Source organism: Natator depressus, chromosome 4 (assembly GCF_965152275.1).
Source record: "Natator depressus isolate rNatDep1 chromosome 4, rNatDep2.hap1, whole genome shotgun sequence".
Classification (NCBI taxonomy): domain Eukaryota; kingdom Metazoa; phylum Chordata; order Testudines; family Cheloniidae; genus Natator; species Natator depressus.
Window position 1 is genome coordinate 46,993,092 of NC_134237.1, and position 144,179 is coordinate 47,137,270.

The window sequence follows — 144,179 nt, forward strand, 5'->3', positions numbered from 1 at the left end:
TGGACGCTGCCTGTGAAGGAAAATCAACAGAGCAAAGCGAATACATTAAACCTTAAAGTTGGTGATAAATGCAAAGGAATGCAAAATAAGATCCCAGTTCAGGGCGGGTGGAAAGGGAATTTCATGCGAGATGGAGTACGCTTGGGTCAACATCTGGATGGTGGCTAGATAAAAAATTCATTAAAATTCCCTAACTGCAGCTGCACGCAGTGCTTTGAATATTTTGGATTACAGCTCCTGCAAGCGAATACAAAAAAGAAGCATATGAATAACCAACAATTGAGTAAATGATGCAATGAATATAAACAGCTATTGAGATATATCAATTAAAGCATCTTACTTCACAGTTTCATCCTTTGGCGACATTGGGGAAATCCGGGAGGAGAGGAGGAATGAAGCCAGCGTCCTGCACAGAAATGCCTGCAAAGAAATCACATCTTGCCTGCAATGAGAGACTTTAACCGCTAGGAGGAGCCTGCTACCTACAATTGCAAAGCAAATCCACTCATCCCTTCAGCTACTACATCTGTATAAAACTTAAGTGTTATAGTTGATGCAGTGATTATTTACAACCAGATCGGTCCATCTATTGTATATCCCTCTCTCTTTAAGATTTCCAGGTTTCAATGAGCTGCCGGTGTTTGCGTGACTCTTAATTTCCATTCTCAGATTGTCTGAAACAGATTTAACAATCTACATTGTCATTCAAGTGGCTTTATTTGAGATAAATGCATACAAAATACAGAGTGAATTTTTTTTAAAAAATGCACCAAAATTTCGAGGGGTCAGCTAAAGCCCCTTCAAGTTACATGTCCTTCCTTTCGGATCTTAGGAGTAAAAACGGAAGGAAGGAAAGGGGGGCACGACGACGACAAGGATGATATATTGATCCAATGGCTGTATTCATATTCAGATACGCCATAATCTCCTTTTCATTGATCCACAGGTCCTCTTATAAACTGTCTCTCCATTCTCAACCCCAGACATCACGCTGAAATCATGTTAGCTGCAGCGGCTTTAGCTTGGCTTTGCCGGGTTGTAAATTTACTGCAGCTGGAAAAGGATTAGCCATTTTTTTTCTGGTAACCCAGCTTTAACTGCTCAAAGATAAGACCCATTTACATGAAAGGAGAGAAGGAAGGAGGAGGACAAGACCAAACTGCAATGAATGAATAGATAGAAAGATAAATACAAACATTTTAAAATACATAGAGGATTTTTATGTAACATGTATCGAAATGAACATGTATCGAAATGTAATTTCCTCTATTTCCACAATAGGAAAATGCATCTGAACAGACAGCTTGTTGAAATGTATCAAAGGAAGCCATCCTTCTACTGTTTTACTAGTTATGATCAAAGATGTAATCACGAATCATTGATCTTACAAGAAGTCTCTGTTTCTGCCTAATATTTGGTGTTCCTTACAAACAATAACCAAATAGCATTTAGCAAAAAGTGAAATCTATGAACATTTCATGGTATTTGTACAAGGTTTAGAAAGTTATACAAATGGAACTTCAGTTTAATAAATCACCGGGTATATTATATGGAACACCAACGTATCCACAGTTTAGATTTATGAACACGTGTATCAAAATTAATCTATAAATCTTAACAGATGGTTTACATTGTAATGTAGACACATACATACATATCTCCAAAATGTGTGTTACCTATGGACTTTACATACAAAACCTATTGATATAAATGCAGAAATTGTCATTGACCTTACTTATTACAGTCTTCTACGCCTACTGTCCTTCCACTATGGGGGGAGGGGGGAGGGAAATCTAGCGCTCTGGTGTTGAACAAGGCTTAGGACTATCCAATGTCTGTTGCTGAGTTTAAGTTGCAAAATAGTATTTCAGCAAAGGATACAAAAATGGATATTGTGTACACTTGCAATAGTGACACAGCTACTAAATAACATTTATCAAAGTGCTTTCCATGTCAGGTAAGTTGAAACAATAGTAAACACCGATAAAAAAAATGGTCCTTTGTACCCAGAGCATTGTATTAAATAATATTTTTCATCGGCAAACTTCTATTGACTCTTCCCATCTAACCCCCTTCTCGTCACACACAAGCTAATTTCAGATCCAGCATTGTTGACATTTATTCCACTCCATCACGCAAATTATCATATTCTGCTTTGATTCACATCTTGTACCATCTCTTTCACTTCAGACAGTGAAGCTGCAGAGGGTATAAATCAGGCCAGGATTTGGCCCAAATGCATAACGGTGATAATTAGATGAACTGGGAAGAAGTGTAGGAGTGTGATGGAAACTTGCACTCTCTCAGTTGTCAACCAATTATTTAAGGCAGCCCAGTATAAAATAAGGCACAAGTTTCCCTTGTTTACTTTTTAAAAAATGTTTGTTTTACCACTGAACCAGATATAGAGCTGGCCAAACAGGAAAAAAAAAAAAAAGAAGAAGTTAGTAGCTGATGGAAATTCCTCCGCCACGGGGAAAACTGGTTATTATTGTCGTCTTGGTTTGCACTGATGACGATAGGTGATCTCCCTATTCAGTAACTGCAGCAGGGGAATAGTGACTTTCCGAGGCAGAGATTCCCCAGTAAGCGCTTCGGGACCTGCAGGGTTATTCTCTCTGTATGTCTCTCTGTGGCATGCACACAAACCAACTAGAGCTCTGGGCTCTCCCCCCTCTCTCCCCTGTGATGCAGCCTGCTTGACGTGCGCTGGATCCAATAGGCTGTCGCCCCTGTGGGTGTTGCTACACACTCATTGGTTGGCAGGAGCAGGGCGCTGCGCAAAAACAGAAAAGCCGAGCGCTCGGAGCTCAGAAACTGCCAGTAGAGATCACAGGAGCTGGGACAGGAGGAGAGCTGCAGCGAGAGAGCGCGTGAGAGGGAAGAAAAAGCACCAAGAGAAGAAAGACTAATCAGCACATCAATAAAGAGCAAAACGATGGCCATCATCATAACAATGGCAATAAAAGAAGAAAATATAAATAAAGGAAAGAAAATATAAAATAACAATAATTATTATAATAAAGGAGAAAATCCCAGAGAAATTCAGAGAATGAAAGTTTTGGGCGGCAAACCTTCTCTCTGCCTTTTTGATATTAGATCCTTTTGCTGGTTATATTTTTTTTTCATTTTTTCTGCCTTTTTCTGCATCTAAAGAGGGCATGTCCAGCGGTTCCTCCAGCAGCCTCTACCCCTCCTGCTCCCATCAGGAAGGCAAACCGAGGACAATCTTGAAATATAAAAATTTCCTCCTTGGGATTTGCTGCTGCCGCTGCCTCCACTGCCGCTGCAGCGGTGCAGTGCCAAGACTCTCGGAATAAATAAGAGCGGGCTACTGTGTATACTGTGTGTATATCTATCTATCAATCTATCTCCATACAGCTCTAGGTATTATTAGTTGGCCATTTATATTGAAGATCACAGATGAGGTGGGAACGCCTATCTTCTTCGTTTGCTCAGAGTGTGAAATAATCATAAGAAAGAGGGAAATGGGGAAGAAAAACTCCTAATATGAAGCAGAAGGAATAATAATAATAAAACCCCTCGATCGAAATCCCACTCAGATCCCCCTCCCTGCACGCACGCACACTGCCCGCAGTATTTTGAGAGGAGGAGGTGGTGGTTTCTGAAGGAGGAAGTGGTGTTGGAGGGGATCTCTTTCCCCTTTTGGAGATGATTGTGCTATTCCTCCTTGCTTTGCTCTGGATGGTGGAGGGAGCCCTTTCTCAGCTTCACTACACGGTGCAAGAGGAGCAGGAGCATGGCACGTTCGTGGGGAATATCGCCGAGGACCTGGGCTTGGACATTACAAAACTTTCGGCTCGCCGCTTCCAGACGGTGCCCAACTCCCGGAGCCCTTACCTGGAGCTCAACCTGGAGACCGGGGTGCTGTACGTGAACGAGAAGATCGACCGGGAGCAGATCTGCAAGCAGAACCCCCCCTCCTGCCAGCTACACCTGGAGGTCTTTTTGGAGAACCCCTTGGAGCTGTTCCGCGTGGAGATCGAGGTGCTGGACATCAACGACAATCCGCCTTCCTTCCCGGAGCCCGACCTGACCGTGGAGATCTCCGAGAGCGCCACGCCGGGCACCCGCTTCCCACTGGAGAGCGCCTTCGACCCGGACGTGGGCACCAACTCGCTGCGCACCTACGAGATCACCCCCAACAGCTACTTCTCGCTGGACGTGCAGACCCAGGGCGACGGCAACCGCTTCGCCGAGCTGGTGCTGGACAAGCCCCTGGACCGCGAGCAGCAGGCGGTGCACCGCTACGTGCTGACCGCGGTGGACGGGGGCCAACCCCAGCAGCGCACCGGCACCGCCCTGCTCACCATCAGGGTGCTGGACTCCAATGACAACGTGCCCGCCTTCGAGCAGCCCGTCTACACCGTGTCCCTGCCGGAGAACTCGCCGCCGGGCACCCTGGTGCTGCAGCTCAACGCCAGCGACCCGGACGAGGGCCAGAACGGCGAGGTCATCTACTCCTTCAGCAGCCACATCTCGGCGCGGGCCCGGGAGCTCTTCGGCATCTCGCCGCGCACGGGCCGGCTGGAGGTGAGCGGCGAGCTGGACTACGAGGAGAGCAGCGTGTACCAGGTGTACGTGCAAGCCAAGGACCTGGGCCCCAACGCCGTGCCCGCCCACTGCAAGGTGCTGGTGCGGGTGCTGGACGCCAACGACAACCCGCCCGAGATCAGCTTCTCCACCGTCAAGGAGGCGGTGAGCGAGGCGGCCGCGCCGGGCACGGTGGTGGCCCTGTTCAGCGTCTCGGACCGGGACTCGGAGGAGAACGGGCAGGTGCAGTGCGAGCTGCTGCAGGGCGACGCGCCCTTCCGCCTCAAGAGCTCCTTCAAGAACTACTACACCATCGTCACCGAGGGGCCGCTGGACCGCGAGCAGCCGGGCGGCGACGCCTACACCCTGACGGTGGTGGCGCGGGACATGGGCGAGCCGGCGCTGAGCACCAGCAAGTCCATCCAGGTGCGGGTGAGCGACGTGAACGACAACGCGCCGCGCTTCAGCCAGCCCCTCTACCAGGTCTATGTGAGCGAGAACAACGTGCCGGGCGCCTACATCTACGCCGTGAGCGCCACCGACCGGGACCAGGGCGCCAACGCCCAGCTCGCCTACTCCATCCTGGAGAGCCAGATCCAGGGCATGTCCGTCTTCACCTACGTCTCCATCAACGCCGAGAACGGCTTCCTCTACGCCCTGCGCTCCTTCGACTACGAGCAGCTCAAGGAGTTCAGCTTCCAGGTGGAGGCCCGCGACGCCGGCGAGGAGCCCCAGCCCCTGGCCGGCAACGCCACCGTCAGCATCATCGTGGTGGACCAGAACGACAACGCGCCCGCCATCGTCAGCCCCCTGCCCGGCCGCAACGGCACCCCGGCCCGGGAGGTGCTGCCGCGCAGCGCCGAGCCCGGCTACCTGGTGAGCCGGGTGGCGGCGGTGGACGCGGACGACGGGGAGAACGCCCGCCTCACCTACAGCATCGCGCGGGGCAACGAGGCCAGCCTCTTCCGCATGGACTGGCGCACCGGGGAGCTGCGCACCGCGCGCAAGGTGCCGGCCAAGCGCGACCCCCAGCGGCCCTTCGAGCTGGTGATCGAGGTGCGCGACCACGGGCAGCCGCCGCTCTCCTCCACCGCCGCCATCCAGGTGGTGCTGGTGGACAGCGCGGTGGAGCGCCAGGGCGGCGGGGGAGGCGGCGGCCTGGGCGCGGGGGGCGGCGGCGCGGGAGGGGCGGGAGGGGAGCATCGCCCCAGCCGCTCCGGGGGCGAGACCTCGCTGGACCTGACCCTCATCCTGATCATCGCCCTGGGCTCCGTGTCGTTCATTTTCCTGCTGGCCATGATCGTGCTGGCCGTGCGCTGCCAGAAGGAGAAGAAGCTCAACATCTACACCTGCCTGGCCAGCGACTGCTGCCTGGGCTGCTGCTGCTGCTGCCCCTGCTGCAGCCGCCAAGCCCGGGCCCGCAAGAAGAAGCTGAGCAAGTCGGACATCATGCTGGTGCAGAGCTCCAACGTACCCAGTAACCCGGCCCAGGTCCCCGTGGAGGAATCGGGCAGCTTCGGATCCCACCATCACAACCAGAACTACTGCTACCAGGTCTGCCTCACTCCGGAGTCAGCCAAGACTGACCTGATGTTCCTCAAGCCCTGCAGCCCATCCCGGAGCACTGACACTGAGCACAACCCCTGCGGGGCCATAGTGACAGGTTACACGGACCAGCAGCCAGACATCATCTCCAATGGCAGCATATTGTCCAACGAGGTAAGGTTCAAAGGGATTTGTAACACTCTCCAACCCCTTCGTATCTAGCAAGCTTCGCTCAGCTGTGCACGTTCATTACAGGTGCATGTGTCCCTGTGCTGCTTTGCTTGTTTGCTATTATTTTTATGGTTTTGACAATGAAAAATGAGCTTGCTTTTGTTTTCTTATGTACTCTGATGCCCCTGATTCTCACTCTCCCTAGGGCTTGCAGGTCTCAACCACTCTGGATTCTCTCTTGTCTTGTCAGTGTCACTGTCAAGCTGCGCTGCAGTCTTTTCCCAACCCCATCTTTGCTTTCAATTAGTCTCTTGAAGCTGCTTCCCTTCGTTTCCCTTTGAAGAATGTCACTTTTCTTTGCCCCTCCTTCATAATAGCCTCTTATCCTCATGCTTCTTTGATCATAAATACTTGCACGGTTTTCATCACCTGTCAACAAGAGAGCCTGACACTGCATAATAGTTTCAGCTGTGATCTACCTTAAAGTGAGTCGGTTGCTTCTTTTCATTTGAAGCATCAGTTCTGCACTGGACAGCATTTCAGAAACTGTTGCATCCAAACTCCCACACCATGTGAATATGAGTGAAGCTTGCTAGCGTCTCTGTATTAAAATAACATGATGATATACTAGTTTCTAATTTTATTTTAACTGTATGCTGTAAATGAACCACTTTCCATCTTCTAGGCATTGCTCCTCGCAAAATCACTGCAATTGGCATTAATGAAGTTACCTGCACAATGAATTCAGAGTTTTCCTAATGCAAAAAAGTAAAGCATTTATATGTGTTTCTACAAATCTTTGCATGTACAATTAAGGCTGTGGGGGAAACCCCTCTGGAGTTTGTGAACATCTCTATACTTGGCAGGAGCTTTAATTAATGTGAAAATTAGTGTTCATTAATTGACTTTTTTTTTACTCTGCCTTAACAGTTCTTTCCTATACTGAAGGAGAACTTGAAAATAAAACATCACAAAAGAATTTCCATGAAAGCATACATCAAGGCTTAACATTCTCACCCATTAAACATGTTGTCTATATTGTACTATCTAGTGCGTAAAGAATTTCTGTGGAAGCATATATCAAGACTTAACATTCTCCTATTAATCATTTTGTCTGTTGTATTTTAACTAATGTGTGCACCAGTACATTATGATGATGCACCACGGAAAGAAAGCAGTGTTCCTTAATACTGATTTGCTGAGTACTTCAAGGCTAGTTAAGATATTGTTATATTTTGTTTAAAATTGTTTTAAAATCTTTCTGAAATATTTTAAATATTAGCCTTTAGTGTAGACCCTACATCAGATGTTTATAAAGACATGTGGCTTCTGGTACTTTTTGAGGGCAACAGGATATCCCATATTTTCTTTTCAGGACTCAATCTGTCTGATTATTACTCTCCCTTTTTCTCATATAGGATATTTAAAAAACACAGTGGGGCAGATTAAGACCTCCCCCCTCCCCCCCGGCTCACAGTGAGTGGTGCTTTACATCACAGGTAGCCCCATTGATTTCAGTGTAATTAACTTACACTTGTGGTATAAGATACTATTCAGCATGATTAAGGGGATCAGGAGTTGGCCTTAAATAACGGAGGAAACCCCTTATTTATTGATCTGTAGTCCCACTTGCATGAGTAAGGCCACCAGGGTTTGGCCCATTAAATGTAAGGAAAGAATTATTTGTGGCCTACCTATAGCTGTGCCTTTGTGATGAGTGTTCCTGGCTGTATGTGTGTGCCTTCTGATGTCATTGGTTGTAAAAATATTGAGTTCAAATAAGTTCCAATTATTTTTTCTAGACAAAACATCAGCGTGCAGAGCTCAGTTATCTAGTTGATAGACCCCGACGGGTAAACAGGTATGAGCTCCTTATTCTTGTTTTCTTATTGTAGGAATATATCCAAGACGTATTTTAGCATGTGTGAGTGGGGATGTAGAAATGTGTTTACTTCAGATGTAAAATAATAGCTAAGCAACCAAAATTTATTTAAAATTATGAATTTATTTAGCGATACCATTAAATAAAATAAGCAGTGCCACATAAACATCTCTGAATTATGGCTGTTGTGAATCTGTTTTAAGCCATCTGAAAAGAGAGCAAATTCTAATTCTGTACTCGTCAAAAATGTGCTTTAAATACTTATGAGTCCCTCCGTAGATTCTGACAGACAATATTGATTTATCTGAGTGTTAATTTAGACTTCCAGCTTAAGCAAATGGTACGAAATTATTTACAACAACTACATGTAACACAGGCAGTGTAATAATGGCTACTGTCTATTTCGGTTGGATTAATAATGCCTGAATATACAAGTTTTGTGTATGATGGACAGACTGGTTCTGCAGAAATAGTGTTGCAGAGAGGAGGCCTGGATGAATGCAGCACCATGTGTGGCCATGTGATGGCAGAAGAATGTTTTATGAGTCCCTCTTCATGTTTATTCTCATAAGATTTTTGATGTTTCTAGTTCTGCATTCCAGGAAGCAGACATAGTAAGCTCTAAGGACAGTGGTCATGGAGACAGCGAGCAAGGAGACAGTGATCATGATGCCACTAATCGAGGTCAATCCTCTGGTAAGTCTGATAAGGGAATCTAAATATTTGATCTTTTAATAAGAGAGCCAGAAAGGGCAATTATGTGGTTATAAATAATATAACATGAGTGTTTATAGGTACAGCATATGTATATAATGTATGGATGGATGAATTTACTGTCAACTTGATGGTATACTGAGATAGTCAAGAGATTGTTTCTCATCCCTGACTAGCTTTTGAGAAGTATAGCTGTTTTCTGCAAGTTGTTCTGTATCCTTGGCTCTTCCTGCACATTAAAGGAAAGTTGTTGGTATATCTTTATAGCAGACCACAGATTTTTCAACAGCCGATTTGAGGAATTTCAGAGTATTGGGCAACTTTGGTTAGTGACTGTAGCTGACATGGTAGTGTGAAGCATAGTGGGAGTTCCCAAGGGAAAGACTGAACTCTCTGATTGAATGACTGCCAGATTGTGAGGATTTTTGCTGGGATCGGTGGAGACACATAGAGTGCTTTGAATATGTAATGTGTTATACTTTCAGACTTTCTGAAGCTTGTTTTGTAATTCAAATAAAGCGACTATATAATATAATGATGTCCTTGTTAATGAGTAAAAGGTATACAGTGGTCATCCCTTCAGTCCTAATGAAAGAAAAAAATGTTTAAAAATACTGTTATATCATGATTTAGAGCAGATAGATGTGTTTAAACAGTGGAATTATTTTTGCATGTATGTTGCCCTCTCTATGCTCTCATATTAGTGTAAATTCTTTTTGAAAGATAGGCTCTGTGTATTTGGCTGTAAAACACACACACACACAAAGTACACTTCAGCTAATAATTCTGTTGAGCACATTGACCAGTGGTGTGGGAACCTCAGATTAGTTATAACTTATTTCTCCTTCGTCTGCAACCTGTAAAAGGCACAGGCATTTGCTGCAAGTGTTTTATGCAAGGTGATTTCACACTCCCTCACTTCCCTCCTCTTATCCCCTTCTCACTGATCTCAGACCAGCATTCCCAGAAGCATCAAAGAGAAATGATGGTTGTTTCCCTATCTTGCCCAGGAGCTGTGGCTGCTACAGTCCCTTGCTCTGCTAACATGCTGTGTCTTCTCATGCTCTTGCCACTGTCTCCTTTGCCATGGGAAACCCAGGCACCAGGGGAAAACAGGACACTCAAGGGCCCCTTTATATTGCTGCAAGTCATTAATATGCAGACCTAATGAGACTTGAGAAGAGCCAAGAGTCTCCGGAGCTCCCCGCTCCTTGCCGGGCTTCCCGCTAGTTGAACAGAGTGTCTATTTTGTGTCTGGGAACCTGACAACAAACCAGGTCTTGCCAGAAGTTTACATCTGAACACAGAGCCCCCTTTCATTTTTGTCCTATATATGGTGTATGATTTATTGTTGTCTTAAAAAGCAGTGCATTTAGCCCTCCCCCACCCATTCTTTTACACAGTTTCTGATGTGCAGCAATCAGTGCTAGAGAGTTATAAAAAGCTCCCACTCCTCCTGCCCCTCCCTCTGTTTTTTTAACTTAGCTGCATTTCATTATTTTTTTTTACAGTGTTTTACTGCAGCACTCGTCTCAATGAACATTTCAATCAGTTTAGTCCCTCAGCATAATGAACCATAATAACCAAACAGGAGAGAAAAGAATAAACAGCTGCATAAGGGGCTGGATTTGAAAGACTGATGGTGGCAATATAATCACATAGTTGCACATCAGCCAAAAGCTATTTTATTTTGAAATCATCCAGTTCTGCTACTATAGTTATGTTTCTGCTTCCCCCACCCCCTCCTCCTTTTTAAAGTAGTATAATTCAGACATGAACATTGAAGCCATTCTCAAACTTGGCACCAGTTTTCAGACTGAGCCAATTCTTTTTGATGTTTTTTGTTTTACAATGAGGAAAAAAAAATCTACTTTGCTCTTTTAAAGACATTTAATTTGTTTTAAAATAATGGTTTAATATGATTTGTGGGCTCATGCAATTAAAACAGAGATTTGATATGAACAAATGAAATTTGACAATAAGCTTTCTGTCTAATCAGAATTAATATCACAAACTGAAAACACAAACATACAAAATTCAACATCCAATTTTGATAAACTACTACAGTGCATTTAGCGTAATTATTTTGCGTAAGGATTTTTACAAAGCGGGTAATAAATATGTATTTACAAGGTATACTGGAAATTTCTACAGGGTGTTTTGGGTCTATTTGATGCATATAGTAAAGTCTTATATAAATCCTGGGCTGAATCTTGCTGTCATTACAAAGACATTGGCACCAGTGATGATGATACAGAGAAGGAGTTCAGTATAAAACTTTTATTCATACACTTTCAGTACTTCTTAATGAATTATATGAAAGGATGAGGGTAAATCTTGTTTGAATTTCAATGTCTGAGGACATTGCTTCTCAATTAATTTTAAATGTAGCTCTTCGATTTTCAATTCTTTCCAAATTAGCAGAGAAAACACATTGCTCCACAGCCAGGCTAGGAAAAACAAAAACATAATGGTGAGCGACATCATCTCAGTGAAAAATTATATATGTGCGGCCCAACTGTGCTCTCTTATCCCCTTATGCTGCTTCTCTTCCGCCTTTCTGCTTATATGCTATTATCTACTATCCTTCCTTTGCATTTGTCTTTTATTTCTTCCTCTAGCTCTATATTTGTTTCCTTTTGCTTTCTTCTCTTTCACCTTTCTTTATATTTTGTTTTTTTTTCCTCATCATCATTTTATCATCTGTCTCTCTTCTTCTCAAGATAGTACCTGCCACAGAATAGCATCATATTCATGTCCAGAAATACTTGATAAATGGTTCCTACGGCAAAATTAAATACACTCCTAGTCATTTTCACACTGCAGGTGGCTTTGCTTGGAAAGGCATTTTGCACTTCACTTTACATACTGTGTGACTGCTCCTGCTGTTACCATTTGTCCTGTGGTAGTCCAGTGCCTGGTCAAAGTGACTGTGGAAGAGGTAGTGGTTTAATAATTGGGAACCATGGCACAGATTCTTATGCATAATGGGAGTCTTTCCCTGTGTGATAGAGCCACCATGCTCAACTGCTTAGGAGGTATATTGAACTAAGTTATTACACATCCTTTGAAATATTATAGGCCAGATCCTCTGTTGGTGTAAACTGCAGCATCAGTGACTGAACCAAGAATTTGGCTCATTTTTTTAAATTCATATTTTCTTAATATTGATTGAATTTAATGCATGTGAAAGGTGCTTGATTCTGTCTGTCTGTCTTAGAACTTATATGGCCCCCAGTACTGTAGCATCTGAATACCTCACAATCTTCTATGTATTTATCTTTCCAAGACCCCTGTGAGGTATTGAACTACTATTAGTCCCACTTCAGGTTGGAGAATTGAGGCACTCCCATTGAAATCAGTGGGAGTTAGGTGCCTAGATGCTTTTGAAAATCCTACTATAAGTGACTTTTTCAAGATCATACAGGTAGTTTGTAGCAGAGCAAGGAGCAGGCTCTCCTGAGACCCAGGCTAGTGCGCTCACTGTTGGACCATCCTTTCTCTCTGACTTAGCGTCTTGGAAAGAAAAGTCCTTATTTATCTGTAGAACAGATACAGCTAGAGCAGTGACCGTTCTAGCTTCCCCACATCAACCCCTAAATGTGCATCAATCATATTCTAAAGAAATCTCTTCTAAGAATGAAATTAATTTGTTCTCCACACCTAATTACATTCTTGGCCTCTCTTTTGGGATTGCCAACATAGATGCCAGTTACTGCTCTGCATATATATGTGTTTAAGTTTTATAAGGTAGACACCTGTCCACAAGGACTTGGACTGATGCTGCCAGTTCATTTCATATAGCTGGTCACCAAGTAACCATCTGATGATAATGGCTTTTAAACACTAGATTTTCACTTGGGATCTGCTGAGTTCTGTATATCATTAGTTTTACATTACACATTTTATGGAATTAGTTTTGTAGCATAATTAGGCAGGTATATTTGCAGGTAGAGATGTATATAAAACGTTGTAGATATAACGATACACCCACATTGTTCCATTAGCAAGTATATCTGCCTATTCTGTAAACTGTTCAAACATGCAATATCAGAGACCGCAAGGCTAAGATCTAAAATTAGTCTTCCTCTCACTATGGGCAAGTGTACACTACAAAATTAAGTCGACTTAAGTTACGTCGACATACAGCCACCACAGTAATTGATTCAGTTTTACGTGTCCACACTATGCTTCTTGTGTCAGCGGTGTGCATCCTCTCCAGGAATGTTTGCACTGATTTAACTGCCAGCGTGGGGCATTGTCTGATGGTTTCTGAAAGGCAGCTATAGTCAATATAAGCAACACAGTATCTACACTGACACTGTGTTGACCTAACTACACCACCTTAAGCGTGACGCCTCTCATGGAGATGAAATGCTTAAGTCAGTGTAGTGGGCAAGTTACATTCGTGGAAATTCCATTTTAGTGTAGTCGCTAACAGAGTTAGGTCAACATAAGCTGCCTTCCGTTGACCTAACTCTGTAGTGTAGACCAGGCCTATATTTGTAAGAGATTGGGCATTACAAAGACATCTGGTGAGTTTCTAGGAGTTTAAGGTGCCAGTTGTGCCATTCCACACCCTCATATCAAGTGATTTGTGCAACAGCTTTAGCACGAGCCAATGTGTCTATCCTGTGGGATGCAGGAACAGCACCATATTGTAACTGGTATGGGGAAAACAGATTGAGAAATAAAGAGAAGAAATTCCAGTGGTGAAAGGACAGAAAAAAAATCACTATTCCTTTCCAATATAACAGTTAAATACTGTTCTGAAGATCATTTGGGCAAAAAAACCATGAGGGTGAACATAAAGTGGTCTAGAAAAGTGCTTTGACTCTAGCCGATTTTGGGGGGTGGGAGGGGAGCAGGATTCTTGCATTCTTAATGATGTTTGCTCCTCAGTGATCCGGATTAGACTTTGAAGTTATTATTTGGAAGAAGTGAATCTATCTTGGAGATGTTTAGGTCTTTATTCATGCTGTTGTGAGGATGGAGACAGTTTTATGCAGGGCAGTACATCAGTTGCCTTGTGAAGGCTAGCTTCATAACAGAAGAAATTGCCAGTATGCTTTCATTTTCAATAAAAAATGATGCTGTAGAAAATAACACCCTCTGAAAAAAGAACAGTTGCTTTGTTAACACTTTATTAGTATTTGCTATTTTTTTTACATAATTAACATTAATAATATGTTTGAATATATTTATTAATTACTCTGAAGGTTTGGCATGTGGATCAATTTTCTTTAATTATATTTAAAATATAAGTTATTTAAAAAATGAATCTCAAAAATTGCCTAAATATCTCTTTGATCTAAAGAGAGTCTTTCATGCCAACTAACATACATATTCATAGACATTTTTGGTTTTGTCTTTTTAAAATTGAGATAAAAGGGATACTTTAGAGAATCTGGTCCAAACCAACAAATTCAGGAATGAGAGTTAGCATTAAAACTCTACCCTCAACCCCTATCTCCCTTGGCCATCCTAAATATGTCAGGCCATGTGGCATGTGAAATTGTTCACTGTCCAGTGACCTATCCAATAACTGGATTACAGGGTAAGGAATGATCTCCTGGTCTTTTTTCATGCATATATTAAATTGCAGGGTTTATCATATATTGCTATTTGAGAACTCTGTGCCAGATATTTATATTCTTTTCATGCAGATATTGAATTTATTCTCACCTTTAAAATCTCAGTTTATCTGGTACTTTATATTTTTCAATTCAATTATAGTATGAAATATTTCTTCACTGTGGATTTACAATTATGATGGATAGTTTAGTCCAGAAAGACTGTACATCTGGCAGGATATATGAAGGAGATGCAATGGAAGTGTTATACTGCCTAAACATTTTTTTTTGTTATAAATCACAAATACTGTGTTTGGTTTATGAAGGAGTCCTGTGCCGGATGCTTTATTTTGCTTTCTGTGATATAGCCTCCTTCCTGCAACACGGAAAAATAGACAATCATTTTCCTTTCTCTATTGGTTTGTGCATTGAATACTTTCTGTTAGAAACAGTTTGCGAGAATGTCATCCCATTATACCATAATTAAAAAGGACGAATATTTAGCTATTATATCATAGTTAATAAAATTGAGTATAGGTACCCATGAGATTTCAAAACTAGAATGCTAATTTGAATTTACTTTGCTCTAAATATATTAATATCTAAGGTCCTGATTCTGCACCCATTAAAGTCTGTGGGAATGGAGGCACTGAGAAATGGGAGCAGTCATCCCTGGACACTTCCTCCCCAGCCACCCACCTATATACGCACTTGAATTCTGGCTGTCTATTCCAGCCGTGGATATTAGTAGCTAGATCTTTATTCTTAAATCATCTTCTGGTACCTTCTCTTTCCTTCAAGATAAATCAGATTTGGTACATGCAACATATATTTCAGAGCCCCCTGTTTTCATTTCTTCATTTATTAAAATGTTGATTTGTAGTGGCTATAACATCATTTTCAGGTCCTATAATAAGCTGTTACATAAACCTGTTTGTTCAATGCACTGCAGTTGACAAGCAGAAATCAAAGGAAACTAAGAAGTAATAGGTGGATAGACAGAATTTTCCGGTTTAGGAGCTGATATAAAACCAAAATGGTAATATATCAGGTAATTTTCCAGGAGAAAAATAAACCCAGGGAGAAGTGGGAAAAAAAAAAAGGTCTGCCCTTGAATAAATATCTAAAGCTGTCTCTTCCTACTGGCAAAACAAACAAACAACAGTTCAGTGCTTATCCTCAAGCTTTTCTTTCCCTTTCCCATCACCATTCAGTTTCAGAAGACATTGAATTAATTTGGTCACTGAGGTAATATTAGTGAAATGAAATTTGTAATAATTTTCCTACAAAATATATGGATATTATTCACATTTGACTTACATTAGGAAATCTGAAAACTGAGTATATCAGTTTGAATTAAGTGTTGCATCTACCTACTCATTTGCAAAAATCCTTAAAATATAAAGAATGCCTTACTCTGCATAGAAAAAAAATATTGGAATTATTCTAATACTAGTGTTAGTATTGATGGTGTGCGGCCACCTCTTTGTAGAATGTACATGGGTGAACCTTTCTTTCTCTGTTTTATTTATCATCCCTTTTTGTAATAGATGCTACCATTATGATATCAAGAACTAAACTAGCCAGCTACCTCATAAACAATTTGTATGTCTTGCATGCTGTTCCCTGTCTGTTTCCTTAATTCCAATTGCAGTTCACGTTTGCATTCATCAACAGCTCACTGATCAGTAATTTATTTCCAGACTTCTGCTTATCAATTATCAATGGAAGGGTATAATCGAAGCTGGACTTAGTAACAAAGGTAGCTTAATTTAAAATAAAAAAGTCATTATAAGGTGAGATTAATCTGTGATAAAAGCTTGCTTCTTCTTTTTATCATTTATCTAAATGATTGCCCTCAGTTCTCAAGCACTTGTTGATAACTCAAAGGGGATTCTTATTTGCTGGAACATTGTTTTCCATAGTGAGAGATAACACATAACTATTATTAATATAAATCAAATTGCAATGCAGAATTGTGGCAGAATTTTAAATACTAATCCTTACCCAGAAGTTCAAGCTAATCAAGTTCTTTATGGTGTAGACTGGTGAATAAGCTACAATACATGAATCTTGTTGTAGGTGTTCAGATTTTTTCCTAGTTCTCTTTCAGTGAGTTATGACACTTTTTTGTAATTCTAATGCACTGGTTGTAAATACAATATTTATAACTGATCTTGTTCATTTTTGACACATACATATTCTAAAACATTCAGTTTACTCTACAAATAAAGGGAAAAAATACCTCTCTATGATTGTGCTCTTTCTGTATGCTGTTGAATATCAATCTGAGAGAACAGAATTTATTCCATTTTACTCCAAAGACTTAAGACACTACTCCCTCAAGAAATTTAAGCCAACGATTTAAGGAATCAAAGTCAGGAAATATTCAGTTGAAATACCAGTCTGAAGGTAGTCAGTGGAAGTATTGCTTGTCATTGAAATCTTAATACCTTTAAAGGATTTGTAAGCGAACAGTTTTCAGTTGGTGGAGACAAGTGTTTGCTGATATAGTGAGCATTAACACATTTGTCAATAGTATCTGCAGCCATGTCACACCGGACTACAGCTACCTTCGTGCCACTAATTACAGTAATTTACTATGGGACTCTCTCCAGTCACTAGAGTGGCTTGATGATGGTAAGAACCACTGTGGTGGCAATGATAACTAACTCTGAAGAATTAATTAAAAGGATGGTCTTAGTAAATCATTTTTCTCGCACATTCAATTGATACGTACATTCACCTATTTTGTCAGAACTGCTTTTAGTAATTCATAGTCTCTGTCTATATACATTCATATACACACAAACAATTGCTTTACAGGAGTCATAAGTATTTAGTTTTCAAAAGTGAATTCTCAGATTTCTTATTACTGAAATTTCATTCTTTTTGTAAGATCCATGTTCATCAATTTTTTTTCCCATTTGTACCTTATTAAAGTATTAACAAGCGATGATCTGCTGCCATCACCTGTAAATTGAGTTAGTCTTGTACCTGAATGGGTTCTAGGAAGTAAGGTTCACAAGAGATTCTGAGAAGTGAATCATCATCACACTTCTTCTCATGATTGTTTTGCACACTCTGACATTCTGGCAGTTCCTCTCTTTGTAAATGGTGGCATTGACTGGTGAAGACCAAAATGATCAGATCTTTTATTGGTGGAATGAAGGCAGTGGAAAGCATACTAGTAAGATTTCTCTTCCTATCTCTCTTTTCACCCACCATGTTCTTTCTCATCTGTCAGCAGCTTGTCATGATGCTGAAGCTTATATCTACAGTTTCTTTCTCTTTCCTGCTTGCAGGCATGGATCTCTTCTCCAATTGCACAGAGGAATGTAAAGCGTTGGGCCACTCGGATCGGTGCTGGATGCCCTCCTTTGTCCCATCCGATGGACGCCAGGCTGCAGATTATCGCAGCAATCTGCATGTGCCCGGTATGGACTCTGTTCCAGACACTGAAGTGTTTGAAACACCAGAAGCTCAGCCTGGGACAGAGAGGTCCTTTTCCACCTTCGGCAAGGAGAAGGCCCTTCACAGTACTCTGGAGAGGAAGGAGTTGGATGGACTGCTGACTAATACACGAGCGCCTTACAAACCACCGTATTTGAGTAAGTACTAGTCAAAAGGCTGCGTCAAAATGTTCCCTTTGCGGGAATAAAACTTGGCTCTCTGCTATCCTTACTACGAATAGTACAGTCAGAGTATTGGAGGCAATGAGAAAAAAAAATACTGCTCTTGGATTCAGATACCACTGAAAAGGACATTGTTGAATGCACTTAAAAAAGAAAAGACTTTGTGTCATGATAGTAGGTCACTGTTGTTAGCAGCAAAAACAGTATAAGGAGATGGCAAGCTAATTTTTTCTTTACATTTTAACTGCTCCAGGTGCCTCACTTTCTTATTGATACTGAACATTATCACTTCATCAAGTAGTGCTGGTATCATACCTACATTGCTAACACGAGGCAGGGTTTGGAAGACAGCAGATGAGTCTTTTCTTTCTTTTTTTTTTACACACTATTCTCACTATCTTTTACTTTCTTTGTCATCCTACAAGATATAAACTTGCATATTCTGCTCAATGCTTTCTATCTTGTTCTGAATTCTTACCTCTTTTATAGTCATCATTGTGGTTGGGTGACACAGAAGACAGTGTGTGGACATAGGAAAGATAATTAATTATGCATTTTGGATTCTGAGCTAAAAGGTGTACACTAAAATTGTACTTTGGTCTTAGGTGTTTTACCACTATATTTACTAGCCCATTGTATTTTATTAAGCCATTACAAGATCTCCCTTGACTTGAAGCGTTTATGATGCTCATTTAGTCCGTGTGACTGGAGCTAAGGAGAGCAGTGTTATACCAGTGATCCTTCTTAGAGCAACAGCAGTCCCTTAGGACAGTAGGTGAGGTGAGGAATGTTTCTCTGGAGTTGGCTTTTTATTTAATTTTTAAATTTCAGATGAATTCAGTAGTTGTCAAAAGTGCTGCACCGAGAGCTCTGGAAACTGAAGTCTGTCTCCAGAAAGGTTCAGCATGGACAGCAATGGTGCTTGTTTCTTTGATCTCCCTCAGCTCTGTCCTGGTAGCATGAGGGTACCTTTCAAAGTGTGAGGGTAGTTCAGTCTTCTTACCCATTCAGTCCTTGGATTTTCTGTTGAAACTACGAAAAAGGTTTGAAAATTATTGATTTTTGTGATGTGCACACTCACTTATAAGGAACTGGCCTGAGGCAAGCATCTCATTTCACATAGGCCAAAAAAAAAAAACCCCAGCCATCAGCTAGCAATGTCTCCTATACTCTTCTGACAAAGGTCAGATGTGAACTGTTGACCTTGTAGTGAACTCTTATGTTTTTCATTACCAATCCTCATAACCATCCAGGCTTCCAAAAGTGTCTTTTTGTAATAGGGCACATTCTAGCCATGCATTATGAATTTCATCTTCATAATTTCAGCTAAAATGTTTGGATTTTATAGCACTTCCAACCTCATTATGAGAATGTCTCTATTTTTGTTCAGTTTAGATACATTTGTTATAGTGAGGATTATCCATAACAATGCCAAACTGATGCTTCTATTTAATTGTTCTACGGTTTGGAGGTTGATTATTTTAAAGTAAATGTGCCTTTTCCCGTTAGTTTAATTTTCAAATTTGTGTGCAGTTAATATAAACTATTCAGTTTGTCAATCTGTAAGCAAATTGTCCCATAGTTTATACTTTACTTTCCTCACAAACTATGGCATGAGAATATAAAATAGTTGAGGTAACATTGGAAAGAGTGAGCGATATGTTGTGAATTGGGTTCAGCAAAATTAAATCTGGACTTTGAATTTCACTGGACTTCCAATACAAACCTTCAACAGAATCTAAATTAATATTTCTGTCTTCTATTTTCCCATATTTAATGTTTGCATTGGTACAATTTTAGAATTTAAAATGTATAGCAAATAATAAAAGAACAAAGAAAAGAAAGTGAACCTATTACTCTGTAGAGCTGAGCAGATAATTCACAATGAATAATTTATTCATTGAACAAGAAAAGAGGAGAGGCTATTCTCAATTTAGTTTTAAGGAATGCACAGGAGATGCATTCTCCAGTTCAGGAAATAATTATAGTTGAGGCACTAATTAATAGTGACCACAATATAATTAAGTTTATATTTATGGGAGGAATTGCACCAAAAAATGGAATGGTGATAATAAATTTTAGAAAGCATGATTTTTTTTTTTAAGAAGCTAGTCTAAAAGGATCCTCAAGTGAGGAAAATAAAATCCTCAAGACTCAGCGTGGTTGCTATTTAAGCACACCATACCAGAATCATAGCACATATGCAAAACCCTAAATGAAAAGAAAGCAGGAAGGTAAGAAAAAATAAAACATATGGTTAAATTGCAAATAGAAGAGGGTTACTTGAGATAAATAGGTAACAATTAAAAAAATACTTAGCTTAAGTAAACCCAGTAGAAAGAATCCTAAATTAAAACAGGTAAATTGTAAGACTGAAATTAGGAGAGATAAGAAGGTCTTTTTAGAACAAATAGCCAAAGACATGAAAACTAATACACTTTTTTTTTTTTTTTTTAGTATGTCAGAGGTAGGAAGCCTGTGAGAGAACAGGTAGGTCTGTTGATCTGCAAATATTGAGGGTAAAGATATCACAGAGAAGCTAAACAGTATATTTTCATTGGTCTTTACAAAGAGAATGTTAGGGAAGCTACCTACCCCAGACCAATTTTTTTTCAAGTAAAAGTGAGGAAAATGAAACTGAGGTGTGAAAAGATGAGGGGCTTGAATAAATGGATACATTAAAGACAAACAAGTCACTAGCACCGGATGGTATTCATCAAGAGTTCTGAAGGAAGTTTAGAATGAAATGGCAGAATTTGTAACAAAAATCAGCTACTGTGGGGGGTGTCTCATAGGTGGAAAATGTAGTACTTTTCATTGGAGGAGGGGTCCCCAGCCAGCAAGCCAGAATCTTTAGCCAAGTTCTTTGAATACTGACCTCATCCTGAATAAGTAATATACAATGTAGTATGCTAATGTGTTATTGTAAGTTTGCCTTCATAAAAAGTGTTGTTGTTTTTTTTTAAAAGACACTAAGCATGCTCCTGAAAATTACAGGCCAGTATGCCTTCTCAGTTTAGTTCCCGGTATATGGCTGAAGTAGTAATGAAAGATCGAGTTTTAAAACAATATAAAATTATGAATATAATATATTAGGAACAAACCAGCATGGCTTCTGTAAAAGCAAACCCTGTCTCTTCAATCTATTAGACTTCTTTGAGGATATTTTAGCAATGGTGAATAAAAAAGAATTGGTTGATATGATGAACTTTGTCAAAAGCTTTTTGAAAGTTCAGACAAATTATAAGAGGCTATTAAAGTGATTAAGCATAGTCACGGGGTTAGAGTAAAGTATTATCACACATTTGAAACTGTATAAGAGACAGAAAATTATTAGGAAGAAATGGATTGTTTTCAGCACCAGCAGAAGGTTAACAATGGGGTTCCACAAGGGCTTAATATATTTAAAAGGGATGAAAAGTGAGGGGGTAAAATTTGCAGAAGACAGTAAATTATTTTGGTTAGTCAATACTATAGTACAGTGTTTCTCAACCAGGAGTACATGTACCCTTGGGGATATGTTGAGGTCTTCCAGGGGATACATCAATTCATCTACATATTTGCCTAGTTTTACAACAGGCTACATCAAAACCACTAGCAAAGTCAGTACAAACTAAAATTCCATACAGACAATGACTTGTTTATACTGCTTTACATACTATAAGCTGAAATGTAAGTACAATATTTGTATTCCATTTGGTTTATTTTATAATTATATGGTAAAAATGAGAAAGTAAGTAATTTGTCAGTAATTCTGTGCTCTGACACTTTTTTGTATTTTTATGTCTGATTTTGTAAGCAAGTAACTTTTAAGTGAGGTGAAACTTGGGGTACGCAAAACAAATCAGACTCCTGAAAGGGGTAAAGTAGTCTGCAAAGGTTGAGAACCAGTGCTATAGTAGACTATGAGGAACTTCAGAGGGACTTAGCAAAACTAGGTGAATGGGAACATACATACTGAAAGGAGTCATTTGAACTATTCTTGTACCTTTATAGATTATAAATTAACTGTTACCACTGAGAAAAGAATACTTTAATATCACTGAGGACAATGTAATGAAAAGCATCTGGTTCATGTGCACTGGTAGTTACAACAGTAAAGAAAATGCTATGTTGTACAATGGAATAGAAAATATACTGAAAATATTATAATGCCATTATGTAAATTCATCATACCCTCTCACCTTATTGCTGTATTCATTTCTGGTCACTCCAACTGAAAAACAAACAAACAAAAACCAAACACACAAAAACTCATAGCATAATGATTAGAGGCATGAAAATACTTCTGTGTGAAATAGTACTGGGAAGATTAATACTGAATAGTTTAGGGAAGATATGAAAGGCAACATGAGGAATATAGAATAATAAATCATACAAAGAAAGTAAATTAAGCAGTCCCATTTACCCTTTCTTATAACAAGAGAATGAGGGGGCAACAAAGCAACTGCAAAACAATCAATTTAAAATTCATAAAAAGGGAACTTTTGTATTATTTTTGATACAATTCACAGTTAACCTGTGGAATTCATTGTTATGAGATGTAATTGAAACCATGAAACCATGAACTTGGTAGAATTTAAAAATAGTATCAGACATTTGTATGGATAAATGAGAACATCAGCAATTACATTCGAAAGTATGGTGATATAGAAAGGGATATAAATCCTCATATTTCAAGGGTGTTCAGAAGAAACTTCTGCTATGAGCAGGTTATTCCATTATAGGGTTTACCTCACCTTCCTCAAAAGCATCTGGCCCGGGCCTGTGTCAGAGGCAGGACATCAGACTAGCTGAACCACTGAACTTATTCAATATAGCAATTCTATGTTCCTGTGAATTTAGCTCATTTTTATGCTAATGGAATATCCATGAGCAGATCATGATATCCTCAAATTCTTTTGTTATACTAGGTTATTTGATTAATATCTTTTCAAAATTTTCACTCTGTGGATTTATCATAAATATTTGAAATTCACGCTGTTCTGCTTAGTTGTGACTCAGGCAATAAATCACAGGGTGCTTTACACATTTCTGATTGGATGAATGCACAAGCTCTACTAAAGTGAATACTTGGGCATGCAAATTTAAAAATTCATTTTCTTCAAGTCATCAAGCATGGACTTGGAAACTGACTTTCTGCAAACATCTTTCCTATTAAAACTTGATCATTTGAAGGGTCACAGAAATCAAATCCTGAACATGGGCCAAAGCAAATGCATTAAAAAATTTGAATGAATATTGGGGTGGGGGGGGATTGTATTTTTCCCCAGCTCTAATTTTAAACCTTTGTTGTTCTTCTGCTAATAGATGTTTGTTGTTTTTGTGGTCTAATCTCTTTGGGCCAGGACAGTGTCCCACTACATATCTGTACAGCACCCAGCACAATGGGGCCCCAATCCTCATTGTAGCTTCTGGCCCAAAGGGATTAGACCATCAACCTGTTCCAAATCACCTAGGACCAGATCCTGAGATGGTATAAACTGGTGTAGTTTAATTGAGTTCAGTGGAGCCATACTGATTTCCAGCAGCTGAGAATCTGACCCTTAATTTTAAAAATGCATTGACTTTCATCCTTTTTAAGCAAGTTTGTGTTTCTTGTGGGTCATCATGGGTCATCTTTGATTGACTCATTGATACATATTTTAGATAGATCGATAGATAAAAATACTTTTGAGAGCTTCTGAGAGTTGTGAATTGATATCAATAGAGAATTATTTTTTCTTATCAGAAGCAGAACAGGCACAACAAGGACAGCGGCAATATAAGGCAGGAACTAACCAAGCTTAGCTACACTATTCACCAATGTGCCTTAACCTGGACCTCGAGTCTCCCTACATTTATAATCTTTGACCACAATTGTTATGGTTTTGTTTGATATGAACTCTAGGGCTCCAGTCCTGCAAAGACTTAGGTACATTCTTAACTTTGCATGCATGTAGCTTAACTTCCCATTGAAGTCAACAGAATTGCTCTTATGCATGAAGTTAAGTATATGCATATATCTTTGAAGAACTGATTGCCTAGGAACTGGACTATCAACTAATCTAAACAAGATATCAAAGAACAATCATAAGGTATGTTTTTTTTCCCTCCCACATCCATTGTTAGGGTTAGCAGAATTCAGTTTTTATGTTTTTTATAATTTTGATGGATAATGTCAATGTTTATTTTTAAACATTTTTTTATTTTTATCAATTTAAATTTTCACAGTTGTGGAAAACTGGGGGAGATCAGACAGCGGGGGCTAAGACAATAATTATTTAATGACAGTAGATGTTGAAATTCAAAAAGTTAAAGCTTTATAACTGTTAAAACATAAATTGTCAACATCATGTGTTAAAATATACAAAGTAAATATCCTTAAATCAAACGCTAATAAGTTCTCAAGCAGCATTTTTATTACTTTAGTTTTCTGAAATTCTGATTATCATCAGTGGATATATATTTTTTATTGGTTTGGACATATCAATGTTTACCGACATTTACTGTTAAAAATCGGATCCTTCCAAATGTAGTCATTATCCATCAACTTGAGTTGGTTTAGAATAAATGACGCAGCAGTAAAAAGCATTCCATATCTTTTTAAGATTACACTGAGTCAGTCACTGCCCTGTGGTGATTTTTCCCAAGGAATAAAAGTGTGTTGATAAGGATTTTTATTTAATTAATTAATGTATTTATTTATTGGAATGTGGGTGTCTCTAGTATCATAGAGAAATATTACTTCATGATAGCATATATACCACAGAAGACTTTTCAACAAAAGGTAAAAGCAAATATAGGAAAAACAAATTTCATTAAGAATTCCATTGTATTTTTTGTAAAATTAAAAATCAATCATGTAATTAGTGAGGCTCTTATGTGCTCAGTACTGTGGAAGCAGAATTTTCTTTTCTTTTCCTTTTGTGTGGTTATGCCTTCTTTCTGAAAAATCATTTGCATAGTTTTACCATAGCTTTAAAATATAATACAAACCATATATTCCATATATAATACAAACCATGTAAACCAAACAAACCATATATTTACCAATATTGTGGCATTATTTAGAAAAATTAGTAACATTTGAAAAAAATGAAAAAAAATGCTTGATTTTTAAAAGGAGAGATAGTGGCCTTGTACTCATTTTTGCATGTGCATTTATGCACTTATAATTTCTCACACAGTTGTACAAATAAAGCAGATATTGGTACCACAAGGCTTAGTTGGGCCCCTATCTTGTGATTTTTCTCATGCAAATGCAGAATTTTCATGTAAAATTGTGGTACATATTTGCAATTAAATATATACAAACATGCACCAAAAATTCATGTGCAATTGGGTTCTTACGTCTAAAAATTGACTGTAAAGGTTGAATTTTTCAAAGGTGGCTTCAAACATGTCTGCACTGAAATGCACAAGTTTGAGTACTACCATTTGTGTGTGCAAGCAAAAGAATATGTATGTGTAAAACTCTGCATGCATGCATGAGTGAGTTATGCATGTGCAAATTCTATAATTCTGTGCACAAAGATGGCTAAAAATGTTGCTCCTCATCCTGTAATCTGACCCATAAAGGTGATCCTCTTACATTGGTATGGAGTCCCAGTAAAGTGCATGGAATTCTGCCTGGACAACTATATGACTCAGATTACAGGATCCAGGCTTCTATGTGCAAATGATTTAAGCGTGCAAAATTGCACACACAAAAATTGGAGGCTGAGTTGGATAGATAGCTTTTAATGCCCAGAACCCAATTGTGCATTTGGCCTGTTCTTCTAAGCAGTAGTAGGAACGCTTGGCTTTACCACTGTCATTTTTAAAATGATGAGAGACAAAAGTTGTTATATGAGTAAAACTTATCAGCCTAAATTTGTTGTGTGACATTAAAAGTAATTTTAGTTATATTTCTAAATAAAATAAAGTACTTAAAAATCTTGTTATAGGAATGAATAAGGTAAGAGTGAGAGGTAATATGTATTCACTGGTTACAGTAAGTATTCTATGACCCTTCATAAACTACTCATGATCGTTCACTGCTCATTGAGTGACGTATGTAATGTTTTTAAAACTCCTATTCTCCACTATTTTGTATTCGTCATGTGACTGTATTTCTCTTGCAGTCATCACTCAAAGGGAATACTTACAGGGTATCTAATGCAATAATAGTTAGAGAGGAAATGGATAAGTCACATGGCAAAATCAAGAAGGAAAAGTTTAGAAAATGCAGAAATAACTGAATATGTTCATTTTAATATGGCCTAATAAAATTTACCCTGGAGTGGTGTTATTTTAATTGAATTGAACCATTTTTTTAACATGAAGAAAAATGAGAGACTCATTCAATTTTCCATTCTAAACGAGGAATATTAGCTGCCTTATTTAGGCAATATTTAGCTGAGTCTTTTTATATAGCTAAAACACTAGACAGAACTTCATTGTATCCCTCTATATTATAAAATAGTGAGGATTTCAGTAGTAAGTATAGGGAACACTTTCTCCACCACGGAAATGCAGCCACTTCTGGGATGAAATACCACAAATATCAGCAACTCACAACAGTTTAGGGCAAAAAGTAAAGAATACATTTTCTGCTTGGTTTAAAGAGGGATTTGGTGTGAGGCAAGCAACTGGAATTTGACCAGGTTTCTTGAATTTACCCCATATTTTTATGACAGGTGCCATGCTCTTTGATATCAAGTTGTTAGAATCTTGTTTTTACATCTCATTGAAAGACAGCAGATACCCTCCTCCCCTCACCCCACCAAGCACACACACCATTTTAAAACAGTGGTTGAGTAGTGTCAAGGTGTGTCAACACTACAATTAAAAACCTGTGACTGGCCCATGACAGCTGACTCAGACTAAGGGGCTGTTTAACTGTGATGTAGGTATTAGGGCTCAGGCTGGAGCCTGGAGTCTAGTACCCTGCAAGGTCAGATGGTCTCAGAGCTCGAGCTCAAATGTTTACACCCCAGTAAAACAGCTCCTTAGCTTTGGGTTTTTAATTGCAGTGTAGCCATACCCTCAGAAAATAGAGGGTCATCTTCTGAATCGCCAACACTAAAATATTAAAGAAACTAACAAAAAATCTGCTGAATCCATTGTCGGTTATTTTTGAGAATGCTGGGTCTGTCATCATATGGTAACATTTTCAAAGCATCTCAGTGACTTAGCAGTCAAAGTCTCATTTTCAAAAGTGTCTTTGACAATGGGACTTAGGCTCCCAAATCACTTAGGTGGCTTTGAAAATGTTACTCATGGTAGGCATGCAATGTTATATAGAAGTCAATGCTATCCTCACATTTATTATGAAGGCCCACTTGCCTCTGTCCTTTTCACTGGTGATTGACACTGGAGTGCGGAACAGAACTTGCTCCTACCCCGGCTCTATGCAAAGTAGATTCTCCTCACCACAGCTTCAGCATATGCACTCCATAATGGAGGAGGGACCCCAAGTGGTTCTTGCTCACAGCTCATTCCATGGTGGGATAATCTTCTTCACACACCCACACTAGTTAGCTCCTGTTTCTTTGCTTCTCTTCTCACAATTCTATACACAGCAAAACCTTGAAAACATCCCTCCAAAAGGCTTCTCTGCTTCTCCTTCCCCCACTTTCATTTGTAAAGGCACATCCCATTTCCCAACTGTTTTTTTCCCCTGTGGGAAGGAAAGAGGACAACAGTTCAAAGAATGTGATAAATAATTGGTGGGGGAGGGGTGGGGGGAGACAAGGAAAAGCGGTCCTCAGGAGTAACTGCACTAATATCTTTACATTTACACATGAACACTCTAATGTCCGGTACCACGTTGTTACCTGGCAACCCCACTTCTTCATAGACTGTGCTTCAACTCTGTTCTCACATGACAGCCACTGATCATGCCAAGAGATTCATGCTAGCAATGGGGATTGCTGCTGGCATGAAGCTACTGTGAATATAGTTAATTTGTTTTCAAAAGTCACTGCAGTCTAGTGAGGTCTCAGAGGATTGAAAATGACACATTTAGTACCTTGTTGTAAGAAAGGGAAAAGGGAGACCCAGGTAAGTAGACCATTAAGGTTAACTTCAGTTCCTGGTAAATTGCTGAAAAAAATTAATAAAGCAGTCAGACTCAGTTTGTAAGTACCAAGAGTGAAATAACATGATGAGTGGTGAGCAATGTGGATTCATGAAAACCGAATTAGACTAAACTAATTTAATTTATTTCTTTGATAGGAAAACAATATTGGTTACAGAAAATATAGCCAACATAGTGAAGCAAATCTTCAAATCATATTAATAAATTCTACCTGCAAAATGTGTGCATGCATGAGTTGCAAGAGTAAAACCTGTACACACAGTTGCCAGTTTTACATATTCTATTGTAGTATTTAAGAATGCAATATGTACTGTCCAGATCTGTGGTGTGCAATCCAATCTGCTGGTTTCAAAAATTCAGAAATGTGGTCAAGCGTATCTTCTTGATACAGAGTTTCCTATTGTTTTACATGACATTTTCGAAGGTAAACTGAAATAATGTAATGTATAATGATGGATGTGAAGTCGATTAAGAGGGACTGATAATGAACAGTGCTTCACCTCAGCCTTCCTTCCTAGTTCTGCAATATTTCAGGTGGACCTTTGAACCCTTAAGAACAGTCAGTTCAACTGCCTGGCTATGTTTTCATATTACATCTAAATGACAGCAAATTTTCATACTCACATGACATCTAAATGTGCTGCACATAACTTTGAGTGCAAAAAGGAAGGATGAGTTTTAAAAAAAACTAGCTCACAAATAACAAAAAACAGTAATTGTTGTTATAATGGGCTAATATGAAGCTAAGGAGAAGATATTTGTAGTATCTTGAAGTGATCTATTCTAGACTCCTTATTGACTTGGAAGATACTGTGGAGATATGTGATAATCATATTTTTGAATCTTGGAGAGCATTACATATGCTTTCTAGAATATAATAAAACACAGTGTAATCTTGGTAAATTGGAAGGACTAGCGGAAATTTGAAAGTATGGTATTCAGTAAAACCTATAGCTTCATTTAACAAGGACAAATAAAATGCTTAGATAAAAGAATACCAGCCAGATTATACTACCTCAGAAAAGCACCAAAGGTTTTAGTAAATGTTAAACTGGGCACAAGACAGAAATGCAGTGCTGGTGTAATATGGTATCAGAGTGCTGTGTTCAGTTTCAGGCTTCTCAATTAAAAAAAAGACAAATATTCATAGCTGTCAGAAATATGCAGTGAAAATGTTGAATTATTTTGAAAATAAGACAGACGAAAGGCTAAGAGAGTGAAGATTAATAAATCTAGAGATACGGAGATTGAGAGGGAGATGAAAGCTATTTATATATATATATAAACAGCTGTTACAAAGAGGATAGAGATCAATTATGGTCATTAGTCAATGAGTACAGCGCAGGAATGAGTGGTTTAAGATGAAGCAGGAAAAATGTAAGTTAGGGATTAGGACACGTACGCAATGGAATAGGTTGCCAATAGACAATTTAGAATTGCCCTCACTGGAGATGTTCAATGCTAGATATAACACCCATGTATTAGGAATGGTTCAGGAATAATGAAATCAGTCCCACCAGAATGCATGAGTCACCTATTCAGGTGTCTTCAAGTCTGAAATATTCGATGATTCTCTTTGTCTCTAAGACAATGATGCTATGTGTATTATCTACCATGTAATCTGACGATATTATGGTTATAGTACAACAGAGAAGAAAAAATTGCTACTGGTTGGTACTTCTTGTGAGAACATTGGCTTTCACTTTTCTTTGATCCATTGTAGAGAATAGCTGACTGTTCTCTGCATTCAACAGTAGTATCTGGAAGGCATCATTTCCACAGTAAATAATGACAACTAGAAGATTAATCAAATCTGACATATATTTTGCCACCAGGCTGTACTTTGTAGTTTAAAAAATTCCTCAGCATTTAGCACAGAAAATCAAGTACACACAGAAGTACCATACATGCATTGAACACTGGTAGCAACAAACAGCCAGGACTCAATTCAGGAAAACATCCTATTAAACACTCGCTTAATTGTAAGCATGCACCTATATCACATTGAAGTCAATCCTTAAAGGTAAGCACCTGCTTAAGTATGGCCCTGAACAGTGCTTAAACACTTTATTGAATCAGGTCTAATTCATAGCAAGTGAAATTTCCTTCCGGACAAAGGACCAGCAAAAGCCAAGCACTACTGAAATCTTAAAAATAAGCATTAGAGAAATGGCTAAAATCTTAATATCATATAGGAGTTGCGTTACAAAGGCGGCATCTGCCATCAGATACCAGTCTCTTATCGCACTAAGTATTCTAAGTATGGAGTGGGGGAGTATGGTACCGCAAGACTGCACTGTGTGGTAAATTGTTGGAATGGCCCTCAATGTAGCAAAATATTGAGGAATTTATTCTCAGAACTATGGTCACTGTATGTTTTTTTTTCTTTTTCTTTTTTATGATTGGGAATGAAAATGGAAATGTGAATGGTCCATTAGTCCACACAGACGTGCACATACAATCCCCAATGAAGTCAGTGTATCTCTAGGGCCTAGACATCAAAAGCATATTTAAATGAGGAAATTAAATTTCTTAAAACAGCTGCTGTTAAATCCTGCACTGAAGCTAGTCAAGTTGACTGAGTGTATGTCAATACAGAATTTGGACAACGAACTTCAAAAACAAGTTGATCATCCATTTAGGTGTTGGTGCAGATTTCAAAATTAATTTCTAGTAGGAAAAAGCACGGCAAAGTGACCCTCTTGTATTTAGACAAGTGATATGTCCCTTTTTAATGGGGAATGGGGGGGGGGTGTAATATCATCAGTATCAATGTAATTCTCAATAGGCTGTAAACACTGTGTGATCAGTGCAATGTCCATCAGTGTCAAATCTCCAGTTGCCTTGGAATCATTGTCCTTGAATTGATTTCAGTGAATTTGGACAATTAAATCTTATACGCGCTTATGCAAGACAAAAGGAAAGGGCACGGTATGTGGCTACATGATTTATTATGGGCAAGATAACTCTTGGATATGCTAGTGTAGAAAATCCTAAGTGTGTAGAAAATCCTCAATGTAGTGAACAAATGTAATGATCTTTAGGATTTATTTATTTAGATAAAAGCAAGGATGTTTGTGAGAAAGGGTTCAGCATAGCAATTACTAATCCTTTGTATTTCAGCCTCATTATTTTATTCACAGCCTGCAGACCTAATGCTCATGTTCTCTTTTGATTTTACACAATCTGAGTAATTGTACATATCAGTCCAAATGCTATCAGATTTCAAGGGACAAATTCTGTCTGGCTACCATATGTGTTGGCTGGGGACGGGGGAGGTTCTTCATCCCCTTCCCTACTTTGAGTAGTTCTACCAGGCACAGCCCTGTGCATAAGAAAAATCATGTACTATGCATTTCCTACTCCGCTCTCCGAACAAATAGTGAGGATCCCACTGCACAAAGACACACTCAGACATATACACACATTGATCTCCCTAAACAGTGTAGTTTGAGTTGTGGAACTACAGGTGCTGGGGGTGCAGGAGCACCCCATCTTGAAGTGGTTTCCATGATATACAGGGTTTACAGTTTGGTTCAATGGTTTTCAGCACCCCCACTATAAATATTGTTCCAACGCCACTGGGTGTAGTTGAAGAATGGCTCTTCATATTCAGTCTGAGGTGTTGGCCCAGATCCTCAAAGGTACTTAGGTGTTGCTCAGTTCAGCATTACAATGCCAAAACTCTGGGTGGCCAGCCAGATAGTTGAATCCTCAGTCCTGAATTAGGTGCCCAGGCATCGAGTTAAATGCTTAAGAAAAAGATCCTCTGAAGCCAGCAAAGTAATCATGAAACCACTTAAGTTAGGAGTTAAATGCTGAAGAGAAGAGGAGGTGGAAATAGAAGAGGAGCCTAGGCCTAAGTAGCTGTCCTAATGTGCTTCCTTCTGCTCAGGATCCTCAGACACAAACCCTCTCCTGGAGTTAGGCCCGTACTCCAGGTCAGCTGCTTAGGTAGCTCATCACCTAGCAGTCAAAAGCATTTCTCTCTCTGTCTGCTGCTCACTCTTGATACCTCTCTTACACATCCTACATTTCCCAGTTCCCTGATTGACTTTGGTGCAGTTTCTCATCAGTGGCCTGCATCTGGCCATCCTGCTGTGGGGCTGGCAGTTAACAGATGTTAGGCATGCTCAGAGCATGCCTATAGGGTCAGCCCCCCACTTGTGAGATAGGCAGTCCCCCAATCTCATTTGAGAATTGTAGTTCAGGGCTTCCGGGACTTTGGCTTGAGCCAGGGCTCTGAGCTGCTCATTAGTTGCAGGGCAGCATCAGGTTACAGGCAGTTTTGTGAATGCTGACCATCAGAAACGTAGGCATCTAGGGAACTTAAGTGTGTACAGGATCAGGCAGCAGTTGAGCAGCATTTTTGAAAATGTCAGTGACACCTAATCAATGCAATTTAGTGCCTAAAGAGGCAGACACCTAAATACTTCTGGGCCGTTGTATCTTTATACCACTTCTTACTATGTTAACTGTATCTAAATGATACACAGTGAAGCCCTAAAAAGTTATCGAGCCCTGATGTTACTCTGCTCACTTCATTAGAGCCACCACATGGGTAAACTTGGTTGATTTTTCCTTCTGGATATGAAAATGAGTATTTTTCCAAAGTCCTTTTTTCAACACTTTGTTGTTCTGCAGAGAAGGTTTTTAAGCAAAATAAAATCCTAAATTATGACTTTTGAACTCTAAAAACAAACATGGCAATGTACAGATATATGCATGGAGCACAAAACCTCCCATTTAAGCTCTTTAAAGAAGAAAAACTTCCCCTCTGCATTAATCAGTAAGGAAATAATATTTGGGAAAATGTTATCTTCACATTTGCGAACTAGTGATTTGGGGACTGCACAAGACTGACAGTATCCCAACAAGAAATATCTGGAATGTCTTTTAATGGCATTTTCATAAGATATCATCAGTAATCATTTAAAAATTCTCTTTAAATATTACACATTTAAAATGACTATATGGATTGGGAAATGTATTGGATTGACAGCTTTGGTGACTGGAACACTCTCTGTCCACAGAACAGCTTTAACATGGGCAGCAGGAGTGTAATCTTCCCCTTCCCACATCCCCACCCCAGCAATGCATCTCATCCTTTACCTGGATAAACCACCACAAATGTGGAGTGAATTGTGGTAGTTCACTCCACATTCCCATTCACTCCTTGACCTCTCTTTAAAAAGGGACATTTGGAGTGGTTTTGTGATGTGGACACCTGCCCACTAATTACTAGACTGAGACTGCCAATTCTTTTCATATAGAGCACCAAGCTACCATCATGCATCTGATGAAGTGAGCTGTAGCTCGCAAAAGTTTATGCTCAAATAAATCTGTCAGTCTCTAAGGTGCCACAAGTACTCCTTTTCATTTTATCAGATAAATTGTAATCACTAACAAACTGGGCTAACTTTGCACCAGAGATACAGAGCAGACATATATTGCTAGTCATTTGAGTAATCCATTCCCCTGCAGCATCCCTGGTGAAATCCTGGCCCTGTCAAAATCAATGGGAGTTCGATAGTGCCAGATATCACTCTCTGTGTTTAAAATATATAATAATGCAAACAAACTATAGAAATATAAAGACAGTTCAAGACAACTAATAATGCAAATTGAAAATCAAGATAAACGTAATGTAAATATGACGTAGGACTCTTATACTATCCATGGAAGAAATTTGCTGTATCTTTATAATGCCTGAGTATTTGGGCTCTTTGTGAATGGAATGTGAGGAGGTTGGGGAGGTCTGCCACACAGCCCCATGACTGCTTTTTTCTCTCCTATGGCAGCAGTAGCAAGCATAGACCCTCTGTACCAGTGGCATGGGACATTGAGACCACTGGATCTGAATAAACATCGTTCCATCCTTGGAACATACCCACCTCACCCTGCAAAGTGACCCTCTGTGCTTACCTCATTTCGACAGGCGTGGAGACAAATACTGAAGTGCATGGGGTTGTGCCCTTGCATGGCAGCCCAGATGGCAATCTCCAGCACAGCTGCTATATGGGGTTAAGGTGTATAAAAGTCTTTGTGCTTAAACTCCACACTAAAGGTTAATTTTGTCCTCAGGTAGTAAATATAGCATGTATAGTGCTGCCTTGTTTCTTTTCTGTTCTTCTGTTATATGGGTGTCTTTGATTGAAGAGAAAAGGAGTACTTGTGGCACCTTAGAGACTAACCAATTTATTTGAGCATAAGCTTTCGTGAGCTACAGCTCACTTCATCGGATGCATTCAGTGGAAAATACAGTGAGGAGATTTATATACACACACACACAACATGAAAAAATGGGTGTTATCATACACACTGTAAGGAGAGTGATCACTTAAGATGAGCTATTACCAGCTGGAGAGTGCGGGGGGGGGGGGGGGGGAGAAAACCTTTTGTAGTGATAATCAAAGTGGGCCATTCTCCCCCCCCACCCCCACCCCGCTCTCCAGCTGGTAATAGCTCATCTTAAGTGATCGCTCTCCTTACAGAGTGTATGGATAATGCCCATTTTTTCATGTTGTGTGTGATTATAAATCCCCTCACTGTATTTTCCATTGAATGCATCCGATGAAGTGAGCTGTAGCTCACGAAAGCTTATGCTCAAATAAATTGGTTAGTCTCTAAGGTGCCTCAAGTACTCCTTTTCTTTTTGCGAATACAGACTAACACGGCTGCTACTCTGAAACCTTTGATTGAAGAGATTAATTTTTTTCTTCCTCCTCTTGGTAGCAGTAGCACTAATATTTATAAAGCAGCATTAGTATGCATGGCATTTTACATGGTCCCTTCCCTGAAGAATTTTCAATGTCATGGCTCAATTGGATCTTAAAGGTACTGCCCCATCATGGGGGAAGTATGGGGTCACACTGCTACAGGTATTATGCGATGGTTTTTTTTCCTGGCACTGTCAGTGCATAGGGTGGACATGACTACAGCTATGCCATAAAAGAAGTGCAACATGCACTCCCTTTTGCAACTGACGCTGTCTGTTGGCCATTGTGAAGGGAAGCTTCAGGATCACAGCCCTGCCTCCTTCCTGTCCTCCTTGGGGTGGCTAGCAATGCTTAACAGGACTACTCTTCTGTTCAGAGAAGCGCAAGGTCTGCAAATGTGGCAAGTCCCTGTTTGGGAGTTATTAGAGTAAGGAACGCTCCTTGTACCCTTTCCCTTCTTCATAACCCACCTAGAATCTAGCTATAATCCAGACCTAAGAGTTTCCTTGGCAAGATGAGAGAAAACAGACACAAGAGCAGGCAATGGGAAAAGAGTATAAGGGTGAGATTTTGTGATGGAAAGGTTTCTTATGAATGTATCTTGATAAATCTTCTGTTTTGTTCAATATATTTCTGTTGTTTATAAGCCAGAATTGTTAATTATAGTTGTTATATTTTTTCTTTTATTTTTCATATTATCTTATTTTTCTTCCCTTTTCATTTCTTCTTCTTCTTCTTCCACACACTCTTTTGTGTGTCTTCTTTCCTCAATCTCTACATGTAACTATTAATGGGATAGCTATGCATTCATATCAATGGAAGAATAAATGCTAATGTAAGGCTGCTGTACTCTGCTTCCAATTTTTATTGAAATCTATTATAAATTTTCTATTTTATATACTCTCACAGTAACATTCAAAACCCTTGTGCTTTGGAGAAGGACAACTACCTCGAAAATAATATAGATTATGGATCTGTAACAATATTTGAACTACCCTTCATGCAAGTTATGATGCTTGGTGCTTGATGGAAGCATCACATAGTGGCTAGGGGGTCAGCTCCTCTTTAAGGCAGAGTAGGGCTCGTGGGGGGGCTGGGCCCTCCCACTGCACAGATTCCAGCCCAGGGTCCTGTGAGGGTTACCAAAGGGCAGGCACCAGGAACATGTTACAGATACCTTCCTTGGGCCACTTCCTACCCCTCATTCTATAGTCCAAGCCTTGCAGTCTGTAGCAAAAGCTACTTAAAATAAGGTGTTAACTGCACCTTTAGTCTGTCTGGGCCCAGCACATAGGATCTTCTTTTCTCAGAGGTACTGCCACAGCATCCCTTCTCAGTAGCTTCTAGGACAGGTCCTTCTTCCTGTCTTGTCAGCCCTGTTCTGAGCTGTCTGGCTTCCTTTTAAACTCCACCTCCACCTCTGCATGCTCTTCAGTCCTAGTGTGGGGTTTATGCACCCCATCACACAAGTATGCTAATAAGAAAAATACATATTTTAAAGTTGCTTTCTATTTGTGCTGATTATGTAGTCCTCCTTCTTCTCCCACCCCCAAGACACTTATTCAGGAGTTGAACGCATGTAAGTATGGTAGTAACATTATTAAACTTTACGAATTTACAACATTTGTAACCAAAACCCATCATTCCCAGTGGCTGTATATATAAAGTTTTCTACTCCATTAGATTTCAGAGTTCATTAATGAGAACAGAGTACAAGAACAGTTAAAATGGGGATGAAGAAAGAAGTCTTGTCTGAGATAAAGACTGGGAGCCAGGAATTCTTGAGTTCTTATACTGGCTCTTACCTTCCTTTTGATAATTTCCAGTTTTATAGTGCTTTCTATCTGTGGATCTCAAAGTGAATTATGAAGAATAGCGATTTAAGCCTTGTTGCACCTCTATGAATAAGATTGCTTTCCTATTTTACATAAGGAGAAATTTTGGCACAGAGAGGTTTGGTGATTTTTCCCAAATTCACACAGAAAATCTTTAGCAGAGCCAGGAACAGTTTCCAGATCTCTTGGCTTCCTGCCCTCTGCTTTAACCACAAGACCATCCGTCTTCTCATTTTACCTCCCTGACTCAGTTTCCCCATCTGTAAACAAGGATAATACAGATTCAGACAAATTTCTCTGCACATGAATTTCTAGCCACATACCCCTGCAGAACAATGAAGAGGAGGTAGGTTTGATCACCACTCTTGGAATCCAGTAAATCTGTTTCTGTTGGTGTTCCATATGGAAGGGTTTCTCTTAGGTTTTGGGACCAGGAAAGATTTGGATAAGGAACTTGCAGCTTCCCAAGGCACAGACATTGCAGATATATACTTAGTGTTATAAAATGGGCTAATTGTAGTGTAAGCACATAAATTAAAAATAGTAATTAAATAAGAACATTTACACACTGACACAGGGTAAGGCAAAGACAGCAGCAGCCAGCTACTACAAAAATGCACTCATTCATCTCTAAGGAAAGCCTAGGCAAACAGAGAGGTCACGCTGTGTGCTCTGAGAGACCTAAACAATGGCCCTGATTCCAGTGCACTCACACTGCCAGATCGGAAATAAAGGCCAATAGACCTTAATAGAGCAGCAGTTGTCCCTGATGTGGATTTGCAGGGGTGGGAGGCTTCATCCCCTGCAAATTCCACTGGGCTTCAAATTAAACTGTCTTAAGGGAATGTGTGACAGGAATCCCTGTAGTGATTTCCTGCATATCTGTCCCCTTCCATGGCTTTTTCAATAGCAGCAGGCAGTCAGGGCTACTGTGCTTAACTATTTTACCAGGATATTGCGAAGATTAATATATGAGTGTTTATAAAGAGCTTCGAAGATTAAAGGAACTATATATGGTATTTATTTATTTATTTAAGGATGTGAAGTCCAGTATTTAGAATCTGACAGTTGTGTGCATGGTGTGATACTCTGACTGAGGATCAGGAGCTTTAAGTGGCTCTTCAGTGTGTCTCCTGCGACTCTTTGCAGCACATATTAAAACACTATGTGATTTAATTGTTAACCAATCAAAGTTATTAACCAGTTGGGATGCTTTTACTATGTTATTAACCAACTGCAGAATACTTGGTAAGTGATTTTGCTGGGGGAATCATATATATCCATCTGTCTATCTATCTATCTATCTATCTATCTATCTATCTAGAGAGCGCAACATCACACAATGTACACACAAATTATTACAGTATTCTGTTACAGGAGAAGACTCAGTCAGGACCTTTAAATTCTAACTCACAGGCCTACAAAACTAAAGCCAAATAAGAATTTTTATTTTTATTGTTGTTTATTGTGGTTAATATGAATTGTAAAGTCCCCCCCACCCGCACTGTTCAACTGCAACAGAACAGACAAAAAACTAGATAGTTTTATAACAAATATACGCTACTAATTTTGGTGAATATTTATTAGAAAAGTATCTCATTAGTTTATCTATTTTGATGCATTCTGCCAGTGGAAAAAATCTTTACAATTCATAGTCACTAAAAAAACATATTTCTTATTTTGGTTTAGTTTTAATGTTAATAACAGATCTGGTAGTTTGCTGTGTTGAACTGATAGGATGATATACTAAATAGACTTCATCTCTTGTATTTGTAAATCATGAGTGCCCCACAATCGTCTATCTAGGCAGACTAGATTAGATGAATATATAATACGTATGCTAATAGATTTCCCCATAAGTAATCTAACTTCAATGTGAATTATATTGTACTGATTTACAGTGTTTGTTAGGTGAACCTAATCGGTGTCTTTTTTTTTTTTAAAAAGAATTGAGACTTAGGATAGGTCTATGCGATTTACATATATGAAGTCATTATAAAGTTAGGAAGATTTCTTTTACTTTGTAACACTTCACTTCCATGAATGGACTAATCTTTGATTCCTTTACATCAGACTTTGCCAATTTGAAGTTTAGGTTAAAACTTGAATTTATCATGAAATCCTTGATTTATCAAAAAAAAATCAAGACTTCAATCCAGTGAGCTAGTTCCATTTCTTAGCAGCACTGGTGTGACTGAGATCAGAATCTGACTCAGTATCTTTTCCGAATGCTAGTACAAGTCATTTGTTAACTTTGCTCCCAATTACAGTTAAAATAGCCAGTGTCTGGAGCTAATATAGCTACCACAGCTAGTGGATTAGGATAGTGGTTTGCTAATGCATTGACCTGTTTCACCTATGTAACACTAGTTCAATTTCCAGCATGACAGTAAATGTTTGGATTTAAATTGTAGAATTTATGCATATTTTTTTCATCTCTCTGTCAAACCAGAAGAAAGGGTCAGCTGGTGAAGAGGATAATGATTCTCTTTGAAAGGGAAGGAAAGTCAGCTTCTGATTCTTTTGGAGATTCTTGATCTTGTTTCAAATAAAAAGATGAACTAGAAAAAATAGACTTGGAAATATCAATAGCAGTGAACCTGCAAGTGTGACTCTTTGCCTTATTCATAAACTGATTGTATAAAGGCACACTGGAATACTTGCCATGACATGTTAGACAGATAATAAAACAGCATGCGACATTTGGTTTTCAGAATATCAAACCACAGAAAGAGTGTTCTCTGAAAAGCGATTCGCCATTAAACTGTTTGCTACAATGGGAATTCCAAGTGACAGTTTGTCACAAGTTTTGATTGTTTCTCTACATGTTAAGAAATACTAAAATGAAATGTTGGGGACTGATTTTTTTTCCTCAGAAGTGTTTTTCTTTCTTTCCTGCAGCGCGGAAAAGGATATGCTAGTCAATTCTACAGGATTTACCTGAAGCAGCATGATTTGCACAAAAGTCGACCAACAAAAAGCATCAACTTTTCAACTTCATTATCTTGGCCATCCAGTTCTATGTAACTGAAGGATTTGTGTGCTGTTGGAGACATCATAGCCAACAATAGGACCTAATTGCTCTCAGCAGGCCTGAGAAATGAGTTGAAATGTGTGGAACTGTAGAAACTTCAGAGGCAACTGATCTTGCCTTTCTGATCAGTGTGTGCCTGTTTACAGCACTATATATCTTTCTCTCTCCAAAATGTCACTGAGCCCTTTAGATGTTTATATTCACCACAAGAAGCCAATCGTACAGATAAAAGAAATGTGCATTATAAATGCAATATCACTGTTTTAAACTTGACTGTTTTATATTATTTTTGTGTGATCAAGTGTTCCCCAAACTATTCCAACTTTACAAGAGAGATTGTGATCATAATCCTTTCACCTGTGGGTCATAAAAATGTTGTTAATCTGCAGACCCACAAAATATCAAAGACATTCTGTAGTTTATACACGTGTTGCAAAGTGTTTACTGTACTATTTCAAAGCTTCTAAATAAATATAAATCTATATATATTATATTATATATAATTTTCCGAAAAATGTGGTACAATTTAGTTGATTTTTAAATGGATTCATATAGTCCAAACCATACACTAAAGTGAGAAGGTGATTCAGGGTCCCTAAATTATCCTTGCTAAAAATAAATAAATCTTTAATAATATTTCCCCAATTTTGGTATTTTGGTCAGTCCTGTTTTTCCTTTGTTGTTGTTGTTGTTGTTGTTTGTTTTTGTTATTTTTAAAGCTGTAAGAAACAACATTTTGTTTAGAAGTTGTACTGAATTTTCAATGCCAAAGATGCAGCTGTCCGTTTTATCAGAATGAGTACTGACTATGTACTATCAAAAGTATATATCAATCTCCATTATTTTGATTCTATTTCTATGGTTTTTAATTTGGTATCACAACACCTTTTATAAAGGATCTATAAACTCACCTGTATATGTTGTTAAAAAGAACACTGGGTCTCTGTACATTTTGAAATGTAAGATGTAATGTAACTGAAGATAACTGTTCTAAGGAAATCCTCCAAAACTCCTAACACACACATCTTTCTTTGACATAATTTTGTGCAAACCTAAGCAAATATATATATCTTTTCATCTTGGCTAGAAATGGTTTTTGATAAAAGACAAATCACAAAGGCATAGAGTTGGCTGAGCCGTTATTTTTTCTTCTTTTTTTACACTAAAGAGATTTGGAGTAGGAACATGGCACATTCTCAGACTGACCCTACTCTCCCTGGAATTAATGGGAAATTGGCCAATGATTTCACTGGGAGCAGGATCAAGACTGTCCGTACTGTCTTTACCTTTTTTTAATAATTCAACAGACTGAAATGTTATCTCACCGATTTTTGTTCATACATATATAAAAAACTTGTTCAAAAAGAAAAGCCTTGAAAAGTAAAGTTTAACTTTATTTTCAAGTCCACAGAGTTGAAGTATCATTTACAAGTGTAAAATCTAGTAGATGTTTCCTTTTTTACATTCTCTACTGTACTGTTCCTTCTATGTTTCCTAATTATTGCCTGTCAAATACTGAAAAGAAATGATAGAACTTTGTGTTATCAGCCCATTGACGTCAATAGAACACGGAATTCCCATTGACTTCTATGACTTTGGATCAGGCCCTTAGATCCAGATTCTGAAAGCCCTTGTCAGTGCTGAGTATATGGCACAGCATGAGGAAGAGTGACAGAATCTGGCCTCCAAGTGGTGGGAGTTGTTTTTGTTTTTCCTTTTTTTCCAATGGAAATTGCTATTAGATAGAGACATGCACATCTTTTGTATGGAGTCTGCTGTACTATTGATCCACACAAGACTCTAACTGCTTTCAGTGAGAGTTCCATGCACAGAATGCTACCTGGATTGAGCCCTAACGTCATCAGTTTATTTCATAAATATAACAAAACAGGCTTGTTAAACACTTTTAACACATATTTTCTAGCTTATTTGTACAATTTACAAAAACTTTTGGGGATCATTTTTAAAATGTATATATAAAAATCACAAAAAAGCACAGAAAATAACAAACACAGCTGTAGGATGTTTCTTTAGTTTTAGGTAAAGGGACTTTAGTCACCTACATGCCTTGTTAGTTTTATGAAGAATGGGCTATTTTAGTAATGAAATGCGTGAAGTATATTTCATTTGAAGAAGTCTGTCAATTTGTTGTTGCTGCTTTTAAGGCAAGAAAGTAATTGCCCTTCTTGGAACTGGTTTTGCTTTATTCCTAAACCTCTCTTTAAACTGAGGTATATACTGTAAAATAAGGTTGTTTTCAGTCTTGGGAGAAAAAAAATCACATTTTTGTTTTTTAATAGACGATTGAAGTGTTTTTTATTTACTTAAACCTCATTCACACTTTGCATGCAATTTTTTAAAATAACCATATCAAAATGATTTCATACAGCTCGATGATTAGCCTTGTTCCATGAACTCAGTACTGTATATGTACTTGCATACATCCATTTCATTCTTGACTTTAACTAATCCTGCTATCAGTCCACACTGATAATCCTACTGAGTGCAGTGGGAGAGCCACAGGTAGAACAATGGTCAGACTGAGCCCTCTTTAGCTCTAGATTGTGTTTGTAGCACTTGCTGATAGTAAAAAGCAACATGTAGCTGCACTGCCACAGGAGGAACTATGCATGTAGGGCTGTCCAAATAACGGAATAATCAGTTCAGGTGCAGGTCGGAAAAAAAAATTAAATATATTTTGGGTCGACCTGAAATGAGAATGTTTCAAAATTTTCTGTGAGCCAAAATGTAAAAGAATAGATTCATTTTGTGCAGATCAAATTGTTTCTGTAGACCCAAAATCAAACATTTTTTTTTAGATTTAATTTTAAAAAATAAAATTGAGGGAAATTCTGAAACAAACTATCTTTCTGAAAGAAAAAAAAATCCAGATTTCTGACTTTTTAAAATTGTTTTTTGACTGAAAAAAATTGCCAAAATTGACTTGAATTTGCAAATGGTTTCATCTGATCCAAATCTGCGTTTTTTGGCAAAATAAAGTTTTGCATGAAAAATTTCACCAAGCTCTGCCTGGGATGCATTTTTCCCCTGAGAGACACAATCCTTCTCATGGCCTTTTATTGCACTGGAAGGGGAGCATACTCCTCACCTTGCATTCAGGCAGTTGTGCTGGCTATTACATAGGGTGAACAGATCTATAGGCTTAATTTCAAAATGTATCAAGAATTATAACATTCAAAAACAAGTAGGAGAACACTTCATTATCCCTGGACACTCAATAACAGACTTAAAAGTGTCAATTCTTCAACAAAAAAACTTCAAAAACAGACTCCAACAAGAAACTGCACAACTGGAATTAATTTGCAAACTGGACACCATCAGATTAGGCCTGAATAAAGATGGAGTGGATGGGTCACTACAAAAACTAATTTCCCCCTGCTGATACTCACACCTTGTCAACTGTTTGAAATGGGCCATCTTGATTTCATTGGCTTCATTAGCACTACAAAAGTGATTTCCACCCCTTCTTGTCAACTGTTGAAAATAGCCCACTTCCACCTTAATTGAATTGGCTCGTTAGCAGTGACCCCCCACTTGGTAAGGCAACTCCCATCTTTTCATATGCTGGGTATTTATACCTCCCTACTGTATTTTCCACTCCATGCATCTGATGAAGTGGGTTTTAGCCCACAAAAGCTTATGCCCAAATAAATTTGTTAGTCTCTAAGGTGCCACAAGGACTCCTGGTTTTTTTTTGCTGATACAGACTAACACGGCTACCACTCTGACAAATGTATTTAGGCACCTATAGATGCAAAGAGACATCTCGTGGGATTTTCAAAAGTGCCTAGGTGCCTAATTAATCACTAGCCTGTCTGCATCTTTAGGAATCTAAAGACCTTAAAAAATTTGGCATTAGGTCTCTGCCCACTTTTTTCAGTTCCCACCCTCTTGCTCCCAGGGGAAGCTTGAATATGTACTTGCATTCATCTGAACACCAAGGCCTGGATCTACATATTGCTCTAAATCAGTGGTTCTCAAATCTGGTCCTCCGCTTGTTCAGGGAAAGCCCCTGGTGGGCCGGGCAGTTTGTTTACCTGCCGCATCTGCAGGTTCGGCCGATTGCGGCTCCCACTGGCCGCAGTTTGCTGCTCCAGGTCAATGGGGGTTGCAGAAAGCAGCGCGGGCCGAGGGATGTGCTGGCCACCCTTCCCGCAGCCCCCATTGGCCTGGAGCGGTGAACTTTGGCCAGTGGAAGCCGCGATCGGCCGAACCTGTGGACACGGCAGGTAAACAAACCGGCCCAGCGTGCCAGGGGCTTTCCCTGAACAAGCGGTGGACCAGAGTTGAGAACCACTTCTCTAAATGGATGTGCAGGGACTGAGATATCTTGCCTTTTCTGCATGGCTACATTGTGGTTAGGAACAATCTAGCTCTGAATTAGTTGTCTAATACAAAAAAAATATTACAATGTATGGGCCCGGTACTGCAAGCTCTCATTGTGCAGAACTGCCCCTGAAGTCAACGGAGGTACATGCAGAAAAGGCTTGCAAGATCAGATCCTATGAAGGATAAAGAGAGGATAATATTTATTTATTTATTTTAAATTCATTTTAGATACATATGAGAGGATTTCTAAGTGGCTTGCCCATTCAGTTTCTTCAAAGCCTTTCCTGGCTGACTTTGTGCCAGAATCTCAAAATGTAATAAACTCTTTAGCTATTTTTAAAAAATCAGCTAGTTTAAAATAGGCTTTTATTAAATTATATTTTCTAAGGAAAAATGAAGTATTTCACTTAATGTATTACCAGCTGACTTGACCAGTATTTAGAAAGTTAATAAAGTGAATATAAGTTTATTGCTGAGAAATTTCATAGTGTTACAAAAGAATGTTGAATGACCTACATACCGATTAATACAGTTTCATCTATTTGTGAGGATTCTAATTTATAAATAATATCCACAATATATGGAGATAATTTTAATCAAAATCTGAAAAGCTACAACTGACTTTCTTTCAGAGGTGTACCCTACTATCAACAAATGTTGACATAAAACACATGTACACATAAAAAATTAGATTACTTATTATAGAGGTAATGGCTCCATAATGAAGACTGAATTAAGTTTTTCATGTAAAGGGGGAATTCAGCCTCTTTGTTATGTATTATATTACTTTCACACACACACCAGACATACAAAATTTTACCACAGATAAGAAAAAACATGTTTTTCATTACGGTCATTCCTCATGGTTAAGGGCAGCTGAATATATTCTTCCTGGAATGGTGTATTTCCCTAGTAGTATTGCAAAGCTGTTATGTATTTATATGGCCTTTATTATTTTTTTAAAGGGCTAGGCATACCCTCCCATTGTTCTATGTTTGGGTCTCCAGTTTATTTCCAGAAGATGTTTTGTATAAAAATCTTAAAGTCCTAATTCAAAATGAGCAACTTTGATGTAAATTTAATGTTCAGTTTTACTGCAACACATTGGCACCAGATGTCTATAAATATAGGAAAGTTGTTTAATCTATTTGAAGTACGGTGCAGCAGGCCATTAAGACTTCATTATGATATTACCACTATGAACAATTCTGAAACTGAGTTTAATCTGTTCCACTGATCCTGACAACCAGAGCCCAAAAGCTTCTTAAAAAGCTCTTCCCTTTTATTTTCTTACTAATCTGCTCATCTGTTTTGGTATAAAACAGATACACATACAAATATACACACACACACATTTAAAATCCATTGTTGAAAATCTATGTCTTTGTAGGTATCCTCATATGTAAGAAATGGGCAAAAACAAACTTGGACAGCTTTCTTGAACTGAAATTGTTTTTGAATTTGAATTTGTTAATAAAGTTCATGATACGGTATGTTGGTTGAAACGTTAGAAAAAAGAAAAGGAGTACTTGTGGCACCTTAGAGACTAACCAATTTATTTGAGCATAAGCTTTCATGAGCTACAGCTCACTTCATCGGATGCATACTGTGGAAATTGCAGAAGACATTATATACACAGACACCATGAAACAATACCTCCTCCCACCCCACTCTCCTGCTGGTAATAGCTTATCTAAAGTGATCATCAAGTGCTGGAAATGGCCCAACTTGATGATCACTTTAGATAAGCTATTACCAGCAGGAGAGTGGGGTGGGAGGAGGTATTGTTTCATGGTGTCTGTGTATATAATGTCTTCTGCAATTTCCACAGTATGCATCCGATGAAGTGAGCTGTAGCTTACGAAAGCTCATGCTCAAATAAATTGGTTAGTCTCTAAGGTGCCACAAGTACTCCTTTTCTTTTTGCGAATACAGACTAACACGGCTGTTACTCTGAAACCTGTTAGAAAAAATGAAAGCTATGTGGGTGTAATTCTCCAGGAAGCAAATGCCTCATCTAGGAAGCATCCTGTCTGAAACCTTAGAAACCTAAATGCTGGAAATTTTACCGAGTGAAGATGAAACAGACTGTGATGAAGCTACAGAGGCAGTGTTGTTGTTCTGTGTGTCTGAACTGATGAAAGTATCCACTGGATGTAGGCTAGTTAAGTTAGTTACCCAGAAAACATCAACACTGGATTTAGGTAACACATTTACTGTTCTTGCTGCAAATCAATGAGAAGAAGAAAAACACACACATACACACACAATGCAAATCTGCAATATGCACAAATGTAATAAAACCATGTGCTAATCAAACAATACATCTCTGAACATGCGCACAAAAGTCAGGAAAGGCCAAAAACAAAGATTGCTCTGTTGAGATGTACAACAAAATTGAGTTAATCTGTCTATTTTTAGTAACTGTTCTTTGAATTACATTAATGAAAAAGGGTAATAAATATTACTAACAAAGGGTTACATTGACAACATCGCAGAGTGAAGGTAGCCAGAACAACCTTAACTTTTTGAATTTCCTGACTCAAGTGCTTGATCTTGCAACCTTAACATATTATTAACACTTGCTTTGTGCATTCAGAGCCCAAACCTGTTTCCATTGAAGCCTATCCAAAATCTCACTGATTAAATATGAGTAGGATGAAGCTTTGTATTTCTCCACACAGCTTTTTAGCATGTGTAGCTCACCAGCTTCTCCAGAGGAGCTTTTAAATTATTTGAAAACAAGAAGGGAAAACCCAACTCACTGTGTATTTAAGATATGCATCTATGCATCTATAGCTGTGTGAACACGTATAAACTTAATGAAATCTTCTACTGCACCTGATCAGTGTGAAGGCTTCACATAGCCATATTTTAATTCCAAAGATTTTATCTCAAATTAAGCAAAGGCAGAGAGGATTATATTTGTGCTCAAAGCTTCAAATTTCAGGGTGTAACTGTGTCTAAAAAAAAAACATTATTATTTTTTTTAAATGAAAAAGGTGTGTTGATTCAAAGAACTCAAAATTGGCCAAAGAGTTATGCTCATGGTTTCTGGGGGAAAATAAATATAAATCTGTAGGCAGAAAGTAAGAATAGAAAATATCAGCCCAAAAAGTGAATGTGGAAAGTTTACAGGGAGTTATTATAGAAACTGCTCTTCAGCCTTAACTGTACTGGACACTACTAAATCTTTGTGCTTATAGGTTCTCAATCTAGGTGATGTAATTCACTCCACCCCAAGGTTCCAGGGTGCAATGTTACTACCTTTTATGTCTGGGTGGGAGGGTGATCTCAAAACCTTTCTGTTAGAAACACTGCTGTAATATGCCCCCCCCCCCCTCCACACACGCACACACACACACACACACACACTCCATCCCTACCTGTTTGGAGATGTTTTAATTTTGCATTCGTATCTCAGTGTAAAAAAAAAAAAAAAAGCCTCCTGTCTCTGATGCAGTTTGTAGGATAAATTCTGCTTCCAGTTACGTCCATAGTAATTCCATTGACATCAGTGGAGTTAACTCCAGATGTATATTAGTGTAGAATCTACATAGGACAAAGAATTTTATGGAAGTATTTGATCTTTTTTTCTCTTGGTAATAACTCTAGTTTTACTGGTCTCACAGATGCCATGAATTGGTACATAATAATAGTCTGTTATTCATCATCATAAATATCATGAGAGAGAAAGAGAGAGAGAAAGAGTTAACTGTGACAGCAATGTGTTTGTTCTGCCTTATTGTAGCTGGGAAAAGATGAAGAATGTAAGTGAACATTATACACCCTGAAGACGACGGTCAATGTTGCCCTTGGAACTCACAACCATTCAGCTTTTATGAGAATGTTTGATTTGATTTATATTTACGATTGTGAAGGGGGGAGAGAGAAGGACTGAGAGGGAAGGTACTTAATTAATACACTCTAAGGAGAAAATACAGCATATGTTATAGTGATACCATAAACCTCCATCAGACCCTAGAGCAGAAAGATTCATCCAAAAAAACCCCAAAATCAGTCTCATTCCATTTGAGGTATATATTGTTAATAAAACAAATACTGCTGACTTTAAAGGAGCAGTAAATCATTATTTACAAACAAATGTCCTTATTACTATCATTTAGATGATTAGATTTGGAAAAATGTTAACAACCTAACAATCTTTCACTATTAATACTGTTTGTTTACAGTTTGCATTTCTCTCAATGTGGATCGTTAAAAATTGGCCAGTCAGTTTAAATTTGTACTCAATTAATACTACTAATATAATTATAGGTGGAGCAGGTGTAAGGCTTACATAAAGGATGCCTAATGCTTTTCAGACACTTATAACTTTAAAGTTTAGCAAGCATCTGGGCAAAATTTTTCCATGCTTGTCTCAGCCTCAGCTTTAAGTTTTTTCAAAGTTTTAGCCAAAAAGTTCCACTGTTTCCAAGAATAATGCTAGTGAAAAATAGGATATTTGTAGAGCCTTGTGCAGATACAAAATTTGTATCGCATCCGATCCATGAGCCACAAAAATGATCCTCAGCTATCTGCATCCGTGGATGTGGATTTCTGCTGATATAAAGAGAATATCTGTGAATTTCAGGGCTCTGGATATTTGCCAATCTTTAAAAAAAATTGGATAATTTTGAACTACCTCTAGCACCCAAGTGGCTAGGAGCAGGGACTTGACATTGATTCAGGGAATACTCTTGGGGTCAGAGAAATGAAAAATCTGACCATGAAAAATCAGTCCTGATTTGGCAGTAATAAGCCAAACAAAATGACCATTTGCATGTGCACAGTAGAATTTGTTAGACATTTAATCCTTAATGTTGTGAATGAAAGTCCCAACAGCACTGAGAATGCTCCCATGCCACACTGAACCTCCTGTATTGTTCTGAAGTAACCATACAGACTTGAACCTTCAGACTGGACACAGATGAAACAGTCCTCCTATTTTAATCCATCAGAATAACCTTTAGCCTAGGAGAAGGAGCACGTGTGTGGAAGCCAAGAAACCATGTATTCGAGACTCACCTTCTCTACTAACAGGTATCCTATGTACTTCGCATAATTTATTATTAAGCAAGGCCTCAGATCCCTGGTTTAAGAGGGATAAAAGTACTTGTTTCCTCATTTTACTGAAGGAATTACTGAGGTTGCACAATTAGAGAGACAAAGTGGGTGGGATAATATCTTTTATTGGACCAACTTCTGTTGGTGAAAGAGAAGACCTTTTGAGCTTATGCAGAGCGCTTCTTCAGGTCCGCAAACAGGTTGCACAATGCAATTTCTCATAGAGCTGGGAATAAAGCCACAGTCTCTAATGTGGTCTCATCCATATAGCCACAATGCTGCCCACATACAAGCTTCCAACTCTATGTGCTTGACTATGCAGTCTGTAAAGCTCGTTTGTAATTTACTGGTTCACTGTGTTATGCATCTCCCTCTAGAGCTTGTCAACAGAGGATAACAGCCTACTACAGCTAACAGAATTACACTTTTATCTTAAGTCACAAAGGTCTGTTATAAATCTGAAGATCTTGGATTCAAACCCAGATGATGGTTTATGTGAACTTTATTACAGATCCATATGATGGGAGCCCTTTATTTTCTTTTCATTTTTCATCCCCAAAACCACCAAAGAGATTGCATAACAGCCTCCCTGCTTGCCATTCCCCACTCATACAAATTAAACATCCTGTGTTAAATAACGTTAAGGATGCAAAACTTAGTACTCAGGACCCCTCTCATATTCAATGTACAGCATGGCTAGTGCTCAGGGAATGGATTAGGGTTGTGTAGTGACTGAGTACATATGATCCTTGCTCATTTTCTCAAATTCTCAGAAATTCAGAAAAATGGAAAAATTATGCCCTGGCTGTGTCAAATTGAATGCCAGATTATTGGGGCAGCCAAAATTAATGGATAGATTTGCAAATGTTGGCCCTAGTCTTTCTGTGCTTTGAGTCCTTCTCTGTAAAATAGGGATACTAATACTTTCTTGCCTCATGAATGCTTTTAAGACAACCAGGAGAATCCATGAGCATCATCAGAGAGGCTATAAAGAAATAACATATTCTATATTGATTTCACCTTTTGGAAGGGGTACAGTAATGAAGGCTCACAACAAATGATGAGGATAAAAGGAAAAGTTGAACTTCTACCTCACTGCCAGAGTACAATCCATTTTGCAAATTGAATGAGGCAGGGGTCTTGTGGAAAAAAGTGTATGTGATCATGTAATCGAAGATTGTACCCTAATGCATATACATAAGAGGAAATAATTTAGTCACAGGCAAACTTAATTCTGGTGTTTCCTAACTTTACTTTTTATTAAGGCAAAGGCACTACGTCATATATTACTTATTCAGGGTCAGGTTAATATTCAAGGAACCTGGCTAATGATTCATTAATATTATTTTTTAAAAGTTCTCATATGGAATACATATATATATATATATATATATATATATAATTCAAACTTGTGCTAGCACTTTACTGAACAAATAGAGAGTTATGGTCCTTGCCCCCAAAAGATCACAATCTAATTTTAGATGTGTCACGAGTCAGAACTTGTCTACAGATGGAAGTTGCACAAATATAAGTTATTTTGGTTTACTTAGATCAATACAACTATTTCAGTAGAGCGCTTTCACGCTGTTGTGATTGCATCAAGCAGTGCATGTTGCACTGCTTACGTTCATACAGCAGCATGCTCCATCTATATAAGCATAGTTCATTGTAGTTAGATATCCCATGGGCCTCCCCATGGGTTCAATGCCTTATGGGAAATGTTTATGGTCCACTAGGATTTAAAGGAATTCTGGAAGCAGGGTTATGTCACAGGGTGACTGTCTCCTTTAAGAGGTAGGGTCCAGTGCACTTGTGACTTATCTGCCTCCAACTGGGTCTAAGAGAAGGTATCTGAAGCATATGAAAAGAAACAAGAGAGTGGCATGTGAGAGCTGCCTGAGAGAGACAGGAATGGCTGAGAAAATCTGGACCCAAGAGCTACTGGGAAGAACAAAAAGTGAAGAAAGTCATTGGTGTGGACTGGCCACAGCTGGGAAATCCCAGCTGAGTTACATGAAGGGTTGTACAGAGGGACCCCAGGGACAAGGGTAAGAATCAACCTGGTTAGGAGCAACTGAGCCTGAAACAAGAGGCTTGATGCTGCAGGGTGGATCCCAGGAGCAGGGGTAGGACCCACATGCAGGGAGAGTGAGTAGAACATCGTGGGAAGCCCTTTTGTGACTGACCTGACTTGAGGCTACTGGAGAAGAGTTTATGGGAAACAAGCAATTCTGGGAACTCTCAGGTGGATGGCCTAGAGGGTGGGGCCCTGGAACACAGGCAAAGAGACTGAGAACAGAGTGGAGATGGACTCTCAGGTGGATGAACTGGAAATGATGTCCCTGGAGTGGGCATGGGAAAAATGTAATGATTCTATTGTACTTTAGGATTTGGAGAAGCAGGGTTTAACCTGAAGAATCCTTGTGATAATTTCACACATATATAAATAAATTATACCCAAAGGTGGGATTTTGAATGGACACTGTGAGAGACTGTATTCTTTTTGGGGCGGGGGGCAAATGAAGGGAAAAGGGGGACAGGTGCATTGGCCATAACATGGCCTGCTGCAGGGGAGCCGCTCGATATGGTGACTGCCCTACTTCAAGATCAAACTCCCATCATGATTTCCACTGTAATCGAGAAGGATGTAGAAGCCTATATTCCTGGATCGGTGTACTAACCTTATCCCCATCCAGAAGAATAATACAGAGCCCCTCTTTAGAAGCACATGACAATTGCAATATGGAACCTGCCACTCCAGATTGCTACTGGTCTGTAAGGAACCAATTTGGTGTGGGGCATCTGCAGTAGAAGGACTTGTCATAGAATTCTGTCAGGTAACTCAGTTGAACAGGATAATCAGGCTGAGCAATGCGCAGGAAATAATATGGACTTGAACAGTAGGGATTCCCTAATTGGGGCAGTGCTACTCAGGACTTATAAACCAGTTTTGTGCCTGGCTCATCTGTACTCTGAATATCAACCAGAAAGGATACTTCTTAATGATCTGTAGACCTTGATGGACCCTCTGAAGAGTTTGAGAGAACAATCTTCATGTAACAGCTTTTAGTCACCATGCTTAATGCACCCCAGGAAGGTGCTCAGATATTATGGTGAGTCTGGAATAGCAACCTATCTAGAATAGAATAGATCACTGGGAAAAGATTTACAGGTATTAATGTTGGTTGGTGCAGGAAAGTCCATAATGCCAGAATGTTCAGAAAGTCTATCTGATAAATTCCACCCTCTCCCCCAACTATGCATTTGACATCAGTGGGATTTCTTTACCAATTGTTATTTTGGGAGATCCAGTCTACGCTTTGCCTCTCTGTTTCAGGAAATAACAAACCATAGGAGAGTGGAGAGAATGGTGTGAGGAGACATAATAAAGGTCTGACACACAGAATGCTAGTGTCAAACCGAGAGACAGATTCCCCAGTGCCCTCTGGCTCTTTTGCACCACTTTGACAATGCAAAGCAGCAGTAAGCCCAATGTAATTGACATCAGTTAGTTTTCTGTACTAATTGTACTCAAGGTCCTCAGATTCCATTGGCTAATACTACAGAATGGACTAAAATCATAGCACTATGATCACATAATTATACAGTTATGGTACAGTATATGCATCTCTTAATGCTTCCATTAAAGCTATTTTTAATGGTAAAAATTAACTCCCTGGAGGCAAGATGGAAGTGGGTGTTTAGTTTCTAAAGGAGGTTTTAAAATTACATATTTTCACTTTATATGTAAATAGCTAGTCACCCAAGTACAATCCCGCCTGACCCCGGCAATCTGCAGCTACTGTGGCCACATGACTATGTTTAGGTTCTCGCTTAAATAGTAGAACTAGCACATGTATGTCTACCTGAGCTGGAACTCCTGAGCTCGGAGTGTCCACCCAAGTTACCCTAGGAAGCAGCGCACAGAACTCGCAGCCCAGGGGAGAAGGGCCTAAAGTGACTTTAAGCCACCTTTGGGCCCTCCTGATCTTGAGCTACCCCTTGGCCCCTGGCATAACTTAGAGACCCTGGGGGTCTGTCTACATTACAGCAGTTTCCCTGGATTGTCCTAAGGGCTGCAATACTGGCTGTTTAAAAGTCTCATACCTCCAGCCTTACCCCTGCATGCCCTCTGCATCAGGACTTTGTCAAGGGTTTTTGAATAATAGCCTTATGGCTGTCTCCTCTGATACTGTGGTTAGGGGAGTCCTCCTCTGGGTGGATCTAGGGTTTTTAAGGCTGTTTAACTTGGCATACAAAGGCAAGAGAGCATTTGAAGATCTTACCAAAAAGACCAAATCTTCTGATGGTCTTGAGCCCTTCAGCTGGCATAACTGACCACAGGAGTAACATCTCAAGGTAAATGAATCTTCTCATGGCCTAGAGCCAGTTTACTGGCTCCTACATCACTCCTTCTCCCTGCTGCCATCATAGCAGTTGTGGTCAAGGGAAAAGGTGCATGGCTGGAGCGTCTCTATGCCCTGCTGCAGTGTTTCCCAAACTTGGGATGCTGCTTGTTCAGGGAAAGCTCGTGGTGGGCCGGGCCAGTTTGTTTACCTGCTGCGTCCGCAGGTTTGGCTGATCGTGGCTCCCACTGGCTCTGGTTCACTACTGCAGGCCAATGGGGGCTGCGGGAAGCGGCGGCCGGACGTCCCTCGGCCCGTGCCACTTCCCGCAGACCCCATTCGCCTGCAGCGGTGAACCACGGCCAGTGGGAGCCACGATCGGCTGAACCTGTGGACGCGGGAGGTAAACAAACCGGCCCGGCCCTCCAGGGGCTTTCCCTGAACAAGCGGTGTCCCAAGTTTGGGAAACATTGCCCTACTGATACCTAGCTGACATATTGGTCTCTTGGGGCTCTTGGCAGCTGCCATAATTTGGAGTAATTGTCAGACTTCTCTCAGTTACACCAGGGATTCAGATTTCCACCCAGCTAGCCAAGGATCAAAGTATCATAAAGGACACTTTGCATCCCCACTCTTAAGCTGTGTTATGCACTCTTTGGTCACAGCTGAGATCTGTGCCAAACTATGTATCTAAAAATAATGGCAAGATTACTCAAGGAAGAAAAAAAAAACAGATGACAAAAGGTATGCTATTCTGAAGAAAACAGAAATGATGAGCACATATTTCAATATACTCTAAGAATGGTCAAAAATACTCAGTACAAACAATGACAGGTTTCAGAGTAGCAGCCGTATTAGTCTGTATCCGCAAAAAAAAAGGAGTACTTGTGGCACCTTAGAGACTAACAAATTTATCTGAGCATAAGCTTTCATGAGCTACAGCTCACTTTATCGGATGCATTCAGTGGAAAATACAGTGGGGAGATTTATATACATAGAGAACATGAAACAATGGGTGTTACCATACATACTGTAAAGAGAGTGATCAGGTAAGGTGAGCTATTACCAGCAGGAGAGCGGGGGTGGGGGGGACTTTTTGTAGTGATAATCAAGGTAGGCCATTTCCAGCTGTTGACAAGAACATCTGAGGAACAGTAGGGAGCGGGGGGATAAACATGGGGAAATAGTTTTACTTTGTGTAATGACCCATCCACTCCCAGTGTTTATTCAAGCCTAAGTTAATTGTATCCAGTTTGCAAATTAATTCCAATTCAGCAGTCTCTCACTGGAGTCTGTTTTTAAAGTTTTTGTTGTTGAAAAATTGCCACTTTTAGGTCTGTAATCGAGTGACCAAAGAGATTGAAGTGTTCTACGACTGGTTTTTGAATGTTATAATTCTTGACATCTGATTTGTGTCCATTTATTCTTTTACGTAGAGACTGTCCAGTTTGGAAAATGTACATGGCAGAGGGGCATTGCTGGCACATGATGGCATACATCACATTGGTAGATGTGCAGGTGAATGAGCCTCTGATAGTGTGGCTAATGTGATTAGGCCCTATGATGGTGTCCCCTGAATAGATATGTGGACACAGTTGGCAATGGGCTTTGTTACAAGGATAGGTTCCCGGGTTAGTGGTTCTGTTGTGTGGTGTGTGGCTGCTGGTGAGTATTTGCTTCAGGTTGGAGGGCTGTCTGTAAACAAGGACTGGCCTGTCTCCCAAGATCTGTGAGAGTGATGGGTCATCCTTCAGGACAGGTTGTAGATCCTTGATGGTACGTTGGAGAGGTTTTAGTTGGGGGCTGAAGGTGATGGCTAGTGGCGTTCTGTTATTTTCTTTGTTGGGCCTGTCCTGTAGTAGGTAACTTCTGGATACTCTTCTGGCTCTGTCAATCTGTTTCTTCACTTCAGCAGCTGGGTATTGTAGTTGTAAGAATGCTTGATAGAAATCTTGTGGATGTTTGTCTCTGTCTGAGGGGTTGGAGCAAATGCGGTTGTATCGTAGAGCTTGGCTGCAGACAATGGATCGTGTGGTGTGGTCTGGATGAAAGCTGGAGGTATGTAGGTAGGCATAGCAGTCACTAGGTTTCCGGTATAGGGTGGTGTTTATGTGACCATCGCTTATTAGCACCATAGTGTCCAGGAAGTGGATCTCTTGTGTGGACTGGTCCAAGCTGCGGTTGATGGTGGGATGGAAATTGTTGAAATCATGGTGGAATTCCTCAAGAGCTTCTTTTCCATGGTCCAGATGATGAAGATGTCATCAATGTAGCGCAAGTAGAGTAGGAGCATTAGGGGACGAGAGCTGAGGAAGCGTTGTTCTAAGTCAGCCATAAAAATGTTGGTATACTGTGGCCATGCGGGTACCCATAGGAGTGCTGCTGATTTGAAGGTATACATTGTCCCCACATGTGAAATAGGTATGGATGAGGACAAAGTCACAAAGTTCAGCCAGCAGGTTTGCCGTGACGTTATCAGGGATACTGTTCCTGATGGCTTGTAGTCCATCTTTGTGTGGAATGTTGGTGTAGAAGGCTTCTACACACATAGTGGCCAGGATGGTGTTTTCAGGAAGGTCACTGATGGATTGTAGTTTCCTCAGTAAGTCAGTGATGTCCCGAAGATAGTTGGGAGTGCTGGTAGCATAGGGCCTGAGGAGGGAGTCTACATAGCTAGACAGTCCTGCTGTCAGGGTGCCAATGCCTGAGATGATGGGGCGTCCAGGCTCCTCAGTACAAACAATGTTAACTGCTATGTTATGGGGTATATAATCCATACAGGCAATGAAAGGGTTAATGTTGGCCTGAGCCACCAATTATGCTCCCTGAAGGGTGGAGCAGGCTTAATTGAAGATGAAGGCCAGCTGGGGAGGGGCTGGGTGTTGACTATAAACTACCTCAGGAGGCTTGCCCATGCACAGGTTTTACTGGGTACAGACCCAGAGATGACAGCAGGCTGTAGACTGTTTCCTGTGAGACTGCATTCTGGTCTCCCCACCCTGTGCACTCAGCCCATTTTTGGGCTGCCTCCCTTGGGGGTGAATTGTGGCCACAGAGTGAGCTATTTCTGAGGTAATTAAGATTAGTCCTAGTGCAAGCTGAAGAAGGGCTCCCCTCTCCCATATTTAACTGTGAAAATCTCATTTGCAACCTGGACCCAAGAAACATGGATTGGCTGGCTTCAAACACCCTTCTAAATGTCTTTTTGAGCTATGTTTTACTTGAAAGCATTTCATAATGTCTACAAATTTTCATGCCCAGAGCTGCCATCCAAGTCAATGGGAGCCATAGCTAGTTAGTGTGTCTGAAAAGCAGACTTTTTTTTTTAACATGTAAAAGTCTGACCTAACTTCTACCATCATTGTAACACACAACGCCCATTCTCCTGCTTTTCCTTGGTCAACAAACATAAGATCAGTTTGCGAATATCTACTGGAGGCTTTAGCTTTTTCCCCTCTAACAGTTTGTTTATTGAGTCTAAAGAGAGTGCTTATTTCCAGATGGAAATTTACTCATGAGACAGTGTTGACACACCCTTGTTTGTATGGTGGGTACCTTTCAACTTACTCAAGACCACCTGCTGTATCTGTCAGCACTTCACTGGAAAACATCTTTCCTTGACTGCCTGTTACTCTTCAAGAGAGCTCTTTCCCTTTTGTTCATAAGCTGTGCACAGCATTGTTCTTCCTTTGTTAGATCACTTCCCCTAGAATTCACAATCTTTAATAAACACATCATCAACAAAATGCTTTCATCTATTCATTAAATTTTGTAATGCCACTAGAAATGACTTCTCTCCTTCTACATATCTAACAAACTTGTCAGCAAATCTGTTTACATCATTCTTAAGGCACGAGAGGTTTTTTCTTTGTTCTTTTCCCAGCTCAGTAACTTTTCATCAGATGACTTGCACTCTTTGTCAAGAATATTTTTTAAACCATTCGCCATGACAATATACTTGATTCTACATATTCCCTACACTCAGACAGCCCATCAACATCAGTGAAATTTTGAGCTATAGAATCTGTAGGATCAGTGGCTATATTATATTTAAAACAGGTGTGGCTCTAAGTTGAATTGTCCTCTGGATTTTTAATCTCTCTTTAGTTTTACTATTTACTTTAAATTGCTTCTATGCTTTTCAACCCATACATAAAAACACATAAAGTCACTAGAACAGAAAGTTCCAGAATATAATAATAATAAAAATACAGTGCAACATATTGTAAGTGTATGAGGATTTTTGGGGGTGGATAATACCATAGTAATGTAATTGGACAGAATATGCATTTCACTCTCAACTGGTTTTAGACACTAGGTTATTATTTATCTCTATCTGTATTTCTTTAGCACCTAGGAGACCCTGTCATGAATCAGGCCTCCATTGTGCTAGGCACTGTACAAACATTTCTAAAAAAGCGTCCATGTCCCAAAGAGCAAACAAAATCTAATGATATAATAAAAAAGGAGGGAACAGGTAGAGACAGAAAGGGGAGCACAAGGAAAGAATGAAACAGTAAGGGGAAGAGGGGCACCAGCCCACATGGTGCTAAAGCTCCATGACTCTAAAGAAATATACTGTGCTAGAAGGATGGCCAAATGCACATGGAAATGGATGGAGATTTGGGTTTACCTCCTAGCCAGACCTCATGTGACTGGGCAAGTCACTTAATCTACCATGTGCCTCTGTAAAGTGATCCCTATCTGTAAAGTGGGGATAATACTTTTCTGCCTCACAAACATATTGCGAGGATAAAAAACATTAATTAGCATGAAGGGCTCAGCTACTATGGTTAGGAGGACCATATAATAAATAATTAGATTGGGGAACATTGAGATCCCTATCCCACCCTCCATATATACAGGTCACAGTGAAGTGGGTGCACACTGCTCTCCTTATTAATCTCCAAAGTTGTGTAATCATATCCACTAGCTGACATGACCCACTGTGGCTTGCTCAGTGACTACGCACACAGCTAACTCTTTAACCTATAACCGTGACAGTGAGGGTTACAGCTACACTCATACCTACAGCTGTGATTCCCAGCTCTAAGACACACACATACACTAGCTTGATGGGAGCTAGCGCGAGTATAAATAAAAGTGTAGCTGGGGTAGCATGGGCAGCACTGGCACAGCTTATCCATGCCAAGTGCAAGCCCACCTGAACCCATAAGGGCTTACTCAGCACAGCTCTGTGATGGCACTGCTGGCCATGATACTGCAGCGACACTAATATTTAGCTCAATGAGAGCGAGCGCAAGTATAGCATGAAGATGTATGCAAGCTAGAAATCACAGCCCTTCTTTGTAGTCTAGATGTAGCCTTAGAGTGAGGGTGAGATTTCATCCTTAGTGTTAAAATACTTAAAAACAAAACAAAACAAACAAAAAAATACCCAACCAACCCTTGCTGGTAACCATTATTTTAAAATGATTCCCAACAGCATCTAGAATTTTAGATCAACAATGCAAAAATCAAATAGTTACCATAGTTCATTATTAGCTTGGAACAAAACAGAGCAGTGATTATTCCTCTAATTGTCCTTAAAGTCATTATTACATATGCAAGTACAATTTTCTACTCTCCAGAGCCTTTCCCTCATTACACTGTGTGATTCACCAAATTACACTACTGTGATTAGTCCCTGAAACCAGTGTCCAAGTGGTATCAGGCAAGTACTGGGCTCCTTTTGCTGAGGTCAATTTAATTACATTGTGCATGACAGAAACCAGGCCAGTTGAGTATTGCCTTTGCCACCAGCAATTGACACCTGAGTGTTAATGAGCTGGTAATTAAGAGCTGGCACAGACAGGCACATTTAAGTGTTTAGGACTGGGATTACATATGTTGTAATGCTTCTGTGCTAAAAGCCAGTTCTCATTTTCTAGAATATACAACATTTTTGAAACATAAACATACTAAGGCAATTCCAAATAAGAAGCAAGAAATGCTTATATAATACCAGGAATGAATGGTAGCTCTTTACACTTTATGAAAAACAACATCTCTTCTTACTTACTGAGCATTTGATTTTAATGTCCTTTAACCAACACGTTTGTTCAAATTTGGATTGATTATGTTCTGTTTTTTGTTTTCTTCAAGATTGTTTAAAGGAGCCCTTCTCCAGTAGCAGGGCTTTTGAGCTGTGCTCCGGCTCCACTCCAGCTCCAGGCAAAAACCTGCAGCTCCGCTGCTCCGTGCCCAAGCTCCGGGCTCCGCTCCAAAACCCTGTCCAGTAGTCCAGAGTCCCAGCCAATCTGTTTTGCTATTGTTAATCCAAAGTCTTTTCTCTCTGCATTCCCACAGTCATAGCTCCACTCCTCTACAGAATGATCAGACAGCTCCTTATCTCATACTGTCCAAATCACAAGTTCTCCAAATCCTTGGTTTTGCTGTGAAAGGCAGTTCTAAGCTCCCACTCTGCCACTTGCAATGGTCAGAAAATGTCTGTCTCCTGGGAGCTGTGGCCCCACCCCTGGGAACAGTGTTGGGGTGCCTCGTGCCTCAGAAACTGCCCCCACATGAGGGAATAGGCTGCTGGTTCTGGAGACTTGTAGAGAACTGGTAGAGTCCTCGTTACAGCCGCTAGCCTTAAAGCTGCTGTTCAGGGGACAAATGTGAGGAGTCTTTGTTTACTGTCTGTATATAATAATATACTCAGTTTGCATGTGTTTCTTACCTCGGAAAGACTGCCCTCCGTGGCTGCAATAGTTCAGACCCACTCAATTATGCATGCTCAAGCTGACCCCGTTGGCCACCAGCTACAGAGGATACAGGCTGGGATTTTCTAAGGAGCCTAAGGGAAATTTGGGAGTTGGGTGCCTAAATCCTTTAAGCTACTTTGGAAACCCCAGATATAAGTCCTATTAGAACTTAAGGAGGGAAAGAGAGAAAAGATGGTCATGATTTTATTGTGATATTTGGTGTATTTCTTAATGTCCCAGCTCTTAGTATCCTGCATATATGTAAGAATCTCAGCTCATTTACACACACAACATACACAAAAAAGGAAGTTTCTAACTGTCAAACTGTCATCGTTACAGAGAGAAGCCTGAGAACATGCCCCTAAAGTTTCAAAAGATGCTTTAAAAACAATCCCAAGCATATTTTTGTAAATCTCATGGTTTTGAGAGGGTTGACTATTTTTGAAGGCTTGGGGTTGGCAATACTACAAATCAATTTATTTTTTCCTGGGTGTCCCCTAGTTTCATGATAATATTTGTGACTACATTTTATGTAAGTCAACTGTTGGAATAACAGGACTTTGGTATTTCCAATGGGATCAGGACATCTGTAAAAGCAAGTTACTGTGAAGAAGTCTCAATAAATAAAATAAAGAATTACACATCTATTAGAAAAGAGCCTTTACCTCTTGCTCTAGTTGTTCCTTGATAATTCCTAAATAAGCAATAATGAAATAAACTACTCCTTCCACAACCAATAATACACTGGTAGAAAAATTAAAATCAAAACCAAAACCCACCCACTCTTTCTCAAAGTAGCAGTGTTATATACCAAAGGGGTGAACTAGTTTCAAAGCTGAGAGGACCTTGTACCAGCTACATTTTGACACAATACTGATACAGAGCAGTAGCTTAGACAATTTTCCAGTGCCTTTACAAACCCACAGATTTTTCACATCAGATGAAAAATGTATTAACTTTACTGAATCTTAGTTATGGGATTTACTTCTAATTTTCTTCTTTGGAAGAGTTTGCTTTTTCTATTGAACCTTCTGTAGGACAGATAGCCTTTTATATGCAGATTGGTATAATTATGCTTGGAAAATAGCTCTGAATTCCCAGTCGCTTAAACTGAGAACATGAAAGGGCAAATGTTATACTGAGCTGAAGGATATAGAAGTGGCACATTCATCAATCCAAAATAAGATATAAAAATGAACAGTTTTTGACAGATTATTGAAGGATCTTTGCAGCCACAGAGACTGTCTTGGGTAACATGAAAACTCTGCATAGGGATATCCGTATCAGTTTGTATTTTTCTTTTTAATGCTAAAAGGTGAGTAGATGTTAAGTAAAACAAGAGAAATATACCATGACAAAAGCTTTAACTCTCTTCCCTGAAGAATGACACCTGGCCTCTAGTGGTAAAACAGAAGGCGATCTGATGAAGGAATCATCTACTCCAGCTGTCAAGCAAGGAATGGCACATCGAGAGTGGGCTTGCCATCTGGAGAAACAGATAGAGACTCCAGAGCCCAACCTCCATGTCCATTGAGATCCAGATGACAGACAACTGGCTCCTCAGTGCAGGAGGGGAGATGGTAGTTCTACTGACAGATGTGTCAAGTTTCTGCTTAATGCAGCCAGACTTTTCCTTATCACATGGAAAGGGATAAAAGAAAAAAAAAAAGAGTAAATTCTTGTCTGTTTGAAACCATAAAGTCAGGCATTATGGCTATTTGAATTAGCACAACTCAGTGTCATCATTCTTTTTTACAGAACTATTGCAAGATAAATGGAAGAGCCAACTTAAAAGCATTTAAGGTAATCAAGTGAGGTTTAAACACCACTCATAAACCTGTGTAAATGTTCACATAATGCATTGTTTTGTAATGTGAATGTATATACTTCAAAATATCTAACAGCATCTTAACTATAGAAATCCAACTCTCACCAAGTTAAAGAACATAAAGGTGAATTTCACACGTTTGACACATTTTTGCTCTGATATCCATTAGAAAAGCATGTGGAAATAGCCACATCACAGAGCAAAAGGGTGACTCTAAATACAAAACATGTTCTGATGTAACTGTTAACCACATTTATTTATTGTAAACTAGGACTCTATGGGCAAAATTTGGAGTCTGTGTCTTACTAGCTGAGGTGCGAGGAGCAAGGTGTAAATGTTTCCATCTTAGAGTCCCTCAGATTCAAAATCTCTCCTGAATGTGTCCCCTTCTCTCTCGCCCATTCGCAGATACCCTCAGCGGTGTGCAGTTGTTACCCCTTCCCCTAGGGTGGTGCAGCATGCTTTCCTCTCTCAACCAGCCGTCTCTGTTGCCCAGGGATAAGGAAAAAAGGGAGGTGGCAGTAGAGCCACATTCTTGCCTGCCCTCTTTAGGGTAGCGTGTGTCTCAGAGGAATCCACTAGAAAGGATTCATAGTAGCAGTAGTGTTAGTCTGTATCCGCAAAAGAAAAGGAGGACTTGTGGCACTTTAGAGACTAACAAATTTATTTGAGCATAAGCTTTCGTGAGCTACAGCTCACTTCATCGGATGCATGCAGTGGAAAATACAGTGGGGAGATTTTATATACACAGAGAACATGAAACAATGGGTATTACCATATACACTGTAAGGAGAGTGATCAGGTAAGGTGAGCTATTACCAGCTGGGGGGGGGGGGGAACGGACGGACGGACGACAACAGGGGGACCTTTTGTAGTGATAATCAAGGTGGGCCATTTCCAGCAGTTGACAAGAACGTCTGAGAAACAGTTGCGGGGGGGGAGGGGGAATAAATATGGGGAAATAGTTTTACTTTGTGTAATGACCCATCCACTCCCAGTCTTTATTCAAGCCTAAGTTAATTGTATCCAGGTTGCAAATTAATTCCAATTCAGCAGTCTCTCATTAGAATCTGTTTTTGAAGTTTTTTTGTTGAAGGATTGCCACTTTTAGGTCTGTAATCGAGTGACTAAAGAGTTTGAAGTGTTCTCTGACTGGTTTTTGAATGTTATAATTCCTGATGTCTGATTTGTTTCCATTTATTCTTTTACGTAGAGACTGTCCAGTTTGGCCAATGTACTTGGCAGAGGGGCATTGCTGGCACATGATGGCATATATCACATTGGTATATATGCCATCATGTGCACAAGAATAAATAGACACAAATCAGACGTCAACTGCTGGAAACGGCCCACCCACTACAAAAAGTTCCCCCCTCCTGCTGGTAATATCACCTTACCTGATCACTCTTGTTACAGGGCGTATGGTAACACCCATTGTTTCATGTTCTCTGTGTATATAAAATCTCCCCACTGTATTTTCCACTGCATGCATCCGATGAAGTGCGCTGTAGCTCACAAAAGCTTATGCTCAAATAAATTTGTTAGTCTCTAAGGTGCCACAAGTACTCCTTTTCTTTTCACTAGAAAGGAGTTCCTGTGCTTGCAGGAGGATAGGGACTGCAGTTGTGATTAGTCCATGTGCAGGGGTCATGTGTTCTCTCTACTCAAAAATCTGTGAAAGATCTAGTCCCAAACACTTTCACTATCTGCTTTCCTTTTCTCCTAAAACAATGCTCTCATCTTCCCTTCCCATTATTTACTATTACCTCTCCCTTGATGTGCCACTCACCCACCACAATCAATTGCCATTATTTGTTGAATTATCTGTGTAAGAGCCTCAATCTAAGAAAGTGCTTAAACACGTGCTTAATTTACAGCACATGAAGTTCCATTAACTTCAAAAGGACTGCTCCTGTGATGTATTGGGGGATCCAGGGCACAGTTAGGGGTCAGTATTGTCTTCCTTGCTCTTAGAAAGATAGATTGTGTCTCTATGGCAGAGTGCTGAAATGAGAGTGGCAAAGAGGGGCAAATGGTGCATGTATATCTGGTCATTTTATGAACTTTTTCATGGCACAAAGATGCATTACAATTGTGCTAATAATACTTTATTTAAAAGATTCATGCAAATTCCTCCATGAATGAAAATGTAGAGGGACCTTTTATGTGTAAAAACTTCTTATCTGTATTTTTAATAGTTACATTATGTGCATAAATCTTCAATTTTTATTTAAAACCTACTGTTTACAGAAATGTTCTCTTTTTTTCCATTTGAATTTGCACAGAAAACATCTGCATTCTAAACATCTAAAATGTTTGTACATTTTTGTTTTATTTAAGACATTGGGTCCTACAAAGTATTAACGGATCTTGTCCCCCCCTCCCCCCCCAAAACACCTGTTCTGTTTGTATTTCAGTAGCACTCAGGGTAAGTCTACAGAACAATTAAAAACCTGTGGCTGGCCTGTGCCAGCTTACTGGGACTTGCAGGACTTGAGATAAGGGGCTGTTTACTTGCTGTATAGACGTTCAGGCTTGGGCTGGAGCCTGAGCTCTGGGACCATCCCAGACACTCAACCATGGGTGCCTGATTGCAGTGTGAATTTATCCTTAGAGGCCTCAAGTGATATCAGAAAACTATTGTGCGAAATGGTGTACAAACACTTTTAGCCCAGTGGTCGGAGCACTCACCTGGGAGTGGGAGACCCAGGTTTGATTTTTCCTTCTCTGGCAGACAGGGAGAAACAATTTGAACAGGGTTCTCCTGCCTCTGAGATAGATGCTCAAACCACTGACCTCTGACTCACTGGGCTAAGAGTTATGATGGCCTCCTTGTCTAGTCAGATTTTGAATGGGACTCAGTCTGCTAGGCAAGCTAAGAAGCTGCCTATCAGATCAGGTCCTGCACTTCACTCAGGCAGATGAATATCTTTCTTCCCCTAGTTTGTGTATTGCTCTGGGGCTTAGTCAGCAGATAGGCTGGGTGCCTAGAGGAAAACAACAGTGTGTGTGCCCCAGTCTAAAACCTACGGAACTTTTAAGCAGAAAGCTAGGCACCTTGGAGGTTCTGCAGCAGCCAAGAAGGAGTTTTGTGAATCACAGTTGTACCACACATAGGGAGTTGAGGTGCCTAAATTGCTCTGTTAATTTCACCCTCAAGCCCTAAATAGTAACATCCTGTCTCTTCACACAAGTTTCAAGAATAAAAGGAATGAAGGATTGTAACTGACAGACTTAGAGCTATGTAGCAGAGACATATTCTGGATCATTACTTTGGATACATTTCGCCTAAGGCTCTGAAGGAGGATTTTGACCTAAGTGCCATTTTTATCCAATAAACAGAAACCAGACTCCCTACTCTCCTTATTGATATTAGTCTAAAAATAGAGACATAATGAATAATTGAATAGCTGTAATGAAAAAAAAATAACTACTTTGGATGCAACACTTGCTGAATCTTGGAATTATTTATGTATATTGATGAGGTGTGGTTCCCCCCGCCCCAGGTTGACAACTAGCGTTTTACATGAGTAAGGATCTTGGGATCTGGCACTGTAATTTTTGTTATGGGTGGACCAAATCCAGAGGTTCTTTCTCCATTTTTGTTTAGTTTTTCCCCTCACTCCTAAATCAGGCTCATTTAAAATTTAATTTGACTTTAAATGGGAGCTGGGCACCTAATTTCAATTTGTGCCGTTGAAAATCACCTCCATACATCAGTGGACTTCATCTGATCTATGAGTGAGTAAAAACAGAGTAGAAATGCAGTAAAACATTGAGGCTTTGGTTTGGTGACAGGGAGATAAATTTATTATTTTGTTCTCTAGGTAATATTTTTGTTTACTATTTTCCATTGTGTCTTGGAGATTTTGTTAAGATTTTTGATAATTACAGGAATTTTAATAAATGGTGCATATTAAAAAAAACCCAGAAGTAAATATTTTATAAGTATTTTAAACAGCATCTTTTTAAACACCTATAAAGTGTTTACATTATTCCATAATTTTTGCAGAGACAGACTTTGTGTATATGGGACTGAGATAATACATAATAGTACTGTTATGAACAGATAAAAGTGCTACAGTGATCTATATGATTCATAGGAGAGTGCCACCAATATTTCTCTCTTTGTGATGGGGATGATTATTCCACACAGGTGATGAAAGAGTTAATGCCTACACTGCAATTAGACCCCCCGCTCCCCGGTACCTGACTTGGGATCCCAGAGCTTGGGCTAAAGCACTGTTTAATTGCTCAGGCTTGGGCTGGAGCTAAGGATCTAGGACTCTGCAATGATGATGAGGTAGCCAGATTTGCACACAATATTCAAGATGCGGGCATATCACGGATTTATAGAGGTATTATGATATTTTCTTTCTTATTGTCTATCCCTTTCCTAATGGTTCCTAACATTCTGATAGCTTTTTTGACTGCTGCTACCATTGAGCAGATGTTTTCAGATTGATTGATTGATTTAATCACTGCGTCCTGATCCAACAAGGAATTTAAGACTATGCCTAATTTAATTTATATTGGCAGTCTTGATATAAATGGGATTACTTGTAGATTTAAAGTTAGACACCTGCTTAAGTACCTTGTTGAAGTGGGACCTATAGGCCCTAGTATTTAGATTACTTATCCATAGCTAAATTCTAACTCTCCTTTCACCACTCTGTAATCCAAGATCCATAATTCATCACTCATTGCTACCAGTATATCACCCATATAGTCCATTTCTCTTTATTTTGGCTTGCAAGAGAAAGTGTTATGGCTGTCTCCACTTCTGTGACTTGTAAGGCTTGGTTAGTGAAGGCTGACAACTGAAGAATAATCACTGGTTTCCAGCTTCATGCCTCATATCTATAAGGATGGCATGCTATATTTTGGGGTAAATCATGACCTTTTCTTTTAAATGTCCTTTGTGGTAACTAGGGGTCAAATTCTAGTCCTAATGAAGTCAGTGACAACACTTTGATTTCAATGGGATGAAGATTTGGCCCCATGCTCTCTCCAGACCCAGGCTAATTGAGACATGTGCCTTCTCTCTTAAGAGAGACCAGTGATAAGAAAATAGCATGTGCTTATGCAGGAGAGATCTATGGCAAATAAAAATCAGAAGTTGAGTTTAGAGCTCATCTGAATTTCTTTCATGCATGAAAATATGACATTTTGGCCAAAAAGTTAGATTTGGGTATCTGACATGGTGCCTCCTGTTATCATTCTCCACAATGAGCCGGGTACCCTAGTCAGACTGCATCTCCTGTGACTGATGCATGACAGCCTCAGTCCCTTCCCTCCCCCCACCTGCCACGAGGGAAGGAAGGTGCTACTGTCACAGTTTCAGGGTAACTACACCTGTATTCCCCTTCTGTGGTCCCTTGAGGGTGCCCACTAAAAGGTTTCTGGCTGCTGGCTGTCACCTCTTGGGCAGAAACATGTGTCTCACTCTCTCCTGTCTGGGGGTTTTAAGGCTGCACAGTTCCCTGCCTACTTTGTGATATTCCCAGCAGCCAGACTGCCTACAAAGCCAGTGTTTCTGTTTTGCCTTCTCTTCAGCAGCTATGACCATTGTATTGCCAGCAGTTATAAGTTACCATACAGCTGCTTCTAAGCAAGCATTTTTATTCTAACAGTAAAAGCATTTAAACAATAATAAAAGCTACACACATGTTAAAGGTGATCAGAGGTCACCCCCAGCTCCAATCTAGGGCTCTGGTAGATGTCAGTCCTTCAAAATCCACATTCCCCACCCCACTTGGTTAAGTTCATATCCATCCTGGATGCACAATCAGAACAAAGACTGGACAGATAAACTGTTTCTTTATACAAATTGGGTCTTTGATATTGACAGTGACATTTTCCTCAGGTCATACCAACAAAAGGCTGAGTTTTTTGTATAACAGAGGTGAGTAATTTGTATTAATTTCTCCCGAGGGATTCCCCAATAAATCCACTTAACACTTTTTATCCCAAAAGTACAACATGTTTTCAGTATAATCTCTTGAACTCCCAGGTCTTACATTAGTCACATCTCCCACCTAAAGGGGTTACATCCAATCCTGGCCGACAATAATACATAACATTAATACAATGTCTTTTGGGGATATATTAGGAAATTGCCATATCTGTCATAGCTATGTCATGGGAGTTCCATAGCCACAATGAATTCACATCCTTTGAGTCTCTGGACAGTACCATGTTCACCCACTTCCCAAGAACTGGCTGCATTGTTTACTCTGTTGAAATGCTGCTGCTGGTTCTATGATAGTGGCTGCATGAAGTTTACTCCTTCAGTGAAATTCTGAGGTTCCACAGATCCAAAGCTAGAAATTCTCATTTAACTTTCTATTGATCAGATGAGGGCATCCCACAGATCATAGCAATGACCTAATTCCTCCTAATGCATTCCCGAGCATGACATCATTTTTGGAGCGGTGTGAATGTATTGTACTATTTATATGATGCTGCATATGTACTGACAGGAGGATCCCTCATCTATTCTGTCTATATTGCAGTGAAGCACAGCCTCTACCTAGAACTTCACCTGACTTCCTTATAGACTTAGAGAAACAGTACACAGCGAAAGTGAACTACAGTTCTATTATTCATACTCACCTTCTTCTCATGATCGTCTTCAGCTATGCTTCAAGTATCACATGGACAGATCTGTACAGAAAGTCTTTCTGTAGTCCAGACATGCCATCTGAGCGCTTTAGAAGTCTTTCTCAATCTTCCTCTACTGGATCCTTCTCTCATGTTTTGTCATCTTTCTTTTAGAAGAAGAAACAAACTTTTAGTGCTTACTATTTCCCATTGAAAATGGCTTTTTTGGAAAAAAAAAAAAAAAAGGCAAGAAGCAAATGTTCATGAAATACAAATTGCAGCTGAATCTTTAGAGCTAAAACAAATGGGTACATGCAATCTGTACCTTTATAAACAGTTAGCCCAGACAAGAAGTGGATGATTTAACTAAAATGTAGTTTGGAGTTCACTAATTATGTATGCATCTCACTAGATATTAAAGGAGACTGTCAATAACTAGTTACATGTGTAAAAAGAAAAGGAGTGCTTGTGGCACCTTAGAGACTAACAAATTTATTTGAGCATAAGCTTTCGTGAGCTACAGCCGAAAGCTTATGCTCAAATAAATTTGTTAGTCTAAGGTGCCACAAGTACTCCTTTTCTTTTTTGCAGATACAGACTTAACACAGCTGCTACTCTGAAACTAGTTACACGTGTGTGTCATTTTATCAAGAAACGTTATTTGCTTCTTCATTTAGAAATAATGTACAAAACAAATAGATCTAGTTTCTTTTTTTTTATGTGGTTGGCCCTGTTGTCCTAGTGAGGGGAGACCCTACTTATGGTCCTCTGTATCCTTGAAGCGTGCTTCCAGATCCCCACCTCTTACATATCCCCTTACAGCATTATGCCATCCTTTCCTAGGACTTTCAGGACCTCATTTTGTGCTGCCCCACATTTTGTATGGTCACTACAATGGTAGTGGCATGATTCATAACTGTGTTACTTCAGTTTTACTGTTGTGTAACAATTGACTTCAAAACTGGAGTGACAGTTGGAAATCATGCCTCTTAGCTACTGATTTTTTAAAAGTATTTATGTATTTGCAAGGCAGTGGCAAATAAGGCCTAATATTTGTAGTTCAATGTGGTTATCCATCCACCTACTCACCCACTTGTACAGCCACTAACTTGCCATCCAATGAGCCCAATTACTTTCAACATTCTGGGGTTTTGTGAGTAAATCATGGAGCGTTCTTAAATATAACAACACTGGGATTCAAGACACTTTGGCAAAGACAACTCTGAAATTAGTAATCTTAAGGTTACAGCTGCTTAATCACTTGTTTTTTCAGATGTTCTCTCCTCTCATTTTTTCATTCTTAATAGTATTATTACACTTCTTTTTTTTCAGAGAGAAGACCAAGTTCCAGGACTGCAAAGTTCTAGGGCAAAGCATGTATCAGTCTGCTAAAAGAAACAGTGCCCCCCGCCATGTTGTACTGTCTCACAGAACATTCTGAAATTGTTTGATCAAAGTAACTGCACTTCAAAAGCAGTCTGCAATGCAACCTCTTCTTTAAAAAAGCAGCTGCTTGTAAAGCGGCTTCTATGTGGACTAAGTAAAAATGCCTAATCACTTTGAGAAACATGGCTTTCACTAAAATTACCTTGCCTGAAAAAAGCCTTCCCCCACTAATTCAGAAGCTCAAACAGAAACTAAATGGCACTTCTAGAGAACTATACAAATGATTTAATAATTACAGCACTTTTATATCTTTTGACTGTTCAGAGCATTCTGTTTTAGACTTGGGTTTTGGATGCTGTACCAAGGCTGCATGAAAACTTCCACTGCACACCATTATTTACAAAAAATGTATAACCATGCCTCTTTAATGGATGCTGGCTGCATGCATTACAAAAGGAACATTCACTCACTAAATCTAAATAAAATGGCATTTTGCCATTATCCAAGGACTTATTTTTGAAAATCTGTGCCATCGTGCCTAAAACCTGACCTGGAGTCTAAGAAGGCATTTTAGTCTCCATATCCATTCATTCCTTGCCCTCTCTGCTGAAATTGCTAACAAGGGAGCCAATTAGTGCCATGTGTAGTATGAACACCACTATGCTAGAAAGTAGACTGAGACTGCTAAACCCATTTCATAATAGGTCACCAAACAGTGGTCAGACAATTATTTCCATCACTCCTTACTGGAGCCAGATTTGAACTAATGACCTAGAGGAGACATATGCTGCACTACTGATCCCCCAAGCCATTTTGTATGTCTTGAAATCATTATAAAATAGTTGAGTAAAAGGTTTGTTATGGAGAATGAGTGTCACCTACCCTAATTCAAATGTCAGTGTTAAGCTGGCTCAGATCTTCCCTGTACCTAGACTGCCCTGTTTATCTAGTCCCCTGTAATAGCTTGCCTTTTCTTCCTGGATAGTTCAACAATTCAAGCTTAATAAAGCTAAAAAAGCTCATTATTTTAAAACTCTTTCCACCTCCTCCATTCCTTATTGCTGTTGACAGCACCATCATTCTCCCTGTCACCTGGCTGACAACCTGGAGATCATCTTTGACAGTAATCCCGGTGGTGGCTCAATTCTCCTGCATGGTGAAAGAACTTGAACGTTAGCTCCACATAGCCAGTGACCCGGGAATTGTTATCTGCCCCTTACCCAACCTCAAAATACACCTGTTCAGGGTAACAGGAACCCTGTAAAGCTGTGCTCAGCAGCACACAGGGATGTGGCTTTCCTGGGGCTCACTCTAGTCCCTAGTCCTGCCCACTTCTGGAGAGATGAACTGCATCAGTTTAGTGAATTTGGAGCCTCTAAAATCATTCACTGAATTTTAAGACTACCCAAAGTCAATAGGACTACATAGAAATTTGCAATGGGTTAGTGGCCTTCACATAGGACATGAATATTTTAAATTCGCAGAGTTTCTTTGTAGTTGTTCTGTTGAGAAGACAAATCAACTATGGTATTCACCCTCAAAACCAGGAGATGTCCCAAGATGTATACAGCTCCTGGGACACCAATAGGGGCCAAGAATATCCAAACAGCTTCTTGAGCAACTGCTCTTCCAGTTCCTATAGTACCCTGGTTCCTTCAGGAATCATGTTGCCATGCCATATCTGCCTATGGTTTCCTCAAATGCTCCAACAAGGCAAGGGAGATCACTGTATGAAAAGACTACTAGCAGTAACTTGTGTTGCCTAGTTCATGGGGTTTTAGGAGATGTTGCCTTGAAAACTCCCCCTTTTCCAAGCCTGTTCCTTGTGTCTGTCCACACCTCCATGGTGTACCTGTGGAAGGGTTTCTGTGGTACTGGGAGAATAGCTGACAATCTCTTGAAGCCAATACGATCATCCTGATTTATTTCACATCCCCACACCTGGTGAAACCAAACTGATTTCTATGTACACACATTGGGGGATGGGGGAAGAGGGGTGGTTAACTATTGCTCCTGATCTTCATAAACAGTGCATTATAATTAGACACACCGGAGCATTAGGGGAAGGTCTAAACAAGATCACTAACCCATAGATTGCTAACATTTCCCCTTCTTTCCCTTTCTCTTTTCCCTCTAGTTCATAAAACTGGGGTGGGGGGGAGACGGAAAGGAAGAGTGAAGAAACGTATTTGGATATTGATCCTGCTCTAAACCAGTAAATCTACAAGGAGTAATGGAGAAAACACTTGCAGCATCTTTCTTTTCCTGGCTGGCATTTATGTTTATTTTCACTGGGATGAGGTTCTGAAGGAAATGCAATTGCCTTCTGAGAAAGTTACTCAGTGCCACTTGCATAGCTGAAAGAGCTATTTAAAGGTCAAATGAGATCTTCTTTAACTGTTCCCCTGCCCATCCAAGATATTCTTTCTAAACAAGAATGAAAATTAAGTTACAAGGTATAAAGATTCACGAATGAACTTTATAAAAGCTCTTTAGTGCATTTGATTATGGTGAAAGGTGCCAGACTGACAGTTCTTGTAGAGACTCAAGCCAGCTATTTATCCATGCAACATGTGCAGCATGCACACCATGCATTTACTACAATGTCCTGCCAATGTGCCTGAACCCTGACTTCAAGGGATGAGAAGGTAATACAATTTTTATATCATTAAATCCCTGAAGTATGTGCTGAGATTCACAAAAAATGGTTGACAGTCATTGTCAAAGGTAATTATTTCTGTGATATGAAAACATATCCACTAAAAACTGCACCTCTTTATTTCACATAGATAATTGAACTGCCATCAGTTTATAACATCTTTCTATTTGACCCAACTTAATTTTGACAAGTGATGTAAACAGTGAAAGGAGCCACATTTTTACCAGTGATCCCAGTCATCTAGTGTCAAGCAACGTATTTTCACATGCATGTGTTTAGTCATTATTCATTGGAAACCCGTAACGGTCTCTGCCATGAGGAATTTACAGTCTAATTTAGACTATAAGCAACTTCTGAGTATAACAAACACATGAAGGGGATGGGGAGAAATGATGAGTAACAATGACCACAAACATTTGGCTATCTAGACTGTGCACAGCAATACGATTGGGTCAACTAAATGAAAACTTATTTCCCTCTCAAATTCCATTGCATCTTTTAGAAGTCCATAGACATCCTGTACACTTTCCTGTACACTTTCTGCCCTGAATATTTGTTTTTATATATTACTCAGCCTTTTGTTTTGATTAACAAACTTATAATTTTGTGCCATTTGAAGTATGATTTGGTTGAATATATAATTTTACATGTTTTGAGCCTGGTGTGTTTGCCAGTTTTAAAGATTATCAGTTTTTTATTTCACATGAATAGGATTTAAAAAAAAAAGACTTTTCAGTTTTGAAAGTACATTAATTGCATACTCCAAACTAGAATGAAACTAGAATATAATATTATGGTGTCATTATATTGTAGGAAGTGTTACATAGTAGAAACAAGAACAACAACAACAACAAAAATTCTTCTAAAGAATTTATCTTGAGGATTGTGTTGAATGTTAATATAGTTTAACAAATATTTCCCATAGCAAACAAATTGCATCACTTTTCAAAAAAGTTTTAATTATTTAATAAACAAAATTAAGTTAGCTCTTAACACAGAAGGGGGAGGGGAATCACAAAGGAGGGATGATATTTAATGAACAGAAGTTGAATAATTATTAAACACCAGAAAAGGACCTATGTAGCTAGATTAAAGACAGGTGACCTTTTTAGAGTTTAGTTAACCTTTTGGTCATTTGAGAATCATCAAATATGAAGATAAAGGTCAGACTAGAGCTCAGACTTCATGTATTTTCTTTTCCCGTCTAGGAATAAATGCCTCTTTGATCTGATCCCATTCCCATCACGATTGGCCAGAGTTCTGCTATTCAGTTCAAAGGGAGCAGGAGCAGCTCCATGTTTTCAAACATCTGTTATTTCATCCATGTCATAAAGATAGCAATGTTAAAACTACAATGCTCTTGTTCTGAATAACTGGCCTATAATCTGTAAATCTACAGGAAGATACCGTTAAAGGTTGTGAACTAGATTGGTTTGTAGAAAGAGGCAGAGCTGTATTAAAGTCAATGGAGTTATGCTGACTCACACCAAGTGAGCATCTGGCCTACCAATCTTCATTAAAAAAAAAAAAAAAGAAACAACCTGGCACCAAGAAACTCAAGGTCACAAGATGTAAGGCTGTAAACTGCCTGATTTAGAGGAGGAATCTGAATCCATATTTTTGTCCTCCCTGGTAAATGCCTTAATCTCTAGGCTACAGTTCTTACTCTTTTGGTCCCAATGAATATGTAGATATTAAACAAAGTGGAGCAGCTTCAACAGGAGGGATTGAAAGCAACCCACCACAAAATAATCTATATGCTGGAAGCTAGGGCACTAGTTTTTCAGCGGGGAGATCAGAATTCAAGTCTTATTCCAGCATGGGGATTCAAACCTGCACCTCAGGCATGGGCCTAGCCACTGGGCTGAGTGTTATAAAGGGAACTCTTTCCTGGCTCAAAACAGATGATTCCAACTTGCTGACAAACTCCAAACATTTTTGAAAATGAACCAAATATTTTTTCTGACTTTGCAGTTTATTTGATGACCTGAAAAAAATAATTATCCCCCAGCTCTTCTCCTGCAACCCTTTGCGATGACTATGTTGTATCTGCTTTATGTACAAGTATGATGGGTTACGAGATTTGTGGTCCATTAAAATGTTCAGTTTCAGTTAGAAAAATCTGCCATTAGGAGATAATCCTTGAGCTCAACTAGCAGAGCAGCAAGATGGGAAGACATGTATGAAATAGGGATGGAATTCTCTTCCCAAGTTACAGAGTGGCTTTGTAGCTGTTCTGCAGAGTCTACCCCAGCTCATAGTCCTCTTTGGGTCCTTATCATCCTCCACTCTTGGGCCCTCCCATTCTCTCCCTTATGTCATTCTCCATCTCCCTCCCCCCTCCACATTGGGAATTCAGAGTGGAGCTCCACCCATTACAGGAGAGGAATACCTGTGTGATCAGACCCACAGATACCTGCTGCCCTTTGCATGTGGGGATGCACATTAGTTCTGCTCTGAGCGGGACCTTCACACCCAAGGATGAGGGGGCAGGAAGTATCTCTTCTATCCCAACAAAAGAATCTAGCCTCAGAATTGTCAATGACATTCTCAGTCCGTGAATAGTCATGTATTGTCCATGAATTAGATGTACTATAAATGCAAACTGTGGGATGTTTACTCACCTCTGGCTTTCATTTATTTCTAGATATTTAACTTAAACACTCGAGACTTTAGGCTAATTGTTCACTTAGCTTTTCAGAACACTGCCTGTGTGCAGTCCAGGGTTTCTGTGTAGCAAGTAGTTGAAACAATTTCAAGTCTGACTTTAATTCTGAATGTCCTTGTTTTTGCCAGGTAGAGGCCCTGCTTCAGTAATGTACTCTAAGCACACAATAGTCCCTTGGACTGTCTATTCATGGATTTAAAGTTATGTGCCTAGGTTCCTTTCTGAGTGGGTCAAAGTGTCCGCTTCATCATCTTTATGTCCCTCAGCATATGAACTGGAAATAAAATGACTCCACAAACATCACAGGACTCCAGCTTTTTTCCTTTGTTCAACCATTAACTAGGGGCAATCAGAAAGAAATAGCCATCTGGACTCATCCAGGTTGAGCATTGTATTATAACTGGGCAACAAAGCGCTCAGAGAATTGTGCTGCAATGCACAATGCCAGCTATCCAGTTATCAATTTTAATCAGACCATTCACAATTCCTTTAAGTTCCCCTTCCTCCATGTCATGGTATGGTATGAACACAGTTTTCTTTCACACTTTTACTACCCAAAAGTATGCTTTTGAGATTTGGAAAAGCATTGACTGAGATTAGATGCCAATCCCAGGAAAGGCAACAGAGGAGACATTAAACAGGAACATATGCCATTATAGTTGTCAGAATTCTCCATAGAAAGGATGGCAAGGATTCCTATAGAAGATTATTTTCTCACAAAGAGAAGAAACAGGAAGGGTGGGGAGAACCAAGAATACTGCATTATGACTAGAGTTGCAATACTACAAGAGGGAGCCTATATGGAAACAGGATCCCTCTCTCATTCACTTTGGGAGTGGGTAGCAGGGGCCTTTTTCACTTCTGCTACTGGAAGCTATATCCATGTGTTTTAGTGAAGGCTCTTTGAGAGGACATAATTGTTGCCAGAAGGAAGCTGTTTTGAAATCAGGAATTTCTCTTCACCCATCCTCTCTGAGGAATTGGAAGTTATTCTTCTTCTCCCCTTCCATCCCCCCTCCTATAGTTAGCTCAAGAAGAGAAGGTGAGGAAGTGATAATACTTTTGGAAGGCAGCACTTAATATGTACCTGTCATAAATATAAAGGGAAGGGTAAACCCCTTTAAAATCCCTCCTGGCCAGAGGAAATCTCCTCTCACCTGTAAAGGGTTAAGAAGCTAAAGGTAACCTCGCTGGCACCTGACCAAAATGACCAATGAGGAGACAAGATACTTTCAAAAGCTGGGAGGAGGGAGAGAAACAAAGGGTATGTGTGTCTGTCTATATTCTGTCTTTGCTGGGGATAGACCAGGAATGAAGCCTTAGAACTTTTAGTAAGTAATCTAGCTAGGTACGTGTTAGATTATGATTTCTTTAAATGGCTGAGAAAAGAATTGTGCTGAATAGAATAACTATTTCTGTCTGTGTATCTTTTTTGTAACTTAAGGTTTTTGCCTAGAGGGGTTCTCTATGTTTTGAATCTAATTACCCTGTAAGGTATTTACCATCCTGATTTTACAGGGGGATTTTTTTTTTTTATTTCTATGTACTTCTATTTCTATTAAAAGTCTTTTTGTAAGAAAACTGAATGCTTTTTCATTGTTCTCAGATCCAAGGGTTTGGGTCTGTGGTCACCTATGCAAATTGGTGAGGCTTTTTATCCAACATTTCCCTGGAAAGGGGGGGTGCAAGTATTGGGAGGATTGTTCATTGTTCTTAAGATCCAAGGGTCTGGGTCTGTAGTCACCTAGGCAAATTGGTGAGGCTTTTTACCAAACCTTGTCCAGGAAGTGGGGTGCAAGGTTTTGGGAAGTATTTTGGGGGGAAAGACGTGTCCAAACAGCTCTTCCCCAGTAACCAGTATTTGTTTGGTGGTGGTAGCGGCCAATCCAAGGACAAAAGGGTGGAATATTTTGTACCTTGGGGAAGTTTTGACCTAAGCTGGTAAAGATAAGCTTAGGAGGTTTTTCATGCAGGTCCCCACATCTGTACCCTAGAGTTCAGAGTGAGGGAGGAACCTTGACAGTACCATTGACTTCTGGTTACTTAATATCAACAGGATTACCCCAGTGGAACTGCTGAGAGTGGAGTTAGATTGTAGTTGTATGGAGCTTTTCTCCAATAGTCCAGCATGAGTAGATGGTCTGAGGCCTGGGGAGCTCCATAGAAGCAAGTGATGACAGAAACCCTCCACCGCAGACATCAGCCACTCCACAATAATGACTTCAGCTTTTTGCAGTAGTAGGTTTTGCTGCATTAGAACCATCTCTCCTTGGAAGGTTTCTCAAGCCCTCCCCCATTTTATGCTTCTGTGTGATATGAAGAGCAGACCAAATTGCAGACTCTGCTTGCTTCCTTGCGCAACTGAACTGCACTGATTCGGTGTGCGTGCGTGATGGCCTCAGCATTTGAGGAAGTGGGGCCAGGACTTTCCCCTAAAAGCAGTGAAGCTTTATTATGGGCCTGATCCAAAGCCCACTGAAGTCTCCTTTGAGAAACTCCATCATGAGTTTCACAGTAAGAGTTCATCATAAAAAAGACTTTATGACGAATGGAATGAACATAGTATTTTTATTATAGAAAACTAAGGCAAAAGTTAATGTAATTGGTTTAATCCTGCAATCATTGCTCAGGCTAGTAGCAGTCAGACCCTTAGTGTTCCAAACAATGTGTAATAATGTAGTATGTATAGTCAGTATGATTTAACTTACTCTGTACTAGATGGATAGTACAAAGATTATTAAATACACTGTATACAATAGGAAAGTTTGGAAGTGAAGCTACTCTGGTTAAATACATGTAAAAAGTGAACAGTTTAAAACATTTAATTTACAAGTTTTAGCTCAAGTTTATGGAGTAATATGGCCTGAAAATTAGTTCATTTTACTACTTTTTTCTCCAATCAAAAAGCCCAATATTAATGTGCTGACTTTTTTCTTAATGTCTGGAGTGATTTAAATAAAATGTTTGGTTAAAATAAAGCAGAATTGCATCTAGAACATACTTTTATACCAGATTTCAGTCCAATCCAAATTAACATAGATGATTTATAAACCCCTCCAAAATGGAATTTATGATGAAAACACTGACAGACACTGAAATATATAGTAGTATTTCTCAGTGCAACTATAATATAAATGAGTGTACCACCTACATAATAACTTTAGTTCATTTATATAGGGTTCTTTTACAGTTATAGCCCAATTCTTACTCCTAGCAGTTTTTTATTCTTTGTCTGTACACTGTATTAGCTAGATTTGTTTGATGGCATAATATGAATAAAAGACAGCTTTACATCTAGTCCATAAAATTGGCTTGACCTCTTTGTAAATATCATTGAGTCTAGCACAAAAACATTTCTACTGTTTTAAATCTGGTGGCGACTTTTCCTGGAATAGCTAAATTGGACTCATTCTAATATATGGAAATGGGAAAGTCCATGGAAGAAAAGGAAGAACAATGTGTAATGATTTTTGCCTGTCACAGCTTGGCACAAAACTCAGACTTTATATTACATCAATATAGATTATAGAAGTTCGGTTATCTAAGAGATTAGAGCTTTGTAAAGATTAAAAAACCTAACACACTAACATGTGGTAGACCCAACAGACCAAAGTTGAAATACCAAGGACAAGAATTAATAAAATTAGTGTCTAAATTTTTCATGTAATATTTATTATTGTGTTACAGAAGTGCCTTGAGGCACAAATTGGAAATACAGGCATGAAGTACAAACTCAGTCCTTGCTTAGCTGTGCTTATGTGAACATTCCTTCGACTAATTTGTTTATAATATCAGGTAAAGAGTTTTCAGCAATTCAAATAAATTTAAGCGTGACAGTGTTTGCAGAATGTCAACACTTGTTATGTTTGTGTAGAATACTTCAAATTGGGACTTAAGCACATCATAAAGAAACGCTCTAATTACATTTTGTGCAACTAGGTTCTCATTAAGGCAGGCACAAAGGATCCAACAAGAACTGTGACAGAATTTTTCTGACTAGCTCTAAAAGTGGGGCTGTAGAAGTTGTGTAATAAAGAAAGTTTTTTGTTTAAAATTTTGCCTGAAATATCTTTCTTTGAAAGAACACAGGCTAAGGAACATAAATCTGACAAAATGTTTGACTATATTAGACCTGTCAACTGAAACCCCCAGTTCATACACTCACAACATGCATAGAGACCTAATGCTCATTTCTCTTTCCTTTGGGGTTACCTAGAGAGCTGAGGTTTATGAGGATATAACTTTTTCCATATACACTGCTCCCTGCAGTCAGTGTTAGCATAACTGTATCAAAGCCACATTAATTCCTACAAAATAAGTTATTATAGAACATAATTTAAAGTGAAGATAGTTGAAAATTGTTCTAATTTCATCTGGATGAAATGATTAACTATTGACTCTGCAGTAGACGACGGTAATTTTTATGAAACTTACTTTGCGTGATCTTTATTCTTCAATGAAGATTGCTATGAAAATCTTTGACTGAGTTTGGCTTTCTTGAATTGTCAGTGTCTATAGAATGGAGAGTGAAATTCACAGTATGTCAAAATGACACTAACATAAGTATTGTATACATTACTTATGTTGCTGTTTGACAAAAAGCTTTCTCCAAGTGTTTAATTATATTGATTGGTGTATAACTGTAGTTAGATTTAGGTTTAATTATTAATGACAAAACAAACCAATAATGGATTATATTTCACAGCACCCACATGTATGGTGGGTGCTCCACAAAATACAAAAAGATGCCAGGTCAAATCCTCTGCTGTACTGTCTTTTCCAATTGTCTGATTCTGGGGTTGCCCAGCTATTGGGCCAGGGCCCAGAATAAAGGAGAGTAGTCTATATGCTTCTCTTTTTATGCTGGATGCCCATAGTCCCCAGGAGTAGTTCAGGAAATGGGATTGCCAAGGTGTGGTGCTCTAACTATATTCCCATTCCATAATGGTAGCTTGCAATACCTGAAGTTTCCCTGCACAAGGAATGCCTCAGACTGAGGCTTGGTAGGACAGCCTTAATGCAGGTTAGGATCCAGCCCACTGTTTCTACCTGAGAATGTGTACACTTAGGCTCAAATCCTGCAAAACCTTATGCACATCCTTAACTTTAAGCACTGTGAACAGTCCCACTGAAGTTAAGCATGTACATGTCTTTGTTTAAGACCACAGTCCTGCTGAATCCACAGGGTCTGTCCATCCAATTACAGAATAAGGGGCTTACGTTTTAGATGGTGTATGCCAAGTGAGGGTGACAAAGAGCTGGTGAAGGGGTGGGCTAAGGGAGACTGATGGATATAGCAATATGAGTATACAGTTTAGGTTCTTGCACATCTTGGTGGCTTATTTAAGAAAATATTTTCAAATACAAAGTGAGGGGGATGGAGGATATTATTGATTCATGTATTTTGTGCATCCCGCAAGAGGTGAGTTTTCAGGAGTGATTTAGAAGAGATGAAAATGGCTTAGTGGATAATGCTGAAAGTGTATGTTAAGATCAGTGTTAGCACTAAGTTTAAAGCCAACCATAGGCACTTCTAACTTACATCCCAGTTTTAAACTCAAGTATTGATTATTTGAGGGAGGGGGGAAAATGTGAGTTTTGCCACATATTATAGAGTTTCCACTTTCCCTTTGACATGAGTAATTGCCAGCATGTATTGTCACATTATTGATTTCTTCAAATACTCCCCATATTCAAGGAAGGAAAGAATAAAGACTTTGTGTAATTTGAATGAGACACATGTAGCACCATTTTCTTACTGAAGTTCAATGAAAGTCTGAGTCAGAAGGAGTGTAAGTACAGGTCACTTACAGTCCCTTATAAGTTCCACTTTGATCCATCTCTCTCACTCAATCACTTCAATGTTCTTGGAAGGTTAACTCTTTAGTTCTGGAAAATGCATGCAACCAGGCCATGAATATGTTGGAAATTGCTAGTGCTAAAGGATTATTAGTTAAGGCCTTTGCTCTTCCCACCTCTACCTGCAGAACAGAGCATGGGGAAGATCACCCCTATAAATTACTTTAGAAATGCCCTGATAACTGGTGGAGTTCTTTAGTCTTGTAAACTTTCCCTCTGTTAGACTTAGTTAACTGGCTTCTGCCCAGGATCATGTGTGCAGACAGAGCTGCCACTAGGCTTCCCTGCTCAAGGGCTCAGTTATGCTCTCATTCAAGTTTATGGCAAATCTCTCACTTACTTCAATGGTGTGGGACCAGGCCTAAAGAAAGGGGATTGAATAAGTGCAAGGAATAAGGCTTTTTGCTGTTTTACACTCTTGCCACTAGGAGCTGCTTTCACTGCTGATGGACAGCATAGCAGATGCCTTTTCCTCCCCTTTTTCCTTTGTAGTTGCTGCCTCACTCAGAGCAGCTGATTGAGGAGTCAGGGAAGAAGCAGAAATAGTGGCCTAGGAGAGGAGGTAGGATGCTGCTGATAAGGTGCCTGGGAGGAAGGGAGGCTCTGCCCAAGAGCCCTGCTAAACACTCTTTGGGACCTGCAGTAAGACCAGGAACAAATCCCAGAGTGTTAGTAGGGAAGAAATAACTTACAGGAAGTGGAAGGTAACCGAACTGGACAATATCAAAATATAGAAAAGCCTGCTTATAAGGTATTGGCAGCAGTGCCGCAGATTACCATGCACAAACAACATGTGAGTGCTAGAGCTGGTCAGAAAAATCTGACAGAACATTTTATCATCAGAGAACACTGATTTGTCAAAACCTAATTTTTTCACAGAGGTGGTTTGATTTCAGTAAAGGTGCAATGGAACTCAGTCCAGGTTCTGACATAAACCTATCTGGTTTCCTGTTAACTCACTGGCCTGGCTTGTTGTCAGCCCAACCTGTTAAGCTGAAAGAAAGCCAAAAGCTTGGAAGGTCTGAGGCACCTGGCTCCTCTTCAGCCTGCCATGAATGATGACAGGGAGCTGAGAGCCTGCCAGTCCAGGGAGCACTGCCACGCAAGCTCGCTGTGCCTTGGCAGCCAGGGTTTACAGGGCCCATAGATCCAGGGCTCCCTGCTAGGGAAACTGCCTCAGAACCAGGGTTCCACTCTCTTCCATGAAGACCCTCGAAATTTTTGGTTTTCATTCCACATTTGACTCATCCCAAATCTCAGAATATTGAAATCCTCCACAAAGTAGAATCACCTTTCTCCACCCAGCTCGAAGAACTTCTTTCAGCTAATATGGTACCTGCTGTTTAATCACAGCATATAAGGAAGTACTATAGTTTAATAGTTTAGTAATTCTCTTATTTCAAGTCTTGCTGACAAGAGTTGTCCCACTGACACACATGAATGTCTATTTGTGCAAGTAAAGAAGTACTTACTTACACCAGTGAGTGGGAGCTGGTGCCCCAGTGTGTCAGCACCCCCTTTTGGTCAGGCATGGTGCTGTGCAGAGTCTGCTCAGATCAGTGGGGCGGTCATTCCACCTTTGTTGTCTGAGTCTTTATAGTCCTATTCCGGAAGCAAGAATGTTAATGTCTGTCCCACTGGGGTGTGCGGACTTCTCCTTATGTTTGGCATGGTTTATCTGGAACTTGCCCTCGGGGGCCTGAAACCCCTTTTTCTTTTAAATCCCCATTAAGCAGTAGGTAGGAGAACCAAAGCCCACCCACTCCACTGAGTTCAAGCTCAGGACCCTTTACCTAGGCAGGCAGAATCAGTTCAACACAATTCTCCTGCTCTTCCCTGAGCTCCTTCCTACCTCCCATGGTTCTGCAGGCTTCTGCAGCCTCTGCCTGTCATTATCTCTTCTTTGGGTTATCATCACTCTAGGCTGCTTCTTGCAGACAGACCCTTCATTCTATGGCAGCCACCCTGCCCTTCTGCCTCCCAGCTCTTTTATTCTCCCAGGTGCTGTGCGGCTGCCAATCAGTGCTAGCCAGCAGTTTCTGCATTAAACCCTTGGTTGCTGCACCAGCAAGGGGATATACAACCCATGACAGTGAAGTTTGCAGAACTTGGCACAGATACTACCATAGCAACTACAAATAAAAACAGAATTGTTATTGATATGCTTAGCTATGTGGATAAATATTCTTTATTTGACTTTAACCGTTGCTGTATCATAAGATGATTATAATTGTTTTGGAGCTATTAAATTTATCTGCGTAAAACTGCATTTTAGGATTTACTGAAACCCATTCTAAATTACTTTCCTAGATCAAACACACTGAGTCCCTAACAAAATTTAGATTAAGCAAGTCACAATGAAAAGCCCAATTAGTGTCTGGTTTTTTTTTCTACTTTCACTGTAGAACATGAGTAGAGATATCATCAAAAACATTCAGTGGTCACAACTGGGCAAGTTTGTGGGCAGTAGCTTTCATCTCACAGATCTCCTCAATGTATTACTTTACAAAGGTAATTGTTTTTGTTAGTTTGTGTGTGGGCAGATATGGAAAAATAATAGAAGCAGTTTAAAATACTGTACAATTACTTTTTAAAATTGGATACCTTTACCTAAATATTCCTCTTATTATATGATTATTCACTGTCTAGGCACTGTGGGCCAAATTCTGTTGGCTTGTATAGAACTTCAGTGGAGTTATTTCAGATTTTCATAAGTGTAACTCAGTAAAATTTGGACCCCTGTATCAATAGTTTTGTATATATAATGGTCCTCAAAAGATAGGATAGATGATTTCACACATTGCACTTGATAAAATAAAAGTAAAAGAAATAGATCTTAATCCTGCAAATACTTAACATGTATGCATTTTGTTACTCATATGAATAGGCCCATCAACTTTAATGGGGTTACTCATGCAATTAAGGTTATGTAAATGTGTAAAGGCCCCCATCCTGCAAGTTAATAAACATAAATGGACCATTGTTGACTTTCGTGGAGTATCATCCAGACCTAGAGATCTACCTGTGTGTATGAGCTTCCAGGATCAATGCCTAAGGGCTAGATCCACAAAGGGATTTTGGTGCCTAACTGCCTCTTTAGGTGCCAAAGTCTAAAATTTAGATTATCCAAACTGTTGCCTAGCTGCTGTCTAACTCTTTAGTTACCTGAAGTCCTCTAGGTGCCTAAGCTGCTGCTGCTGGTGGTGTGCATGCACAAAGTTGCTTAAATCTTGACGCTGCCAAGCTGCTCAGAGCTAAAATCCCAGTGGGATTCTCAAATTAGGCATTCCCCTGCCTATCTCACCTATAGGACCCAATCTGATAGACATTCTCAGAGCCCTATAGTATTATAAAATACTTAAATATTCAATGGAATATAAGACTGGAATCTTGGTCTCTCAGGTGAGTGCCCTAACTACTGGGCTATAGTCATGCTCTCTCTGTGACCTAATGAAAATGTATTTATATAAAGTAGAATAGCTCCAACAGGACAGATTGAGACATTCCCCCCAGCATACCCCATAACTCAGTGGTTGGGGGCACTCAGCTAGGAGGTGAGAGAACTGGGTTCAAGACCCTGCTCTGAATTGGACAGAGTCTGGACTTGAATACGGGTCTCCTACATCATGGATGAGTGCTCTAAACCACTGGGCTATTGGCGGTGGAAATATGACACAACCCTCACTTCTACTCCTCCACCTCGCCTAGAAACATCACTCCAGGAGAAGGCTCACAGAGAAACAGGTGCCTGCCTCCAACCCAGAGCTGGTTCGTAAGTCCCTTTGAGACATGGGGAACTGAGCGCTCAGAGTAGAAGGTGGCCTTTATTTAGACTACTTCATCTTTTTTTTTTTTTTGTATGCCAGCAGTTGCTATGCTCTACTACATACTGTACTGATATATTTAGAGAATGCATAAGAAATAACTTTGGGGGGTTGAATTATATGACTTCATGAAATGCAATGGTTTGCAGTTTGAATTTGATCAAGTAAGTTTAACTTTTGTAACATAATATTAATTTTTTTACCTCCATTATAGTAATATTGCAAAATAAACCCTTCCTAAAGGAAAACATATGAAATCTGAACAGATAAATGAGGTAGGGTTTCTTTCTGTCATGACAGGAAGAAAACTTATGCAAACGTTATTTAATTTCAGACAATTCAGTTAGGCCCCAAGCCTTCAATGAGCTCTATGCATATGCCCTGGAGCTCACTGCAGGATCGGGGCTTTAATCATTTAGTACTTGATGCTGCGGTCCTTAGTCTAGAAATCCTGGTTACTAACAAAGTCTTAGAACTCAGTTTTCTCCTCAGATCTGTTTCATGAATCTCTGATTGATGGAATGAGCAAAGCACTGCAGAGGCTATCATAAAAGCCAGTTCTCTGTACTATAGACCCACTTCTGCTCTCTAATGTACCACAAATATAATGCTCTTATAAATGGAGGTAGCTTTGCTAAAGTCACTGTTGTCTCCCAAAAACTTAATTAGGACACTACCTGAAAGCATTCCCTCCTAGCCAGTTTTCTAAAGGTTCTCAAAATATTTCTTCACAAAGACCCTGAATTAAGGATGCACAATAATGTGAAAGTAAGAACCTTCATCCATGCACAACAGTTATTTGCACATTTGTATATGAAATTAGAAAATTGGATTCATATTTCATATGTATTTCATGTACTCACCATAACAAGCAATGCACATCACCCTCTGCATATGTAATCAATAGGAGCTATTAAAGTGGATGTGATATGCATACCTTTCAGCCAACTATGATCTAAATGGAGGGCTCACTTCTGTTTTTCGTACACCATGGTAAATCAGGAGTAACTCCATTTAAATGACTGGAGTGACACTGGTGTAAAACTGGTGTGAGAGCAGATTTAGGCTGTCAGTATCCAACAATCAAGGCATTTTCTGAATATTAATGATACTTTCTGAGTGTTCTCTTTTTTTGAATATATACATGAATATATTACCCTTTCCCATGTATAGTGCATGTAGGGATGAGGGTTTGGTCCCCCCCAAATGCACATATAGAGGTTAGGCTCCTAATTCCCATTGAAAGCCTGTGAGAGGTTAGGCAGCTAATTTCTACTGTCTCTTTAGAAATCTCCCTCAGTCTTTTGGGAGATTTAATATAGGTAATTTTAGGTACTAAGATACTACTTTGGTATATGCAACATAGGAACATAGATTGATTTATGTATAATTCAATACTACATTTATTAATATGAATATCTTTGTTGTGTTGATCTACTTCAGATTACATGTACATTGCTTACTCTTAAAAATGTACAGATTATGAAAATAAGATCACCCCAGTATTAGCAGTGCTTCTTGTAGGAATTGTGATAAATTAGCAGGTTTTTAGGGTGATTGCTCTTTGAGAGAACACAGCAGAATAAAAGGTGTTTATACACAATGTGAGAGAGGGCTACAGCATTTTGTGATGTATAGCATGCTTCTCAGTGAAGTGAAAAGCATGTCACACTCTGTTTTTTTGACTGAGAGACCTAGGCTAAGGCATGTCACAACTGAACAGCTAGCCTGTGATATGTCTTTTACTTCACTGAAAGGCAGGCCACAGGCCATGAAATGCTGCAACCCTAACTGCAAAATGCTGCAATAATTTCAGGCCCAGTATATAGAGTTGTATCACTGAGCTATATGTAATTTGTGAGTGCAGCAGTCCAGAACAGGTTATGAATGAAGAAAAATATATTTCCTGAAGAGTTTGTCTAACATATACATCTCCATTTCAGATGACTTTTTAAAAATGTCCTACATTCTGCTCTTCTCAAATAAGGTTAGCTTCTAATATGCTAGAAAGAAATGGCTAGGGATCTATGTGAACTGGACAATCAGATGCATAGGGAAGAGTTAAAAACAAACAAAAACATAAATCCTAAATGTGTCATAAAAGCCTTTTCACATTTGCAAATGCCTAAGTGACTTTGGAGCATGGGTCCATATGGATTTCAGTGGGATGCATGTTCCAAAATCCCTCAGGTGCTTTTGAAAAATCTTCCCCAATGACAGTATTAGCTGCAGCTATGGATATGGACATTTACCAACAGCCAGATCTGCATATATACCACTCTTTTGATATAAATAGAGCAGTAATCAGTACAAATTGTACTGTCTTATAATGTGTTGCACAGGTTTTTCTAGCTATTTACTTTTTTCTTAGATTTCTTAGAACTTTGTATGTGTTTTGCCTGGCTGATATGGTGGGTGAGATAATATCTTTTGATGGCCAACTTCTGTTGGTGAAAGAGACAAGCTTTCGAGCATACACAGAGCTCTTCTTCAGGGATGGTGGAAGAAAGTGTCAATTCTACTGTGCTGCACGATCTCAAGTGCATAATGTGTTCACATGCTACCCTATTAGATGGGCAGCTCTAGAGACAGTGAACTGACTGATGTAAAATAACACTGGAAGGGCGTGAGCCTGAACAGATGTGTGGTTAATAGGGAGCTCCATAGGGACAGCTCTTTGGCAAGTCTTTACCCTTCATTTGTTTAGTTGTCCAAAATGGTTTGTGAATCTGTTTAAATGGGCAAAAATATATTCACTACAATTGGTTTTGACATAGCAGTTCCAGCAATGGGACAATGGGACAATGGCTAAATGACAACAATATACCTTCCATGTCAAGAGTTTCAAAAGTGTCCAGTTTAAGGGCCTGATGTTTCAGAATGTGCAGTCGCAAGTTGGGCACCTAAAAGTTGAAGCACTTAAAATCACTAGTCATGTCTGAAAATATTGGCCCCATTTTTAAGAATAAGTTTAGTGTCTCCTATAAGGGTCCTATACGATTTGGTTTTTGTCAAAGTTAAAATGTCTCACTCCCTATATACCTAAATGATAACTGGTTTCAGAGTAACAGCCGTGTTAGTCTGTATTCGGAAAAAGAAAAGGAGTACTTGTGGCACCTTAGAGACTAACCAATTTATTTGAGCATAAGCTTTCGTGAGCTACAGCTCACTTCATCGGATGCATACTGTGGAAAATACAGAACACGTTTTTATACACAGAGACCATGAAAAAATGGGTTTTTAACACTACAAAAGGTTTTCTCTCCCCCCACCCCACTCTCCTGCTGGTAATAGCTTATCTAAAGTGATCACTCTCCTTACAATGTGTATGATAATCAAGGTGGGCCATTTCCAGCACAAATCCAGGTTTTCTCCCCACCCCCCCATTTTTCCACACACACAAACCCACTCTCCTGTTGGTAATAGCTTATCTAAAGTGATCACTCTCCTTACAATATGTATGATAATCAAGGTGGGCCATTTCCAGCACAAATCCAGGGTTTAACAAGAACGTCTGAGGAACGGGGGGGTGTAGGTAGGAAAAAACAAGGGGAAATAGGTTACCTTGCATAATGACTTACCCACTCCCATTCTCTATTCAAGCCTAAGTTAATTGTATCCAATTTGCAAATGAATTCCAATTCAACAGTCTCTCGCTGGAGTCTGGTTTTGAAGTTTTTTCTGTTGTAATATCGCAACTTTCATGTCTGTAATCGCGTGACCAGAGAGATTGAAGTGTTCTCCGACTGGTTTATGAATATTATAATTCTTGACATCTGATTTCTGTCCATTTATTCTTTTACGTAGAGACTGTCCAGTTTGAGCAATGTACGTGGCAGAGGGACATTGCTGGCACATGATGGCATATATCACATTGGTAGATGTGCAGGTGAACGAGCCTCTGGTAGTGTGGTTGATGTTATTAGGCCCTGTGATGGTGTCCCCTGAATAGATATGTGGGCACAGTTGGCAACGGGCTTTGTTGCAAGGATAGGTTCCTGGGTTAGTGGTTCTGTTGTGTGGTATGTGGTTGTTGGTGAGTATTCACTTCAGGTTGGGGGGCTGTCTGTAGGCAAGGACTGGCCTGTCTCCCAAGATTTGTGAGAGTGTTGGATCATCCTTCAGGATAGGTTGTAGATCTATTACCAGCAGGAGAGTGGGGTGGGGGGAGAGAAAACCTTTTGTAGTGGTAAACACCCATTTCTTCATGGTTTGTATGTATAAGAACATCTTCTGTATTTTCCACAGTATGCATCTGATGAAGTGAGCTGTAGCTCATGAAAGCTTATGCTCAAATAAGTTGGTTAGTCTCTAAGGTGCCACAAGTACTCCTTTTCTAAATGATAGCTGAAATCAGTTAGGGTGCTTCTGCTACCACCCAGTAGAGCTGAGCTGCAAGGGTGCTGCAGGATTGGCCCTTTTAGTCTGACAAGCGTATATTTCTTGACCCCAGAGCTTTGGGTAAAGTCATGCTACTGTGTGAGGAGGTGGCATGGTGGAGTTCAATTTACTTCACTGAGAGCCATCTCTTTTTTAATGTTTTACATAAATCCTAAGAATTAGTGAGAAGTGGTATTTTATATTAATTACTTAAATTCAAGTTTGTGAACTATAGGATGATTATGTGCAGAGAGAAGAAGAGAAATCCCCCTTCTCCCAGGCAAATGTTGTAGAGATAATCTTTCCTAGTTAACAAGTATCATAACAACACGGAAGAACATCAGGTAATGTATTTTTTATTTTTTGACCTTGGTTATGTTTTTTGAGTAATTAGCTAAGCATACCATTTGGTACCTAAAAGTCAAAATGAGGTACAGTGCTGCTAAAAATGCATTATACAAACCTGTGTATGAGCCTATGTATGAGTTAAAACTTGATTGTGGATGGCGTTAGAATGGAGCAGATGTGCTCGATCTACAAAAAACAAAGAGCAGGATCTGGTAAAAGTTCCCCTGCTCTGATTGTGTACTAAGACTGGCTGATATTTTGAGGTTCTGCTAGTATTCCAAGGGCAGAACTATTTTCTTTTTAGAACTTTCTGCCTTCCTATCGTGCATATTGTACAGGGGGAAAGAAATAAAAATGATGGGTTAATTCATACTAATTTCTACTGAGGATCTTAAAAATGATATTTTTCAAGACCCAGGACAGGAAAAAATCACTACTCAGACATATTTTAATATAATTTATCTGAAGAATATTTTTAATGCTTTTAAAGGATAATTTGCCTGTCAATTCTGCTACACACTAGCATGCTAATTAGTGGCTGTAAAGAAAATATTGAAGTGTAGAAGCAGCAGGGGCTTTAAAGAGAGGTAGGCAAACTCCAAAGTATCTGAAAAATAGTAATACTTGTTCAGCGACCACACAGAGCACAGCTGCTTTTCTGTGTCTCTAACGGACTTACGGAAATGTCCCTATACTATGAAATTGGATGCAAGCAATGCAGAAGACCATGGCATGGTCCTCTAATCAACAGCATTCTCTGGGAAAGTGAAATCTTTAAATTAGTGGTGTCACTCTTGTCTCGAGTGGTTCACAACCAAAAGTGCCTACATCAGGGCAGACTGTCAAAACAGGGCAGACACTCCAAACTGGTAGTATGTTCTGTAATTAGATTTTACAAAGTCAGTGACAAATGTGAACTCCTGACTCACTATAACAGTCTTGCCACAGAGTCACAGACAATCCCCTTAGACTATCCAGACTATCTTGCCACCCAGACAAGCAGGACTTAATGATAAATAGACACTTACACCATAAATCACAAAATATTCAGGCTGCTCTTAGTCCCAAGAGACCAGTGACTTACCCCAGACCAATCTGTGTCTTAGGTCTTACACCAAAGACAACAGCTGTAGCCAATCCTGTAATAAATTAAGTAAAGGTTTATTAACTAGGAAATAGATATAATAGAGCATTATTTACAGGTTAAAGCAAGCAAGCATACACACACAAATGAATTACCATCTGTGGTTGCTAAGGTGACAGAGATGCAGTAATCTGTCAGTTCAAAATGTCGTTTACGGCAGACCCATGTTGGCCCTGGGGGATCTCTGCTTCAGGGCTAGTCTACGCTGGCAACGCTAAAGCACTGCCGCGGCAACGCTTTAACGTGCCTTGTGTGGTCGCAGCAGAGAGCTGGGAGAGAGCTCTCCCAGCGCTCTACAACACCCACCTCAACGAGGGGCTGGGGCACTGTTTACACTGGCGCTTTACAGCGCTGCAACTGGCTGTGCTCAGGGGAGTGTTTTTTCACACCCCTGAGCGAGAAAGTTGCAGCGCTGTAAAGTGCCAGTGTACACAAGCCCATAGTGTAGTGTCCCTGGCCCTGTGAGAGTTCAAATAGCAAAGAGATGAAAAGTTTTCTAGTGACCCTGTTTTATCTCTTACATTTGGCCTTCCAGTCCATGAGAGGAGCTCCCTTGTACATAGCATTTCCAAGGTGTGATAGGGCCATTCATCAATCCTTTTATTGTGATGTTCTTTAATGGACTATTTAATCTTGATAGGACTCGTTAATGGGTGGAGTGGAGGGTGTGATTCACATGCCTGAGTTCACACATGGTTCAGAGCAAACATTTTCAAAGTTATCAAGCAAAATGTACATATTCCTTATAACGTGGAATTCAGACACTGCAAGTAAGATTAATGCATGCAGCAATGTAGAAGCATTTCATAGAGTCGAAACACTAAATACATTCTTATAAGACTAATACCTATTTTGAACCAAATTAACACACAGGTGAGCTGATTTGGTTTCCAGCTATGAGTCTGTCAGTTCTTAGCTAATGCCTACAGCCTTGGCACATGGTTTACCAGCATCAGAAATGTGTGTTCACTGAAGGCTTGTCTGTGTGAGAAAGTTGGACTCATGTAAATAAAGGTGTGATTTTGTTTTCATTGATTTAGTTAAACTGATGCAAACCCCTCTGTGAGCATTCTTATTTTGATTTAAGAGTGGCTTACTTTAGTTGATCTTACCTGAGTTAGGAATCAGTTTATGATAAACTGAAATAAGCCATTCTCAAACAGACATGAGTGTCCACACAAGGATTTGCTCTGACTTATGAAACTGGTTAAAAACACAATTTTAATATTAGCTGGTGCAACTTTTTCATATAGACAAGGTCTCACATGCACAAATGCTTTATATAACCACATTGTTAACTATTTTACTGCTGATCAAAGCATATACACAGTTAAATATCACATTATGAAGATGTAGCCAACTTTCTCTGAGCAACTTCTCATCCAGATGTGGGAGATACCATCACTTTCTTTCTCTAATCAAGGAGCCAAGACCAAGGCACCCAGCAGGGCATCTGAGCCCCACAGCAGAGCCTATGAATAGTTTAACTCTACTAATGGGGAACCACTGGCTGTTTCAAAACTTGTCTTTGAATGGCACTCAGCTAAGCCACCAGGTTACTCAAATACCTAGTAGAGTTTTAATCTTTCCTTACAAGATGAAGATTTTGCTTTCTGATTTTGGGAAGCTGACACTCACTATTTTCTGACTCTGGATCTTTCTGATCTGATGATGAAAACAGGGTTTGCCCAAATCAATCCTTATAACAGATTCCACTATAATCTATCTACAGAATGTAGTCTACTTGTTCGACTTGATATTCTTTAACTTATAGCCTTGGGGTAATGTTTTTGATAGCTCAGTCAGCATGAAAAGAATGTATTAGGACTTAAATGTCTTTGATGGGACCTCTTCTTCCTGCTGTAAAATAACTAGCATTTAGGCAGTTTTAGTAGAAACTTATCCAGTTTTCAGAACTAAGGCATCACTAATATTTACTAGCAGTTGAAACAATTACACAGTACTACAGAGAGATGTGACAATGGAGACAATCAGTCTTTCAAGGCTATAATGCGTTCTTTGTATGCATGCTTACAAGTCAGAGTAGCAGACAACAACATTAGGGCTAATTCATAGGGCACCTGCAGTTACAAACAAATAAAAGGATATTAAAATGTTTCAACATGATTTAGTAAATGGATGGTGAAGCTAGTGATCAAATTTAAAGCTAATTGTTTTAGCCTTTGTCACTCTAATGGCACACAGTTTGTGTTTCTGCTGATTCAGAACAATGCTGGAAGAACCATTCTGGCTGGGCTTCAGTTTAAAAACAAGCACACCCATATGTTACTAGAAGTTATGTGTGCATGGAGAAAGCAATTTAAATTGAAGAAAATTTTCACTCAAATATATTAAGCACTTTAATTCAAGATGTTGAAAGTAGGGTCAGGAATCCAAGGAAACAATGAAAAGTTTAGTAGCTTCTGGTAATGTATAAGGAACCTGGCTAATACTTCAAGAGAAAAAGAGAAGTTTATTAAAAATATTATGAAAAATGTGTATTTATGTGTGGGAGAGGAGACGGAAGTTTGTACTTTATGTTTTGTTTTTTTATTGAATGTAGCATTGTCAAAATGCTGTTTATTTTCAGTAGGCTACAGAGTTCTTCCTGAGACACTTCTGGCTAGCATTCAGTCTTTATAAAATATTCTCTCTCTTTATCTTTTGTTCTGGCTCTCACAAACAAACAAAGCAGATGTGGATTTGGCAAAGCTTTTAATAAAATCTCATGATGGTATTTACTTCGTTTTATTCATCACAAACTTCACCTTTCACATGCTGTATGAAGTATATTTTCATTTCGTACATATATCCCATGGCTATCCTAAACTCTGTAATGTGAATTTGAAGTTATTTAAGGATCCAGAGTTATCTTCATGGGGAATGGCATTCCTGAAGCCCAGATGCATTATATCTATAAAAAGAAATACCTTGCTATTACTATCAACTATAGCATCTCTGGATTTGCTCTTGAAATGCAGTTGAATCATACCATTCTCACTTACCCTATGAATTTGCTTTTCTTGAGAAGTATGATCATAAGTAATATGCTTCAGGAACAAAATACTTCTTACTTTGGCAGTGCAGATTCCCTTTATGCTTTCCCTCTGTTTGCAGACTGAAGTAGTATACAGTCCACGCAGGGAAGTACCCACTTTTGAAAACAGGGCCAGCTCTAGGTTTTTTGCCGCCCCAAGTTCTGAGTGCGCAACTGCCCAATCAAAAAAAAAAAAGGGTGGCCGGAAGAACGCTGCCCCTGGAATTGTGCTGCCCCAAGCACGTGCTTGCTTTGCTGGTGCCTAGAGCCGGTGCTGTTTGAAAAGCATTACTGAAGTTTGAGTTGTGGCTGGGGAGTAAAGAGAAACATACTAAGAAGTGAAGCCCTTATTTTTAAAGTTCACACAATCAAATTACAGAAAAAATGTCAATGTAACTAGACAACAGCTTCTATTAAGTCAAGTATTTTTGAACAAAAGCAGACATTATACTGCTCCAGGCTACTTTGGTTTTAATGCCTTCAGTTGTTAGAATGCATGGATTTGGTAATAAAAGGAAAAAAAAAAAGAATGCTGCTTAACAATAGTAACTGGAGAATATGGGGGTGAGCATGCACACTAGAGCCAGTGAGTGCTAATTTTAATATTTTACTATAAATATAATGATTTTGAACATGGTAAAATATAGGCATCTTCCTCATTAGCAACACAGAGTACAGTTACATACAAGATATGTGATTAGCACATACTTTTGAAGGAAATAAGGAATGACTGGTGTCACCCAGTGCTGAGTTAGAGAAGCATTATAGGTTCTGAAAGATTTATTCTTGCATTAGGGGGACTGCACACACACTTAAAGCAATGAAAATATGAAACTCCATCTGTGTGATTAGCTTAGTGTACTGCTCTCTGAGAAGGGGGAAAATGGCAATATTTTAACATCTATCTGCTAGATACACTAAACAGGCAACATGTAAAACTATCTGTATTCAAGTACCTCTGAGATGCTTCAATGTATTTATTTTTGTGAAAACCATCTGCATGAACCTTTCCATCCTACTGCACAACAAAACTGACCAAGGCATTAGAGTACTAGAGATATTGTTAGAAGTCATATTAAGTATTGCATGGGCTTATATATAATATGCAGCTTGCATGTGTGTATAATTAGCCAATATGAATATACTTGGTCATCTCTTGCATTGACTACTGCAAGTCTTTTTCAAAATAACAGGAAAAATCATCTTCCTTTCACAACTCTCAACATCCTTTCTTGAGACCAGATTCCTCATAATGACTTAGCTTTGAAATAAATAAAACCTGATCTGGATCTGAATACTGTTAGGTTTACGCTAGGGTTAGAGTTTGATGCTGACTCATAAACAGGATTTGGATTTGAATTCCATGGCATTGAAATCTCATCTGATGTGTAGAGTCTTAAAGACGAAGATGAGATTTAGAACTTCATGTGGAACAAGTAATGGAGCCAGGTCAGAGATGTTGAGAGAGAATAAGATGACTTTTAACTGTGGCTTTCTGGATGAAGAACTGGAGAGGAAAAGAAAAGTGTCCTGAAAAGAGTAAGTTGCCATAGTAAAGGAAAGAGAAGATCAAGGCATTAGCTAGAGGTTCTGAGGCAGAGGAGAACTAATATATTCACCTGAAATCCTATTTCTTCCCTCCATATACACAACACTGCTAATTCCATGTGGGAAGAGGATGACATATAAAAAATGATGATACTTACAACTTCAGAGTTCCGGTTGACAAGGCAAATGATTAGGCCTGATCTACCCACAGTTTTTGTACCGGTACAGCTATTTCAGTTAGGGTGATTATTTCAGTTAAAAAGAGTTATCAGCACAGCCACTAGTTTGGGTGAAGAATGCTGATATAAAGGTATCTAAAACCTATATAGCTTATTCCCCTTCCTAGATGGGAATTGCTATGCTAGCATAAAGCACCTTTATGCTGATATAACTATATCCGCACTAGGAGAGCTCTACGACTGTTGTGTGTAGACAAGGCCTTAGTGCAATAAAAGATTTTCCCAATCATAAGGGTACATATTACTTTGTAATATATATACAGGACCTGATTTTCTCTTTCATTAAGACCCCTTTTACCACTCTGGCAGTGTAAAGAGTCCTAAAAGTGAATGCGAATGTAATTAACCACAGTGTAAAGCAGCCTTAGAGTAAATAAGGATCAGGCCCCAGGTTTGTATGGATTTGAGGCCTCAGGTCATGCAAGTTCATAACATCAGTAGCATAACAGGAGGCACATTAGTGGTTTTCTAGAAACGTTCAATCCCAATAGCAAGAGACCACTACTAAAATTGTTTTTTAATTTTACAACATGACCTACTTTAAAACAATTATTCTGAGCTAGGGAGCCCAAGTGATGACAAAAATAAAGTTGGTTCATGATAACTACCACAGGTGCAAGTCTAAAAAGCAAGTGTGGAAAATATAGTTCACACGGCTGCTACTCTGAAACCTGCAAAATGTTAGCATTTCTTCTCCTAAATTGTCTAAATCTTGGGATTCTGAAAGTGTTTCTATGTCAACTCTTTGCAGAGTAATTATATGAAGTAAGAGCACAAATCTTTTCTTTTATTCTTAATTGGATGCACTTTGAACCCCTCTGAATCCTTGTTCTAATTTTTCATTCTAAACCAAGAGGTTTGAGCTGTGAACTGCATCCTTTTATCACCTCTCTCTGTGCAGGTCTTCCGGCACAGTACATACTTTTTTGTTGTTGTAATTTTTTTTTGTATATTTGTAGTATTTTTGTCATTTTCTTCCCTAAATGCTTTGCCTACATCTGCCTAGGACTGTATTTTCTTTCGTATATTTGAGTATTCAATACATGAATTCATATGACTTAGTGTGCGTTTAGCTTACATTAAACCAGAGACTTTGCGCATAGAGGTTCTCAAAGAAATAGCTTCACAGGGTTCTGCAGGGGAGTAAGGACTAAAGTACACTAACAAATCATTTGTGTCTGTTTTGAATGTTCAATATTAATAGCGTTCTTACATTTCTGGATAACAATACATTCTTTTAAATACTGTACAAATAATTCAGAAAATTGTATTTGTAATGCTATTTTAGTAGTCTAAGCAATCACACAGGCCCCAGTGTTTGTGTTGTACTGCCATTTTACTCCAGTTTGGTGTGGTGATTATGGTCAAGGGAGTGAAAGCCATAATCGCTGCTGAAGTAACAACTTAATATCCCAACACACAAACACTATATAGTTTCTTACTATGATTCTAAAATGGCCCTATATAAATAATGTTGTTTTAAAACATAGCTGTTGTACTGGGATATTATATTGCTAATCCACTAGGTTTAGGTCCTCTAATCCACTAGGTCCTCTCCCGATGCCTACAGTACTCATCCTTCACCCATAAGCAATATGTCCAAGGTGTGGTGATGTCTGAGTGTGACACGCACCCTGGTGTATTTTATTACTTAAGGGCCAAATCTAGCCTTCTTCTCTGAGTCCCTGGAGGTCCCTTCTGCATTGCAGCTAGTTTGGTTCTTATTATGCCAGTGAAGGAGAGCTGGACATGGCATGACCCCCACAAGCCCAGTTATTAGGTCAGGCACTGGGCTTGAGGTTTTGAGCCTAAGTGAATATTGGATAGACTGTGTCTCTTACATGCACACAGCATATTCATAAAAGATATTGGTTTTGATGCTGGTTTGCTTTCTGTGAGCCGTTAACTGAGTACATTGGGTCAGATTCTGCTCTCAGTTACTCCAGATTTACACTATTGTGACTCTGTTAACTACAGTGGAGTTTGTTCCAGTTTAAATCAGTCTAATTTAGCAGAATCTGTCCAAATGAGTTTTGAAAAGTGATAATCATTTACTCATTTTGAATAATATAGAAGTTCACTTGAGCATACGCTTGATTTATCCTCATTGTCATTAGATTCAGTTTTCAAGTCTTTATTTTTAGCTTTTCTTTACTTAGTGAAATGTGTTAATTTAAACTTTAGCTGTAAAGTACCCAGATTAATTTAAGGTTACTATAGCTGTGTGGGGAGGAAATGTCGAAGCCAGAACAGAGAAATCAGTTTGGTAAACAATTTACTTTGGTCTATTCTATAATGATTAATATCTAGTTGTTTAACACGCACGCAGAAAACTTTTTTTAGATTACATAACTTCATGACAGCTGATTCTAAATACTCTGATAAAATAAGACTAAATGTAATCCTAATAATTGCCATCTTCAATTGAAAGGCAACAAAATTCAATAATTCTATCATGAAAGGTCCTGGGGCATTTGTCACTCAGTATTGCTTGATTTAGGTCAGTAGATAAAGTGAGCAGAGTTCCATATCGCTCAGAATTGACAAGTATACGTAAATGCAACAATAGAAGTCTGCAAAAAAGTATCTGGGTTCATTCACAATAAGATAATTCTGTAGAAGAATAACTAAATTTCCTGAAGTAGAGATGAATAAGAGATGGACTGCACTGTTTTTTGCCCAAAGAACAGTGTTTGGGAGAGATACTGTTTGCAGTACTGGTTCTGATGCTTGTTTATGATCCTCGTCTGATGAGAGTTAATTTCTATCCTTTCTTAAAATTAAATTCTAATTTAGTCTTACATGATTTACTGAATAATCCATTAAGAATCTTCTGTTTTGCTAAGCATTTGTTTATACATGTTGCAAATAAAGGGCCAGATCCCCCCAAATGCTAAAGTGCTGCATATCTCCAGTGAAGTGCTAATTGTTTTCAACTCCCCTGGCTTCAATGGGCTTTGATGACACTCAGAACCTCCTATGGTTGTGACCAAAATCTATTAATGGACAAGAAGATATACCTGATGTAAATAAAATTCTAGATAAATATATCCTTAGGAATCCCTTTACAGTCTGTTGGACTTTTTGCCCTAAGGCCTTGTCTTACACTAAAATTGTTAGATCCTAGTGTAGACACCTTGGTGTAAATTGCAACTTGCCTCAGAGCTGCTTGCCCACTTTCTAACAGCACTGATGCAATTCCTGGATCATACTGAGAGAGTACAGTTGCACTAGGGTGAAATTCTGGCCCCATTGAAATCTATGGGATTTAAGCCACTTATTTCACCCTAAAGGTGCAGTTACCCTGTCATTAGAGTACCAGAGTAGGCAAGCCATAACCCATTCAGATGACTGTCTCAAGGGCTAACCTTCTTTTGCTTTTGAAAATGCAGTGTGCTATTTTGTATACAAAGTCTGTACATTTGAATTCAAATGCATTCCTGTAGTTCTATTTTCCCCAAATTTTCTGTACATTTCAGGAAATCTGTCAGCAGTGCAGAATACGATGACATGCAGGGTAGAAAAACTAACCCAAAAGACCACGTTTTTCCTCATGTAAAACAATGTAAATTTCTCAGGAAAAACAGATTTATAATTCTGTTCCTTAAATAAGCCTACTAAACATTAATTTGTAATTTATTTTCCCAGAAAAAAAGTAGAATTACACTATCATATATTCAACTAGAGATGATATTACATAATACAGGTACATGAACAAATTATAGGTAATTATAAAGATTTATATGTAGGTTAATATCTTATTTGCTTTATGATTTATCTACACAGGAAATTATTCCGGAATATTGATTTCTTATCAACACCATTTATTTATTCTGGAATAAAAATGAATCATCTTATCCAGAATAAGGCATTCTTATTCCAGAGTAACAACATCAATCCATGGAGTTAATCAGGAATAGTTAATACCATTTAATTCACATCCTACTTTACACTGGATTCCTTTTCATATGTAGGCTAGCCCTTAGCTATTGAGAATTAAAGTGGCGTTAATTCAGTTTATCTTAATTTTCTGAATGTGTGTGTCCACACAGAGATTTAATACAGTTTATTTAATCCACTTTAAAAATTAATTCAGGTTAATTTCCTGAGTGTCTCTGTGTAAACAAACCATTAATCATGTTGTTAGTCCCTTAGAAATCAATGGAACTACACATCTGTGTAAGACAAGCATGGCTTGGGATCTAAAGAAAACTCATTTGTTCCATTTTTAAATTCTTCCCACTGTTACTGTTGCTTTTCAAAGAGAACAGACCACATTAAATGACAAGTCATTTTGGGTTATGGAGGGCCATTGAATAGAAATACTGTTATTTTTTTCTTTGATCAATATCACAACCAGTCCCTAGTACCCACTAGTGCTTTTCTCTAGAAATGTGTTGTGAAGCACCAAGGAAATATTTTTCTATTTTATATTGCAGTGTCAGTCAGCACATAGCTTTGAACAGGATTGCCTTAAAGAGTCATATTGGTAGGGTTTAATAGTTCATGCGTTGTAAATGCTGAAATTGGATATGTCATTGAAAGTTGCTCTCGGGCAACTTTAACTTGCATGACTGGCATTTACTCAGCAGATCACCAAAGGTCTCACTGATGTTCCCCTGAAAGCACTTAAGCAACATATTTTTATAATGGATACATTTTTACTATGTTTTTCTCTAAGCATTAGGCATCAACATGCTTTCCTTGGAAACGTGAGCATGCATTTTCGTCTCCTCCTACCACCTATTTTCTTCAGAATATATATATTAGTGCCTTCACAGCGGAATTCTATTTTCTTGAGTTCAGTTGTACAATGGGCAATCTGTTTCAAGTAGAAAATCTCCATATTGTGCATTGGCAAGGACAATAAAAGATATGAAGGATCTCACGTATTGGGTGAAAACTGCCTTTAAAGCTCTATTTATTCTGAGGTTGCTGTTGTGACAGGCTGAACTCTGAGGGAGCTTAACAGTAAAATGTTTTAAAAACTCAACTGATTGGAGAATCCTTATGGGACAACAGAAGGTAGAAGCTTTTTAAGCTTTAGAATTGGCATAATTGGTATACCAGCAAGAGAAGACTGTACAGAGCATCTCTTCCACTCTCTGTGCAGTTCCTGTGCCTTACTCAGAGTTGGAAGAAGCTCTTTATTGGATATTAGCATGAAAAGTGTGGATTGTGTGTTGTTGTCCACTGTGGATTGTCCACTGTTCAATTATATAGTCAGTAGGATGGAGTCCCCCTGCTCATGTTCAAATCTGCTTTCAAATAAACCATCAGCCCAATATGCTTAGATGAATTATTTCATAATACCATTTGGATTATGTGGTAAAACCAACACATTTACAATGGTGTACAGGATACAAGGAAGGTGTACACTGGTGTGAGGAGAAGACTGGTACCACAGCTACTAAGCATTAGGAACAGAAAAACAGAGTATACATCAAAGGAGACTGTTTATTTTATACCAGGCTGCTTAATAGAGGTAGCTAGCACTCACGCAATTGAGCACAGTGTGAGCTGCCTACATACCTTGAGGCCCTGGGTTTTATCAGCCTGCTCACAACCTTTTGTGCTTATAGCATTGCTACAGTATGCATGCATTAGTCAAAAAGCCAGAACAGAGCCATAAGTTTTGTCCACTGAAAATATTTGTGAATATCCTCAATTTGCTTCACTGTTGTTTCCTAGCATATACTATAGTCTGCTGATAATGCAGCTAACTGCACTGAATTTGTCCACAAATAACTGAGCTGGGGCATTCACTGACTAATGATATTTTACTATGTAGGTGGACTTTCAAATCCAATGTTTAACTGTGTTTATTTATTTGGTTTATGACCTGAATGTGTGCCAATTGCAGACATGAATGGGACCAACCATGACACTTGTATCAAGTCCTGAAATAAATAGAATATTCCTAAAATAAATATCTTAGAAAGGACGGTAAGAAGATTATCCCTCAGTAAAGATAAAGTAGTGCCTCATAGACCCTATTGGTCTGATTTCACAGTTGTGAAAATCAGGAATAACTCCATTGATGTAAATGTAATTACACCAGTGTAATATCAGTATAAATGGGACCAGCATCAATCTTTTAAGTGGGTCGACATTTAGAGAACCTTTTTGAACTTGTAAAGTTAGATATAATTTTGGTAACTATAAGTTTTCCACTTCTTTTCAATATTTGTACATTCTAGTTATAAACTCCATAGCTTTAGCTCATTTTAACTTAAATGGCAGGACATTTAACATTAATATCACATGTAAAATATATATACTGAGTGTGTGGTCATGCCCAAGCTTCTAATGTTCACTTTCACAAGAATGCCAGAACACTTGGATATTCATTGTAAACTGGACTCTTCCGCCTGCGTTTCTTCCTTAGCTAATCAAATCCCTCTGAAATTATACCACACATAAATTTACCTCTCTTGGTCAGACCAGAGAGAAAGAAACACTTTCAGCCCCACCCCCACCCCCTAATGTAGTGGGCCCAATTCTGATGTCATGTATACAGGTATAGAGTAGGAATAACTCCAGTGATCTACGTGACTTTGGAGGTACTCTGGATTTACCCTGCTTAGGTGAGGTCAGAATATGGTCCAGCTTCTCTACCTTTGATACAAGTGATAAAGCCAAATTTTTAATACAGTCTGAAAGCTGAAGAGTTGCATAAATTCCACCTCCATGGTCTGGATGAATGGACTATAAGGTGGATAGAAAGCTGGCTAGATCATAGGGCTCAACGGGTAGTGATCAATGGCTCCATGTCTAGTTGGCAGCTGGTATCAAGCGGAGTGCCCCAAGGGTCAGTCTTGGGGCCGGTTTTGTTCAATATCTTCATTAATGATCTGGAGGATGGTGTGGATTGCACCCTCAGCAAGTTCGCAGATAACACTGAACTGGGAGGACCGGTAGATACGTTGGAGGGTAGGGATAGGAACCTAGACAAATTAGAGGATTGGGCCAAAAGAAATCTGATGAGGTTCAACAAGGACAAGTGCAGAGTTCTGCACTTAGGATGGAAGAATCCCATGCACTGCTACAGACTAGGGACTGAGTGGCTAGGCAGCAGTTCTGCAGAAAAGGACCTAGGGGTTACAGTGGATGAGAAGCTGGATATGAGTCAACAGTGTGCCCTTGTTGCCAAGAAGGCTCACAGCATTTGGGGCTGTATAAGTAGGAGCATTGCCAGCAGATCGAGGGAAGTGATCATTCCCCTCTATTCGGCATTGGTGAGGCCTCATCTGGAGTACCGTGTCCAGTTTTGGGCCCCACACTACAAGAAGGATGTGGAAAAATTGGAAAGAGTCCAGCGGAGGGCAACAGAAATGATTAGGGGGCTGGAGCACATGACTTATGAGGAGAGGCTGAGGGAACTGGGATTATTTAGTCTGCAGAAGAGAAGAATGAGGGTGGATTTGATAGCTGCTTTCAACTACTTGAAAGGGGGTTCCAAAGAGGATGGTTCTAGACTGTTCTCAGTGGTAGCAGATGACAGAACAAGAAGTAATGGTCTCAAGTTGCAGTGGGGGAGGTTTAGGTTGGATATTAGGAAAAAACTTTTTCACTAGGAGGGTGGTGAAACACTAGAATGGGTTACCTAGGAGGTGCATCACTCTACATAAAGCTTTCTGTACACAAAACCCATTTTATTGAGCGTTATGTTGAAGGAAATTAATTTATCCCCAAGAATAAATTTCTGGAATGTCTTACTTTCAGTCTTGACTATGAAACAATGATAAGCTTCTTATTAAAATTTGGGGTGGGGGGGATGAGGGATGAGAGGCAGCAGGGGATGGTTGTTACATAAACCTTCTCTGTGAAGTTATTTGTGTACAACTATAGGGGGTTGCTTTTCTGTAATAGTAACTATTGGGTATTTGCTTTACACTACATGCTTTAAACATACAGGGACAGGAAAGCATGCTAATCTGTTTTGCATAGGTTTCTTTTATGGTTTCGGTTATTTGGGTTATCTGGCCCTCCATCTGCAGGGTAGGAGTTACTATAATTAATTTTCTATGTTGACTCATGGTTTTAGGGATTGATTGTATATCCCCTTGCCCTTGAAAATATCTTTCAGGGGAGTTCTGTCAAAACCCTAACTATTTTCCCACCCTTTACCATTGAGGACAATAGCTCTGAGACAACCTGTGGCTTGTTTCTGGAGATATTGTAGTTTCTGCAGCCTTCTGATGCACCCTCATACTTTGACAGGTTTCAGAGTAACAGCTGTGTTAGTCTGTATTCGCAAAAAGAGAAGAAGTACTTGTACTCACTCTCCTGCTGGTAATAGCCCATCCAAAGTGACCACTCTCTTCACAATGTGTATGATAATCAAGGTGGGCCATTTCCTGCACAAATCCAGGTTCTCTCACCCCCTCACCCCCCTCCAAAAACCACACACACAAACTCACTCTCCTGCTGGTAATACCCTATCCAAAGTGACCACTCTCCTTACAACGTGCATGAAAACCAAGGTGGGCCATTTCCAGCACAAATCCAGGTTTTCTCACCCCCCCCCCCCTTCCCAAAAAACACACACACACAAACTCACTCTCCTGCTGGTAATAGCTCATCCAAAGTGACCACTCTCCCTACAATGTGCATGATAATCAAGGTGGGCCATTTCCAGCACAAATCCAGGTTTTCTCAACCCCCCCCCCACACACACAAACTCACTCTCCTGCTGGTAATAGCTCATCCAAACTGACCACTCTCCTTACAATGTGTATGATAATCAAGGTGGGCCATTTCCAGCATAAATCCAAGTTTAACCAGAACGTCTGAGGGGAAGGGGGTAGGAAAAAACAAGGGGAAATAGGCTACCTTGCATAATGACTTAGCCACTCCCAGTCTCTATTTAAGCCTAAATTAATAGTATCCAATTTGCAAATGAATTCCAATTCAGCAGTTTCTCGCTGGAGTCTGGATTTGAAGTTTTTTTGTTGTAAGATAGGGACCTTCATGTCTGTAATTGCGTGACCAGAGAGATTGAAGTGTTCTCCAACTGGTTTATGAATGTTATAATTCTTGACATCTGATTTGTGTCCATTTATTCTTTTACGTAGAGACTGTCCAGTTTGAGCAATGTACATGGCAGAGGGGCATTGCTGGCACATGATGGCATATATCACATTGGTGGATGTGCAGGTGGAGTGAGTTTGTGTGGGGGGGGCGCGGAGGGTGAGAAAACCTGGATTTGTGCTGGAAATGTCCCAACTTGATTATCATACACATTGTAAGGAGAGTGATCACTTTAGATAAGCTATTACCAGCAGGAGAGTGGGGTGGGAGGAGGTATTGTTTCATGGTCTCTGTGTATATAATGTCTTCTGCAGTTTCCACAGTATGCATCCGATGAAGTGAGTTGTAGCTCACGAAAGCTTATGCTCAAATAAATTGGTTAGTCTCTAAGGTGCCACAAGTACTCCTTCTCTTTTTCCTCATACTTTGGTTTGTCTCAGTCTTGGTACTCTGTTTTCCTATATTTTTAGCTCTCTTCTCCACTGCTTCCAATTGTGTCAAAGCTGTGACATCCTGCTGTGCAACCCCTTTTTTGACAGTCTTTGGTGGGAGGTGATTCCCACTGTGCCCTTCATCTGAGTCAGGCTCACAAGGTTAACATTTCCAGTGCACTGCACCAGTTCCTTTCCCTTAGGTGTGGAACAGATTCCTGCATCTGCCTGTACTCCTATCTGAATGAAGATATAAGAGAAAAATCTGGTTAGCAGTCACTTCATATATGGCTTGTCTAACTAAGCTGGAACTAACATCACATAGCTTGAACATATGAAAATAGCAAATGGCATTTAACATTGCAAATCCACAGATTGTTAGAAGTTATTAGGGGAATTTTAGCTCTTTGCTTGAAATCAGATTTATGATTGATAGAAACAGTATTGTATAACCTAACTCTAGTTACACATTTTACAGAAGCTACCATTTCCATTAAATGGGCAAGAAAGATCTATGTTGACAAATTGTTGCTGTCACTTAAAAAACCAAAAACAAAAATGAACTGTTTTCAAAATCAGCTATAGCTCAAATTGTATCTGCTTTCTCACTTGTTTAAATAATAAACTATTATCTCCACTGGTTACTTAATGAAGAAATCATACACAGATTTTAATTATTAAAAGAATAACAAAATAAATCAGCAGAAAATAGAATGTCAAGGAATAATGGACCAAATTCATTTATGGAGCTCTACTGGAATCAATACAGTTATCTTGAAGTCAGTGGAATTGCACCAAACGTGAATGAACCTCTAAAGTTTTCACCATCCACACCTAAGAAAGAAGCAAACAGGTAAATGTTTTAAATTAAAGTAAATGAGGGCCTGATCTTGCAAACCCTCACTCAAATGAAACATCCCATTGAACTGAACCTGTATGAATAAAGTTATTGTCTTTGAAAGACTGCGTCTTCAATTTATATGGTATCTAATTAGACATTAAGGAAGAGAGAGACACACGGATATTCAAACCTTTGGAATAATAAATTAAATATTTTAAAGTAGTTTTGGCAGTTTTGTGGTTTCCTTCCGGCTCTTTAGAATTCCATTTTCCTCTCTGTGGCGCACAAATCAAGTTAACACACAGCCAGTCTGTGAAATCTAAGGGGCAGTTTAATTGTAGTTTTAATGTTATTGAAAACCTTACTTGTATTGGGTAGCTGGACTGGGCTAAGAAGTGCCATTAAAAGCACAGATCAAAATGTATAGACTCCCAATTTAAATTCATTTAGTAATTATTAATATTAAAGAAATCCGTATAGATTATAGCTAAAAAAAGCATACAAACAGTTTATAAAGCCTTCGATAGAAGAACTGTAGTGCTAAAATCCCAGTTTTTCTGCAGTATGAGCCACTGAAAACAAAATCAAGTTTCTGTATTTTTTTGAGATTGTAGGATTGAAAGAATCCTCATTCACTTCAATACCTTGCTTGCTCACTATAACAAAATAGGCAGAGTAGAGTATACAAGTAGAGTAGAACACAACATTAATGAGTGTTTCTGCAAGCCCAAAGGAAACCAATGCACTTCATTTTAGGATTACAACTATGGCAATATCTCAGTGATTAGTCTGAAATTGGTAGTTGTGACAGTTTACATGTCTATACTTCCACTCTTCCAGAAGAATCCCCAAATGCCCTATAGACTGCATATACAGTAATGAAATCTCTTGCCAACCACTGAACCATAGCCACATGGCGTGGAAGTGCAGTGTGACAGGTATTCTGTGTCAGTAATGTTTCACAGCAGTTTTTAGAAAGGACATTTGATGCTAAATGCACCAGAAGAAACTATGGGTAGCCAAACTGTACTAATTTCAATTAGAATTTGGATAGGGCACTAACAAACACTTCCCACTCACGTGCCATGAAATCTTTAAAGAGTGGTCAGGGACTTGGTTTTGTGTGTTATGAATAAGCTTGATCTTGCAGTTCTTTGGCATCCAAATCTCTCATTTTCTTCAATGGATTGACACCTAAAAGGTATGTCTCTGCTACAGTCTTGCTTGTCTTATAACAGAAGGACTGGAAAAATCAGGAGACTGAATGATAGTGAGCCTTGATCCCTAGGGAGCTGATTCAGATCGAATCCAGATTAGGTCTGTTTTTAGTCTATATGAAATGTGTGGGCCTTAGTTCAGTTCTTATGAAGTGTGCATATTGCATAGTCACTGCTCCATTTGTTACTAGTTGGCATCCTTATTGGTGGCCTCAGCACAGAGATCATAAACTAACCCGGTCTTAAAAGTGGAATTAGCATCTTGCCCCTACCGGTGTTCTCTCTAGAAAATGTATATTGACAAGGCAGTATGGAGAAATTCAGATACCATGTGTTGCCTGTACTAGTCTTGTTTCATAGCGAAATAGCCTTAGGAAGTGAAGGCCTCTCAGTCTAGCACTCTTCTCAAGCACTTTATTTGGTTAAAGTTTGTAGAGAGTAACTAAAATAACAATTGTTCTAGCGCTTCTTTAATATTGTCTTAAGTGAAACAGTTTAGTGCAAATGGCTAAAAATGGCTAGTCAATGGTGATTGCTACAGAGATGTTGAAGAACAAGCATGGCAAAAATTAACTTAAGTGCATCATAGTATCAGTAATAAAGCAGTAACTTCTGCTTCAATTGTGACTACAACAAAATCTCCTAGAGAAAAGGGATCTGATACACAGCATATAGGATTAAACAGTCAAACTTTCTCTTGAATGGCAGAGTTTTATAGTCTTTGGAAAAGGCACACATAAATAGAAATAAATCATTTATTTGATGCCCTGATGTAGCAAGAGGAATATCAGTAATGCCATCTGTATTGTACCACTGGTTTTAAATTACAAAGCTGTAGAACAGAAATCTTAAAAAAAACCACAACCTTTTTTTGTATACTCATGGACAAATGTAACATTAAAGGTCAAATGTATATAACTTAGTCTTTCTAGCATATAACAACAAAGCTAAAATACAATGCTGTTTATAAATATTTTTAAAGTTATATATTTCGTAATCTCCATAACTGCCTACTTCCTTGCTGTGCAATAGGTTAAATCTTTGTTTAAAATAAAGAATCACATCATAAAAAGGTGCCCTTCAGGCTCTTTTCATAATACATTTATTCAAACATAAAAGGCATGATTTAAATATATGCCTAAATGTACTTAAAACCTAGATTTTGTATGTTTTTTTTTTTTTATTCACCAAATCTCAAACCAACACGTAGCTTGGGTGCCCATGTCTGAATTCCATAAAACTTTTCCTGCTGGACCTCCACTGCACCTGTTGTGTTGCTATCAGCCATTAACATTCAGTGGAAGCCAACTGCCTGTTAGGATATACCTGGGACATTCAGCAGTGCAGATGGCTTGTTCTGTAGGGATGTACCTGGAACATCTGCCAGCAATCAGACAGCTAAGTATAAGAAGGCCAGATTTTTTGGTGGGGAGGGGAGAGGGTAAGGAAAAGAGATAAATTATCAACAAAAACGTTGAACTGAGCAAATAACTCCTGCAAAAATATTATTGAAAAAGCAAAAAAGTACTGCACTACATGATAGCACTAGTGTAAATTACCAAGTTATAGAAATGACCCATATATGGAATAAAATTTGGTTTGAAGCTTAGTGGATTGATGCTCCAATGTTTACAGAGCATGGAATACTCTTATATTCTCCTTAGTGATCTCCAAAACTCTATCAACCTGCATTTCAGGAGAGGAAGGCTGCCAGCTCATCACTCTTCATTGAATAATATACGTGTTTCATTTCACTTTAATCAGAGCAGTGTCACCCATAGTATTACCAGCTTTTGAGAAAGAGGAGATTTAGAATGGCTCATTTATCTTCTGGGGGTCTTTTCTTCATTGTCATGAAGGGCTGTTCCTGTGAGGTGTAGAACCCACATATTGAGAGTTCCAACGAAAGATAATGGCAGTTAAGGGAGCTACCAGTTTGCAGGGCAGAGCCATCATATATAGAAATATACTTACCCTTTTCCTTTTCTCAGTCTTCCTCTTTACCTTTTCATTGCTTCTTCTTGTGAAAGAGGGCCTGGAAATCTGCCTGCAATATACAGGTTCCTGAAATATACAGATTTCTTTGTCATAAATTCATTTCATGCTTTCTTTCTCTGACCAAGCCCTTTTACAAATGCCTCAGTGGTGAATTTTGCCTTCTGTCTACTGGATTGGAATATCTTTTGTTCAATGAAGCAAATGGGATGTAACTATCCAGGCCATTTGCACTGTAGGGTGCTTCACTCCCATGCAGACTGACAACAGCACCTTTCATTATATTCACAGATGTATTAACATGAAGATAATCTGATCACCTTTACAATGCACAATGTTATTACCATAATATAGTATTACTATACTACATTACTTCCTCCCCACAGGAATCAAGCAACTAGAATAATAAGTGCTGAAGCAGAATGTGTGACATGGTATCAGCTGCTAAAATTTACTAAATCTTTTTCGTATCTTTCAATTTTATTTATTATTTGTATTATCATAGTACCCACAAAGTGCTAGTCTAGACACTATCCATGCACACAAATATAAATCCTGCTTGCCTCAAAGACCCTATATTTTCTTACTGTTGCAATCTTTTTTCCTTTAATTGGACAAAACTTTAAAGGAGTGTCATGGGAGGACAAAAACGTCAATTGATTCTGTTACAATTAACCATGCAAATGGATGCACATTACTGCAGTCTGGTAGGAGTAATTCAAACCTTCATTCCTAGCATGCTTGGGAAAAGCTTTGTCAGACACAGCAGCAAAGAAGCAGATGGAAAACATCTTGCAGCTTTTACAGGAAGCAAATGCTGGATTGGGGAAACTATGCAATCATTGATTTGAAGTATGATTGATTGTGGCATCCAAAACAGAATCTGTACATTTTGCAAACTGCCACATGGAGATCCTATTGCTGGGGAGGAATGGGGAGGGATAGTGCGGGAGCAGCAAGAGTGCTATCTAGATATTCAGGATAAAAGAAAATAGCATGGTGATAATGTAAAAATGGCTTATAATTAAACAATGATGAATTTTAGTTGTAACAACAAGCAGTGCTAAAAGAAACTTGCCTCCAATCATAGTCTACCCTAACTCAATAGTCCGCCTCAACTTCTTGTGTTGGACCTAGCAAAAAGCATTATATTATCTCCAGGTGGAATGGAATAAGATGTAGTGCTCTTTATGGTGATGCCATACCACATCATTACTCGGTAGGCTAATACAATTCCAGCAGTAACCCCAGGCTGTTTTGCCTTTGTCAGTGTGCTCCATGTTGTTCAGTTTTAACTGTATTACAATTACTTCAATTAAGTTAACTTCAAGAGCATTTTACACAGACTTGCCTTGGGCTATTAACTTTTACAATGTCAACAAGTTTTCACTAACACATTAATCTTAATTAGAATACAAGTGGAGGCTTTAGACCAGTAAAACCAACGAAATAGTATCAGATAATTCTTTTCAAAGAAAAGGAATTGTTTTAGCCAGTTAGAGGACAGAGATGCTGTTGAATCACTGTCTTCCCTACTGTACAACTATGTTACTCCAATACCTGTGCTCTGACTGATTTATTACAATATTTTTAATCATGAATTACGAAAACCCTGCACTCTTTTTGGATGAAGTCCATTAGCCACCAATTAGTGCATCAATTTGTCTGACAGCTGTATAGCTGCTTCCTAAACTGGAATGGAAATGCCTCAGCCATTCACAGTTTCCCCTTAACCTGACTCTTGACCCTAACCTTGTTTCCAAATCTCATTACTTTTCAACCAAGCCTTTTTGGGATCCCTTTCTCATTAAGCAAACTTGTTCTTTGTTTCCTCCTATGTGAAGGATGCCAGGGTGTCTCTTTGTGTCCCTAAATACACCAGAATAGACCTTTGATGTTCACCTCAAGATAAGGTTGCCACTGCTGTTTACCCCTGCCTGTTAGTTTCCTTATGAAGTCTCTGACAGTTCTTTAGCATTTGACTTGTATTGTATGTCATATAATAGGAATTTATTAACATTCTAAGTCTTCCCTGGAGATAATTTTCTCTCACCCCCTGTCTGGAAGAGTTTGTCTCAAGACATACTATCTTTGAGTGACCTATTATTAATTAGGCATAGAGAACATATTTTTAGTATATATACATAACTCCTCACATTTTCCCATGTATATACATTTTACAATGGTTATGATGACCAACATGACAGAGGCTTTCATTAGAGACCTAACATGAAATTCTTTTGGTGAACTGTGGCAACCCCTGTACCCTGTTCCAGCTGGTCATAAAGCTGTTGCTGTTGGAATATAAATCTGCTGCTCTGAATGTGATTTCTGGATATTGCACATTTTATTATTTATTTGTACTGTGTTAGTGTCCAAGAGCCTAATTGTATTAAGAATGGTACAATTGTTCATTTGTATGTATGGTTTTCTTGCTGGTAGAAATCATTTTTATGTTTTAAGGGAGTACTCTTTTGTGTGATGGGGTCTTGCTTGCTTGTTGCAATGGGACCACAATAGGCAGTGACTTAAAAATGAAGGGTAATTATGTGATCACCAATGGAGATTGGTGCAAAATCATACAGCTTAATTGTCCACTCTCTCCAGACTCATTCTCAGCTAGAAAACACCTCTTGCCAATTTAAACAACAAAAGGCTGTAAATAATTGTGTTCCCTTGGGGGAGCCTTACATCTGTTTCTAAATGCTTGACACAAACGATAATGGATTTTGCTGGTGCCATTTGTGACGGCATCAAATAAGCACACAGACAAGTACTATGGATTTTAAAGGCCTGTGGCCACAACTTTATTGATTTTAATATGGATCATAGTTACTCAGCACCTCTTAGTCCCTGCAGTCTAAAACATCACTAAAGGCCTTGAAAGCTGCCTGGGCACAAAGCTTGTGTGCAACCAGTTAGGCTGTGACCCCTTTGTAGCCACAACCATTAAAGGGGTCAGATTCATCTGAGTTCCCTTATCATTGTACCCTATCTTGAGCCCCATCCCCACACCTGACTTACTCCTGTGTGTCCTTTAGTCCACTAAGAATTAACATGAACCCCATTCCTGAAGAAAAAAGAATGGACAGCACAACCCTAACTACTACAGAATCCACTCTAAAGGTCTCACAGTTCTACAACATTAGTCCTAATAAAACAAAACGAACCCACTGCTGCCATACTGTTGTTGGGGAATGATCATTATTGAGTCATTAAAATTAAGACATCCCTCAAAATGCAACACAGAGAAAATTTACTAACAATGTTTTTTTTTTCTTTGTTTTTGATTTGAGAACATGAATGAAAAATCTCTGAAAATTCATGTTTAAAGATTATAAAGAAAATATTGATATTTTGAGATCATGGTGCTCTTTATTCCTTCTCCCCCCTCCACCACACCAGTGTATGTGAGATAATGAACACACACTGAATTATGATACTGAAATATAAAAAGGAAGCATTGCTAAATGGTAAGATTTAAAGTTTTGTTAGTTATACTTTGATAATTTACAAATTATGACTAGTGAATGAGTTTAGAACAGATAACACTTAGGCCAAGGCCTTATGGTCATGAGGGTGGTTTTTGCCAGTTTTTCTAATCATGTATACATTTGCTGTTTCTGACAGGGCAAAGGTAAAATGTTGTAGTGGACGATTTTATGTAGAAAAGTACACAAACAGATTATGACAAGAAACTCCCTTTACTAGGAAAATCTAGGAGCAGGGTGACACAAACAGAATAACAAACAAAAAAGGTGTTAAAATTGAAGCTTGTGCATGTGCACTGTATGGGTTACCTACAACAAATGCTTGACATGCTTAATGCTGATTGGAGAAATATTAAAACATATATAATGTGGAAGACCCAAGTGAACAAGCTGCAAATTGGAGAAACACTGGACCAGACACTAAAAGAACAGGACTGAAGGACCACACCAGAGATCAGAGGTGACAATGACTATCATGAAGAACAGGCGAACTTCCCGGTGCCCCTGAATACGGTAACTTGGGCCCCCTACCATTTCCATCTTTTCTGTTTATTGTTTGGCATAAGCATATGTTCACACACTGAAAGGCACTATAGTGCTATCTGAAAATGTGCAAAATAAAGGTGAAAATTGATTAACCCGAAATTGGTTGGATTGGGACAGTTTCCCACCTTACAGTATGCAAATCATACTCCTGCTACAAATAGGGTCCCATTAGCCGGCCTTCCTGAAAAAAAATTACTGATATCTGTAGAATTCACTAGAATGGAGAGGGAAACTACATCACACATTCAATATGCTACAGGAAGAAAATCCCTTCTTGACCCAGACAATTGGTTCAGGCTCTTTGTGTAATAATAAATTTTCTTGAATTCGTCTCCAAAACTTGTTGTAGGCACAAGTCTGCCAAAAGCAAATCTGTATATTTCCCAAATGTTAATCTATGCCAAACTGAGGTACATGAGACAAGAAGGGAAAGGGTGTAGAAAATATATGAAATGGAGGATTCTGCCAACAGAGAAGCAGATGAGTGGTCTACCAGATTGGGGCACCTTTTTAGAACCACTAGGGGAAAACTAATAAGCTTTAGCTTCATCCTATCAGCCCCAACAACAACAAAAAAAGTCCATTAATCACTTTCATTCACCAATGAGAGGAGAGTTTATCATGGCACTTGCCTATCTGAGGCAGCAGGTGTTTTCAGACTAAGGGAAAAAGGGGTTTTGAGATGTTAACTGCCTAATGTTGTACCAGTAAAAAAAGGTATTCTCCAGGTTCTTTTTCTGTGCTCAGTGACTTAAGCAGCTGACAATGAACAACCAGGCTTTTAATGTCTATTAAATAACAAAGGAAGAAAAACTGACTAAGCTTAAAATGTATGAAAAATCAAATAAGCTACACATTCATTCTAAAAGAGTCCTTTCCCTCTCTTTCGTTTAAATATTCTCTTTAAAGAGGCTTTTGCTTAAAAGACTCTTCTTAACAAGTAGCCTCCTTTTGGGATTAAGGACCCAGTTATTGTCTCAGACTAATATTTCAAAACCATACACAAAATGGAGGTAGGAAAGGACTATCTGTACTCACTCATGTTAGAAGTGTTGGAGCATTACAGCTTAGGCAAGGTACTGACATTTCCTGGTAAACTGTTAGCCCTGGGTGCCTAGTCAAAGGAATGTGGAAAGCTTGGTTTCTTCATTCCATCGCCTTCCCAGTGGGTCTTTCTTGCCTGGTGTAAGTCTAGTTATAGCTTCAGCCTGTTGTCATTGATCTCAGGAACAAGGGTTTGAAGTTCCAGAATCAGAGACCGAAGAAATCCAGGACAGTCTAAAATCCAGGACAGTGAAAGACCCCAAAAGGAGAAGATTCTCTAGCAAGTGTTCTCTACAAAATATCCAGATTGGCTTTCTGTAACTCTAAATATAGATGTGCTCCAATTTTCCAGACCTTTTGTTTCATTTCCATGGTGATTTACGACTTCATCAAAAAGCCTTATTTACTGCTCTTACTATAGTACTTTTAATTTCCATCATGCCTGGTAAAGATAATGTTGTCCTTGCTTTTACCAATGTTTTCACAATCATGTATTTCCAGGTCAGATTAATTTTTTAAAAATCTTTCACCTAGAGCTGAGATAGTAATAAACAAAAAATTGGAAAACAAAAACTAAACAAAAAACTTCAGTTTGGTTTGAACAGAAACAAATCTCTTTTTTCACCAAAATTGTTTCTCCTTGTTTCATTTTGCAGTGTGTTTTTATTGGATACATATATTTTAAATAATGTCCTGGTTAGTGCTGTAATAACCAAAACTAACCATTTCAACCATTTCCAAAATTATTTTTCCTTTTGCCCAGCTCTACTTTCACCTAATTTATTTTAGATTTAAAACATCTAAAAACAGCTAGATTCTACACTCCAGTGAGGCAGATCCTGCTAATTACCAATTGGTACCACTGGAGTGTAGAATCTAGCTGTTTTTGTTGCCTGCCTCTCTGATCTCATACAACAGGGTCCAGCAAGATGGTGTTCATTGAAAAAGGAACGTTTGTTTTAATTAACAGTTCCATCGCAGTCCCTGCTAAGGAGTCCATAGACAGGAGGAGAAGCTAGTGTTGGAAGATTAGGGAAAAGGGAATCTACCCGAAAATTACTATAATTAAATGAACGTGGGATAGATACAATAAGTTAAAATCCCTTTCTTCTATGAATAAAATCAGCTCTACAGTGCTGAGTTATAGAGGTATTATAATGAAGGTTAGAGTGTTGTGGAGGTGAGAGCTGCAAAAAAGCATTTTAAAAGCAGTAGCACATTTAATAGATTTGGAAGGCAGATCATGTCAGTCCAACTTAGGAATCACTGGCATCCCAAAGGAGGAGGAGCAGAATAATATGATTTCTCATATACAACAATTTCTGACAGTGCTAATGAGTATGGAACAAAATACAAAGAGGGCCCTCTGATCTCTACCATTAAAACCAGCTCCCCAGGCAAAGACCTCATCTTGTCATTCACAAGCCCATTTGCTTTCAGAATAAAGACACAGTATTTTCACATCTGCAGTGGAGACAATGAGGCACTGACTTTCTGAGGATGAAGAGACAACAGGTGATTTCATACCATCAGATATAAAAAAATCAGCTCCAATTAAAATGTTTACAACCCAAACATTTAGTCAGATACCTCCTCACTCAGCAAGGACAGTACACCAACATTCTGTTCCCTGCTCAAACCCCTGCCCCCACCCCCAAAAGTTGGTGATTCAGAAGTGGCTTTGTCACCACTGAGCCATAAATGCATGAGCCCTTGAGCACCGACTCAAGCAAGGGGTTCATGCTGTTGGAGATTCCATTTTAAAAATAAGATGACCACTTTTTTTCTTTAAAATCTCATAGCGTTTTCCTGAAAAGTTGGGTGTTTATGCTGATATCTTATCCAAATTCTGACAAGTAGTCACAGAAAGCCACCTAACTACCACTGCAATTCAACGTGAACTTGGTATTCATGACTTTCTAACTACGATCTGTTGTGCAGTGTTGTTGCTGATCCAGAATGCCTGCCATATCCCACACCAAAGGTGGCTGCCTTTCCATGATGGGTGTGTGTGTGCAACGTGCAGAACATTTTGGGATGAAGAGTACTATTGAAATAGCTGTGTTTATTTACTGAGTGTTATTCCATGTATCTGGGATGAAGCAGCTAACCCTTGTTCATGAATAAAATACAAATGCACATTCACTGCAATTCATATACATGTATGCACATACAAAGAAAATCAGGTATAAGTTTTCAGACTGATTAGTCTTAAAGCCTTGCATGGTGTCAAGTATTAGGGGGTAGCCATGTTAGTCTGCATCCACAAAAAATTGACACCACCTCATCAGTTATTGGGAGTGGACTACACCCACCCTGATGGAATTGGCCCTGTCAACACTGGTTCTCCACTTGTGAGGTAACTCCCTTCTCTTCATGTGTCAGTATAATAATGCCTGCATCTGTAATTTACACTCCATGCATCTGAAAAAGTGTTTTTTTTACCTACAAAAGCTTATGCCCAAATAAATCTTTAATCTTTAAGGTGTCACCGGACTCCTTGTTGTTTTCTTAATTTATACTATGTAGAAAATGTTTTAATTGTAATAAAGCAAAAAAACCCCATATTTTTAAGTTTCTGTCTATGTACCTTGGAAACAAACTTTTAGTAATATTAAAATTAGCAATATATCCAGTTAACTTTTCTAGTGACCATATTAATTTTATAGGGGAATACAGATATCTGCTAAGTGAATGATTCACATCATCTCTAGATCCTTGGTGGATGTTCCACAAGGCTTATACTGATTGAGGTGGAATTTATTTTCCAAATTATATATAACTATCATAATATGTTGTAATTTGCAGATAAAAGGAAATAACAATTAGTGCTATATACCAGACAAATAAAACTGCATTTTGTAACATATAATGTAAGATTTCTCCAAGTTGACACATAATTCAATCCAAAATATTATGGAGCTTAAACAACAATGAATATGAATTTACCCCAAAACAGCAAAGTTGATTAGTTACACCAATTTTGAGCCTATAATTTAATGATCCATTATAAAACATTTTCCTCCTGCATACTTATTATTTATTATGATAATTAATGCCTTGCATCTCAGGACAGGGCACAATTTATCATTTGTATTATTAAGTCAACATCAGTATATGCTTGGAAAAGACACAGTCTTCGGTAGAGGACTGTTCATATTTTGTTTTCTTACCATGTCACTACACCAACAAAAGGTCCAAACCAATAAACATTTAAGCATTCAACAACTTAATTATGACTATGATTCATGTAGATAGTCCTATCAAACTATATCTTTGGCTATTATACTCTTACAAATCCTACCCTCATTCAATTATCAACATCAGCAAGGACTCATCCCCCTGAAGCAAAAGTTGGGGAAGATTGTAGCCACATAGTTATTGTTTCATTTACTCTGGGCTAGATTCCCTCCAAACTTATATTGTAATTCTTAGTAGTAAAGATTCCTTCATTTTCAGTTCTTCTTTTGTTTAAAATTTCCAAGGAATTTATTGGTATTTATTATACAAATAAAGAAGGGGGAAAATTGGTGTAACTAATCAACTTTGCTGTTTTGGGGTAAATATTGGGGGACAGAGAACAGAAAAAAAAAGCAAAAACTAGACAAGTAAGAGTACTTCTGACCTAGCTCTCTGCTGCGGAAGGAGAAATGGCTGCTTGGTAATCTGGATGGCCCAGCTAACCTAGCCACCTTCTCTCCTTCTGAGTCAGCTTTCCACTCTGGAAGAAGGAATGAATGGCTCGGTAACCTGGGGTGCCCAGGGTACTGAGCTATCATCTTTCCTTCTGGAGCTGGGTCTGGGTAGTTTCAGCACTTCCTTTTTTAAGGACGCAAGCACTGACATACACATATGCCTAAGCATCTTCTCTACTACATTGCCTTACTTTAATAGACAGCCTCGCAGTTACACTTAGACTAATTTATTAATATAAACACATCTGCCAAATGTAATGTATTGGGCTTTCTTTACATAATCAGTAATTACATAAACTTGATTGGTCCAAAATTTGGGTGAAAATCAGTAAAAACCAAATAGCTTTTGTAAAACTTGTGAATTTTTTAGTAAAAATCCACAAAAATGGAAATGAAGGGCCTTGCTACTAGCCAAACTGAGTCTGGTTTTACAGAGGCTAAAATATTCACTTGGAAGATGACAACAATGTGTAAGGAGCTGATGTATTTTTATCTCTAAAGTAATTAAAGAAGAAAGTACAACATGCCAGTCCTTTATTAGTCTTTTTAAAGGGTCACCTCTGCTTAAATCATACATTTTTCTGCATTTATTGTTACATTTGGCAAAATATTTTAAAATAATTTCTCCATGGAATCTATTGCTCTTTGTTCTTCTACATTTTGAAACAACTTTTCACATGTCATAGAGAGTGGGATGTTAAAGAAAGTCATATGATTCTCTGTAATTCATCTCTATCTGTATAGGCATTTTGATGTAACCCATGACTGTAGAATCTGAATGCTTCATATTCAGGACATAGTTAGGCCTTTCTGTTAACTCTGATTTCTGGCTCAGGAACAGATCAATATTACCATTTCATTTACCTTTTTCATTTATAGTATTAAATTGCATCATCCATACAAGGGCTTAGGAAAGGAAAAGATGATTGTCATGAACTGGCTTTTGGGCAGGAAACTTTTAGTAAAGTGATGAAGCCATTGCTGAAACCCCTCAAAGTAAATCCAGAACTCAGGTGACATGGAAAAACCTTAGGTACTTGTGTTGATGCAGGCAGAAAAAGAAGAGGAGTGCAGGATGATTGGAATGCTCCATACTTTTACAAACACTGAAAAAGAAACTAGAGTATTGGAAGAATGGTAAATACCATACTAAAAACCTCTAGAACTATTGAAAGTCCTACCTGAGCAGTCATAGCATGATACCTTATCTACATATATGTACTGAGAAAAAAACAATTTCTAGAAGAAAAATCTTTGATTCAGAGGGAAGATGGATAGAGGAGGATTCTATCTGGAAGAAGAGAAGTTGACAGTTACATGAAAATACTAGAGCCTCATATGAAGGTACAGTAGGTTTAGAGGGAGGTAGTAGAAGTGGAGAAGCAGCTAACTAGATCAACAAACTTTTAGCATGAGCAAGCAAACTGAAACAGGTGAGAAAGAAAAAACAAACAAAAATGTATCAGAGTCAAATGACTGGTTTCCGTGTGCGTGTGTGTGTGTGTGCATGTGCGCGCATGTGGCCCAAGATGCAGAATCTCTCTTTGTATTATAGCTTTTTTTTTCTGTTTGATCCAGGAAACACACATTGTACAACATGCACATTGTGTGATTCAAGTGTCTGTCATGGAAAACCCAGGCAGCTTAAGTTGTAAACTCTGAAACATTTCTTAAAGGTGATGTACACTTTTGACTGGGGATAAAAAGACTGCAGTGAGGATGGTAGTCACTTGTTAAAAAAAAAAAAACAAAAGCCTATGCTAGAAAGTAAAAGCAGGACAGCTGAAATCACATCTGGCATGGATGTGCACTTGTCACCATCTTCCTCTAGTTCACAGTGAATTATATAACAAGTATGTAAGCAAACATTTAACCATGTGGTACTTGTCACTCATTCTGAGCCCCTTAACATCAAATATGTGGAAGAGTGATTTGTAGAACACCAACTAATGCAACAATTTGTGGCAGGGAAATAAAAGTCATCTGCATTGGCACCACAGCAATGTGGGATCTGATGAAGTGAGCTGTAGCTCACGAAAGCTTATGCTCAAATAAATTGGTTAGTCTCTAAGGTGCCACAAGTACTCCTTTTCTTTTTGCATAATTTCCAGTTACTTACTATCCTACTACATTTCTACCCAGGATTTTGTGAATACGGGTGTTGGGGGGTGGGGGACATCAGGTGGGAACACAACTGTGATAACATGTTCTGTCTTTTTTTTTCCCTTTTCCCCTTCAGTGAAGCACTATGGATATAACTGAAGAGTATGTTTAAAGAAAATGGATGTTATCTCTGATATATGAACTAATTGTCAATCTATTGATTCTAATCCTATACGCTCCCTATAAGAAAAAAGTAGTTCCCTCATGAGTGAATAGTTCCCTGAGTTGAACAAGACCATATCACAGCCAATTCTTGCAGGTACTATCAATTCACCCCAGTAGTGCCTCATTGCCTATCAACTTTACCGAGGGTTCATCACAGTTCTAATACGGTTGGTCATGTGGTAAGAAGAACACAAGATAAAGTATAACACATGCCTCATTCGTAAATCTTTTTATCTGTAATTAAGTGTGCAACTATCATGTTCAGGCTGCTAAGGAGAATCTGTGACCATCTCTCCAAATGTCAAAATGTTTTTTCAGTTGTCCCTGGAGGTTCACATTTGGAAGGTTAAGATGCCTTTGCCAGCCAGTCAGTTTTTTCCAAGCAAGAGCAGAGAAAAATATTGATGAAGGACAGGTCATCACACACATCTGCAAATCTTTGCAGGCTCATGCAAAATGCCCTAGGTGTCTAGAGCTATTTAAAGCAGGAACTCATGACAATCACTGCAAACATTGCTTGCCTCAGTTGAAACCATCCAAAGATAAAGTATCTTTAGAAGTTATTCTTTGTCAGAAGATTTTAAAAAGGATTTTGAAGAAAAGTCTAACTGTGTTGCTAATGTTCTGGCAGATTATATGTTTCTAAAAATACCATAAATAAATGATCTTTTAAAGCAGAAGCATAAATCCTGGTTGTTATTTGATCCCCACTTAAAAAAAACCCCAGTATTAAAGGCATGTGTTGTCTAATAATGGAACAAAAAGTTCTTTCATATAAAATTTCCTATATGGCAGAAACATGTGACCCATAAAGGAATTTCTCCTACTGTCACAAGGGAAACTGTTGCTAGTGGTAGTGAAAATTCTGCTACATAAGGAAAAGAATCAGAAAGAATTTTTTCTTCTTCACCAGTTCCCTGAACTATTGTCAGACCCTTAAAATCATTAAAGCTTGTGCTACTTTGTTCAAATTCATTCTAAGGATGATAGTGTAAGGAAATAAGTGGGGAAAAAGAATAAACACCCTTTGTTGACCCCATAAACATCTGGTTTTATGACACAGACATAGTCATGTGCCCTGGCAAACTCCCTTCCCTGATGGAAGAAGAAAGAATTCCTTTTACAAGGGCAAACCTAAGCATTATTTTCCCAGTAACTTTTCTAAATGGCTCTAAGACAGTGGTGACCAAACTTTTCCTTTCACTCCCCACACCCCATCAGTAATGGAATCTATCCGTGCCCCCCCTCCATTACTGCACAGTTGGTTCAGTGGAGAAGCTTGGGCTGAAGGAAGGGCTGGGGGCAGAACTGGGGATGGGGGAGGAACTGGGGCTAGAGGTGGAGCTAGTCTAGGGGTGGACCAGAGCTGCAGCTTCAGCCCAAGAGCAGTGGGTGGAGCGGAGCTGTGGCTGGGGTTGGGGTTGGGGTTGGAGCTAGGATGGGGGTGGAGCAGAGCTGGGGCAGGAGTGGGGCTAGGTGGCGCTCACTCCCCACCCCCATGGGGGCTAGCATAGGCCCCACGGCATACCCCCTGCAATGTTCCTCAATGGCCCACTGGGGGGCAAGCCCCACAGTTTGGGGACCATTGATTTAAGTGCATTTTATTGTTGGTTTTGATTCTAGGAATGTCCCAGAGCAGGAATTGGCCACCTTTGTCCCCCTGGAGGGCCGGGCTGGTTTGTTTACCTGCCGCATCTGCAGGTTTGGCTGATTGCAGCTCGCATTGGCCGCTCCAGGCCAATGGGGGCTGCGGGAAGTGGCGGCCAGCACATCCCTTAGCCCGCGCCACTTCCCGCAGCCATAGGTGCCAACTTCTGCTGGCGCTGGTGGGTGCTTGACCTGCTCCTGCCCCACCCTGACTCCACCCTGCTCCGCCCCCTTCCTCTCCTGCCCTGTCCCCATTCAACCCCTTCCCCAAAGTTCCAGCCGCAACTCCGCCCCCTCCCTGCCCCTATTGGACTCCTTCCTCAAATCCCTGCCCCAGCCCCGCCTCTTCCCTGCCTGCTCCCCTGAGTGAGCCGTGTTCCCTCTCCTCCCCCCTCCCTCCCAGAGCTTGTTATGCCATGAAACAGCTGTTTTGCGATAAGCACTGGAAGCTAGGGGGAGAAGCAGGGATGCAGCGTGCTCAGGGGAGGAGGTGGAGGAAGAGGTGAGGTGAAGCGGAGGGGCAGGGAGGGGAGCTTGGCTGCCGGTGGGTGCAGAGAACCCATCAATTTTTTCCCATGGGTGCTCCAGCCCCGGAGCACCCACAGAGTCAGCGCCTATGCCTGCATCCCCCATTGGCCTGGAGCTGCAAACCGCGGCCAGTGGGAGCTGCGATTGGCCGAACCTGCGGATGTGGCAGGTAGACAAACTGGCCCGGCCCACCAGGGGGCTTACCCTAGTGGGCCACGTGCCAAAGGTTGACAATCCCTGTACTAGAGCATGAGAGCTGAGTATAACAAGTATGGATAAAATCCTTTTTAACAATAGTTTAGTTATCTGTAAAATTCAAGTAGTGTTAGTGGTTGGTTTATTTTGATTAAACCATAGTCATGGGTAAATTGTTTAATTAACAATCCTTTTAAGAGTGAGACCAGAACTGTAATGCCTCCAATGAGGCAACACTTACTCTACATTTTGCAGCATATGTACATGTTCACATACTATTCATGGATTTTATGGCCTCATGGGATCATTAGATCATCTCTTTTGACCTGTATAACTCAGGTAATAGAATTTCACCCAGTTACCCCTGCATTGAGCCCAATAACTTGGTGTAACTACCTTCCTAAGCGATCACTCTAATTTGACCTCTCAGTCCTCATCCTCTAAGGAAACCTATACAACACTTCAAAAGATGAGCCTATGAGCTTAAATTCATAGCTTTGCTAGATACTAAAAACCATGAACAGAGACACTGGATTTATAGCTTATTACAACGATCTATAACCCACTGTTACCCCCCCACACACACACCTTCCCCTTCCCCCTTTCTTTCCCCCTTAGGACAGGAGGGGTGTTAACAGACGATTTCATCCTGAATGGCCCCTTGAAATGTGTGTTAATTTCTTAGAATAAATAATCTGTTCGACCTTGTACTTAGCTGGGACACTTGGAGTATGTTTCTCAGACCTAAAGAAGAGCTCTGTGCAGGCTCAGAATCTTGCCTCTCTCACCAACAAGAGTTGATGCAACAAAAAATATTACCTCACCCACTTTGTCTCTCTACCTTCCAGAGAGGCATCCAGTCTTGATATGAAGATGTCAAGAAATGGAGAATCCATCATGTCTCTTAGTAGTTCGTTCAAATGATTAATCACCCGCACAGATTTTTTTTTAAAGTGCCTTATTTCTGATTTTAATTTTTCTGGCTCTTTCAGCCCTTGCTCCTTGTTATATTCACTGTGAAGTAATTATTTTCATGACAATAATAACCAGTCAGAATTTCAAATGTATCTACTATTTTCAAGAAGTATCTCTTTAAGGATGCTAATTTGGGGAAGAGGCCACAGCAGTGCCCTTTATTCTTTGAAAGTTAAGGGATTGGATAGCAAACACCCTATCCGATTATTGAACTTTTGAACACTCCCACGTGGAATTTTTTGTTGTTTTTTTAGTTACTTAGTCTCAACAGATAACGGCAATATTCATAACTTGATTAAATCAAAACTCATTTTAAAGGGAAGGCTTTGTTTAAGACAGATTTTCATCTATTTACAATGGTATATGGGAGTATTCCTCAGTTGTTGTACATTGATTTGAATGGTTCCCTGAGGCTTAGAGAGTTTGTTTTTAAGGAAAAAAATCAATGGATTTGCAGTGGCCTGATTTACTTATTTACATGGGTGGATATAGGGAAGTTCCTGGTTATCACTTGATGAATAAAAATTCAGAGGCAATAGCAGACTGTAGTGTAGATCGGCTTTATGTTGGTCAGTTTTCTCAAGAACAATTTGTATGTGGAAGCGGAGTCCTGGGCATCATACACCTTAGATATTATAAGGCAAAATATATTTGTGGGTGGAATTAGATTTTTTAATTAATATCTCCATGCTGAAGTTCCTCAAGTCTTCATATGTTTGCTGAGCTACTCCCATGATTTAATAATGTGACCATTTTTTCTTTGGCTAGCAGCTTGCCCCCAAACCATGTTTGCACTTTTTGTGAAACTGGCCAAAACTTGATTTTGTTGTTCCAAATTCACTTATATTGAGAAATATATATATATTTTTCAAAGCTGCAATAGTTATAACTTATAAAAGCCATAGCCCAAAATGTATATTTCTGCTTTTTTTGTAATGTAATATGACTCTGTGAGGGATTGTATAATGGATTGAAATTGGTTCTCAGTATTCCTAGACAGATAAAACTTGCAAATATCAGCAAAACAATTGTTGGCTGTCTTTTCTTCTTTACTGTCTGTTAAAAATATATTACTACTTTATTTTTATTACCGCTTGGTAAGGACATGAAATGAAAAGGCAATTTTCATCTAATGTGAACAATGCATCTTCAGAATACAGGTCTGATGCTGCGAAAACTTGTGAGTAACTGTCACCATTCCCCAGTGGCTCACAGATGAGGATGCCGGATTCAGGAAAAAGTATTCAGAAATAGGCAGATTCATCTCAGATTGGTGGTTATTCTATCATTAGATTATACCATGCTAGTAACAAAGTAAACTTCTATCTCACCACACTGGTTAAGAAGTCAAATATGCAGTCTCCTACCCAGATACTAGACTTTATGATGAGTGATTATTGAAAACCACTTTCATGAAACAAAGGGTTCTTCTGATCTCCAGAGATCAGCCACATAGCCAGGTCAGTATATAACTTAGCTCTTACCCAATAATCATGTTGATGTCAATCCCTTTGGAAACTAAAATTGAAAGGTTTATTTAAATGAGAAAAGAAGAAGAGAATTAAAATGATTAATAGATCGTATGCATACAATAATGGCAATGTTATTATATCAGGTTTGCAGCAGTGATCTTATAGACTGCATGCTTGTAAAGTCTCTGTTAACATCAAAAAGATTGGAAGGTCCTCAGTCCACAGTTCAAATGTGCTCCTTTTAGTTGTATGTCCATAGTACAGAGAATCAGAGCAGGAAAGAGGCAACATGGAGATGTTTCAAGGGTCTTCTATACCCTCTGCCATGTGCTTGGAATTTTACTGTCCCAAAACAAAGCTCACAGCACAGTTTGTGGAAAATTATGGCACAAGACAGAGTCTAGGGTCACAAGAGCAAGCCACATGTCCTTATATGGCTTGCTGACTCACAGGGACAACCATTACCCATATTCTGTCTGGGGTGTCCACAGGACTGCTCACTGGGCGGGTGAGAGGAGCTTCTCCTATGGCCCATTGTTAGAATAAGTGTCTTTTAATGGTCCATTACACTTGAATAGTCCATTCACAATGTGCTGGCCAGACTGGATGTAAAATACTTTGTGGTTGTTACCCCAGGAACAACACATTTAAGATAAAGCTACATAGCCAATATTCATAACTTCAGATATAGTGATGATACATGGATTTAAACAGGATAATCATCAAAATTTTTCCAGTGACACCTTACAAGGCATACTTTGTACAAGAGTTGTTGCAATTGTCTAGAGTGGCAATATCAATGGTATACATGGTCATGCTTCTATCATACAGCATCACAGTAGCCTTTGATTGCTGTGATTGCTCCCAGTGAAGTCACTGGCACTCCCCTTGTGAGTAAGGGTTTGAAAGATCAAGGCCATGGGGCATTATACTTTTCCAGTTCAAGTAGTGGAAAATGTATGTGGGACAGGAAACGGGAGTGACAAGGAAATTTGGGGAACAATGTGGCAGTTTATCAATGTAGGTGTAGTGTGGGACCCAGTGGAGGATTATCTAAAAGGAAATTTGCTCTCATATTTAGCATCCTGTTATTACTGCACATTTGATTTTGTAATGTAAAGATGTTTATAATTGTGTAAATTTTTCTTTAAAAGGTTGATATGATTAAAATGCAGAGGCATGAACTTTTTCCATAATAAAGATGAGAGCTTAATTTATGTTTCAGTATATTAATTCACTTTTAATCACTGTGATTTGCACATGACTGAGTTCAAAAGAAGATCATACAATTATGCTCATTCACTACATTTTAATTTCATCTTGTCTCAAAAAATACTGAACTGCTCAGAAACACTATACTTGACCTTTTACAAGTATGGTCTCACGAACAACACTTCAATTATAGGAAGATATACAGAATTAATTATTTATCCAAAATAGTATATGTAAATGTAGGTATAAACAATGGGATGTACACGTGAACAGTTCACGTGAAGGTTATGACTTCAGAAACACCCTTATTTGTGCCTATTTTTTCAAGCCATAACCTAATTCACTGATATTCAAGGAATATTAATATTGTTAATAGTATTACTTTAATAAATATTTTTCCATTGCCTGCATTCAGTGAAAGTAAACAAAGGGTTTCTGTCTTTTTACTGATATTGACTTGGCCACATTTTCTTTTCAGACAGGATTAATAAGGTTTTCCCACTTGGTCACATTGGATTTATTTCTCTTTTGGATGTTTTAGGTTCAGAAATGAGTGAGTCCATCCATACAAAATGTTATCTCTTAGTTTTGAGCACACAGGCCTCTGTCACTATTCTTTCTCCCGTTTCCTCACGTCTAAAATCCTACACATTAAACAATTGGTATCAATGTACAATGTACCAATGTATACAAAATTATCCAAGTGAGTATCAATGTACCAATTATCTGAACAAGCTCTTCTTTACAGATGCTATCCTGTAGATCAGAGAGGTTTGCTCAGGGCTGGTTTCCTCCAGTTTTAACCCGCTCAAAATCCTAACCAACACCCATTACTCCACATGAAGTTTTGAGGCATTCAGTGCCAATCAATTCATCCTCTAGACCTCCCTCTTTAATTCATCCACTTTATCTTCATAATCCATCTCATCAAGTTTCCTACTCGTCCTCTCCTCCACTTTCTTATTTGTTGCTCCTCCATTCCATGAATTATGTCAGGATTATCTGCACACATTTGTAAGCTTCACAAACAAATGTCTATGGGTAACCTTTTCAAAATGTCTTCAGTCCTATTTTCAGCTATGAGTTAAGAACATAAATCTCATTGAAAGTCAGTGGACTTAGACTCCTAAGTCACATGCACCCTTTTGAATATTTTAACCTATAGCTTCCATAGGTTGCATGAAATACATTCCCTGAACACATCTATAAGGTGACTACATTTTTCTCCTTAAAGATTTCTTCAAGATACTCCTGCCATGATGCCCATCAGAAATAAGCCAATTAATAATGGGATTTCCAGCTGAACAGAGAAATGTGACAGGAGCAGCTTCTTTTAACCCACTCTTTTGCCTCCCAGCCAGGATCTGTGTCTTCCTGGCTATGTAGCCAATGCCTAACACACTGCAAGTACTACTGGAATACAAGTTATAAATAACAATAATAGTTGATGGACTATATTAATACATCTAATCCATTAATTCCATGGAAGCCGCTTGTAATCAGCTGAGGGTTTTAGGCACTCTTTATACATTTCTGAGATTTAGTACTTATAAACACAAGTCTCAGACAGGACAATGGGAGCCTAATAAAATCAGAAGATTAAAAATCACAAAAAAATAAGCTAAAACAATGAGAAGCAGAATGGCAAACAATTAATTCAGATAAAACTGAGCTTTTCAAAGAGTATTGACACAGTGATGCAGACTAAATATAACTCATCACAAAGCTTTGATCATCCTCCAGATTGAATCCAAATCATTAGTAAGCGTCAGGAAAGAGACCCATTCCTACCCTTTCACTCACTCCTAACGTCTCTCATAGCTGTTGTCTCCATCCTTCTTTTACACAACAGAACCTCTGACTCTCCTTCTTGGAAACTGTTGTTATAAATGAGAGGAATGAAGTCAGGCATGGTGGTGATTCATTTCACTAAACTCTTGGATAAGCAACCGTATATATTCTCATCCATACTGATTACAAAGCTTCAGAGTTCACCTATCACAAATTTACACTGAAGATCTGACGAAATCAATAATTTGGTTAAAAGCATTTAAAATTCAAAAGACACTAACTAGAAATTGCTCTTCATAAGTTTAAGAAACTTAGAAGATATTTGACCAGATATTCTTGGTGTGTGAAGAATCACTAAGAACTAGAAATGTCCAGTACATTAGAAAATATGGGCTATAGTCATGAAAAGGAGTCATTTCCACCTTGTGCTGGTAAGTCATAAGGACAAGTGCATTATGGAAAGTGTCAGCTAAGTTTTCTCATTCCTTTGGAATTTCCATGCATATTTTCATGTAAGTCAAGTTCTCATAAGTATTTTAACATTCTTCCTCGGTTTTAATATTTTATAAAGGAGAGTGGTTGAAATAAGGAAAATAGCATTAAAACTAGATGCAATTCGAAGAGTGAATATGGAGAGGCATAAAGAAAAAGAGAGAAAATGCATGTTTTGCTTTAGCTCAGCCAGATTTCTGTGACCTGGGTCCGTATAACTCCAGTTTCACTGCTGTGGCATTCTGACATCCTGAGTAATGGATAATTCATAACTTTGGGCTGATCTTGGTGCAGAAATGGGACTTGAAGTGCAATAAACACATTTCAGTTAATATACTTTTTGGGGGAGGGATAGGAAGGGAATTATCCAGCTTCTGCCCTTGCCCTCCACTGAATCCTCCTTTGGCCAAAGTCTCTAATGACTTGTTCTTAGCCAAATCTCTGAATCAGTACTCTACCCTCATCCTTTTTGACCTATCAGACACATTTTATACAGTTGACCATGTTCTTCTTGAAATTTTGTCCTTCCTTCATTTCTGTGATTCTGTCCTCTCCTGGTTCTCCTCCTACCTCTCTAATGTCTCCTGAAACATGTCTTTTGGAGTATCCTTCTTATCCCATCTCCAGCTTCATGTGGGATAACACAAGGCTCTGTCCTTTTTATATTCCTTTCACACCTTATCTCCAGGTAATCTCACCAGCAAACACAAATTCACCTACCATCTCAATGCTGATCTACTTCTCTATTTGATCTCCTTCTATCTACTTCTGTCTCCTTCGGTCATATTAAAATGTTGGCCTGTCTCTCTGACCTCTCTTTGTGTATGTTAGACTGCCAGCTCAAGATCAAAATGGTTAGAATGGAGCTCTAAATCTTCTCTGAAGCCCTCCCTTCTATGTATTTTCTTGTTCACTGTGGACCCCACAACCATCCTGTTTGTCATTCAGGCTTGTTACCTGGGCATCATCTTTGACTCACACCCAAAACTAGGTCCTCACATCCAGGCTACATCTAAATCTTTCCAATTCCTTCCACATAATATCTCTAGGATATGGGCTTTCCCATCCATTCACACAGCTATAACTCTTGAGGAGGCTCTTATCTTGCATCTCAATTACTGAAACATCCTTCTTTCCAGCCTTGACATATGCAGACTTGACCCACACACATCCTTTTAGAATATTGCCACAAACACAAAGATCATTTTACTAGCCTGTCACTTTAAACATAACTCCTCTCTCTTTGAATCCTTCTGCTGGCTTCCCCTTTTCTATTGCAACTACTAAGCTGCTTGTTTTCAGTTTCAAGGACCTTTATGTCCTATCCCCACCAGACCCATCATTAAGGCTATGATTTCATCACTGAAGTTGCGGAAGCCATGAAATCCGTGACTTCCAAAGACCTCCATGACTTTAGCACCAGCGTCTGGGAGCTGCAGGGTCGCGCCACGTCCCACAGCAGCAGGGATCTGTGAGGTACCCCAACCATCTGAGGCAGCAGGCCCACTAGCTCCGAGCCTCCATGGGCAAGGGGTACCCTGCAGCTCCTGGCCACGGCTGGTGACAGGGGGACCCACACAGCTCTCAATCCACAGCAGCAACAGGGGGATCCTTGCAGCTCCTCGGCTGCTGGGGTGGAGGCAGGGGGATTCCTGCAGCTCCCTGCTGCTGGAGCTCTGGGCCCTCACAGCTGGTGGGGCCCTGGAGCTCTCAGTTCCTTCCCATTTTATCATGGATATTTTTAGTAAAAGTCAGGGACAGGCCACGGGCTTCCGAGATTTTTTTTTTATTGCCCGTGACCTATCCATGACTTTTACTAAAAATATCCATGACAAAATCTTAGCTTTACCTATCACCTCTCATTCACTATCAAAATGCCAAATCCTGCCTCAGATTTACCCATGATGCCAGCCTTCTTTACCCACTTGTTACAATTTCAACTAAACACCTTTCTCTCATGCTGTCCCTCATGCTTGGAAGGAGCTACTCATAAACACCCACAAAGCTGCCTCATTATCCTCCTTCAAGTCCTCCCTTAAACTCTCTTTTCCTATGATGCTTACAAAAAACTCAGCAACAGTTAGGCTGCTGGTGTGCTGAGATCACTGCCTTTCACACTGATCAATATTATCTCATTGTTTCCTTATATTCCTCCATATGCCTGTCTCTATACAGCTGTTGTCGGTCTTATACTTAGATTGTAAACTCTTCAGGGCAGGGACTATTTTTTGATTCTGTCTTTGTAGAGTGCCTAATCCATGCTTTGGACTCCTAGATGCTATTGCAATATTGCTACAAATTTATTATTTATTATAATTATTATTACTATATTAAAAGTACTTTTTAATCAATGAAGAAAATTAAAAATCCAAAAATGCAGAACTATATTTAAGAATTATCTTGACTATAGTGTAAGTCATCTTCAGTTCATTGCATAACAAATATGAAATAAAGGAATGCCAATCTATACCAAGAGATTTCCCAAGACCCTTTAAAAAAAAAAAACAACAACCCATTAGCAAGGCAGGTAGGAAGGAAGCATGACATCTGTTAGGGATGTCTGAGTAAGACATTTGTAATGTAGGAGTCCACCGTTTTTAAGAATGTCAGAAGTCCAGAAGTTACAAGTGGCAATTAGCAAAATCTTTTTGTGTTTGATTATTCCAAATGTGGCAGCAAAAAGTATAACTACTTAAATATATAAACTCATCCCTTAAGAATTTAATTGCATTAGTTACTCATATTGGCTTTACCTTGAAGTCTTTATTCAGGTCTTACTCATGCAGCACGCCCACTGATGTTCGTGGGTGTTTTACCTGAGTAAGGACCTGGTAAGACTTGAATAAAAGCTTCAAGATTTGGCTCATATGCAGCAAACTGCAAATGTTCTGATGACCAAAAGCATATCATTTGTGGATGATATGAACATTTTTCTTCTACATGAGTCAGAGGAAAAATTGTGCTTGTTCCTATAACTATCTCCTAATAATTCATCTTAAATATGTAGAACTGACACAGCAGTAGATATAAATGAGAACAAAATATGCTTACAGTTGGAACCTTTTTAATCAATCATCTCGTCAGAAAAATGTATGGAATGGTGTGCACATACTATATATGCATATATACTTTCTATTAAAGCTTTCAAAGGTTGGCGGTGGCACCTGGGTATATTCACAAATGTAGTTGTGCACTAGCTTTTCTCACTAAGGATCAGATTTTGATATCCTTGCTAATGCTGCGTGGCACCCTATTACACAAATAATCTAATTGAAGTGAGTGGTACTGCTCCTGGAGTACTGTGTTACTTGTGAGGGTAGCAGAATCTGGCTCCAAATGCATATTTCCACAAACCAACAAGACACATTTGTATGCAGAATGACACACATTCATTAGCTACTCTTAGTTCATGCAGTTACCCATTTTGTCACATTAAATGTATGTTTTGTGCACCCACGAGAGGCAACCCCTAATACTGAGAATAACGCAAAAGTGACAAATTTAGAAAGCTTGCTCTTAAGGGTTAGATTGCAAGTTTAGGCACAGCCCTGAGAAAGGGGTGATGTATAAGCTACACCACCACAGAAATAACTCCTGGGGACATTGTGACTTGGACAAAACTCTGAATCACAAATCCTCCTCTTTTTGATACTACCTACACCATCAATGCATCACAACAACCTTCACACTGGCTCAATTATGCTGGTCAGTGAGTGGGGAGGTGGAGCCAAGGCTTCCCCCATTCCCTAGCTCTCCCCACCCTACAACTAGCAGAAGGTTCAGGGGATGCATATGGTTTTACAGCAATCCCCTGGGTCGGATATATGCAATACATATCACCCTTCAGTGAACTAATATCTCTGCTGAGAGCCAGAAACCCACTAGTCACCATGATCATTGCAAAATGTATGTACAGATAATATTTAAGAAGTTATTTATCTATACTAAGAAGTATCTTTTTAAGGTCTTGAAGTTAAGGCAGGTCACCAGGAGATGACATATCTTGGAAATATTCCTTTCAGGCAGCAGGTAACAGATGCTTATCTCCCAGTCTGGCCGTTTGTGTTTTGTATGCCTCACAACGTATGCCTATTTGCATACTTAGCAAAGGGCTAAATAATAGATTGTGAAATCTACAAGAGAGGAAATCTACAGGATGAAACGGGAAAAAAAAGCAGCACGGAGGTGTCCTGTTTAAAAATAAAGACAAATGATTGTTCTGATATATCTTGGAGTGCAAAGGAACACACTTAGGTTATGTCTACACTAGCAATTTTGTCCGTAAAACTTATGTTGCTAAGTGGTGTGAAAAAACAGATCCCTGACCAACATAAGTTACACTGAGAGAAGTGCCAGTGTAGCAGCTCTGTGTTGACAGGAGATGCTCTCCTGCCGACATAGCTATCGTCACTTGTCGTGGGTGGTTTAATTATGCTGGTGGGAGAGCTCTCTCCCATTGGCATTGAGAGTTTACATTTCACAATGTTTTGACCATACTTTTTGTCACTATTTCAAATATTGTGAAAATTTAGATTAAAAATGCATGCTACATTAAAAAATTTTGACAAATCTAAAATTGTTGATAATCTACTTATTTATGGGTCCCAATTGCGTGACCTAGAACAAAGATTATTGACAAAGGTCAAATCACCTGGGGTCAGTATTCACTGAACCTAATAGCTACACTTGCAATCACCACATATCTGTGCCTTAAGCTGTGGTGGTGTTCCATTGACTTCATCTGCTCTCTTATCTGTAAACTGCTCTCACACAATCTATATCTACCAGAAGTATTCAGAGCTATTTATATAATCTTCTTTCTGAAGAAAGAAGCCTTGAATATGTCCAGATGGATAAAGAGAAGGAAGGACCATCTTGTTCTAGGAAAAGTAGGAGTCAGGCAGCCTCCAGCAAAGACCCAGACTTCCTGAATGACCTTTTGCAGGTCACTTAAAGCGGATAGGTAGATATTTCCATTTGATAGATGAGGACACTGAAGACTATCTACCTTACTGTATTCATAATAATTGTAAATTAACTTGAGATCCTTGGATGTTAAGCATGACTATCTAAAACATCCTATTCATGCAGGAAGCTATGGGTGATTTCAATGGGTTCCATATATGCATAACTAGGGTGGAGTTTGGCTCTATGGCCCTGATTCAGCAACATAATTAAGCACGGGCATAACTTTAAAAACATGAGTAGCCTCATTAGCTTTCATGGGACTACTCAGCTGCTTAATAATATGCACATGCTTAAGTAGTCTCCCTCTCAGCTGGTGAGGTGAAGTTTCCCTCAGGTATATCAGAAATATATTAATTATGGCCTGGTGACAATGACCCTTTTTGTCAAATAGGGCTATTAGCACGAGTCCTGATTTCAAAGGCCTTCCTTATAGTCAATGCCTTTAATGCTGTAATAGAAGCAAATGGATAGTGAGCCAGGCATAGGGTGTCTCCACATACACAAAATGCTAAAACATGGAAATAGGAAGGTATCTTCATAAGTATCGTAAAGGTCTGTAGATTTAAATAAATATACTGATAGATACTTGTGAAGGCAGCTTATGAAATGTGTTTGTAAACTGAAGACTCCAAATGTACTTGTATCTGAAGCTGATTTGTTAAGCTGCTTTTTATTCTTGGAAAGGCAAAGATGTCTGGAGACTTTGATGGTAAAAATCCCAGTGTTATAGCCAAATTGCTGCTTAGTGAATTTTCTGGCTCGGCATCCCAAATCTACAAAAAGAAGTAGTAGTGTTGTCTGACAAGAAGCCAAATGAAATTAATAATGAGAGGTGGTGTGACGTACTGGAAAGATCACTGGACTGGGGCTCAGGAGTCTTACAGTCTATTCCTGGCTTTACCCCTGACCTGTTGTGTGACTTGGGGCCAGCTGACCTCTCTGTACCTCTGTTCTACTTCCTAGCCTTTGTTTACCTTGTCTTTTTAGACAGTAAGCATTTCAGGCTATGGACAGTCTTTCACTATGTGTCTGCAATGCCCAGCAAAATGGGGTGCTGATCTTGGTTGGGACTTCTAGGTACTACTGTAATACTAATACAAATATAAATAAAAGGTCCCACCATCACCATGACACAAATAATAAGAACTGAAAACAACTCATCTACAGAAAAGGTGCCAAATCTGCCTACTTATGTGGCAGAGCGTTAGAAAAGCTACGTTTTCGGCCATGTTGAAGCATCATTGTTTTATGGTCTGTGGGCAGTACAATCACTAATTTTAGTTACTGTGCCGTAAATTGTTGATACAGACTTCTGAATGCATCTCGATGCATTGGAGCCACAGAAAAGGTCTGAATCAATTTTCTGACGTATGCTAAAATAGCAAGGGTCTATAATGGCTGTACATTGGGGAGTCACTTGTAGCACAGAAAGACAAAAGCAGAAAGAAACACACTGAAAGATGAATTTCTTAGGAAAGCAGCTTAACAAAGTCAACTACAGTGTAGAAATAGTTTAGTTTCATAGCTTCCATAAGCATAGAAAACATCTCTGGAGTCTTTTAAATAACTCACTGTATAATTTATTTCAGAAGGGCTGCATTGTGCCTTTAGACAAAGTCCTGAGTATGGGGTGGTGGCATCATGCCAGGAGTAGCCCTGGAGACACTGGGCCCTGGAGATGCCCCGCTCATTTACAGTTCTCTTGCTGCTTCCTACTTATTCTCCCCAAGAGAATCTCTGCTGCTCTACCAGCAGCCAATGCCCCAGGCAGGATCAGCTTCAGTGGCCAATGTGTTGAGTGGAAGGCCCTTCCTTTTCTCTCCCATGTACACCTGCACACCCAGACACAAGATCCAGGTAGTCAGTGCAAGGGAAGTTCTTATCCCACTTATCTGGTCTGTGTTGGCATGCAGCCCAAGTCACAATATAGCCCAAACCAAGGTCAACATTGTGCCTCTAGATACAGGTTTAGATCACCTACTGACTTCAATGACAGCTACTTGTATATAAACTTTGCTCCCTGTCAGATTAAAGCAAAAACAAGAGCGGAATAAATTTTATACAAGAATGACTATTTGAGCAAGACTACCAAACCATTGGGCTGACATTTGCTTTGTATCAAAAATAAGAGCAATCCAGTTCTTTAATGTGAATAATTTGGTTTTCTGCCTCTGCAAATATGGACTTTGAAACATACAGATATGGAATTCTTTCTGTCATATCCATCAATGAGTCATGTAATATATGTATTTCTCATTGAACTCTTTCTACTGAAGAAAGGTATTATATTGCCAGGTATTACATTGTTAAGTTTTAATGTTCTTTGTTTCTAGAAATTAAGGAATATTTTGACATTGTTTTTGAAGTCTTATCTGGTAAAATATCACAGTGCCATGGCAGTAGTTGTGAAGAACAAGACAGATGGACCTGCTGCACAGAAGCATTAAATAGGCATTTTTTCTATGTTTTCCAGCTAGTCTCATATAGACCTACCTTTTACTTAAAAAAAAAATCAATTTAAGAGGATTCCACTGGATATTTGAAAAGTAGCCTGCTTTGCAGAATTTAATAGGATTATACTATTGATCCCATCTTTGCAATGCTAGCTAGTATTTTGTACTTGTGAACTGCAGACTATTATATGACTGAACACAAGGGAAGAGGGATTAGTTTGTCAAAGAATAAGCAGCTTTTCCTTAAACTGCCCTGAGCCAAGCCTATCTACCTGTTAACATTTACTAAGTGAGAGTGACTATCAGGTTAACTAAATCAAAAACACCAGTCGACTGGGATTGTGGCAGCATCCCACAAAACTAAGATAAGTATTTACTTGGAAGGCCTCTTCAGAATTTTGTGCACTCTAGGTGGAGGGCAATTAAATGGTGCTTGCTGGGTTGCGTAAATTGCTATAAAATAAATGGTTTGAGTGCATCGGAAACGTTCATCTATTTGTATTTAACCAGATTAAGAGCTACTAAAATTAAACACTTGGCCAGCAACACAGAGTCCATGTTATATGCCTATTCTGATGATTGTCCAAATATAAACATGAGATGTCTGTTGCTCCATAAAAGCTTAATGGAACAAATGTCTGTGATGCTGGCAGATCAGAAGGCAGCTCATACCAAAGCCCCAAGGCCTCACCTGAACATTGACCAATACATAGCTAGAAACCAGTCTGGCTCAACCATGTGTTAGTATTGTTAAAACAGGTATTCAATTCATAAAAATGTGTTTAGACTTTACGGAATGCTTGTAAGTTGCTGCATGCATTAATCTTATCTTAAGAAACTGTATCTTTATACTGCTTGGACTCTGAGTGGTAAGGATTACTAGGCATAATCAAAAGATACCCAGTGCTTGGCCTGGGTTAGCCCAAAAGGACACATAAAGCTTGCTTATGCTGAAGCCTCTGTTACCTTTTAGAACCTCAGACCATAACTCATTTGTGTGTATGTTTTCCTGCGTTAATCTTGTAAATAAAATCTAACATACAATTGACATGAAGTAAGTGACTGGTCCTTTTGGGGCTGGGAGTAACTTGTATATTGTTGTGAATTTTGGTGTAAGGGACCATCTATCACAAAAGGCAAGCTTGTCTAGATGGCAAGATAGATGGGAGTACCAAAGAGAACCATCTGTGACTCCATGGTTAGGCTCTTATAGTACCTGAGGAGTTTACACTAGATACTTGGTTGGTGTAATCATAAGTAGAGAATTCACAACCAGATTGGATTTTGTCCCCTGCTTCTCAACAGTCTGCCCTGAAGTTGGTACTCATGCTCTTGAGACAGCTTGACAATGTCTATTGGGCAACATCTCAAAGAGTGCATTTCATAATGAAATGTTTTCTGATGAGCTGTACACAGTGTTTATTGGGCAGGTAGTTTGGTTTGGCTAGGGGAAGTTTTTTTCTGAAGCTGAAACTCACCTGCCTACACATATACATGCTGGCTATTAAATAATACCTTATTGACATACATTCACATAAAGCAATACACCTTTTGAAATGGAGGGTTTCTCCACGATGAAAAGCACCTCTAAGAAGTGAAATTTCCAGAACTTTTTTGTATGCAACAGTATTAGCCCCGTTGGTCCCATGATATTAGAGAGACAAGGCGGGTGAGGTAATATCTTTTAAGGAGAGTTGTCAGTAGCCATCATTAACATGGTCATCATGTTACAGTAGCACCCCTTTCCCACTGGTTTGCCCACTATCTGCTGGTTGGTGTTCAGGGACTGTACTGCTGTCTGCTGAGCAGTGGATGTCATGTTTGTTAAGGATTTCAGTCAGTGTTTTTTCCTGATCCAATCAACGTAGTGACCAAGAGTGTGGTTTCATCTACATTGTCTTGCACTTGTACACTCCCATCAACTGCCCAGGGGATTTTGGCTCCTAAGTGCATGAATCCCTTTTGAAAAATGAGAATTAAGCTCAGATCAGTTAGGTGATGCAGCACTGAGCAGAGCAATGTCTAAATACCTTTAAAAATCCGGCGTGAACTTCCTTCACACTTTTTTAGGAAGCATGTTAGTCCTCCTATTTGCCCACACAACTAATCCGGCTGCTGATTCTGTGATGGGATGGGACTGAGGACTCCTTCCACTCTCAGCGCTTTCTGGCCCTCTCTTTCTGAAAATAAAATTAAGACTTCTTTGACCTAAAAAACCTCCCTGAGGACATTAAAGATAAATGTGACACTTTTTCAAGAATAGGATTTCTCCTGACAACTTCATCCAATTGGTTTTGTTCCCCTAACTGAAATGCAGTGTGCTTAGCAGGGATTGCTTACTGTCCTACATTTCAAGTGTGTGCATTTCAATAGTGAGATGTGTATATTGGACTGGTTTTGCAACAGTTTCTCCTATTTTAAGCCAGGGACAGGCGGGGCTGGATTAAGATGCAGAAACTACAATCCCATGTTTAGGAGCCCAGCTTTTGGATCACGGGCTTGTCAGACTCTCAACTTTCATTTTTTTAAAAAAGTTTCTAGTCCCCATGATTGCAAATAGCTGGAAAACATGAACTGACTGTAACTGAAGTGATGACCTTTGCCTGAGTTTGCAGAGAGCTTGAACCACTAGCTCAGAGATGTGTGAACCACTCCATAAATATTAGTGGAGAATAACCTGCAAGATGGAATGCACTGATGCAGGACAGAAATCCCAGGTTTTGCTTAGCTCTATCCAGATAGCATTTCAAATATAGATTCCATCTGAAACTTTTTTCTTTGTCAGGCTTAGTAGATAACTTCAGCTATAGCCTTCAGAAAACACAGATCATTCTTTTTTATTAAAATATATAGATGTTAGAAAACTCTACACCTAACAATTTTGCACATGATAAACATGGTAGTAGATGGCCTGCACTGTGTATTTCTGTAATGTAAGGGCCTATTTGCATGCTGATGGATATGGGATTTAGGATAATTGCTACTAAAATTAATGGAAGTTATGTGCATAAAATCCTTCTCCTCCCCCTAACGATGCCTGGATAGGAAATTGTTCCCCCATAGTACACGACAATGACATTCACTTAATGCCATCTCTCATCAATTATAGAAAAAAATATATCACCTCCAACTGTAAAATATTTCTAGAAACAATGTACCTGAGTGTGTGGGTTTGGGAAGAACACTGAAAAGACATCATGAACTGTATCCTTTCTTTTGTATGTTTCAGGGAAAGCAAGTTGAATTTATTAGCAGTTTTGTTGCTAGAGTTAAAAAACATTCACAAGATTTATAGCTGAAACAATAGCTGTAGATGTTCAGCACAGCTGTATTTATTGCAGGTTTTGTTGAGCTCATGGCATCCTTTGATTAACTGCCATCAAAGACATATTTTGTAACAAGGGCTGTGTCATAGTTCTGTTTCCCTGTATTTCATAAAGTTCTACTGGGCCTTGAGGGTGAGTGCAAAAACATTCACTTAGCAGGTGTGCAGACAAGTGGCAAAAGTAATGACTAATTGACTGCCATTTAGGATTTATTTGGAGATCTTCTGACTCCTGCCCTTCCTCAAATGATGAATGATGCCTCTTTCTTTAACAGAGAGTAGCCAGCTGCTTGTTGATGAAGTGAGTTTTCAGAGTAAATACTATAGCATTCACAAAACGTTCTCAGCCAGCTAACCAGAGGAAGTAAGGATATCTTTTAATCTATGAACTCGTCCTTTTCTTTTTAATAATTCAAATGAAGTAACTGAGGTGGTAATACACATACATCATGTCAACAGGGTATAGTAACACATAACTGCTACAAGTTACTACAATACCTATAGACATAACAAGATTAATTAAAGGATATTGTGGTAGCCTTAAACAGCAGTTCTACTCTAAAAAGTGACTTTGTAAATATGGTATTGTGGAATTCTAACCTTGTTGTGTCTTAGTGGTTCCAGATCTAATGTGTTCAGTCTGCAAGTAAACAAAAAGTGGTAGTGTTATTTCCCTTTCCCCCACCCCGACTTAAAGTTATGCAAACTCAGCCTGGATTCTCAAAGTCAAGCTAGGTTCTTTGCTTGCAAATTATCACCATTAGCAAAGGTTCTGTGACACCTGAGCTGTTTTATTGCCTTTAATGCTTTTGCATAGGTGTCACTGATTTGGAATTTAGTAAACAATTCTGTTGATGCTTCATAAAAAGGAATAGAATCCAGCTCACTCTGTCTTAGCTGAATTGATTTTGCAAAGCTGACAGGAGGGAAAAGAAATAAAAGTGTACTTTAATCACTAAGAATTCTGGAGTGAAATCCCGGCTCCATTTAAAGCAATGGCAAAAATCCTATTGAGTTCTTGGGGCTAGGATTTCACCGCAAAAGTATTTAAGTTCAGTATGAAGGAACCAATTATACATAGTCATTTTTAAGAGCATATCAAACTCAAAATTTCCTTACTTTTGTGGTTTTATATTGAAGAAATATGACCATCATTGCTATTTAGCTCATGTGACTCATAATTTATGAACAAGTGACTCAAGAGCTTTGCTTCAAGATTCTTGCCTTCTGCATTTCTAAAGGTATTCAGCTTATATTCTCTTGATCGGAAAATATTGAATAGTAATCACTTATATCTTCAATGTGAGATTCCAAAGCTTAAAATACATTGTTGACTAATTCCCTGATATGAGTTGTTTTTTTCCTGTCATTGTAGCAGGAGAAATAATATTTTAAGCACAACAGCTAAACAGTCAGTACTTCAGTTGCAGCACCTGCCCTTCAGTGTTGTATATTTCAGTTTTACGTCTGTATTAAGTTTAAAATGAAAACCCACAATACTGAATAATCTAGTCAAGGAAGCACTGCAGATTTTTCTCCAGGTGTTCTGCAGCAACAAAGATTTGAAGAGGATATGAGAAGTGCTAGGGAAGTGCATCCAGGTTCCATAGGAACCAGACTAAACATCCTGATTCACCAGTTACTCCAGTTTTCTGGTGTAAAACTGGAGTGACTGAATTGAAGTCAGTAGAAATACACTAATGTAAAAAATGAAATAATGCAAGTAATGGCCACGACTGATCTTTTTCTTTGTATTTAATAAGCTTCCCCCCCCCACCCCACCCACGATCTTTTGTGTGCCTCTTACTTTTATTTCTTGATTAGCAGTAATGCTAAAATAGTGATGTAAAGTATGTTGGCAGTCTAAAGAAATGGACGGAACACTTTTGCTGGCATTCAGTCATCCTAAACTTGAAGTATGTTACCCAGATTCCTAATAGTGCCTTTCCAGAGGAAAATCCATTAAGATTTATACCAGTATAAGTAAAAATTGTCGGTAGACCATGGCATTGTCAGTTACGGATGGGGGTGACTTTTACCAATATAGTTATAGCAGTACAATCTACAGTGTGAATACAGGTATACTGGTATAAAGTTGCCTTATACCAGTATAGTTTATTCCCTTTCCTGTGGAGGAATAAATTATACCAGCATAAGTACATTTATAGACTGGTCTAACTGCATCCACATTCGGGGGTGGGTTTGTGCCATTGTAACTATACTTGTATATTTAAAGAAGTACAACTTTTATTTGTAGACAAGGCCTAACCCACACTACTGTAAGTCAAGGAACTGTAATCCCATATCCCCAGCTCTTAGGAGAGGAAAGAAAACAAACAATTTATATAAAGAACAGGAGTACTTTTGGCACCTTAGAGACTAACCAATTTATTTGAGCATAAGCTTTCGTGGGCTACAGCTCACTTCATCGGATGCATGCAGTGTAAAATACAGTAGGACAATTTTATATACACAGAGAACATAAAACAATGGGTGTTACCATACACACTGTAAGGAGAGTGATCAGGTAAGGTGAGCTATTATCAGCAGGAGAGAAAAAAAACCTTTTGTAGTGATAATCAAGATGGGCCATTCCCAGCAGTTGACAAGAACGGCTGAGGAACAGTGGGGGGTGGAGTGGGGGAATAAACATGGGGAAATAGTTTACTTTGTGTAATGACCCATCCACTCCCAGTCTCTATTCAAGCCTAAGTTAATTGTATCCAGTTTGCAAATTAATTCCAATTCAGCAGTCTCTCATTAGAATCTGTTTTTGAAGTTTTTTTGTTGAAGGATTGCCACTTTTAGGTCTGTAATTGAGTGACCAAAGAGATTGACGTGTTCCAGATTGTTAGTGCCCCAGTAACTATCAGAGGCTCATTCACCTGCACAACTACCAATGTGATATATGCCATCATGTGCCAGCAATGCCCCTCTGCCATCTACATTGGCCAAACCGGGCAGTCTCTACATACAAGAATAAATGGACACAAATCAGACGTCAAGAATTATAACATTCAAAAACCAGCCGGAGAACACTTCAATCTCTTTGGTCACTCGATTACAGACCTAAAAGTTGCAATATTACAGCAAAAAAACTTCAAAAAACAGACTCCAATGAGAGACTGCTGAATTGGAATTAATTTGCAAACTGGACACCATTAAATTAGGCTTGAATGAAGACTGGGAGCGGATGTGTCATTACACAAAGTAGAACTATTTCCCCACATTTATTCCCCTCCCCACCCATTCCTCACATGTTCTTGTCAATTGCTGGAAATGGCCCATCTTGATTATCACTACAAAAGGTTCTTTTTTCTCTCCTGCTGGTAATAGCTCACCTTAACTGATCACTCTCATTATAGTGTACATGGTAACACCCATTGTTTCATGTTCTCTGTGTATATAAAATTGTCCTACTGTATTTTCTACTGCATGCATCCGATGAAGTGAGCTGTAGCCCACGAAAGCTTATGCTCAAATAAATTGATTAGTCTCTAAGGTGCCACAAGTACTCCTGTTCTTTTTGCAGATACAGACTGACACGGCTGCTACTCTGAAACAAATTTATATAGTAATTGGAGCCCCCACTCTTCCTTCTCTAGTAGCTCCATGTTGCAAATTATACCTCGTAGGTCATGCACAGTTAGACCTGCTGTGAATTATACCAGATAGGTCATGCACAAGAACCCCCCCCAGAAAGGACATGTATGATTTTTTGTTCATTTTAAAGCCCCATTGAATGTATTAAGACAACATGAAATGAAAGGACTGAAAAAATATAGTTAATGTGGGGAAGCTAAAATATATGTTTACAGTCAATCATGTAAAGGAGCTTTTATGTTGCGAGAACAATAATATTTTCAGTTTATGTGGATCTGCGTTTATTTCTAATTCCTTCATCTGCACATTGCAAAACTCAGCACCCATTATTATACTGACAGAATTCCACCTAAGTTTAACATCTAATTATATTCGCACATTAGCCAGAAAGGATGAGGGAGAAAGACATATGAATGTTAAGTAGAAATATTCAAAAAAGCTTCTTTTCTTGATTTTTCAGAAGCAGATTGGGGTGGGTAGCTTCATGATTACCTGGTAGTGAAGATTTATAAGACCAAATGGGAGCCCCTAGTATGAGGTAAGCTCAATGATGACAAAATACAGGTTAAAAATAATTCACGGTTAAAAATTTTTTAAAAATGAAACAGGAAAAACACTGTTGATTGTGCATAACAGAGAAAAATGAGAAAATAATGAGAGTTGATAATTTTGGATCCCGTGCATCACTTATGGTAATACATCTGTAGGTCTTTTTATGCTCTTGTGAATTTAATTTAATTTGTATGCTATATTACTGAAGCAGGAGCTCTAGTATTATCAATTAACTATTCGTGCTTTTTCTCTACTTCTTTTTAGATTTCATTGTCTCCCCATCCTTTTACTTAAAGGGAAAAAGAACCCTGAAATTGTGTTTTCTGCTTAAAGAAAGCTCTCAAAAAGAATACAAAATTTCTTACTTAATAAAATCCAGTGTGTTCTAATTAGGTTTTGATAAATACCAGTTAAATGGTTATATTAAAACGATTATTGGTACAAGCGTAAATGTGCCTAAAAACTGAAGGAACAAATAAAACACATGCTCTTTTACATTTCTGAGACACTAGATATGGATGCCATTTCCGAGACCATCTTCTATCATTAGTAATAGCTGGCAATTCAGAAATTTCATTATCAATAAGAATGCTGAAATGGATTATTTTTGCCATTGTTGCTAACACT

General features: G+C 39.2%; 1 protein-coding gene and 1 long non-coding RNA gene across 6 annotated transcripts; one reads left to right on the plus strand and one right to left on the minus strand.

The window, feature by feature from the left end:
* Nucleotides 1-2,618: 2,618 nt before the first annotated feature.
* PCDH10 (protocadherin 10) lies at nucleotides 2,619-40,177 on the plus strand. Of its 3 annotated transcripts, XM_074950862.1 has the most exons (6): nucleotides 2,619-6,273; nucleotides 8,073-8,131; nucleotides 8,742-8,848; nucleotides 17,745-18,050; nucleotides 20,532-20,564; nucleotides 39,593-40,177. In XM_074950862.1, the coding sequence occupies exons 1-5, from the start codon at nucleotides 3,673-3,675 to the stop codon at nucleotides 20,543-20,545; spliced, it is 3,087 nt and encodes a 1,028-aa protein (XP_074806963.1). In that variant the 5' UTR covers nucleotides 2,619-3,672; the 3' UTR covers nucleotides 20,546-20,564; nucleotides 39,593-40,177. The 3 variants fall into 3 exon arrangements, with proteins under 3 accessions (XP_074806963.1, XP_074806962.1, XP_074806961.1); XM_074950861.1 differs by lacking the exons at nucleotides 20,532-20,564; nucleotides 39,593-40,177 and adding an exon at nucleotides 39,144-39,527; XM_074950860.1 differs by lacking the exon at nucleotides 20,532-20,564 and having other exon boundaries at nucleotides 2,620-6,273; nucleotides 39,593-40,176.
* LOC141986411 (uncharacterized) lies at nucleotides 11,273-114,619 on the minus strand. Of its 3 annotated transcripts, none has more exons than XR_012639272.1 (4): nucleotides 114,311-114,619; nucleotides 109,215-109,304; nucleotides 68,639-68,793; nucleotides 11,273-11,316 (listed from the first exon to the last, which is right to left on the minus strand). It is a non-coding gene; the product is annotated as an uncharacterized LOC141986411 (long non-coding RNA). The 3 variants fall into 3 exon arrangements; XR_012639273.1 differs by lacking the exon at nucleotides 11,273-11,316 and adding an exon at nucleotides 34,809-36,330; XR_012639274.1 differs by lacking the exon at nucleotides 11,273-11,316 and adding an exon at nucleotides 61,763-61,828.
* Nucleotides 114,620-144,179: the final 29,560 nt, after the last annotated feature.

Excerpts from the sequence above, each read along its gene's own strand:
- PCDH10 (XM_074950861.1), top strand. The coding sequence starts at position 3,673 with ATGATTGTGCTATTCCTCCTTGCTTTGCTCTGGATGGTGGAGGGAGCC. Across the intron at positions 6,274-8,072 it reads GCAGCATATTGTCCAACGAG|ACAAAACATCAGCGTGCAGA; the intron begins GTAAGGTTCAAA and ends TATTTTTTCTAG. Across the intron at positions 18,051-39,143 it reads TTACAAACCACCGTATTTGA|AAGAAAGGGTCAGCTGGTGA; the intron begins GTAAGTACTAGT and ends CTGTCAAACCAG.